Source organism: Giraffa tippelskirchi, chromosome 4, assembly GCF_054371585.1.
Source record: "Giraffa tippelskirchi isolate mGirTip1 chromosome 4, T2T-mGirTip1v1.2.pri, whole genome shotgun sequence".
NCBI classification, from domain to species: Eukaryota; Metazoa; Chordata; class Mammalia; order Artiodactyla; family Giraffidae; genus Giraffa; species Giraffa tippelskirchi.
In genome coordinates this window covers 109,174,628-109,318,806 of record NC_137278.1, presented here as the reverse complement: position 1 = coordinate 109,318,806, position 144,179 = coordinate 109,174,628, and the positions used below count along the sequence as shown (strand labels likewise).

General features: G+C 39.7%; 1 non-coding gene and 3 pseudogenes across 2 annotated transcripts; 2 read left to right on the top strand and 2 right to left on the bottom strand.

The window, feature by feature from the left end:
- Positions 1–6,363: 6,363 nt before the first annotated feature.
- Positions 6,364–6,749, top strand: LOC145545167 (large ribosomal subunit protein eL43 pseudogene; annotated as a pseudogene). Its single transcript, XR_014081926.1, has one exon. The product of XR_014081926.1 is annotated as a large ribosomal subunit protein eL43 pseudogene (transcript).
- A 19,160-nt stretch (positions 6,750–25,909) lies between these two features.
- On the bottom strand, positions 25,910–80,368 carry LOC145545637 (small ribosomal subunit protein eS17 pseudogene; annotated as a pseudogene).
- A 26-nt stretch (positions 80,369–80,394) lies between these two features.
- On the top strand, positions 80,395–80,717 carry LOC145544639 (SH3 domain-binding glutamic acid-rich-like protein 2; annotated as a pseudogene).
- A 23,661-nt stretch (positions 80,718–104,378) lies between these two features.
- On the bottom strand, positions 104,379–104,489 carry LOC145504054 (U6 spliceosomal RNA). The gene has a single exon (XR_014052042.1). It is a non-coding gene; the product is annotated as a U6 spliceosomal RNA (small nuclear RNA).
- Positions 104,490–144,179: the final 39,690 nt, after the last annotated feature.

The window sequence follows — 144,179 nt, the reverse complement described above, 5'->3', positions numbered from 1 at the left end:
TAAAAAGTGAGAGTATACGAAACTAAAAAGATTTTGTACAGAGAAAAAAAACTGTCAATAAAGTGATAAGGCAGACTACTGAGTGAGTGAAAATATTTTCAAACAATATATTTGATAAAGGGGTAATATCAAAAATGGGGCTTCCCTAGTGACTCAGATGGTCAAGAATCTGCCTGCAGTGCAAGAGACCCAGGTTTGAGCCCTGAGTCAGGAGGATCCTCCGGAGAAAGGAATGACAACCCACTACAGTATTTTTGTCTGGAGAACTCCATGGACAGAGGAGTCTGGTTAGCTACAGTCCATGAGGTCACGAAGAGTTGGACACAACTGAGCGATTAACACTCACACTTTTAATATCTAAAATATACGGAGAAATCATACAGCTCAACATCAGAAAAATAAGTAACCTGATTAAAAAATGAGAAGAGAAACAAAAATGAGAAGAGGACCTGAGTAGACACTTTTACAAATAAGACATACAGATGACTAACAGACACCTGAAAAGATGCTCAATATCACTAATCATTAGGAAAATGCAAATTAAAACCACAATGAGATATTGCCTCATACCTATCAGAATGACTATTATAAAAAGAAAAAAAGCCAAATAACAAGTGTTGACAAGAATGTGAAGAAAAGAGAACCCTCTGCACTATTGTTAGGAATGCAAATTGGTACAGCCATGGAAAATAGTAGAGGTTCTTCAAAAAATAGAACTACCGTATGATTCAGTATGGATCACAAGCTGTTTGAGTCACAAGCTGGAATCAAGATTTCCAGAAGAAATATCAGCTCCCTCAGATATGCAGATGTTACTACTCTAATGGTAGAAAGCAAAGAGGAACTAAAAAGCCTCTTGATGAGGGTGAAAGAAGAGAGTGAAAAAGCTGGCTTAAAACTCAACATTAAAACATCTGAGATCATGGCATCAGGTCCCATCACTTCATGGCAAATAGAAGGGGAAAAATAGAAGCAGTTACAGATTTTCTTTTCTTGGGCTCCAAAATTACTGTGGATGGTCACTGCAGCCATGAAATTAAAAGGCACTTGCTCCTTGGAAGGAAAGCAATGGCAAACCTAGACAGCGTATTAAAAAACAGAGACATCACTTTGCCGACAAAGGTACATATAGTCAAAGCTATGGTTTTTCCAATAGTCATGTATGGATGTGAGACTTGGACCATACAGAAGGCTGAGCACTGAAGAACTGATGCTGGAGAGGACTCTTGAAAGTCCCTTGAACAACAGAGAGATCAAACCAGTCAATCCTAAAGGAAATCAGTCCTGAATATTCATTGGAAGGATTGATGCTAAAGCTGAAACTTCAATACTTTGGCCATCTGATGCAAAGAGCTTATTCATTGGAAAAGACCCTGATGCTGGGAAATATTGAAGGCAAAAGGAGAAGAGGACAGCAGAGGATGAGATGGTTAGATAGCATCATTGACTCAATGGACATGAATTTGAGCAAACTCTGGGAGATAGTGGAGGACAGGGAAGACCGGTATGCTGCAGTCCATGGGTTTGCAAAGAATTGGACACGATTTAGTGACTGAACAACAACATGATCCAGTAATTCCACTTCTGGACTTTTCCACAGAAAACTAAAGACACTAATTTAAGAAGTTATATGCACCCCATGTTCATTTCAGCATTATTAACAATAGCCAAGATATGGAACCAACCTAAGTATCCATAAATAGTTGACTAAAGAAGATATGGTATGTACACACACATGTACACACACACACACACCACTATGGAATATTATTCAGCCATAAAAAGAATGAAATTTTGATTTTTGTGACAACACAAATAGGCCTAGAAGATGTTATGCTAAGTGAAATGTCAAAGATAGATAAATATGATATGGTCTCATTTTTATGTAGAATCTAAAAAAGCAATCAAATACAGCAAAACAGAAACAGGTTCATAGATACAGAGAACAAACTGGGTGGTTGCCAGAGAATGGAAAAGGTGTGTGAAGTTAAGAGGTACAAACTTTCAGTTATAAAACAAATAAGTCACAGAAATACAATGTACATTATAAGGGATATAATCAGTAATACTGCAATAACTTTGTATAGTGACAGATGGCAAGTAGATTTACTGTGGTGATCACTCTGAAATGTATAGAAATATCATCATTGTTGTATACGTGAATCTACTGTAATTTTGTAAGTATATTATACTTAATAAAAAAAGTCAGTCATAGACAATGGCACCCACCATCACCAGTGTCCGCATGGTAACAGGAGCTCCCAAGAATGGCTACAGCCAGTGTCTGTGACCCTACAGTGAGTCACAGCCACCTCCCACCTCACTGGGAGACTCTCCACGACCAGAAGGAATTCCTGGACCTTGGAACTTCTGCTGTTTCAAAAGAAGGGAGAGTTACTAGAGAGACAGCAAGTTAACTCGTAGTCTTGAAATATAATATATAGCTGCTGAAGCACCAGTCATCGTCTCTGTGTTTCAGGAAGGAGCAGAATTAAGGCAAAAGATTTGGTCTTGACCAAGTTCCCCTTTTAAAGATTCTTCCTGGATGTCTCACCCAACAACTTTTGTTTATTTCTCATTAGAAAGATCTTGGTCACATGGTCACCATAGCTATAAGAGAAGCTGAAAATATGGTATTTGGTACCCCGAATAAAAATCGGGGTTATACTACTGAAAAACGTTAGTCATACTTTGAGCTCCCTATAAATACTGTACTTAGATGTAGTCTACAAATGAGAACTGTTCTACCATTTGCAGTGTAGACTTGGGCAACTCCTTTAGCTTATTTGTATCTCAGTTTCCTAATCTGAAAGTTTCGTAAGATGGTCCCGTTCCTCTCTAAAAGGAACATAATTTATGACACTGTTGATGAGCATATTAACGAGGGGTGGTTGACATTACTAAATATTCATAGTATTCAATTTCAACTGAGCCCTCTTTATACTCAGTAGTGTATGCACAACTTAGCACATTATTTAGAGTAATTATCTCAAAGCCTCATCAGTCTCCTCAAATCCTCAGGCTATTCTACCATCCACATTGGGCAGATGTGGACCCAGACTAATGAAACCTTCAAGTAGACACAGACCAGCTCCTAGCCAGCAGCATCGTGAGGATACCTCCCAGAATAGTTGTTGGTACTATCTATTTGATACTGAAGAGCCACTGCATGCCTGCTGGTGAGGAAAATCACCATTTGGAATGCAATGCTTTTTCTATATTTTGATTCATCTGTCATGTTTTTTACATGCATCTGTTTGAAGACCAAGTATTGGAAATATACAAAAATGTCACCCCAAAAAAGGTTGATAGTGTACTCATTATGTTAATTAAATTCTACTCCCTTATTTTTGTTCTAAGAAATTGCTAAATGATCTAAGTGTTAAAATTAAATGGTTGGTCCTGAGAGTAGGGCCATTTCACAGTAACAGTGGAATACAGAGAATATGTTAAAATCAGAATAAGCTAAGAAAGCATTATACACTCTGACCAAGGTGGGAAAATTAGCTGAAATATCTGCCAAGAGCAAGTGGAAAGTTCTAAGATACCAGATGTCTCTGTGGGTTCCAAATTTGGAATTCTTTGTCACCTTTTAAATCTTCCTTCAGAAGTATCAAGGCTTACGATGCATGTGGTTTGGCATATGGGCTGTTATTTTGCATTTCTAGACTCTGAGTCTGCCTTTCAATCAGCATCCAAGCTATTTTGCTAAGTTCTATGATATCTTAGGATATATGGCTCTCAAGAACATGAAGGAAAGAAATAATCACATGTTCTTTCCCTCCTTCATTCTATTATGAAGATCTGCAGAAAAGATTTAGGGCCCAAGGAAACATAACCACTATCCTTCATGTCTTTCTGGAAGTCCTTGTGAATATTTTTTTTGTGTGGAGGAAAAAGCTTTCATTTTTTTAATATTAAATTATCACAGAGGGCAGTCTGCGATCATCCTCTCTAGTCATCTCTCTTTAGCTCCAACCCCTCCCTGAACTTCCCCACTGAGAACCAGCTAAACCACTTGTACCTGATTTCAGGTGATCAAGACAATGGGACAACATAATATGAAAACGTTATTCACTTAGAAATGAGACTTAAACTGAAAATGAATAAGTGATGGGAGATGAAAGAACAATTAAAATCTAGAAGAGTAAGACCTCTAATACAAAAGATAAAAGAAGCACCCATTTAAAAACCAAAACATTAATTTTCATTTACATCTCATTTTTCTTGATCTAGGATGGCAGGAATACTTGGAACTGTTAGCTAGATATAATATATTATGTTGGTGGAAAATTACTGATTTGTAAACATCACATAGTACCCTTGAACATGCCTAACTTACATTTGTCTGCATTTTCAATTGTTTAGAAATCAATTTTCTAAACAAAAAAAAGTCTAAATGGATACTTTAGACTTTTCAATACTTTCAACTTATCAATATCATATGAATAATATGAAATGCCTAAAAAATATCCTTTTCTTCTGTGAAAAAAACTGCTACACAAAATTGAGGTTAGGACTGTTTTTTATATCAACATGCTAAAATGTGATTTTTAAAATAGTGACAAAGCTCTTTGGAAAATGACCTCTATAATGAAAAATCAATCCTGGCAGGATCATTATACATATAGTTAAACATTCATGGGCAAGGTGGAGCAGCCTACAGAGTGTTTAACAGTAGAAACAAGAGAGCATAAATATCCTACATCATAAACTATATCCTGGCAGAGGCTAATGGGTCCTGAATTTAGAGAAGATAACCAAAAGTTACCAGATAAACAAACTTTTCCTCCTCTTTATTTTGCATCTGGATAGAAGCAGCCATAGGGGAGAAAAATGTTTTTTAAAAAGATAAAAGCATAATTTGAAGGTAGAATCTCTTAAGTTTAACAAAAATGAGCTGAGAAAGCATATAAATGGGAAGCTGTGAATTGTATGTGGCAAGCTATGGAATGGTGAGTTAAAACTGCCTTTCTCTCCAAATCCATAATGAGGAGGTTTTCTGATTGGAAGACTTAAAACCCAGGTGAACATTCAGAATACTCCCACTGCTGAGTCATAAGAGATGGAGAGCGATGTCATGGAAGCCACAGCTTGGGAAACTAGCAAAACTTACTCAACAGCCTTTCCCCCTTCTTCTCTGCCAAAGGAATTGATCATCATGTTGGAAGAGGACAGTGTGTCTACAAGCTCAGCCCCAGGAGATGTCTCTGGCTTGTTTAAATACCTCGCTAGCACTCATAGCCTCCTTTGCTAGTTAATCATTAGGCTAATATGCTGTGCATCTTTTGGGCAGAAATGGGGGACCATGTGATCCAATTCTCCCAATAAGTTACAAAGGAAAGCCTAATAAAAAGCTTGGGAGAGACTTGTCTTCCTGACACACAAAAAAGCCACTTTCCTCCAGCCCATTCTCTAAAGCAAACATGAAGTCATGAGATCATGCTTCCTCAGTAGCCATCTTGCAGCTTAAGGACCAAAACATCCACAAGCTGAGGATGGCAGAGAAGACAGATGGAAAACTAGTTTCTTGACATGAACTTTGGGTTTCTTTACCAAATCTAGAGCCACCTACTCCCAGAATTCTCACTCTGTAGGAAAATTAAAGGCCTTCATTTTTGAGTCTCAGTTATTTGAGAATGGTGTAGCTTGCAGCTGAGTGACGCTAACTGATAGAAACATAACGACTGTAAAAGTAAGAGGATTCTACAATTCTATGGCTAGAAAGTCACCACAAACTTTGCAAGGGCCACCATGGAGGAGAGAATGTAGACCAAGATATAAAGTTCCGCTAATAAACAAAGGACAGGGAATCATGTTCAGGGGTCCATCTTTTTGATTTCCACCTCTGATAATGAAGTTTTCCACAATCAATTGTGAGGGGACACATGCTGTTCATTAACAGAAGCAATACCAAAGATGGAAAAACTGCTGGTAAAATAGTCAGCAAATTCTTCAATCAGTTCTTTATCATGCCTGTGACATTTTATTTCATTTGGCATTTCTATCAATAAGTTTATGAGAAACAGACATTTGTTTCTAAGAGACATCGGGGAATTCTGTAATGCCTAAAGATTTCCTAAATGATGGTTCATATGTATTGAGCCTCACATATGTTTCATGGTTTCATTTAAATATGTGTGTGTAGACACACAGAAACATGCTGAGATACACAAAGACAGATTGTATTTAAAGATTTAATTCTCCTTAGATTCTAAGTTTTTCAAAGGCAGTGAGTGTCCACAGTTTAACGCACTTACTGGAGAACTGGTACTAATTGACAAAAAGGAAATTTCCAAAATCAGATAAATATTCACTTCATGCTATGACAAACCTAGACAGCTATTAAAAAACAAAGAGCTCTTGGGCTCGGGTCTAGGTTGTGTTAACATGGCGAAACGCACCAAGAAGGTCAGAATCGTGGGCAAATACGGGACTCGTTATGGTGCCTCCCTCAGGAAAATGGTGAAGAAAATTGAAATCAGTCAGCACGCCAAGTATACCTGCTCCTTCTGTGGCAAAACCAAGATGAAGAGAAGAGCTGTGGGCATTTGGCACTGTGGTTCCTGCATGAAAACAGTAGCTGGTGGTGCCTGGACCTACAACACCACTTCTGCTGTCACAGTAAAGTCTGCCATCAGAAGACTGAAGGAATTGAAGGACCAGTAGAAGCACCACCATTTGATAATGTTGCTAGCCTATAATAAATGGGTTAATTTATGTAACAAAAATAAAAAATAAAAAACAAAGATATCACTTTGCTGACGAAGGTCTGTATAGTCAAAGCTATGTTTTTTCCAGAAGTCATGTATGGATGTGAGAGTTGGACTATAAAGAAGACTGAGCACAAAAGAATTGATGCTTTTCAACTGTGGTGTTGGAGAAGACTCTTGAGAGTCCCTTGGACTGCAAGGAGATCAAACCAGTCCATTCTAAAGGAAATCAGTCCTGAATACTCACTACAAGGGCTGATGCTGAAGCTGAAGGTCCAACACCTTGGCCACCTGATGCGAAGAGCTGACTCATTGGAAAAGACCCTGATGATAGGAAAGATTGAAAGTAAACGGAGAAGAGAGCAGCAGTAGATGAGAATGTTTGATAGCATTACCAACTCAGTGGACATGAACTTGAGCAAACTCCAAGAGACACTGAGAGACAGGAAGGCCTGGCGTGCTGTAGTCCATGGGGTCTCAATAACTGAACAATTCGCTTTATACTGCAGACACATTGTATTATCTAGGTCTTTATATAACTTCTTATACTTATATTCAGTATAATGTTTTGTGTTTCCTTTAATATCTGAGGAAGTAAAAAAATAGGTGATGCTAATAAAATGTAAATATAAATAAAATTAAAATGCAGTTCTCTGCATAACTTGAACCTGTTTTATCATCAGGCCTTCATTCTCACTTTGACTGTTATCGATATGGGATAGTATAAATTTTCTTAGCTCTTCCTTTCCTAGAAAAGACTCCACCAATGCTGAACTTTGGTCTTTATCCTTTTGCCTTATTATGAGTATGAAAAGTAGGTTGGAGCATCTTTTTTTAGAACAAAAAAATTTTCACACTTGCATAACTCATGCAGTTGAAGTGGCCTGAAATCAACAGTCCCCAGAAAAGTAACTTTGAAAAGACACTGAGGCTGAAAAGCACTAACTGCAAAGAAGTACTTTGAAAAGAATAGTGAGGAAAATCTCCTGTAAAACTGTACAGAAGAGGTAAAAATACCTCCAATGAGAAGACATTCACTTTGGAAACGTTATGGTTTTGAAAATTTTATACACCTAAGTTTTTTAATTCCTAAAGTTTTCCTGAGATTACAGATGTTTAAAGCTCCTATATCGGTTTTGCAATTCCTGATAGGAAAATTTGATTTCCAGAATAGCTTTCTCCCTGAATAAAATATTAGGACAATTAGTTGGCAGAAGAAATAAGCAAGGATTGAGCATGTCTAAGTCCCCCAAAAAGGGTAAAGGAAAGGTTAGAGACAGGAGCAAAAAGAAGAGGAAAGGAAGAGGCAAGTGCAATGGGTTTGGAGGAACAGGAGAGACAACAGGTAGGCAGCAGGAGGGGTGGGCAGGAGAAGAGGGATGATTTAGGGAGACTGAGTCAAACACATGAGAAAGGGTTTTCTCTCCAAGGGAGAGAATAAAGTCCTGAGAAGCTAAAATTTAGTCCTCTCTCCATCTCTCTCTGTTTCTGACTCACATTCTTATTCTCTCTCTCCCTCTGTTTCACTGCATCTCTGTCTCCATTTCTCTGTATCTCTGTCTCTGTGTTTGTCTGTGTCTGTCTGTCTGTCTCTCACACAAACACAAACACAAACACACACAAGAGAAACCAATGGAAGGACCCTGTTCTGCAGTTCCTATAGAATCTGGTCTAGAGCAAGGGAAGCCTGTAGTGTCTGTGTGCGGGCAGTTAAGGGGAGTCTTTGTGTCAATGAGTGTTCCCAAGAAAGCATGGCTGCTAACAGGCTCCCAGGTTCCCCTGGGACAAGGCCTTGGGCATGTCACTGTCTGATTTTGGCAGTTATCTCTCTTACATGCCCACACAACCCTCTGAAGACTTGTGGGAATTCCATTTTCCTTTTTTCTTATTTGGGAAATATTGCCATGTCTGTGTTCACTTCCTGTGTTCTTATTCCTGGGCTGAGTCTTGCTGCCCCCTCCTTTTACACAGGCTGAGGAGGTATGTCCTTGCCTCTGCCTCCTTTCCTCTGCTGGTGGTTGTTTATAACACAAAGCCTCCTTTCCTCTTTTATCCTCTTCATCAAACAACTTCATTACCTACATTTGCCTATGGTCATATGATGTTAATGAAAACCTGAGCTCTCACTCACCAGGGTCTAGTACAAGTTGGGTGTGTTCAGCTAGGAATACAAACCAGGGTGATTTTCAATCATCTGATCAAATCTCAAGTGAGTCTTTGTCCTTGGAGCTTTGAAGACAGTCACTAGCTCTAGACTGAGGTTCATCAATGAGGACCCTTGGCTAAAAAAATTCTGTCCCTGGCTAAAAAAGATCTGTTGGAAGAATATGAGGGTAGAATTGATATATTCCCAGAACTGACAGAAGAACAGAGGAATAAAGCTCTGTCCTGGACAGGAAAGAGAGTTTAGGGGACTAAGAAAGATAAATCTCGGCAGTGGCCTCATATTAGGGACATCCAGATTATCATGAGTGAGCGCTGAAGACCACTCTTATATTTGATTCAATTAGTTACAATTCAAGGGGCCAGTAAAGACCTTCTGATGCGCTAAACAGAGGTCATGTGCCTTCTTGTGGGCAAAGAGAATGAGGAGAGAGCCTCTAGCTTCTTTGAACTCCAGAATAAAAGGTATGAATCTGGATTTTCCTGCCTTGAAAAAACATACACACAAGAGAGATGATTCCCAAAAATAAAATTATGATGCTGTGGAAAGCTATGAAGGAATGCTGAGCCTCCCAAAGTTATAAAGATACATTAAACAGGGCCCCCTTTCTGCTTTTACATAAAGGTATTTCCTAAGGTTCCACAATGTTGGTACCTGGTAGGTGCTTAACATCTATTGACTGAGTGGGATACCCCCATCTCCCAGAGGTCCTGATGAAGGGTGGTCCTGGGCCAGATTATCCGAGAGATGGTTAATGTTCAGAATAAATCCTCTTCTGGAGCCTCAGTCTAGGGCTATGCCCAAACAATCCCTAAGGCAGAAAGGTCTAAAGTAAGATGTGGATTAAAGGAAAACCTGGAAAAGATGAGGATCAAGGCAAAAATATCTATCCATTTCTCTCTCTTTCTCTTTAGCTGTATATCAAATTTTACTTTTATTACCTGCCTTTGGTAGAACAGAGTCTTAGTGTTTTTTACTGTAGATTATTGCAATATCACAAATATTAAAAAAAGATCATAGTACAATTAACCCTGAAGAGTCGATAAAACATTTACTGTTGGGATTCAATTTGTTTGGCCATTACAGTGTATTTTCTTTAGGGCCTTTCCAAAAATAATCTTATTTTATTTTTGTTGGATGGAACAAAGAGTTATCACTGGGAAAATGAAGATACGTTATAGCAAGCTCTTGTAGACCTGGCATTTAAGAATGATTATGAACCCTTCATCATTTCTATGGTATCCTACTATTATTTGCTGAACAATTACTCAAATATATTCTGGAATATAAGCTTTTATGTAAGAACAGTTTTAAATAAAGAAAACTTTCCCAGTTTTGTGACTAGTTGTGCCACTAAATAGAAGATATCTATTTTTTCATGGAAACTGATTATAATCATTAGTAAGTACTATTTTCATGTTCCTTTTCCTATCACTATTTCTACAAAAGTTGAAGCAAATGGTTGAAAGAAATTTTGTCAATCAGAATCCCTACTGGGCATCTCTTATTCCTAAACAATGCTAGAATAATCATTAATAATGGGCAGAGAAAGCAAAAGTAGAAATGCGATTATCATTACTGTGTTTTATTTTTTATAACAATAAATGTTTAATTCTAACAATTTGGAGAATTATTTCAACATTATGTATGATCAACTTTGATCTATGCATGCTGTAAATAAACTGATAAAAATTAAGAATATAAATTGGCAACCTGATTTCATTTTTTTTACTCTAGAGAATATAATGTCACCTTATGGATATTTGTACCTTCTGTCTCCTTCAGAATTAAAGTCAGCTGGTCACTCAGCTCTTATAGTCCTTGTTGCGATTCAGTTCAATAAGATGTACTGAAATTTTGAAGTTGAGTGCTATATTAAACAGAACAAGACATACAAAAGAAAATAAAATTCCCTGCCCACCAAGAGCTTATGGTCTGATGTAACTACAATGATACAAGCCAAAAGAATAAGTGTCCAAGTGAGATGTAAAATTGTGTCTTCAACTATATAAAGGACAATCCTATGGAGAAGGAGAAAATATGTTTTCAAAATTTCCCAGTCTATCACAACACATATAAATCCACTCATTGGCCAGATATCTGTAAAGGCCATTGGGTCATGGCTTCTGGGAAACCTCTGGTTTCAGATCTCTGTAAAATTGAGGGAAATAATGTTTCCAATCTCTCTGTTTTAGAGGCTTATTCTGTGGATGGATAGTCTGATATTTTAAAGGATCAACTTTTAGGAAGACAGTATAAAAATGAAATTTGATTAGTCAATCTAACCCTTTAGGGTATTTAAAAATGTTCTGAGTGCTTCCACACAGTTCTTTGTATAAAAATCATCATAGGGTTTAAAATGTCACCTTATATTCTTTATAAACTCTATAAAGAAAAAGCCCTTAAATCAGAAAGGGTTTGTCTCATGTACAGAATCAAAATGGGTAGAATTGGTAATGCAAATGAAGACAGACCCATGCTCTGAGTGACCTCTGGTTCCTTTCCAATCTTCCCAAAGAATCACTACAGGTCTGAGAAATAAGGTTATTACACCTTACTCTGTAAATTTTTATTGAAAGGGTTGGTATCAAGTAAGCTCAAGGAGATGATGAAGGACAGGGAAGCCTGGCATGCTGCAGCCCATGGGGTCACAAAGAGTCAGACATGACTGAGAAGCTGATCAACACACAGGTAAAGGGCAAAGGTCAAGAGATAGTTGAAAGGTTGAAAGTTGGCATGTAAAGCTTGATGGACCATATTAGGAAGAAAATGATGAAAAAATAAAAATAAAGTTAAGAGGAGAGTAGGGTAACATAACAGGCATGATAGTCATTTTCAAGTATTTAAAAGGCATTCATGACCCTAGAAGTCAGTACTTGGACAAAAAGTATGTGCAGAGCTAAAGTGAGCAATTTTGGTTGATTAGGAGGAATACTTTCTAACTAGGATGACTTTACAAAATTGGAGTGGTATATCTTAGAACATAATAGTTTTCCATCACTGGTAATGCTTGGATGGAGAAGGAGGAGGGAGAGAGGTGGGCGAGGGGGAGGAGCAAACAGTAGAAGCATTTGTTGAGTTCCTCATCATGTGATAGGCTCCATGTTAAGGGCTATACATGTGTCATCTCAGGAAATCTTCTGTATACACAAGCATAACTCTATGTTGTATACTATAATTTCCATTCTATAAAAAACAACCCACAACCTTGGTCATGGAGGATATAAAAAAACTTCCCCAAGGTCACACAGGTTGTATGCAGCTAAGCAGAGATTTAAACTTGACTCTGACTCCTAAGTCTATAATATTATACTTTCTTTCACTGGAAATGTTGTGTAAAAAATTTAAGCAGGTTTTCCCTGGGACAGGGAAATCAATGATCTATTGGTTTTGTTGTTCTTTAACTTTCAAACTTGGAGATTATACAACTCAACAAATGTGAGGCATAGATATATTAAATGATGGTGAATGCTATTGATTCCAGTGACTGCTAGAACTGTGTTTAAAACCTGCTTCCTGAATCTCTGCCAGCTCAATGCTCTGTTCACAATTAACATTCTGCCTTTCAAGTATGGATCCACGTATAGGGAGATGGAAAGGGTGAATCAACAACAAGGAAAAATTATCATGGACTGAAGGTGAAAACAAGCAGAACTGGAAAGAGCAATTGGCCTCCCAAATGACAAGACAACCTATTTTTAAAAAAGCATGTAGAAAACGATCTTGTTTTTCCTAAGTATGTGAGAAAGCGCCTTACGATTTGAGAAGATCTGAAATGCTGAAAGACACATATGCTAGACCCAACACACATTCAATTTATCTTTGACCAGTAAGAAAATTTGAATAAGAGTAATATGATAATTCTTCCCTGGACTTGTTAAACTCTGCTAGGTGATCTGTCTCATACTCAGCATTTCTTATTTCTTTCCACATTTATTTTGAGTTTAAAGTACTTTTGCACCGTTTTACATCAAATCTTCATAATAATCCATTCAGTAAATAAAAAATGTTATTAGCCTGTGTATTTCATCAGTAAGGAAACTGAAGCCCACAAAGGTGGTTGAGATGAGTCGAAGTCCCATAGCTTGTGCATGACCCAGCTGAGACGAGGTACATGTGCCAACTCACAGAGCAATGCTCTTTCTCTGACACCACATCAGCTTTCTAGACTACAGGACAGGGTAACACAGAGGTCTTCAAAAGCAAGTACAATAGGTATATGGATGTCTTATAGTACATTTCCTTTATAACCTACTTTGTTTTTCAAAAGAGAATCTAATTTAGAGCATTACAAGTATCACAATTACTCAATCCATCTAGGTAGTATTTTTTATGTGGACCGTGTTTAAAGTCTTTATTGAACTTGGTACAATATTGCTTCTGTTATGTTCTGTTTTATTGGCCATGGAGCTTGTGGGATCTTAACTTCACAACCAGGGATCGAACCCACACCCCTTGCATTGGAAGGCAAATTCTTAACCACTGGAGTACCAGGGAAGTCCTGCATCCAGGTAGCATTTTTATGCCTCAAATTTATATCTGTTTAAGGTATAAATGGCATCATCAACTCAGTAGACACGAGTATGAGCAAACTCCAGGATATAGTGAAGGACAGGGAAGCCTGGAGTGCTTCAGTCCATGGGGTTGCAAAGAGTCAGACATGACAGTGACTGAACAGCAAAGGTAACTTAGAAATAAAGACAACAGCACATAGGTGCAAACTTCTATATGTAGATTAACCTATATGATAATTTGTAAAAAGAAAAGATTGCTAGATAAAATCACCGAGTAGGCTACATTTACAAGGAAATGAGAAGAGACACATTTGTAATTTTAACAGGATTCAATGGCATATCCTAGTTGAACATGATTTTCAATTTGATGTTTTATTGTGTTTATAAATATCTATTTATAGGTCAATAATTAAGAATTGAAGACAGTGATTTTCTCAAGGACAGTGAGGTAGACATTGTATACACCAGTAGACCAAATACATTTTGTAGACCTTAGGGTCAAAAGAAACAGATTCCACCTTGAATGAGCACCAGGAAAGCTAATATTGAGGGTTTGAAAGGCTATCATCATCTCTCATTAGGTCAGGGAAGCCAGACTCCCTAAGAAGGCAGAATGATAAGGAAAGGAAAAACTTGCTTGTATCAGTTGGAGATGGCAGGTTAAAACTCTTTCTTTTCAACCTATTTTATTGTTTGCACATAGTAGCAACTCCAGAGGGACAGTCTCCCCACCCACTTTGAATTGCTAAAGCAAGCATGCTGAAAAGAAGGAAACATATTTGGATTATTTCTCTTATCAACAGAAAATAAACTTCTTGCTTATGAAAACTAGAGACCACAAAGATTACCATTCATAGCAACATTGTAGGAAAAAATGTTTCTATGCCCCCCAAAAGTCTATAAAACAATTTAGGAATAAAAAATCATGTCAAAATCTTAAATGTAAGTAACAGATTGCTTAAAGTTATAAGCTAATTCTAATATATGTTGGAGATTCACTTTCTTGAGGGTGATGGAATATAATGAACAACCTTGGGACATTCTAACCAATGGTGTGAAGGCTGAGTTTCCCAGGTAACCACACAATAGATGCTCTAGAAAACTGGATTAAACCAAGAGGGAAGAAGTAATTTAAAATGAAATAGTGCCAAGGAAATATACTACTCAACATGGTCTTCATTGTATATATAGCCCACTCCTTTTTCAAATAAAATACTTCAAGAAGAAAATTTATAAAACCTAATAACAAAAGAACATATGTAGATTCTGGAACATCTACTGAGCTAAGAGGCAAGAAATTAAAAGTGTATACATACTCCCTATCTTAAAGATAACTAAAAAAAGCTCCCTGGGGTTAAGTATTTCTTACATCTCCTGCATTGGCAAGCAGATTCTTTACCACTAGCACCACCTGGGAAGCCCGAGAGAGAAGTAAATTTCCCAAGGTTATGCAACTGACAAATGGTAGAAATCATTTGACCTAGTTCTCAGGTCAATTCACACCAAGATGCCTACCCCTAGACCTGGGGCTGAAACATGCATGTCAGGGGCCAAGTGGCCACCTGTGTGAATGGAAATTTCCTAATTTGTTTCACTCAGGCCCAACAACTCTGCTGACACTGCTGTGGATCGGTATGTGGATCCAGTAGATTAGGAGAAGGGTCTGGGCTCTAGAAACAGACGTGGTGCTTAAGCCATGGGGTTTGGTACCAGAGATTATTAAAAAGTGAGAAGACCAAAGAGCTAACAGAGTCCTGGGAAATATGCATAGTTAAGAGCTTCAAAGGGAGAAAATAACGGGGACAAACTTAGCTTCCAGCAAGAAGACCAAGAAGGAAAGCCCTGGGTGTTAGAAGGACACTCTGGAAAAAACTAGTTTTATAAAAGTCCAATGAGGAGATATTTCAGGAAAGGAGTGGCAACTCTGCAAAATATGACAGAAAGTTCAAGTATTATTGGACAATTTTCATAGGATAAGATATTTATAGGACAAAAACCGACCTCAGAAACTCATTTCTAAACCTAAAACCAAAAACTTACAGACCCTCTAGATTATTTGACTGTACCCAAAGTAGACAAGACCCTTGGGAATGTTTTTTTTCAACTTAATGTTTATGAAGGAACTACCATAGCCCTGAGCCTGGCCACAGATCCTGTGGGTAGGAAATGAGACCACACAGATCTCTTCAGCTCTCTGTACATCATCTAATGTAAGAGTTCCAACCCTCTTCAAACTCCCTTTGCTCAATCACTGTTTACAATGCCCCTAAGATGTGTCCCACCTGAGCTCCCAAAGCCACCCTTTTGTCTCCCAAGCTCATCAGTCTCTTCCTCCCTTGCTGCTCATTGCTCTGGTGATATCTGATAATAATAATAGAAATAACAATTCCCATCTATGGAGTATTTACTTTATGTGCCTTATTTTTAATCCTCAGAGCAGGCTCAGAGAGGTTAGGGAAGTTGCCCAAGGCTCTGCATAAGGAATGAGAGCCAGGATTCCCATCAGTCTGTCTGGCACCCCAGCCTGCCTCCCTACCATTGTACCAGACATAGAACCCCCGTGAAGACAAACCACAGCCACCTTTGCTGCCAGGGGCGGGATTGGCATAGCTCCTGTGAACACTGTGAACACAGCTTCCCTGCTTTAATGTCAGAAGACACTATCTTCTCTTTTTTTATGATTAATTTTATTGGAGTATATGCCTTACAATGTTATGATAGTTTCTGCTGTACAGCAGAGTGAATCAGCTATGTGTATACATATATCCCCTCTTTTTTGGATTTCCTTCCCATTTAGGTCACCACTACCCTCTCTTCTATATCTAGGTGTAGGCTAGGAATCTTCACCTGTAAAGGTTATTATGTTTGCTTCATTCACAAATAATGACCCTAGGTGGCACTTTCATATCCCATCAAGACAATAATGCAAGCACAGTTCCTCATCAAAGACTCCCCCATCATTTTATGAAGTGAGACCTAGGGAGCCAGCCCCAGTGGACCCATGAACTTGTTCAGGCATGTGTGAGTCTAAAAGAGAACACAACTTAGACTCAAACTAAAATCACTGTCACATATAAAATCTAGTTGGATGCTCAAAATCTAGTTGGATGGTTTTTAAATACTGAGCTGCAAAGAAATTTGAGCTTTAAGAAAGGGAGACAAGTTTATAAAATATGACGTACAGGACAAACAGGGCTGGAGACTACCATAAACATAGAACACAGGTCCTCAGCTTGGGACAGACTGGGAAAAATTGAAAAGGTTCTGTTTCTTAGCAAGAGAGATCTTAAAATGCTTAAATGCTCAAAAGATATTTGCCTTAAGGGAGGAAGAATTAGTTCAAAGGGCCAATTCAGGGTGTTCTAGAAATTAGACGGAAAGCTAAGCAAAGTTTTATCAATACAAAGCTTCAGCTAATGTAGTTTATAAATTAAATTGTGAAAATGCCTCTGTTTTCTCTGAGAAAAATCATTAGGTAATCAACCTAGTCTCATTTTCACTGCAGCTACCCAAAATTTCAGTGCCAAGTTTGAGGCTTAATTATAGCAACAATAATTAACAATATGGATCTTTACAGGCAATGTCTTTATTCCTTTCTTCCCTTCTAGAAAGTGTACATTTATCTTATTCCTATTCAGGACAGAGGAGCCTGGCAGGTTACATTCCATGGGGTCACAAAGGGTTGGACACGACTGAGCAACTAACACTTCCACTTTCCTTTAAACTTTGGGAGACAAATTTTCACTGCAGACAAATAATGGTGGAGGATTGACAGATGATGATAGATAAGTAGATACATAGATATCTGATTGATAGATGGTGATAGATAAGTAGATACAATGATGACCGAGAGATCAAAGACAAATTGGTACTGAACAGGAAGAAACTTGCCAGGCTTTGTGACTCATTGTGGGAATGTGGGAGATAAAAAAAATTAAAAAGAACCAAAACCAATTCCCAAGTTTTCTAGCTCTGGTGACTGGAGACAGGGTGGTGTCAATCCAGACTGAACATATATCCTGAGAAGCTGGGGAGGATAATGAGTTCAGTTTGTACATGTTGAGTTTGAAAGGTCTGGAAATATCCAGTAGGTAGGGCTTCCCTTATAACTCAGTTGGTAAGGAATCCTCCAATGCAGGAGACCCTGGTTCAATTCCTGGGTCGGGAAGATCTGCTGGAGAAAGGACAGGCTACCCACTCCAGTATTCTTGGGCTTCCCTTGTGTCTCAGCTGATAAAGAACCCGCCTGCAATGCGGTAGACCTGGGTTCAATCCCTGGCTTGGGAAGATCCCCTGGAGAAGGGAAATACTCTAGTATTCTGGCCTGGAGAATTCCATGGACTGTCCATGGGGTCCCAAAGAGTGGGGCATGACTGAGCGACTTTCACCTTCAGTTAAATATACAACTCTAAAGCTTGGAGAAATGTTCTGAACAAATGTATGGATTTTTTTTAAGCTGCAGTATAAAGAATGAAGTTTAATATGAGAATGAAAGCAATCACCCAGGGAGAACTCCCCTCTTCCTGGACTTAACCATAATCAGAGTAGAAACCATCCAAGAGCAGAATTCTTATACATTCGCATTGAAGGGGAAAACAACACAGGAAATTGGCAAAAACCTCTGAGTGGAACCAAGAAAGCACAGTGCTTGAAAAATTAAAGAATCAAAGTGTCAGATGAAGCAGAAAGCTAAGACTGAAAAAAAAAGAGCTGAAAATGCTAAGACATTTGGGGGCAGTTAGAAATTACTCATGGCCTTATGAGGAGCTGACTCAGTAACATGATGTGAGCAGAAGCCACTCTTTTGAGAAGTACAGATGGGAAGCAAAGAAGATGCAAAAGACACCCCCAGAAATCAAAGAATTTGAAGGGGACATTAAAAGCAGAGGCGGGCTTGTCTTTGCCTTCTGGCTGGAAGTCCACATGGAGACCTGTGACAAGGGATTAGTAAGGGCTGAGGAAGGTAACTGGAAGTGCAGCACCACACACTCCATCACTGCGTGGAGTAAGTAGCTGAGGCTACACAGAGGTGCTGAGAGAGCCAGTAAACCAGGAGGGGGCTTGGGATAGGGTTGAGAAGGCCACAAAATGCAAGTCCCACAGGAATGGAATCTGTGGTGGGTGCCACTGGTTTACATGAACACAGGAAACCTTTCTCAGAGAGCCAGGCACGATCAGCAGTACTCCAGCCAACACCAATGCCGAGCTTAGTCACTCTGCATTTAAGCTAGAAGTGGCCCAGGGAAGCTCAGACCGGGAGCCCCTGCCTCCAAGTCCGCGGTCTGGTAGCATCACCAAAGAACTTCTCTTAGGAAAGGTGAGACGCTGTGCCAATAAGGAGTATAACTTTGACTTGAATGACCATTTATCCAAATAATGACTCTAGAACAACACAAAAAAATAATTTTTAAAGTTTCAAACAACTTCACACTTAGAAAGGATACATTTAAGATTTGGAGGGTTTTGTTTTATGGTTTTATTTTTTCCACTATGAGGGCAATGGAGGTTAGAGTGTGAGATGAAATCAATTATAAAAAAGCTTTTTAAAAAACATTCTATCTTTGGCACATGTTAAATATAGTGAATAAATTTTTACCCTTCTGTGCTTGCAAACAAAATGTCCTTACAAATACAGCCAGTATAATGGTAGAATCTATGTTGGAGAGGATGACAGTAAAAGAATGCCCACGTTTAAAATTAACATTAGGGACTAACGAATCGAAAAGGAGGTGATGGGGATAAGGCGGGCGGAGAATGTCACTCCAGGTGGCAGAATTTCCAGAGGGGAAGAATCCTTTTTCATGAAGGTGGAAGAATGATGGAAGTAGATATGCAATTTTGTAGAGAAAGCGGAAAACTGACACCATCCCTCAACTCTGTGGTTCCCTGCATTTGAGGAGATGCCATGAAAAAGATACAATCATGAGAAAGCTACATTTTATTCTGGTAAAGAAGTAGCAAGAGCATTCTGTAAAGAGAGTGAGGATGTAGGAGAGCTGGTTTCTGATGGAATGAACTTTAAATAGGCAGCAATGGAGTTTTGGTCCTCTCTCACAATGAGAAGCATAGATTGATACCAGGCAAGAAACACACTGCAGAAATGAACAAGTCTAGGGCATTAAGGGATGAGCCAATTCTGGTTTTTCAAGAGAATTCTGGCATAAATGTCTTGAGTACAAACATTAGTTGAGGTCCCAAATAGAGGTGGAGGCCTTGTGAAGCCAGCAATAGTTCGCCTAATTTGAAATCACCAAAGTCAAACCAGGCCAATCCCTCTCAGGCAGAGAGGTCTGCTCTGTTGCTTTTGAGGCTGATTCTAGTAAAGGTCCTGGTTAGGCACAGACACAAATGTCTGGGTAGATACTTGAGGTCAGAAGCAGTCTCTGCAATCCTGAGCACCAAGCCCAATCTACCTTCAACTCTCACCATCTGATGGCAACAATCTCCAACAACTTCCATCACTGACCAAAGTGCAGACATTTTCTGCATCTCCAACGCCTTCACCACCTAAAGTTTCATATTCTCTTTCTCCACCAGACTGGTTTTATAAAATATTATCTATTATTGAGAATCAAATGTTGACCAGAGTGAGAAGTCAAGTATTTAAGAAGTGGGAAAGGCTTCAAAGCAGTAATTCTGGAAAAATTTCATAGATCAGTCAGAATTTCTAGAGAGAGAGCCAGACTTTGTGGAGAGAGAAGAACAAACCAAGAAGAACAAACTGGCAGAAATGTGGAGTGGTTTGTGTTTTTTAACCTCAAGAGTCAGAGTAGCCAAGAGCACAGAAAAAGTCTTACCAAGTAGAAGCAAAAGGTATTCCTCAAACTCTGTTGTACATATCCCACTCCTGGTTGCTTCCACCTGGTCAAAATGACGTTACATGAAGAAAATGCAAATAAGACTAAGATGGCAATCAGAGGTAGGATTCCTCTTGACCTTGTCAGTTTGAATGTGGGAGAAGCATTGGGGCAGTGTTCAAGTTGGCTGCACATTGGAATTACCTGGGAGCTTTAAAAACACTGACTTTTTAAAGTTTCCCAGGTTATGCTAATGAGTATCCAAAACAGAAAACCACTGGACTTTGGAGTTTCCTGAGGTTTGTACCAGAGACAAAGAATGTTGTCCTGAAGGGGAAGAATATCACTTATATATAAAGGAGTTGATTTAAGTTTATGCTTATGTTTCTTATGTTAACTTAAGCTTGTGTTTCTGAGTCCCATGGAAACTTTGTTTCTCTTACTGGTCCTGGTTAAATAATAAATCAAGCAGTAGCCTATTACAAGGATTCAAGTGATGTATACAACAGCATCACCTCTAGGAAGGGAGCTGGAGAACCCTGGAACGGGAAACAGTGGATGCTCACTCTCTTGGCATCCAGGCATGGGAATGCCATCAGGGAAAGCTTGGGCACTCTCCCTGCCCATCTCATCTCTCCAGAGGACCAGGCTCATGCCAGCTGGAGAATATGACAGGGCGTCCACATCATGTAGTGAGTAACCATTGACTGACTCATGTCTTCTGATTTGAAGACATAGTATTCATTCATGATAAAATGACCAGCGTTCCACTGGAAAGGTGATGCAGAACTGATATGAGTAGACATAATGAAGTTCTAGGGGCAGACAGGCAGTCAGAAATGACATGGTGCAGTTTAGAAAAGGAAGCAGTGAAGGGCAAAGATACAAAGCTTTGTCCCAGATAAATAAGTGTAGGATGTTCTTTTGGTTCTCAAAACTTTTGAAAATAATTCTCTGATGCTGGTAAGTCATTTAAGAGCTTTAAGAATACAGCTAACCCAGGAAGGAATACCTGGTCTCAGAGGAGGTAACTACCTGCCTAACATAACCAAAGACTTAATTGCCTAATTTAATGCCTAAATTTAGGTCCCTCCACAGTGACAGTGTTTGACCAGATTCTAGTGTTCTTTCATTTGATGACTTGGTTTCTTATTTGTTTGTTTATAGTTTGTTATTTATTCTTATCCTGGCAATGAAATTTGCTGCTTTATGTCAGACGTGTCCTTCTAGGCATAGAAGAAGCAACTAAGCTCTGAAGACTTAGCTGTGACACCACATCTAAATCATACAAGACTCAATTTTCAAATATTCCAGATGAAACCAACCATTAAGCAAATATTGCACAAAGAGGATTTAGGAAATTTACACATGGCTTTTAAACTGTGGCAGTATAAGCTATTTATAGGAACTTCTGCCTTAGCCAAGATGAGAATTAAATCCCTAAAAAAGCTGATATATGTACAAGTGACCAGCCCAATGCCAGTGCCTGGTAGGTTGTTGACCCTCAGCTGTGTTAGTGAAAGCTGAATCTGAATCTTACTCTTAGAAGGAAGCAGTTGACATGATTCTAACCGTCAGAATGGAAAGTGAGAACATTTGGGAGAAGATGACTATGCACTTTAAAATTAGAAATGCCAAAAGAGGCGGATGGAAGGTTTTGTCTGATGTGGTTTGGCTGTTTCAAGCACAGCTTAAAAGGCAGATGCCAGAAATCACTGCAGGAGATTGAATACAATCCAGCAGACTCATGACAGACAACCTACTCTGACGCTACCTTTATTATCTTTGTTTATCTCACTTCCTGTCTATTTTCCCGTTCCACTTTTGTGCGACTCTCAGCTCTAGACACTTCTGTCACTGTCCTAAATTGCATCTTACCTCTTCCACCTGACAGGGACTGACACCTTTGTAGTTCTGGTATGTGATAACGTACCTTACTTGGCTCAGCCTTGGGAAGCCCCATTATCTAAGAACTGGTCTCACAACTGATACTAATGTGGATCAACTTCACAAGACCAGACCTAACAACTTGAATCAGATACTTTCCTTAGGCTTTAGACAGCCAATGTCTTAAAGTTCTGGGAAAATACAACCATGTTGCATGATGTCTCCATAATAAATAACAATGGGGATCAACAGGACAATATGGATGGTAGACTCCTTAAAATAAAATTGCATTAGCACATTTAAATATTATTTTCCCTTTTTCTCTTCCTGACTTTTAAATGTTAGAATGCTCTGGGTTTGGTTCTTAGCCATTTCTCTTCTTTAACTGCACTCATTCCAAGTGATTTCACTGAATGTTATGGCTTTAAACATATTAATGCACTGTGTGTGTGTGTGTGTGCATATGTGCTCAGTTGTATCTGACTCTTTGCGATCCCATGAGCTATAGCCTGAAAGACTCCTCTGTCCATGAAATTTTCCAGGCAAGAATACTGGTATAGGATGCCATTTCCTATTTCAGGGGATCTTCTCAACCCAGGGATCAAACCCACATCGCTTGTGCCTCCTGCACTGACAGGTGGATTCTTTATCACTGGTGCCATCTGGGAATCCCTCAATTCATTCACTACTGACTTTCAAATTTATATCTACTCCTCTGGACTTCTTATCTCATATACAGCACATCTTGACATCTTCACTTGGAGGTTTGTACACATTTCAGACTTGACCCAAAGCCTACTCTTTCTGTTTGCCCATCTCAGGAATATACCACATCCACCAGATTGGAAGAAAGGAAAAAAAGAAGGCAAGAGGAAAGGGAGAAAGGAAGGGAGAGAGAAAGGAACTAAAGCAATGAGGTTGGGAAAACAACCAGCTAATAGGAGTATAATGTGTTGATAGTACTGGGAAGTACAGAAGCAGAACTAAAAAGTTTTAAAGAGTTTTTATGGACCAAACACTTCCAAAAACCACCTTTGGGAACTGTTTATGCTTTCTTTATTGATCCAGATTTTCAACTAAATTTTAAGCGTGAGAGACAGGGATCACAAGAGAACCAACACTTTTAAAAGATGAACGATCAGGTCAGCAAAGTCCATTTAAAATGTCTCATGACTTAACGTGCAGTCAAGCTCATCAATGCTCTGCTGAAGTAAAGAAATTCTACTGAAAACAATGCTAGATATTTTTGAAACATGTCTGTTGAGATATAGAGACTAAGTAAAGTTCAGAACAATGGGAAATATTAAGTAAAGTAGGTTTAGGGTGCAGCCATTTGCAGCATGTCTAAATCCTTAAGGGGTGGTGTTTACTTATTTTAAGGCAGGTTTTAAAACCAAATCTGATGGATAAAATGTGCTAAGAAAGAGGAAAGGCAAAGAAGAATCTCCAACACCCTTTTCTTATCTCTCTCTTCACGTGCATATAATCATCACTGAGTACATATCCCTGCCTATGAATTTAACCCCATAACATTTCGCTATAATTAGCTCTTCTACCCTCGGTATATCAAAACAAAAATGGAATGACTTAATTCCCTTAATTGCCCTCACACACCATCAATCACATCCATAAATATTTATTGGGTACCTTCTGGTACTATGTTCTACAAAATACTCTAACTTTATCCTTTCCTGGAAGTTGGTACTCTGTATTTTTATTTTATTATTATCATCATCATTATTATTATCATTAATTTTCACTAAAAGTCTGCTACAGAGCAAGTTGTATCAGAACATACATTTTTAAAGGTAAGAACAAACTATTTAAGAATATAACTAAGGTTTGAACATGGTGTTTTGGTCGCTTCTGGAGACATTTTTCTTCCTTCTTTTTGCTCTGTCATGCAGCAGGAGTGCAAGCTGACTCCAGCAATTTCACCAGATACCATGGACTAATGGCTGTGGGACCGCTGCCAGTTGCCCTGTAGACATGTGCTTCCCATCGGCTTATCTTTACTCATTATTCTGTTCTTAATACCATTGTGCAAAGAATCTGAAGATTACGAAATAACAAGGTTTTCCAATATGTTGCTGTGTTTAAACGTGATAAATTAACAAGGGGATAGTGCAATGAAAACGTTTGCATTTAATTTCCATTCAAGGCACACAACAAATACAACACTAAAGAAAGAAAATAATTTGGTTTATTCTCAAGAGTTTGGGTGAGCCCAAAACTAAATAAAGCTGAACCCACAACACGGTAGGATTTATTAAATCTGCACAACCAAACAGTGACACCCTAAACAGTGAATCAAACTGCCTTTTCCCTTGCTTTCAAATGGTCAGAGCCTAGATGCATGATTTCCATAAACCTAGCAAAATATCACAATGAAAAAACATTTTGTAAACTAGTGTCCCACAGATGCACAATTTTCTAAGGAAAATTGCCATTTAAAAAAACACGTCAATGAGAGTTACACAAGAAAAGGAGAAATTTTGAACTTATACCAGTATTTTCATTCAATCATCTTGGTAAACTCATGCATTTTACAGGATTTTATTAGCCACTTATAAAAATATTACAATAAAACAAAACCATCTTCCTACTTATCTTATGGTAGAAATGAGTTTTCAGAGTTGCTTCTGAAGTTACAAAGCACACTTAACTTTTAAAAGGGTTTTTTAAAAAAAGGAATAGAATAGTTTTTCAATTATTTACTAATAATTCAATTGGAAAGCCAGCATTTCTGTAGAGATTCATCACAGGATAGTTCGTGCAGGATTTGTTGGATGGCTATCACTGTTTTGATAGAACTAGGCACATGTCCAAGACCAGAGATTTAAGTCTTAAATATAAAACAGTCCTTTGTTTTGCTTTTCTCATTCTTTGCAAAGCTCATTTTGTGACTTTAGAAATATTTACTCAAGAGATACTCTCCTCAGGAACCATAACCAAGAAGTTGCCAACCTGATATTATTTCAGGAGATGCCAAAAAATATCCTTGCAAAGAAAGTCTCCTTAGTTGCCCTAGTGCCTAAAATCTCAACAGTTGTGATTCCCTGGGTTATACTAACGGTTGGTATCTTCCTGTTGTAAACTTTTTAGGTGGGGGAGGGAGGAAGGACATACGACTGATCAAACAAGATCACTGCACCATAATATCATTCAGCCTACATTTCTCCATATTACTCCCAAAGATATGCTGATGTTTTCAAATGGTTTCATGAATCCTAGCCTTATCTTTGCTATAGTATGTTCCCAAACTTCTCGAGGGGCTTCCCAGATGGCGCTAGTGTTAAAGAACACACCTGCCAGTGCAGGAGACATAAGAGTTGTGGTCTTGATTCCTGGGTCAGGAAGGAACCCTGGAGGAGGGCATGGCAACCCACCCCAGTATTCTTGCCTGGAGAATCACATGGACAGAAGAGCATGGGGGTCTACAGCCCATAGGGTTGCACAGAGTCAGACACGACTGAAGCAACTTAGCATGTCCCCCACAAACTTACTGAGAAGAGAGTCTTTGAGAAGTCCTTAAATGAAACAGAGAGCTTCCCTGGTGGCTCAGATGGTAAAGCGTCTGCCTACAATGTGGGAGACCCGGGTTCAATCCCTGGATCGGGCAGATCTCCTGGAGAAGGAAATGGCAACCCACTCCAGTATTCTTGCCTGGAAAATCCCATGGATGGAGGAACCTGGTAGGCTACAGTCCATGGGGTTGCAAAGAGTCGGACACGACTGAGTGACTTCACTTTCACTAAATGAAACAGAAGGTTTATTGGCATCTAGGGGTTTTGAGCCAAGAGAAGGAAGCAAGGCTACCTACTGTGTTCCCCTCTACACTGGATAACCTGGGAACTCACAGAGAGGGAATTCAGATGGGCTTTTGTTTGTTTGTTTGTTTGTTGTCCAAGGTTTATTGAAAATATTACAGCACAGCAGAAAGACTCCAATGGCTCCACGCGGTGTTTTGAAGTTCATCCCAACTGCAGGCTGAGTGACCTGCAGGTTGGACAGACTGCCAAAGTCCAAGAGCTTCAGCATTTCCTTAGTGTCAGGATCTACTTCAATGATTTCCTGATCCAGGGCTGAGACCTCAGGCACGCAATTGTCTCTCCTCTCTCTCTCCTCCTGCAGCTTGATGGAGATGCCTCTCACCGGGCCTCTCTGAATCCGCTTCATCAGATGTGTGACCTAGCCTGCGATTTTATTGCGGAGCTTCTTGCTGGGAATAATGGCGATTTCCTCACACACTCCCTTGTTGGTGTGGAAGTCATTGCCCAGGCGCGTGTAGTACTTCTCAATGATGACCTGGGCCATCTTCTTTATGGTTTTGGTGCAACGCGGCCCATGTTGGCCGGTCCTTGGTAAAAGAGCTCAGATGGGCTTTTAGTGACCACTCCATTTGCTTCTAAGTGCTCATGAATTACATTCTGGAGAATCCTCTTTAGAATTTAACCAGACATCTCTTTCTTCAAAAAGAAATTAGGGCATTTACCCATTACACACACTTTCTCTATTTCTCTCACTCTCGCATTTTCAGTGGTTGCTTGGAATTTCAGAGTTCTAAAATGAACTAAAAACTTTCTTCAGCATCCTTAGATATAAGTGCTAAGGTCTAAATATCTGAGTTTATCTGAGGAGACCGTTGGGGTTCCCTGGTAGTACAGCTGGTAAATAATCTGCCTGCAATGCAGGAGACCCCAGTTCAATTCCTAGATTGGGAAGATCTCCTGGAGAAGGGATAGGCTACCCACTCCAGGATCCTTGGGTTTCCCTGGTGGCTCAGTCAGTAAAGAATCTGCCTGCAATGCCGGATCCCTGAGTTGGGAAGATCCCCCAGAGGAGGGCATGACAACCCTCTCCAGTGTTATTGCCTGGAGAATCCCCATGGACAGAGGAGCCTGGCTGGCTGCAGTACATGGAGTCGCAAAGAATTGGACACGACAGAGCAACTAAGAACAGCACAGCACAAGGAGGTTACATCTTAACCTGTAATAAACTATATTCTTTATGTTGCTTTATAAATGCTTTTCTGTTGTAATGCCTCTATGTTAGAAAAAATAGAAGCAAAACAGAAGGTAATTCACTCTGGCTTCTTTTTTTCAACTGTTATCATTGATTAATATAACAAGCTTCCCCCAAATTAAGTGGGGAACTGAAGTCTTTGCTTTATCTTAATAAATTTTATAGGACAGATAGACTAGTTCAACTATGTGCACATATAAATTTGATTTTTAAATGCTAATCAATAGGGAAATCAAACAAAAGAATTAGTGACCTAATTTTATACCATTCTAAAAGCACAGATCCTATTATTTGAAGAGAAATACTTTATTTCTTTATAATTTTTTTCAGGTTGGGAATAATTTTATTAATTTTATTTTTGCAATGTTCACTCAGTTCTGGGAACAAAAAATAATGAGATTTCTAAAGTGATCTTGATTACTATAGATTCCCAGGGGTCATTATTTGGAAGTTCTAATGAAATTATTTTATGTAAAAGAGCACTGCTGTAACCAATTCTAAATATGTGAAAGCAATTTTGGAATTAGGTAATGAATAGTAGTTGGGAGACTTTTGAGGTACATGCTAGAAATATGGATGGTAAGGCCAGTGAAGTCTCAGGTGGAAGCGAGGAATATGTTATCAAAAATGAGGAAGTCAAGAGGTAGGGCTACCCTGCAGAGCCCTGAGGGGGACATTGCCAATCTTGCAGGACTGGAAGGCAGGACCTTGAACCAAAGAGAGTTATTCTCAAGGCTTAAGATCTAATGGAATTTGTTTTGCTAGGTTTTGGATGACTTGGGACCTGTCATCCCTTCCTTCTCTTATTTCTCCCTTTTGAAGTGAGAATGTCTATCCTATGCTTGTCTCACAGCTATATTTTAGAAGCACATAACTTGTTTAGTTTCACAGGTTCACAACTAAAGAAGAATTTTGCCTTTGGATGAATCATACCTAAAGACTCACTCATATCTGATTTAAATGATATTTAGATAAAATTTTGGACTTTAGAGTTGATGTTGAAATAAATTAGGACTTTAAGGGCTGTTGATATGGAATGTGTGCATTTTATATGTGAGAAGAACATGAATTGGAGAGAGTGCAGAGGTAAAGTGCAATGGACAATTGTGTTCCTCCCCAAATTCATATCTTGAAGCCCCAAGCCCCTGTGTGATGGTATCTGGAGATGGGCCTTTTGAAGGTAACTAGATTTAGATGAGGTCATGAGGGTGGTGTCCTCATGATAGGATTAGTGCCCTTATAAGTAGAGACACCAGACAAGTCTTTCTCTCTCTCTTCCTCTCTTCACCTCTGCTCACCAAGAAAAGGCTATGTGAGGACACATCGAGAAAGCAGCTATCTGTAACCCAAGGAGACAGCTCCTAACCAGACACTAACCCTGCTGGCACCTTGATCTTGGACCTGCAGTCTCCAGAACTGTGAGAAATACATTCTTGTTGTTTAAGCCACCCAATCTATAGCATTTTGTTTCGACAGTCCAAGCAGACTAATACAAACACCAAAGTGTTGTTTCTTGCAGCTTCTACTCTTTCCTTAAGAGAAATGAAAACTTAAAATGATAGGGTTAAACAATAAACTCAATGGGTGATAAAAAGAGATTTGTTTATCCAAGTCAAACAGCATGTTTCTCTTACAACACAATACTTAGCAGTTACCAAACCATTTCTTTTTGTTATCAGCAGAAAAGGCAAGGAAAAAAAAACACTAGTACTGGTGGTGATCGCTCTTTTCCTTCACCAAAGGGGACATTTCATGTATCCTTGACTCTCCAGCATGTTCACTGTTTTCTGTGGCATGAAAATCTGATAAAACTCAGAAGGAATAGAAAAACTCCACTTCAACGTTTTCCTGCTGAGCCTGAGAGTGCTTTGCAGACCCTAGAAAGATGAAAATATCAGCTGCAGCATCAGAAAGACAACACTTTGTTTTATCCCTAGGAGCTTAGGAGCCCTACAGAACGTTCCGATTAAGAAATTTGGGGTGGGTTTTCCTTCATGCCTAAAAGGATTATCTCTGAAAGATAAGTTTGTTTACTCCATCAACTTTTTATAAATATTATCCCTTCATTAGAATCAGGTTCTCTTTAATCCCCTTACTTTGGAAAGCTTGAGGAATTTGATTTATTGACAACTTAACAAATCTGCCTGCCTGCAATAAAGGAGACCTGGGTTCAGTCCCTGGGTTGAGAAGATTCCCTGGAGAAGAGAATGGCTACCAACTCCAGTATTCTTGCCTGGAGAATTCCATGGACAGAGGAGCCTGGTGAGCTACAATTCATGGGGTCACAAATAAGTCGGACATGACTGGATGGCTAACACACACACATACCAAAAAATAGGTCAGAATGGAATATTGTTCATTATTATCTTTATATAATATTAAAGATACTTCTATATAGCTGGAGTTTCAGAGAAAGGACTGTCTTGCACACCTACTCCTTGGATTGGGAAGCAATAAAACAGGGAGACAATAACACAATCTTAGACATTTACTTCCCAGTTATACCCAGTGGGACCCACAAGGAGACAAATCTGCTGTCTTGAGCACACATGAACCAGTCGGGGCTACATCAAGAGAAGGGAAGGGCATGGAGGGGAAAGGTAACGGAAGGGTGTAGGACTAGATTGTTCCCATGGTTATCATTGTTAACTATGCATACTTCTTGATGTCCTGCCTCTCCTCAGTCTGAAGTGGCTAGGCTCAGTCAGCATCAGATGTTGCTGTAAAGCACATATCTGTATATTTAACTTTTCCTGTTTATTTCCATTAATCAGTTCATTTACTATTCTTCTTCCTCATTTTCCCCAAATGATTAAGGGGAAACTTACAATAAAAAGAATACAAACAGTAAGGACCTACTAAAATAAGAAAGAAGATGACCTAATAAAATAAAAGGAAAAACGAAAAATATCTGAAGGATATCTAGGAAATATTTAGTCTACAATTAGCTGCTCTGAGTTTCTGTAGTCACAAGGAAAAGAGAATGGTAACAGCTTTCGTAGCATTCAGATAATATTGAAGATGCCAACAGAGGCTACTGCTAGTGCTCATCATTCCTGATCTCCACTCCTTCCTAAGCATGTGGAAAATTGTACTTCTTAATCCCTTTACAGTTGGCAGGGGCATGAGACTGGTTTTGACTAATGAATTATGAGCAGAAATAACCCATGTCTCTTCCAGAGTGAGGCAATGCAAGGCCCTGCACCTCCTCCGTGCAGCATACGCATTGACTGAGAGGAGCCACCAGATCCAGGCAGCCTGGATCAGAGGAAAACAGCTACTCTCTGAAGGAGCTACTCTCTCCTCTGGAGAGTCAAAGCTACTCTCTGATTTTATATGAGTGAGATATAAATTTTCTGTGTTAAGCCACTGAAATTTTGGACCTGTCTATGACCACAGCATGAGCCTAGCCTGTTCTATTAATAAATAAAATACCAAGTATGATGCCTGACATAGAAGCCACTCTTACTTACTCTCTTAACCAGTAATATAAGATGTTTGTGCTTTTTAAGAGCAATATAGACTTTCTTCTGGAGCTAAATTCTTTTTTAAAAACATATTTCTGTGGCTGCACCATGTCTTAGTTGTAGCATGTGGGATCTAGTTCCCTGACCAGGGATTGAACCCAGGGCCCCCTGCATTGGAAGCATGGAGTCTTAGCCACTGGACCACCAGAGATGTCCTTGGAGCTAAATTCTTGAGAAAAATTTATTTCATATATCTTTAAGGAAAGGACAATAAATAATCCAGTAAAAATAAAGTCTTCAAAAGTAGATAATACAAAGGGTAGAGATACTTTCATTTATCTTACCATTTATTAATAATAAAAAAAACTTAGGCACATGATTGCATTGTAATTCCTCTGGAAGGTCCAAGGTAATGTGGTCCAGGTAGTTTATAGTGATCCAGGAAGTTGCTGGATCTGAGATGGAGCTGAGACAGAGGTCACAAGTCTAGACTGAGGACATATTTTGCTTGGCCTGCTGTGTTTGAACATTTTTTGAACTAGTTGCCAAGACTGAAACATGAAGAATGTCCACATAAAAAAATCTTGATTTCTGATTTCTCTTTTCTGTAAAAGTTCATTTTGGCAACACTGGATCTCCATTCCCGACTGGAGAAAATTCAGCTAGAGTGAAGTAGCTGCTGTCCCTGTAAGCTATAATCTTGTTCTCCAAGTCCCCAAGGTTCTTCCAGGGCCAATGCACACCACTCATTCCCATTTCCTGGCTGGCCCTCCTGGGCATGTTAAAAGCTCTAGAACAGTGGACAGCCGTAGAGCCTCAGGGCATTTGTTTTGAGCATTTAGGAAACTAGGCTCCAGGTCATATTCCTTACTTTAAACCAATCAGCTCTGGCAGGAAATAGAAGGCTCGCTGAAGGTGGAATGATTTGAGTAGGGTTTAATCATATGCGGACAGGATGTGGGAGAACCATGGGCTTCAGGACAGTACTCGGGGCCTAAGGGGGACAGAAGGAGGAAGTGGCCCCAGAGAGAGCTGTGTTGTGACCTGTGAGGTCACACCTGGTAGGACCAGTGACCTTCAAAAAGGCGGCTCAGCCAAAAGGCAGAGGAGGAACCAGGGAAAAGAACACTTGCCTCTCTGCCTCTGGACCTCTTGTTGCTGCTTGTCTTGTCATTAGCTGAACCCAAGTGAAAGCCAAAGGGCAAAGCAACTCATTGATTTTGTTCATAGAGTTACCTCCTGGAGCACAGAGCAGAGAGGGAAGGGGTAATAACGGGATAAGGAACAGTGAATAGATGATAATCAGCATTGCTTTCAGGTAGAAATTGGGGGAAGGACTAGTTCTTGGGGGAAGGAATAGTTCTACTGCACTTAAATAGTAAATTAATAGATAGAAAGATGTAGATAGATGGATTATTCATCTACATAACCAGATGACTAGCTATATTAATTTTCTAGGGCTGCTATAACAAAGTACCATAGACTGGGTGGCTTCAGCAATAGAGATTTATTGTCTCCTGGTTCTGGAGGTTAGAAATCCAATACCCACATGTCAGTAGTGTTGTTTTCATCTGAACACTGTGAAGGAGAGTCTGTCCCATGCCTCTCTCCTAGCTTCTGCTGGTTTGCTGTGTCAACATCCCTTGTCCCTTGGCCTGTATCATTCTGATTTCTGCCTCTGTCCTCGGAGGGTATTCTCCTTATGTATGTATCAGTCTCTGTGTCAACATTTCCCCTTTTTCAAGGACATGAGTCCTACTGGATTAAGGCCCACCTTAACAGTCTCTTTTTGCTCATCTGCAAAAACCCTATTTCTATATAAGGTCCCATTTATAGGTACTGCAGGCTAGGATCTCAACATCTTTTAAGGGTACATAATACAATTATAACACTAACTTAGTTCTTAGACCAGTGGTTCTCAGCTGAGAGGATGTCATCAATTGTGGGATGTAACACTTAACAGATAAAAGTTTTTCATAAAATTTACTCTTACTTTCCAACTGAGCTATCAGGGAAGCCCTACTCTTACTTTAATTTGTGTTTTCTTATATTTCCCCCAACAATAAAACGTATGCCCAATAATAACATTGTAATTTACTGTCTTTGCGTTTTCCAAGTTACCATAGTATTTATTTGTATGCTCAAAAGTATTGTTTCTATTTTTAAACACTAATGTAATTACTGTTTTGGTTTGTTTGTACATTAAAGTTTAATAATAACTCCCAATAAAGTAAGTGCAATGTTTATTCCCTTTAAAAGGCATAAATTATATCTCCAATAGTAGACTTTCCCTAAACATATAAATATCCTTTTAGAAAAAGTAGGACCTGGGTTGCCTGATAAAGACAACTTCAGTTCTAATATTTGAAAGGTTATAGATTACTGCCTGAGATCGTCTCAGCTCCATCTGATTGATGTTATAATATTAAAGATAAAAAAATGGGACTTCCAAGTAGATTCTAAGCAAACTCACTGTTTAGAATGATGCAGTCCTATCACAGCATTGTTAATTGGCTATACTTCAATATAAAATAAAAAGTTAAAGAAAAAGAACAATGCAATCATCTTTAAAATCACATATTTAAGGAAACTGATACTCAAACGATCTTGTAAAATGACCCAATCTAAGTACCAGAGGTGATTTTACAAACTATATCCAGATTCCTTTTGAAGTGTTGCCACCAGATTTCTACCTTTATCAGAAAATTCCCCAAACCACATAAGCAACTGCGCAAGGCCTTACTAAAAAAAAAAAAAAAAAAATGCTAGGAATTTTCAGCTCAGTCTGGAGTAGTAAAAGACCTCACTTGAAATATTTCAGTCATTTTAATTGGATATGCTATTTTAAGAAATAACTATATCTGAGTACCTATATTCATATTTCATTGCTCTGCTCCAAAGCAAAGTCAAAGTCTAGCTGTTTCCCCCTAAAGTATACTCTTTTGTCAGTCTCCATTCTCAGTCCACTTAGAGGGGTCTTCAGGGCCAGCTCTTAGTCTGCATTTCATTCATTCACCCCTCTTAAGTTTTGGAGCACCCACTATGGACCAGACTCTCTTTTCCTTGAAAATTCCAAGGGCATTACTATTAGCATTGCCCTCTTGGCCAGTAACTAGGATTGGCCTTCTGGAACATTAAAAGCCCCTCTAAAATTTTTCTTGCCTCCTGTTTTCCTTTTTTAAAGGAGCTAGAAGTATTTTTGGATCTATGCGAATACTGAGCACCAGGGGAATTTTGCTGTAATTGTTTTTTAATTGCTTGTGAGAAATTCCACAAGATTCATGCATAAATAGCTTTGGGTGTTTTCTAAAAGCTTACTTCCAACATTATGGCAGTTCATTCATCCTCTTATGGATGGCTTTGGTACTCTCCGGTCTCAACTAAGAAGCTAAATTAGTTTTAGAAGAGATCTACGGTAATGTCCACCATAGTAAAACACTGGATATAAGGCAACTGAAGGGATGTGAGCATACAGGTGGTTCCTACATCAGGAAGAAGGGATTAAAGTGCAAATGCTGAGGCAGAAGATAAATAGGCAGGGACTTCCCTGGTGGTCCAACAGTTGATAATCTACCTTCCAATGCAGGGGACGTGGATTTGACCTCTGGTCTAGGAAATAAGATCCCACATGCCGTGGAGCAACTAAGCTCCAGCACTGCAACTACAAAGCCCATGTGCTCTAGAGCCTGTGCTCCATACCAAGAGAAGCCCATACACCACCACAAGAAACCCTTGCACCACAACTAGAGAAAGCCACAGGCTGCAATGAAAAGGCTCCAGTACAGCCAAAAATAAATTAATTAATTTAAAAAAAATTTTAAAGGCTTTGTCGTTGTTATGAAAGTGAAAGTGAAGTTTCTCAGTCATGTCCAACTCTTTGCGACCCCATGGACTGTAGCCTGTCAGATTCCTCCATCCATGGGATTTAACAGGCAAGAGTACTGGAGTGGGTTGCCATTTCCTTCTCCAGGGGATCTTCCTGACCCAGGGATCAAACCGAGGTCTCCCACATTGCAGGAAGACTCTTTACTATTTGTGCCAACAGGAAATCCCTTGTCATTGTTATATTTTTAAAAAAAAGAAAGAAAGAAAGAAATAGGCAGAAATTCAATTGCTGAAACGAGGATCAAGGTATGACGTTGAGCCCAGAAATAAGGCAGAAATTTACAAAATTCTAGTAGGGCTGGCATTAAGAAAATGTCGAATTGAATCACCTACTGGTAAAACAGAGGCTTTTAAATCACTCCTGTCTTAACTCAGGATGGGCCTCAGAGCTCAGGCAGAGCTAATCCTGCAGAAGTGGTCAAGGAAGGGACCCAGTACAGGTGGCAAAGCAGGTCTTGACTGCCCTCAACTCTCATTTTGCTCAGCACCAAAGCCAAAAGGAGGACTTCTTTTCAGGCTCAAGAAAATATATAACAATATTTATTTGTGTATTTGACTAAAGTATTGAGGGCCTACTCTTGTGCTCAGGATTCTGCTGCAGATAAAGTGAGAAACAAGTCGGAAAGTACTTGCACCATTGAAAGAGTGAGAGGGAGGAGGTGAGGCCAGAGAGGAAAAACGGGACAGATCATGCAGGTTGTAGGGGTCAGGTCAAGAAGCTTGCATTTTCTTCTCAAAGCAGAGGTTTTTAAACGGGTCAGTGACTGACTCGGAGTTGATTTGTTTCAGTAACTATTACTTGGCCATCAAGCAGAAAATAGATTGCAGAAGGGCAAAAATAACACGGAGATAACAAGTGATTTTACTTACCACACACCAGACACTTGGAGGTTACTACAATGAATCCCAGTGAGAGGTGTTGGTACCTCAGACCAGGTTGAATATAATGGAATAGTTATGTTTTATATATATAATATTTAGAGGTACAACAAACAAGATTTGCTGGAGGGTAGATCAAGGAAAGGAGAATAAAAGATGAATCCAAGTTTTGGCTGAAGTAGTTGCATGCATGGCTATTGATGCCACAGTCCAAGCTACAGAAGAGTTGAGAATGAGTAGGTGTGGGAGAAAATAATGATGGGCTCTCCTTAAAACATACTGATATAGAGAAGACTCTTGAGAGTCCCTGGACAGCAAGGAGATCAAACCAGTCAATCCTAAAGGAAATCAACCCTGAATATTCATTGGAAGGACTGATGCTGAAGCTGAAGCTTCAATAATTTGTCCACCTGATGCGAAGAACTTACTCATCAGAAAAGATCCTGATGCTGGAAAAGACTGGAGGAGAAGGGGATGACAGAGGACAAGATGGTTGGATGGCATCACCGACTCAATGGATATGAGTTTGAGCAAGCTCTGGGAGATGGTGAAGGACAGGGAAGCCTGGTGTGCTGCAGTTCACGTGGTCACAAAGAGTTGGACATGACTTAGGAACTGACCAATAGAGATGTCAGGCATTTAAGTGGAGCTCACATACAGGCCAAGAGTAGGAGAGCTCAGAGCTAAAGAGAACTCAAAATCAAGTCCCAGTTTTCTTCTTAGTTCTAGTTTGACCTTGAAATGTCATCTAAATTTCTCCTTTCAGTTTATTTATCAGCAAAATAGATTTTTTTAAAAGATATAAAATATAACTTGCTACATATTTATCAAAGCTTTAAAATACTTTTTAAGTACTTCTCTTCCTAGGACATCTGAAAATGTGACATGGAAAATCCTTGTTTTTACAAAAATTAACAAGTATATAGTGTAATAAAGATGAAAATATAAGTCTCCAATCTTTACAGAGTTTAAGTTTAAAAAATTAAGAAAATTACTTCTGAAACTACTTAATGCTAAGTCTTATTTCTTATAAAATTAACTGGAAGTTACTGCATATAATTTTTTGCTTGAATTGAAAGCATATTTTCACTTTAAGACAAAAATAGTTACTGCCAAAATTAAACAATTATGGATATATAGCAGAAAATAACTCATTTGAAAACAATTTGGCATATGCCTATGTTCCAAATTTATATGAGCTCTGAATACTTCATACCTCCTTAACACAAATACATAGTTCATATTTAATTATTCTTTCTTCACAAAGGTGCCTCTACATTTAAGCACAGTCTGATAACACATATACATCCTGTTCAGTTCAGTTTAGTCACTCAGTCCTGTCCGACTCTTTACAACCCCATGGATTGCAGCACTCTAGGCTTCCCATTCCGTCACCAACTCCTGGAGCCTACTCAAACTCGTCCATGGCATCGGTGATGCCATCCAACCATCTCATTCTCTGTTGTCCCCTTCTCCAACCTTCAATCTTTCTCAGCATCAGGGTCTTTTCCAATGAGCCAGTTCTTCACATCAGGTGGCCAAAGTATTGGAGTTTCAGCTTCAGCATCAGTCCTTCCAATGAACATTCAGGACAGATTTCCTTTAGGATTGACTGGTCAATACATCCTATGTGTAGTAACAAATATTCATATGAATCATACCAAGAGGCTATAAAAGAAATGACATCATTCTTTTTTTTTTTTTTTGCTTTTCTTTTCTCACAAGATCTTCCTTTAATTGACCACATAAAGATAAGAGCAGCCTGGTTGAGGCATATTACTCAATTTGCCAAGACTGACTTAACTGCTCTAGCTAAGAGGCAGCTGCCGGCCTCTCCCTTTCTCTCTCTCTCCTGCCTGTTCATTGACCCATAGTGGAAAAATGTAGGCTCCTATCCAGCGCCCTAGACAACTGAGACCAGCCTTCACATCCCAGAGGTGGAAAATGGTACCGTTTCTATTGATCAATACTGAATGAAATATAGTACTCCAGAAAGCTAAAAGGTCCTTTTCTGCTGGTAAGGAAATTCTTCTGCAGTGTTTGAAAAAGTCTGCAAGAGCATGAAAAATTCTAAGTGCCTGCAGGGAATCACATGTCAAAGAGCATGCAAGATTCAAGTTACTACACACTTGACTTGGGGGATTCTTATTCACCTTCATGTATCATGAGGTGATGTCTCTTCATCTATACATTATGATCTTGCATTCACCATTCTCTCTCTTCCTGTGACTAAGAAGACATTTTTTTTTTCTAGGTAAAGAAAACAGAAAATCTTTTGAATAATATGTCCACACTTACTTCTCTCTTGCTGTAAAATGTATGATGTGTTTGTTTACATATGAATTTGGAAAAAAATTTTCTGATGGGCAAGTATTGCTATACTTAAACAACATTCAGAGATATTCCTACTGCAAACGTTTTTCTAAATTATTTAAGGAGTCTTTGATAACAAGAAATATGCTAAATTTAAAAATCCTGTTTTAATATTACTAACTTTTTTCTTTTCTAAATACTGAATTATAACTGAAAGCTGCTGAAAATCACTCAGTTGTGTCCGACCTCATGGACTATATATAGTCCATGGAATTCTCCAGGCCAGAGTACTGGAGTGAATAACCATTCTCTTCTCCAGGGGATCTTCCCGATCCAGGGATCGAACCCAGGTCTCCTGCCTTACATGCAGATTCTTTACCAGCTGAGCCACAAGGAAAGCTCAAGAATACTGGAGAGGGTAGCCTGTCACTTCATGGGGATCTCCCTGACCCAGGAATTGAACCAGGGTCTCCTGCATTGCAGGCAGATTCTTTACCAACTGAGCTATCAGGGAAGCCAGAATTATAACTGTACTAATATTATATGTTCCAACAGTACATGAACCATTACTTGCCAGATGTTCAAGCTGGATTTAGAAAAGGCAGAGGAACCAGAGATCAAATTGCCAACATCTGTTGGATCGTTGAAAAAGCAAGAGAGTTCCAGAAAAACATCTATTTCTGCTTTATTGACTATGCCAAAGCCTTTGACCATGTGGATCACAACTGTGGAAAATTCTTAAAGAGATGGGAATACCAGACCATCTGACCTGCCTGTTGGGAAGTCTGTATGCATGTTGGGAAGCAACAGTTAGAACTGGAACAACAGACTGGTTCCAAATAGGAAAAGGAGTACGTCAAGGCTGTATATTGTCACCATGCTTATTTAACTTATATGCAGAATACATCATGAGAAACGCTGGGCTGGATAAAACACAAGCTGGAATCAAGACTGCCAGGAGAAATATCAATAACCTCCGACATGCAGATAACACCACCCTTATGGCAGAAAGCAAAGAAGAACTGAAGAGTCTCTTGATGAAAGAGGAGAGTGAAAAATTTGGCTTAAAGGTCAGCATTCAGAAAACTAAGATCATGTCATCTGGTCCCATCACTTCATGGCAAATAGATGGGGAAACAGTAGATACAGTGACAGATTTTATTTTGGGGGCTCCAAAATCACAGCAGATGGTGACTGCAGCCATGAAATTAAAAGACGCTTGCTCCTTGGAAGAAAAGTTATGACCAACGTAGACAGCATATTAAAAATCAGAGACATTACTTTGCCAACAAAGGTCAGTCTAGTAAAAGCTATGGTTTTTTCAGTAATCCTGTAAGGATGTGAGAGTTGGACTATAAAGAAAGCCGAGTACTGAAGAATTGATGCTTTTGAACTGTGGTGTTGGATAAGACTCTTGAGAGTCCCTTGGACTGCAAGGAGATCCAACCAGTCCATCCTAAAGGAAATCAGTCCTAAATATTCATTGGAAAGACTGATGTTGAAGCTGAAACTCCAATACTTTGGCCAGCTGATGCGAAGAACTGATTCACTGGAAAAGACCCTGATGCTGGCAAAGATTGAAGGCGGGAGGAGAAGGGGACGACAGAGGATGAGATGGTTGGATGGCATCACAGACTCAATGGACATGAGTCTGAGTCAACTCTGGGAGTTGGTGATGGACAGGGAGGCCTGGTGTGCTACAGTCCATGTGGTCTCAAAAAGTCAGACATGACTGAGCAACTAAAATGAACTAAACTGAACTGAGTATTATATGCAATCACGTATGATGAGGTTAGAAAACACCCCCTGTTGTAATTGTGAGCATGGGTCACCTGGCTGTTTATAAGATTCACCATTTCATTGGACCTTAGAGTGGCCTAAGACCCTGAACTGCAAACACAACTTGTCTGTTTATGAAGTTTTTATCAAGTTGCGCCATGATCTTTGTAGTCCCAAGGACCAAAATGATGGGGAAAATGCAACTGGGATTATGTAGGGCATCTCTTTCCATCCCACCTTCTTCTTTAATCACCTAGTCCATATCTCACTTCCCCCCTCACACTATCATCTCACCTTGAATAATCTCATTCATTCCTAAAGATTTACCTACTACCTACCTAAGGATTCCCAAATGTGTATCTTCAGTTCTTTTTCCTGACAGCCTGCTGTTCATCTCAACCTGGATCTCCACAGACAACATACAGCTTCACCAAAGTGGAACTTGTCCTTCCCTTTCCAAGCACTTATGCTCCTGTATTCTCTATGGCAGTACATGTTAGTCTTTTTTTTTTTTCTTTTTTAGAAAATTAATTTATTATTTTAACTGGAGGCTAATTACTTTACAATATTGTGGTGGTTTTTGCCATACATTGACATGAATCAGTCATGGGTGTACATGTGTCCACCATCCCGAACCCCCTTCCCACCTCCCTCCCCATCCCATCCCTCTGGGTCGTCTCAGTGCACCGGCTTTGAGTGTCCTGTTTCATGCACCAAACTTGGACTGGTCATTTCTTTCACATACAGTAATATACATGTTTCAATGCTATTCTCTCAAATCATCCCACCCTCACCTTCTCCCACAGAGTCCAAAAGTCTGTTCTTACATCTGTGTCTATTTTGCTGTCTCACATATAGGGTCATTGTTACCATCTTTCTAAATTCCATATATATGCCTTAATATACTGTATTGGTGTTTTTCTTTCTGACTTACTTCACTCTGTATAATAGGCTCCAGTTTCATCCACCTCATTAGAACTGACTCAAATGCATTCTTCTTAATGGCTGAGTAATATTCCATTATGCCAAAGCCTTTGACTGTGTGGATCACAATCAATTGTGGAAAATTCTGAAAGAGATGGGAATACCAGACCATCTGACCTGTCTCTTGAGAAACCTGTATGCAGGTCAGGAAGCAACAGTTAGAACTGGACATGGAACAACAGACTGGTTCCAAATAGGAAAAGGAGTACGTCAAGGCTGTATATTGTCACCCTACTTATTTAACTTATATGCAGAGTACATCATGAGAAACGCTGGGCTGGAAGAAACACAAGCTGGAATCAAGATTGCCAGGAGAAATATCAATAACCTCAGATATGTGGATGACACCACCCTTATGGCAGAAAGTGAAGAAGAATTAAAGAGCCTCTTGATGAAGGTGAAGGAGGAGAGTGAAAAAGTTGGCTTAAAGCTCAACATTCAGAAAACTAAGATCATGGCATCTGGTCCCATCACTTCTTGGGAAATAGATGGAGAAACAGTGGAAACAGTATCAGACTTTATTTTTTTGGTGTCCTAAATCACTGCTGATGGTGATTGCAACCATGAAATTAAAAGACGCTTACTCATTAGAAGGAAGGTTATGGCCAACCTAGATAGCATATTTAAAAGCAGAGACATTACTTTGCCAACAAAAGTCCGTCTAGTTAAGGCTATGGGTTTTCCAGTGGTCATGTATGGATGTGAGAGTTCGAGGGTGAAGAAAGCTGAGCGCCGAAGAATTGATGCTTTCGAACTGTGGTGTTGGAGAAGACTCTTGAGAGTCCGTTGGACTGCAAGGAGATCCAATCAATCCATCCTAAAGGAGATCAATCCTCGTTGTTCATTGGAAGGACTGATCTTGAAGCTGAAACTCCAATACTTTGGCCACCTCATGCGAAGAGTTGACTCATCGGAAAAGACCCTAATGCTGGGTAGGGTTGGGGGCAGGAGGAGAAGGGGACGACAGGGGATGAGATGGCTGGATGGCATCACCGACTCGATGGACATGGGTTTGGGTAGATTCCGGGAGATGGTGATGGACAGAGAGGCCTGGCGTGCTGCAATTCATGGGGTCGCAAAGAGTTGGACACGACTGAGAGACTGAACTGAACTGAACAGTACTGATATGTACCAGAGTTTTCTTATCCATTCATCTGCCGATGGACATCTAGGTTGCTTCTATGTCCTGGCTACGGTAAACAGTGCTGCAATGAACATCGGGGTACACATTTCTCTTTCAATTCTGGTTTCCTGGGTGTGTATGCCCAGCAGTGGAATTGCTGGGCTGTTTGGCAGTTCTACTTCATCAAAGTTTTATAGTTTTCTATATATAGGTATTTTGTTTCTTTAGGTAGATTTATTCCTAAGTATTTTATTCTTTTTTTCACAATGGTGAATGGGATTGTTTCCTTAATTTCTCTTTCTGTCTTCTCATTGTTAGTGTATAGGAATGCAAGGGATTTCTGTGTATTAATTTTATATCCTGCAACTTTACTATATTCATTGATTAGCTCTAGTAATTTTCTGGTGGCGTCTTTAGGGTTTTCTATATAGAGGATCATGTCATCTGCAAACAGTGAAAGTTTTACTTTTGCTTTTCCAATCTGGAATCCGCTCCCCCCCCCCCCCTTTTTTTCTTCTCTGATTGCTGTAGCTAAAACTTCCAAAGCTATGTTGAATAGTAGTGGTGAGAGTGGGCACCCTTGTCTTGTTCCTGACTTTAGGGGAAATGCTTTCAGTTTTTCACCTTTGAGGATAATGTTTGCTGTGGGTTAATCATGTATGGTTTTTATTGTGTTGAGGTATGTTCCTTCTAGGCCTAATTTCTGGAGAGTTTTTATTATAAATGGATGTTGAATTTTGTCAAAGGCTTTCTCTGCATATATTGAGTTAGTCATATGGTTTTCATCTTTCAATTTATTAATGTGCTATATCACATTGATTGATTTGCGAATATTGAAGAATCCTTGCATCCCTGGGATAAAGACCACTTGGTCATGATGTATGATCTTTTAATATGTTGTTGGATTCTGTTTGCTAGAATTTTGTTGAGGATTTTCAAATCTATGTTCATCAGTGTTATTGGCCTGTAATTTTCTTTTTTGTGGCATTTTTGTCTGGTTTTAGTATTAGGGTGATGGTGGCCTCATAGTATGAGTTTGGAAGTTTACCTTCCTCTGCAATTTTCTGGGAGAGTTTGAGTAGGATAGGCATTAGCTCTTCTCTAAAGTTTTGGTATAGTTCACCTGTGAAGCCTGGACTTTTGTTTGTTGGAAGATTTTTTACAGTTTTGATTTCCGTGCTTGTGATGGGTCTGTTAAGATTTTCTATTTCTTCCTGGTTCAGTTTTGAAAGGTTGTACTTTCTTAAGAATTAATCTGTTACTTACAAGTTGTCCATTTTATTGGCATATAGTTGCTGATAGTAGTCTCTTATTGTCCTTTGTATTTCTGTGTTGTCTGTTGTGATTTCTCCATTTTCACTTCTAATTTTGTTGATTTGATTCTTCTACCTATTTTTCTTGATGAGTCTGGCTAATGGTTTATCTCTTTTAATTATCTTCTCAAAGAATCAACTTTTAGTTTTGTTGATTTTTGCTATAATCTCCTTTGTTTCTTTTTCATTTATTTTTGATCTGATTTTTATTATTTCTTTGCTTCTACTTTGGAGCTCTTCATTTCTACTTTTTCTAGTTGTTTTAGGTGTAAATTTAGGTTATTTACTTGATTTTTCTCTTGCTTCTTGAGGTGAGCTTGTACTGCTATGAACTTTCCTCTTAGCACTACTTTTACTGAATCCCACAGGTTTTGGGTTGTTGTGTTTTCATTTTTTCCATGCATATTTTGATTTCCTTTTTTACTTTTTCTGTGATTTATTGGTTATTCAGAAGCATGTCATTTAGCTTTCATATGTTTGTATTTTTAATAGTTTTTTCCCTGTGGTTGACATCTAATCTTACCACATTGTGATCAGAAAAGATGCTTGAAATTATTTCAATTTTTTTGAATTTACTAAGGCTAGATTTATGGCCCAGAATGTGATCTATCCTGGAGAATGTTCCATGTGCACTTGAGAAAAAGGTGAAATTCATTGTTTTGGGGTGAAATGTTCTATAGATATCAATTAGGTCTAACTGGTCCATTGCATCATTTAAAGCTTGTGTGTTTCCTTGCTAATTTTCTGTTTGGTTGATCTATCCATAGGTGTGAGTGGGGTATTCAAGTTTCCCACTATTATGGCTGCTGCTGCTGCTGCTAAGTCGCTTCAGTCGTGCCCGACTCTGCGCTACCCCATAGACGGCAGCCCACCAGGCTCCCCCATCCCTGGGATTCTCCAGGCAAGAATACTGGAGTGGGCTGCCATTTCCTTCTTCATTGTATGAAAGTGAAAAATGAAAGTGAAGACTCTCAGTCATGTCCGACTCTTAGCGATCCCATAGACTACAGCCTACCAGGCTCCTCCGTCCATGGGATTTTCCAGGCAAGAGTACTGGAGTGGGTTGCCATTGCCTTCTCCGCACTATTACTGTGTTACTGCTAATTTCACCTTTCATACTTGTTAGCATTTGCCTTACATATTGCGGTGCTCCTGTGTTGGGCGCATATATATATTTATAATTGTTATATCTTCTTGAGTTGATCCTTTGATCATTATGTAGTGTCCTTCTTTGTCTCTTTTCACAGTCCATATTTCAAAGTCCATTTTATCTGATATGAGTATCGCTACTCCTGCTTTCTTTTGATCTTCATTCACATGAAATATCTTTTTCCAGCCCTTCATTTTCAGTCTGTATGTGTCTGTTCGTTTGAGGTGGGTTTCTTGTAGACAGCATATATAGGAGTCTTGTTTTTGTATCCATTAATCCAGTGTTTGTCTTTTGGTTGGGTTGCATTCAACCCATTTACATTAAAGGTAATTATTGGTAAGTATGATCCCATTGCCATTTACTCCGTTGTTTGGGGTTTGAGTTTACAAACCTTTTCTGTTTCCTGTCTAGAGAAGATCCTTTAGCATTTGTTGAAGAGCGGGTTTGGTAGTGCTACATTTTGGCTTGTCTGTAAAGCTTTTGATTTCTCCTTCATATCTGAATGAGATTTTTTCTGGGTATAGTAATCTGGGTTGTAAGCTTTTCTCTTTCATCACCTTAAGTATGTCCTGCCATTCCCTTCTGGCCTGAAGAGTTTCTATTGAAAGCTCAGCTGTTATCCTTATGGGGCTATCCTTGCATGTTATTTGTTGCTTTTCCTTTGCTGCTTTTAATATTTGCTCTTTGTGTTTGATCTTCATTAGTTTGATCAATATGTGTCTTGGGGTGTTTCACCTTGGGTTTATCCTGTTTGGAACCCTCTGATTTCTTGGACTTGAGTGGCTATTTCCTTCCCCATTTTAGGGAAGTTTTAGCTATTATCTCCTCAAGTATTTTCTCATGCCCTTTCTTTTTGTCTTTTTCTTCTGGGATACCTATGATTCGAATGTTGGGGTGTTTAACATTGTCCCAGAGGTCTCTGAGATTGTTCTCATTTCTTTTAATTCTTTTTTCCTCTCTGCTTCGTTTATTTCCACCATTCTATCTTCCACTTCACTTATCCTCTCTTCTGCATCAGTTATTCTACTGTTGGTTCCCTTCAGAGCACTTTTGATCTCAGTTATTGCATTATTCATTATTGATTGACTCTTTTTTTTATTTCTTTTAGGTTCTTGTTAAACATTTCTTGCATCTTCTCAATCCTTGTCTCCAGTCTATTTATCTGTAACTCCATTTTGTTTTCAAGATTTTGAATCATCTTTACTATCGTTATTCTGAATTCTTTTTCAGGTAGACTCCCTATCTCCTCCTCTTTTGTTTGGTTTGGTGGACATCTATCATGTTCCTTTACCTGCTGAATATTTCTTTGCCTTTTCATTTTGTTTAGGTTGCGGTGTTTGGGGTGCCCTTTCTGTATGCTGGAAGTTCACAGTTCCTCTTTATTGTGAAGACTGCTCCTTGTGGGTGGGGTTGGACTAGTGGCTTGTCAAGGTTTCCTGGTTGGGGGAGCTTGCATCTGTGTTCTGGTGGGTGAAGCTGAACTCTCCTCTCTGGAGTGCAATGAAGTGTCCAGTAGTGTGTTTTGGGGTGTCTATGTTTTTGGCGTGGCTTTGGGCAGCATGTCTTTTAATGCTCAGGGCTGTGTTCCTGCTTTGCTGGAGAATTAGCATGGTATATTTTGCACTAGAACTTGTTGGCTCTTCGTTTCAGTGGAGCTTGGGTGGAGCTTTGTTTCAATGTAGATGTGGAGACTTTTGGGTGAGCTCTTTTCAATTAACGTTCCCTGAAATCAAGAGTTCTCTGATGTTCTCAAGTTTTGGAGTTAAGCCTCCTGCCTCTGGCTTCCAGTCCTTCTCTTACAGTAGCCTCAAGACTTCTCCATCCATACAGCACAGATGATGAAACATCTAGGTTAATGGTGAAACAATTCTCCACAGTGAGGGGCACCCAGAGAGATTCACAGAGTTACATAGAGAAGAGAAGAGGGAGGAGGGAGATAGAGGTGACCAGGAGGAGAAGAGGGGAAGTCAAAAGGGGCGAGAGCAATCTAGTCAGTAATCAGTTCCCTAAGTGTTCTCCATAGTCTGGAATGCCCAGAGAGATTCACAGAGCCAAGTAGAGAAGAGAAGGGGAAGGAAGGAGATAGAAGTGACCTGCAGGAGAAAAGGGAGCATCAAAGGGGGAGAGAGCAATCAAGTCAGTAATCATATCCGTAAGTGAAAATGGATACTGAATATTAGATTCTTAAAGGTACAAAATTAACAAATACCAAACAGCAAAGATTAAAAATCTAGAATAAAGGTTAGACTCTCAAAAATACAAAATAAAATCAATCACAAAAAATAAATATATACATGAAATTTGCTTTAAAAATAGGGTATTTTTTTACAAGGTAATAGATTATAAAAATAAAAATTAAAGGAGTAATAAAGAAGTTAAATTTTTTTTAAAAAATTAAAAAGTGATAATTGTAAAAATATATCTAGGAATTTCTCTGGAGCTGTTTTGGGTAGTGTGGGGTCAGTTCAGTTTCAGATAGTTCCTTGTCCCAGCTTATACTTGTTCTCAAGGTCTATAGGCCCCCTCCAATGCATAGTCAATGTTAACCACAGGGTTTTAATCTGTTGCACCTGTCACTTCCAGAGTGGTTACCTCTTCTTTGTTTATTTGGCTTCCTCTGTTTGCAAGCCTCTTCAGTGTCTAATTTCACTCTGACACAAGGGGGCAAAAGTGGTCACTTATTTAGGCTCACTTGTTCAGCTGTGCTGTGGGGAGGGAGGGACACTGCAAACAAATATCGCTGGTGTGTGTGGGGAGTGCTCGCAGTGTATGGACCACACTGGGTTTGCCCCAGCTCAAAGTGGTGTGTGCTTCCCAGGTCTACACTGCTCAGGCTCCAGGGTGCTCTTCAAGGGCACCATCTGATCAGACTGGGCGTTTCGTGCACTTCCCAGGTCTAAGCCATTCAGGTTCTCGGGTACTCCGCAAGGGCACAGACCAGGTTGGGTGTGCGTTTTGTGCCCTTCCCAGGTCTGAGAAGCTCAGGTGATCAGGTTCTTGGCAGACACACTGTCCAAGGTGGGTGTTGGATCTTAATCACCATCCGCATCTGGCCGTTCGGTTTCCCAGGTGCACCGTGAGAGTACCGTCTCAGGCGTGCCGTGTGTCTCCTCTGAGGAGCTGATTTCAGGCTGTGACCCTCCTGGCAAATTTCAATCATCCAGGATCCTAGGAAGATGTGGTTAGCAACTGCAAGCCCACTCATAGTTTGGTGGAAGATGCCGCCTCTGGGGCCGAGACTACAGCAGCCCCTTGCCTTCTGGCTCTGGCCCCACTGTCTCTGGGGTGGGGGGTGGGGTGGGGCTGTATGCAGCTGGCTAGCTCTCCTTTGGTATTTGCCCAATCCTTTGTTCTGTGAATGGTCCAGGCTGTGATTTAGGTTAGAGCCTTTCACGGGAAAGTTCTCCCTTTTTCCTCTGTCTGGTGATCCCACAGTTTGGGTTGCTATCTCAAGTCAGCTCCCTCAGATTGTCCTCAGAGCATTCAGGTGCGGTCCTTACCCTCAGCACCGATGATGCCACCCACGCCTCCCTGTCCAGCCCCTGCTTGCTGGTGGCTGATGTGAGTGTCTGGGTTACTTCTCCACTGGCAGTTTTGGTTAGGCGCATATTCTGTGGGGTGTTTTTTTTCCCTCCCGTTTATGTTGCCCTCTTAGATTCCAAAACTCCTCACAGACCTGCCTGTGAGAGGGTTTCCTGCTGTTTGGAAACTTCTCCTTCACGACTCCCTCCCCAGGATGGGTCTCCATCCCTAACTCTTTCATCTCTCTTTTTGTCTTTTATACTTTGTCCTGCCTCCTTTCCAAGAGAATGGGCTGCTTTTCTGGGTGCCTGATGTCCTCCACCAGTGTTCAGAAGTTGTTCTGTGAAAGTTGCTTGGCATTCAGATGATCTTTTGATGAATTTGTGGGGGAGAAAGTGGTCTCCCTGCCCTACTCTTCCGCCATCTTGGGACCGCCCTCCTACATGTCAATCTTGATAGAAACTGGGGTGGCATCTGGCACTCCTCCAAATCCTTCCTCCCACCCACAGCCATTCTCTGACTGAAACCTGCTGGCTTGACTCTTAACATCTCTCATATCTGTCCACATACAAAGCTACAATAATAAGATCTGTACCTATGGTTTAGTGTATTAGTCACTCAGTCATGTCCGATTCTTGGTGACCCCCATGGACTGTAGCCCACCAGGCTTCTCTGTCCATGAAATTCTCCAGGCAAGAATACTGGAGTGGGTAGCCATTCCCTTCTCCAAAGGATCTTCCTGACCCACGTATTGAACCTGTATCTCCTGCATTGGCAGGCAGATTCTTTACCATTTGAACCACCAAAGAAGTCCCACCTGTGGGTAGAGTTAGGCATAAAAAAAACAGGATGGCCAAGTCAGTCTGGGTTCAAAGGAGGTTAGTCACATCCTCATGGAGAGAGGGATCTTTCAACTGGGACATAAAGGGAGGTAGATCTGGAGGCCATTCTAGCAGTGGTGGTAACATAGTCAAGGGCTGGACAAGATGCACTTGCAAGTATTTCAGCTTAGCTAGAACGTAAAGCTGAGTTAACGTTATGGTGAGAATTTGGCAAGAGAGGAAATTAACTCAATAGGCAGGGCCTCAGGAGCATGGGTTTGTTCACGTAGGCAGTTGGGAACCATTGCAGGGGACTTAAACAGAGGAAGGACAAAAATCAGACTCTCTTGTTAGAAAGCTGTGCAGTTGGAGGGTGGATGAGCAAGGGGACAAGCTAGAAGAGGAGGCTGTTGCTATGATACAGGTACAGGGGAGGCCAGTCTGCACCAGGAGGGTAGAGTAGGGATGACAACAGCAGAGGCAGGGGTGAGGAGGCAGGACCTGAACACCCACTCCGGCTCTAACTAGAGCAGACTTGCCATCCCTGGTATATAAAATAAGCTTTTCATTTGAAGAGACATTTCTGCAGTTTGAAAACCTCTGATCTGCAGGGTAACACATGGCTCACAGAGCCCTCAGTCTTGTGACTTCTGACAGGTTCCTCCCATTCTTCTCTTTCCACTCTGCCTGGCCCTCTACCTCCAGCTACAGGAACTGCTGGTGGCCTCCCCCGCGTACTGTGCATGCTCTTTCTTGTCTTCTGTCTTTGATGTGTGTATGCCCTTCCCCCATTTTCTTTGCCCTATCTGTGTGGCCATCACCTCTCCTAAGAAGACTTCTCTGATCCCCTCAAATCCTTAACTTCCATCCTGCCCCAGCTCATCCCACCACCTACATTCTTCAGGATCAGAATCTCCCTGATCCTCTCACTGCAGAGTGATCCTCTGAGCATTAATTGCACTTCCTTTCTAACCCAGTTCCTCAGTGCTTAACACAAATGGTCCTTTCTTTTTAATGTACTTTTCATTTGAATGGTTTTTACTTCTTAGCTCCTCAAATAAATCCCAAACTCCTTAGAGCAAAATCAACGCCTTTCTGGGTTTTGTTTGTTTATTACAGGGGAAGGAAGATGTATCTTTTTTCACTCCTGACTGTACACTGTACTTAGCAATTAGGTTTTAAATGCTTATTGATTTAATTATCTTCTCTCTCCATCCCTCTTTTCTCCTTCTCCCTCCTTTCATTCTCTCTCTCTCTCTCACAAACACATTTTAAACTCTCTTAATTATATCAAATACTTGATGTCTTTGTAATCCATGTCACAAGAGCAGATGACAAGTAAGATGATGTCACAATGAATTTTTTTCCTATTCTTCCACTGAGAGATGTCCAAGATGCTGCACAAGGTTTACAATAGACATTTGCTACATTGCTATGGACTGAACTGTGTCCATAGGTTCACATCTTCATCATATGAACTCCAAGGTTCATATCTTGAAGCCCTAAGCTCTAATGTGACTTATTTGGAGGTGGGGCTTTCAAGAGGTAAATAAGGTTAAATGCAGCCATAAGGATGAGGTCCTAAGCTGACAGGACTGAGACATAAGAAGAAAAAGATCTTTTTCTCTCTCTTTCTCTCTCTCTCCACACACAGACACACATACACACACTTACACACAAACACACACACCAAGGAAAGGCCATGTGAGGACACAGGGAGAAGGTGGACCTCCATAAGCCAGGGAGAGGGCTCTCGCCAGAACCTAACCATACCAGCACCCTGATCTCAGTCTTTCAGCCTCCAGAACTGTGACAGAATAAATTTCTGCTGTTTACAACCCAACCTATGGTATTTTGTTATGGCAGCCCAAGTTAACTAAAACATACACCAAAGTTAGTGCCACAGGAAAACTTCCGAGTAAAGGATTTCAGACTGTGCACCAGCTTTTGTCATGTGGGATCCACTTGGAATATAATCCTGGATGCTAAACGCCATCATGTTTTCTCAACCTGAAAATTCATATCTTATAAATTCAACACAGATAACAACAGATAATACGGTCTTAAGAAAAAGAATACTTTAATATATGAACTCTCAAATAGAAAATGAAAATGCTTGAGAAAAAAAAAAGAAAGAAAGTACTTGGTAAGACACTTAATTCAGATACCTTCTTTCTGTGAAGGTCAGACTGTAATTCAGTCTTCCCAAATGACAGTGGTCAGTTCCCAGTGGATAATGGGGCACTTTCAGATATGGGGAAAGAGGTTGCAATTCTCATGTAATGGCATCATAGGTATCTAAGGCCACACACGAAACAAGTGATGTTGGAAAGTGGAAGCTCCATCTCAGCACAAATTAAAACCACTCTCTTGGGCACAGGCACAGGGGAGAAAAGAAAAGACATCTCAAAAGTTTTTTTCATGTGGACCAACTAAAATTTTTGTGTGCTTGCAGAATTTCTAGCACAAAGGTCCTGCCACAGAGAGCAGAAATGCCTTCTAAATTACTCTTGACAGATAATGTAGCATCCTTCTCTTGAATATAAACTCTTTGTCTTCTAAGTCAGCCAATTCCATTGTTGAACATTAAATCTTAGGGCCTGAGGTTTAACCAAAACATGTTTTAAAAAAACAACCTTCCTTTGATGATTCTGTGGTTGTTACATCCCCACAAATGTCCTTGAAATATTTTGAGTACAGTAAGAGTCATGCCTAGTTAAACATAACCTATTCCTTCTGGTCTGAATCCTTTGTATACTCATTTATATTTTCTGAAATGTTTTATTTTATATACTCCTCTATAAAATTATATAATAACAAATATTATATAATTAACAAATATTAACAATGCTGTGATAGTTTCAGGTGGACAGGAAAGTGACTCAGCTATACATATGTGTGTGTATACTCATTTATAATGGCAAACTTCTCAGTTTTATTACATCGGGAAACAATTAAGCCTATGTGTAATTATTTTAATAAATAAGACTATGAATGTGGTTAACAGCTTTTAAAATCTTCAGCAGAGCTTGCCCTTTTCTTTTTTTTTAGTAAATTTGCAAAGAAAGAAATAAGAAATATGCAGTGGAGTAGTGGTGTGGCAAGGGAGCAGAGAGATTCTCACCTTCCCTTCTTTACTGTTTTTCCCTTGATCATTAATTACTCAGACCAACTATAGAACAACTCAACACAGAGAGTGGGAGGAGGGCAAGAATCACAGATCTTCTGAAAACTGAACACATGAATTTATCGTCCACTGGATTCTCAGAGAGGTCCAAGAATTCAAAAAGGTTAAGAACCCTTGAGGGAAAAAGCCTTCAATAAATCTGAGACTCTAGAATCAAAAGGGTTAAATGTATTAACAGTCACCAAGTTGGTTTAGAGATAGAAATAAAGAGACTTCATTGGGCTTTCAACCTCTGTAGACAATGGAAGGTGTTTGTTCCGTTAACTTTTCCAAGAAACGACTTCCTGCCAAGCAGTGGGCTGCAACACTTGCTCACAATAGTCTGCACTTCCCACACAAGCCGCTGAGAAAACCCTGATTTCCGCGGACTGTTTCTGAGTGGTGCCATTATATTGCAGTCGAGAAAAGGAGTGGGAGGGAGGAGGGAAACACTGCATTCAATTCTCATGCAATCTATTTTTAACATGCCTGAGAAGGTTTCCAGCCATTAATGTAATGAGGCTAGATTTAAAACAAAAAGAGCAGTCGGGTAGCAAAGGCCCACTGTGGAGGGAGTTGTCCTGACTCCTTAAGGATGCTAGCAGCTACTTTAGTATCACGTAGATGCTCGTAGTACTCATCAGCTTACCCTTAATTAGAGGGTATCATGATAAAAAAGCAAACGTGTAATATGAATGACTTAGCTTTTCCTCGATTTTGTTTCAGTGTCTTACAACTCTCTGCAATCCATCTACTGAGTTTTATGTTTCACAGACTTTCTAACAGAAATTTCTGCAATCTTCCATCCTGGTATTGCTCTAGGTTCTTATATATATATAACAAATTTGATGACCACGGCTGGGATTCAGGACAGGTATTGATTGCTAAAACACTCAGAGAACAGTTTAGCCAGTATATCATCATTCAAGGTCAATATGTACCAAGTTTTATGACACTGTGGTGACTACACAGTAATGCTCTGCTGTTAAACCTCAAAACAGCAATGCAATCAACAGTCACCACTTGTACAAAGCAGAGACCTTAGGGGAATGACTTTTTAATCTTTTTTTTTTTTCAAGTTCTTTCTCTCTTCCTTCTCTAGAAGACCAGCTTGTCAGCCTGACTACTAGAGAACTAAGCAGGTATTAATTAAGAAAATTATCACAGTAGTCATAAGAGTAGCCAGAATTTGTTAAATACTTGATAGTGATAATATACAATGCTGAACACTTTACAAATGGCATCTCATTTAATCCTTGCTTCTCCCATTTACAGATGATAAAAGTGAGGTTCAGGAAAGTCAGTTACTTGATAAGGCAATACCACTAGTAAATGGTGGTGCTGAAATTTAAATCAAATTGCATCTTTCTCCAAAGCCTCATGTTCTTAACCCCTACGCAATACAACTTCAACCATGAGAAACTTATATCAGGCAAGATAAGTCACTTACTTCTTAGGAAAACCTACCTGGCATTAAGACTCAGAAATCACAGCTCAGTCTCTGCAGTCTCCCAGTGGAGGTGAGGATAGGGGAACAGAGGAGGTAGATGAATGGAGAAAGCATGTCATCCAACACCTCTCACCTCTCATAGCTGGCATCTTATCTTTGATTGGTCATTTCAGTCATGTAACCAACATTCAACCTAGGAGAAGAAGCTTCATGCAATTACTCCAGCTCCTCTTTGGAGCTTAGTAATCTGCCAAATACAAAACCATCCTACTGGTCTTGTTCCTGTTATGGTTATATGTGTGACTGGTACCCTACAGAATAAAAAAGGACATTTCTTAACCAGGGAGCTATTTATTATGTTACTTAATGCTCCAAATGTCTTTTATTTTTCTATTCTCTTTACTATAAACAAAAAAGTACATAACTTGAACTTGTCTTAAAGTTCAGGAATAGTTGTTGTTGTTCAGTTGTTCAGTCATGTCCGACTCTTTGCAACCCCATGGATTGCAGCATGCCAGGCTTCCCTGTCTTTCACCATTCTCCTGGAGCTTGCTCAAGCTCATGTCCATTGAGTCAGTGATGCCATATAACCATCTTATCCTCTGTTGTCCCCTTCTCCTCCTGCCCTCAATCTTTCCCAGCATCATGATCTTTTCCAATGATTCAGCTCTTCGCATCAGGTGGCCAAAGTATTGGAGCTTCAGCTTCAGCATCAGTCCTTCCAATGAATATCCTAAAGGTTGATTTACTTTAAGATTGACTGGTTTGACCTCCTTGCAATCCAAGGGACTCTCCAGAGTCCTCTCCAACACCACAGTTCAAAAGCATCAATCCTTTGGTGCTCAGCCTTCTTCATGGTCCACCTCTCAAATCTGTACATAACTACTGGAGAAACCACAGCTTTGGCTATACAGACATGGTGTCTCTGCTTTTAAATACATTATCTAGGTTTGTCATAGCTTTTCTTCCAAGGAGCAAATGTCTTTTAATTTCATGGCTGCAGTCACCATCTACAATGGTTTTGGAGACCAAGAAAATAAAGTCTGTCACTGTTTCCATTGTTTCCCCCATCTACTTGCCATGAAGATATGGGACCGGATGCCATGATCTTAGTTTTTTGAATGTTGAGTTTGTTTTGTTTTTTTTTTAATAAATTTATTTATTTTAGTTGGGGGCTAATTACTTTACAATAGTGTAGTAGTTTTTGCCATACATTGACATGAATCAGCCATGGGTTGAGTTTTAAGCCAGCTTTTTCACTCTCCTTTTTCACCTTCATCAAGAGGCTCTTGAGTTCCATTTTGCTTTCTGCCATAAGGAATAATTAGAAATAGGAAAACTTGGCAACACTCCGGCAGCTGAAAAAAAAAAGAAGATTCCTAGAGAGATTTATGAACAGATTTCTGGGATGTGATTCTTTTACTCAGTTCTCTCAGCTCTCAGCTTCTCAGCTTTCTCTCCTTGACCCACTTGCCTTCTGTTTTGAGCCTCATTCTACCCACAGATCCTTTTGCCACAATATAAGCTAGAGAAAAATTATGCTTATTGATAAATAGACAACTTCAATAATATTAAAATAATAAGGAAAAGAACCCTGAAATTTCTGTGTGTAGTCAAAACAATTTTTAAAGTTGTTTGTTTTCATTAAATACATCATATAATTTATTGTGAATAATTTAGAAAACAGAAAATATAGAGAAAACCATCGCTCATATTCACAGAAAGTGGAGACACCCTATTCATATTTTCTGGACTTCTTTTTCATATTTATGGATATATATATTTATTGGTGAATTCACTCATCTAACAAAAATCGAGTAACTAGTATGTGCCAGGCAATGTTTAGGTGTTGAGGATATAGTAGTAAACAGGCAAAAATTTCTTCCTAAAGGAGTTTATATTCTAATTGAGGAAGACAGATGAGAACCCTCCCAAATGAGGGTTATGGTATATTAGAAGATGGCAAGTGCTGCAGAGAAAAATACAGTGAGGAAGAGGGATCAGGCATTCAGTTCAGTTCAGTCACTCAGGCGTGTCCAACTCTTTGCGACCCCATGGACTGCAGCACGCCAGGCCTCCCTGTCCATCACCAACTCCCAGAGCATACTCAAAGTCATGTCCATCACATCGGTGATGCCATCCAACCATCTCATCCTCTGTCATCCCCTTCTCCTCCTGCCTTCAATCTTTCCCAGCATCGGGGTCTTTTCAAATGAGTCAGTTCTTCGCACGAGGTGGCCAAAGTACTGGACTTACAGCTTCAGCATTAGTCCTTCCAATGAATATTTAGGACTGATTTCCTTTAGGATTGACTAGTTGGATCTCCTTGTGGTCCAAGGGACTCTCAAGAGTCTTCTCCAACACCACAGTTCAAAAGCATCAATTCTTCAGCACTCAGCTTTCTTTATAGTCCAACTCTCACATCCATACATGACTACTGGAAAAACCATAGCTTTGACTAGACAGACCTTTGTTGGCAAAGTAATGTCTCTGCTTTTTAATATGCTGTCTAGGTTTGTCAAAGCTTTTCTTCCAAGGAGAAAGTGTCTATTAATTTCATGGCTGCAGTCACCATCTGCAGTGATTTTGGAGCCCCCAAAAATAAAATCTCTCACTGTTGGACTGGAATGAGGACTATCATTTTCAATTAGAGTGAGTCAGTCACTAAGAATGCGACATTCTTAGCCAAACTTTGAAAAGGATAAGAGACAAATCCATACACATATCTCATAGAACAACCTCAAACTAACATGGAAAACGCAACAAAGCATTTATCTCGTTGGTGACTTGGAGTAGCTTAGTCTCAGGTGGCAGTCACTGGTTCTCTTCTGCATGTCTCTTATCCTTTTCCTGAGACCAGGAGACAATCAGAGACTTTTTCTTTCCATGACAATGGCAGGAGCACAAAAAGGCAAGAGCCACAACTCAAGCAATTTTGAAGAATTTGCTTGTACCACGCCAAGCATTTTTGGCACTATACCATTTGCCAAAACAATCCATATGGCCAAGTTAAGGTCAAAGCGGAGAGAGATACCCTTTCATATGAAAAAGTAGAGGTGAGAGAGTAAAATGAATATTTTAAACAATAGTCTAATCTATCATAGACCACTCTATTGTTTATAAATAGTCATATTCCTTTCACATGCAAAATATACTCACTCCCACCTCAAGTCACCCATGCCCAAATTTCATCTATTAGATAACAACAGACTCAAAGTCCAGAATCAAGTCTAGATGTAATTCCTCTTTTTCAGAGACTCATGGTATAAATAAACAGACCATCTCCCTTATCTCATCCAAATTACAGTAATGGAATGAAGACAGGATGACCGTAATAAACAATCCTATTTAAAAAAGGGAAGAATGAGAGACACCTGGCAATCCATGGCCTGCTGCAATTCTGAAGACCACTATAAATGTGTTGCTATATTCTTCTCAGGGAAGAAAATGTTCCTTGATTTGGTCCAAGTTCTGATCCCTTAAAGTTTCTGCCTAATCTGTGATTCTCCAGAACTATTGACAAAGCCCTCCATAAGTGAGGTGGAGATCCTTCGTTTTACATTCTTTTCCTCAGCCTTCCAACAAGGAGTTGGGAAAATATACCATCCTAGAATTCTGAGATTTCTCAGCCTGCTTCCTGCCACAGAACGTTAAGATGTCATTTTTATAATTCATATAGTCTTAATCTCTTTTAGTCTGGCTGAGGTTAGTCCAACATAATATGCTCAAAGACTTTGGGGTTATTTCCATGTCTTTGGTTCTAATCAAAGCCATTTCCCAAAAACCACATTCACCATTCTTTTCGAAACACATGCCTCTTTCTAGACTCAGTTATAAGTACTTCAGGCACATGAGCTTCTGTAAAGCACACTTAACATAATGCAACAATAGCTATTTCTCAACCATAAGTTTGCAGGTCGTTTGGGGCAGCTCTTTCCGGCATGCAGATTCGCATTATGGGGAAGCTGGGGTGGCTCCTGACATGTGTCTTTTATTCTCCTTCTGGGACCAGAAGGCCATCCAGAGGTCATGTTTTGCTCGTGTCAGTGGAAGATAAGCATGGCCTCCAAAGGCACTCTGAAAGTGAATGGAGGGATGGCAACACGGACACCTAACCTCCCTGGCGCAGCGTGGCACATCCTTTCAGTCCCTGTTCCACTTTACCAAACCAGTGACGAGACACCACATGGCTGCAAAAGGACTGAGAAATGCAGTGCCTGGCTGAGAAGCGGCTTCCCAGCTATGGAAGGGAAGCTCCAATCTTCGGAACTCAACTGGCCTTTTCTGCCACAACAGGGAAACGTTTCATTATACAGCTTTATGTAAAAGAAAATACATCAAGAAAAATATACAGCATAAAGTCACTTCTATGATCTATAGAGAGATCTCAACGTAGTAGGAAATGTTGAAGATCTAGATGAATAGAGAAAAAAATCTGGAAATGTGGTTACTGATGCATACGAAGATTACAAGTAGTTTTATTTTTTCACTTACATGCAAACATGAACAATTTGTACTTTAAGAGATAAAGTATAATTTTTATAATGAGAAAATAAGGAGATACTATAAAGTTCAAATAAATTTCTTTTTACAGTGATATTTACTGTTTTCACTAAGGGTGTGTAGTAAGACATCAACATTCTTTTTTCACTTTTCCTTTATTCGGGAAATAAAAGTACCCATTTTTAATTTTTGTCATTTCTTTAAGAAAAATGATTATGCTTTGATTTTTTTGGCCTGCCACTGAACTTGGTTATTCTTTTGAGAACACACATTCCTCTGGGTATGTTGTTAGTCAAGGGCATTATCTTTCAGCACACAGAAAGAACAGGGATAAAAGTCTTTTTCCCCTGTCATTTTAGAAGGAACTGTTTCAGGTGGCCTTGGTGTCAAGTTCTATGTCAGCAGATACGTTCCCAAGAGACAGAAGAGCTCAAGGGACATAGAAATTAATGTTCCAATTTAACAAATTGCTGAAAGTCAAGTGCAACGTTGTATGAGAGTACTGAAACCCAGAGAACCACAAACACAAAGAGATTTGCACCTACTCATAGGCTCTTCTCCAGGAACTTCACCAAATACAAGAAAGATTTGGGATAGGTAAAGAGTTAGGAGAAAACCCTCCTTGTAGAGAAGATCCGAGAAAGGGAAATATCTTCCATTAGAGCAAGGGATTCTGCTCCACTTTTTCTTTAGGCAGCAAAAGTCTTAAGCCACTGAGGAGAAATACAGGAAACTCTGTCTCTCTTGGGCAAAATGTCAAGGCCTATTGAACCTGGAGAAAGCAAATATTCTTCTGTCCCTCCAGGGAGGGCAGGAAGTCCTCTGGGCTCAGTGGTTAGTTGTCTCCTACAAACAGAAGAAGGGAAGAATCATTTGAAAGTCCTACCCCCAGGGCTCAGGGACACAGTACTTACCGATGACTGAAGCTGAGCTAGGACGACAAACAATACCCTGATAATTAGCTTGAACAGCCAAGCCAGCAAGCACTGAGTGAAAAGCAACAGCAGTCCATCGCTGGGAGAGGCACAAGAGATGGGAAAGAGACCCTGAGACACAGGCACAAAGAGAAGACCTAAAGCTGAAGATGGAGCAGATATTGAAAAAAAATGCTCCAAAAAACTAATTACCGCCCTAAGGACAAGGAATTTAACGCCTGTGGTGTGCCAAGGGTCACAATAGCAATAAAACCATACCCAGGTCAACCCCTGATTAGATTAATTTGATATTTCCTGTCTCTCTCCAAAACCAAGCCAAAAAAGGTGGACATTTCCAAACTCAAATAATATTAATTTGTCTTTACTGTTTTACATCAAATACCCAACATTCAAATAAAACATACAACACACAAAGAAGCAAGGAAAAGTAACACTTTGCCAAAAGAGAAAGCAATCAACAGAACCAGACTCAAATATAATCTAGATACGCAGGTGTCAGAGAATTTAAAATACGTTAAAGGCTCTAGTGGAAAAAAATGGACAATAAGCATAAACAATTCAGGAATTTCAGTAGAAAGATGAAAAAATATAGCACCAAAATCAAATGTAAATGCTAGAAATGAAAAAAAAAAAAGGTAACAGAGATGAAGTATGCCTTTCATGAGCTAATGAGCATATTTGAGGCAGCTGAGAAAAAAATCAGTGAAATTAAAGAGTAGAAAGCTCTTAGAGAGATGGGAATACCAGACCATCTTACCTGTCTCCTGAGAAACCTGTATGTAGGTCAAGAAGCAACAGTTAGAACACTGTATGAAACAACTGATTGGTTCAAGATCAAAAAAGGAGTACGACATGGCTGTCTGCAGTCACCCTGTTTGTTTAATCTATATGCTGAGCACATCATGAGAAATGCCGGGCTGGATGAGTTCACAAGCTAGAATCAAGATGGGGGGAGAAACATCAACAACCTCAGATATGCGGGTGATACCACTCTAATGGCAGAAACTGAAGAGGAAATAGAGAGCCTCTTGAAGAGGATGAAGGAGGAGAGTGAAAGAGCCAGCTTAAGACTAAATATTAAAAAAAAGCTAAGATCATGGCATCCGGCCCCATTACTGCATGGCAAATAGAAGCGGAAAAGGTGGAAGTAGTGACAGATTTCCTCTTCTTGGGCTCCAAAATCACTGCAGACGTGACTGCAGCCATGAAATCGGAAGACTGTTACTTCTTGGCAGGAAATTGATGACAAACCTAGACAGTGTGTTGAAAAACAGAGGCAACTCTGCTGACAAAGGTCTGTACTGTCAAGGTTGTGGTCTTCCCAGTGGTCGGTCATGAATGGTTGTGAGAGCTGGACCTTGAAGAAGGCAGAATGCCAAAGAATTGATGCCCTCGAACTGTGGTGCTGGAGAAGACTCCTGAAAGTCCCTTGGACAGAAAGGAGATCAAACCAGTCAATCTTAAGGGAGATGAACTTTGCATATTCACTGGAAGGACTGATGCTGAAGCTGAAGCTCCAGTATTTTGGTCATCTGATGTGAACAGCCGACTCATTGGAAAAGTCCCTGATGCTGGGAAAGATCAAGGGCAAAAGGAGAAGAGGGCATCAGAGGATGAGGTGACTGGATGGCATCACCAATGCAATGGACATGAACTTGGGCAAACTCCAGGAGATGATGAGGGACAGGGAGGCCTGGTGTGCTGCAATCTATGTGGTCATGGAGAGTCAGACACAACTGGGCGACTGAACAACAATAGAAATTACCAGAAAAAAAAAAAAAACCACGAAGAGAAAAAATGTTTAAGAAAAAAGGAAAGAACAGAACAGAAAATCTGAGTTGTGCAACATTAAACAGTCTAAAATTTATCTAATTGGAGTCCTAGGAAACGAGAGAGAGAAAGAGGCAGAACAAATAAACTGTGGACTCTGGGTGATTATGATACGTCAATGCCAGTTCAGCAGTTATAACACATGTACCTTCTGGTGGGGGATATTCATAATGAGGGAGCCTATATATGTAGGTTGGGGTGGGGAGGGGTAGGTAACATATGGGAAATCTCTGTACCTTCCCCTCAATTTAGCTGTGAAACTTAAACTGCTCTAAAAAAAAAAAGTCTCAACAAAGTTAAAAAATTTTTAACTTTACAGAGAAATAAACAAATTTACAGTTACACTTAAAAACTTCAGTTCTCTCTCAGTGATTAACAGAATTAGTAAGCATAAATGAACAGCTTTGTAGTAACTACTAGTAGTTTAGTAGTAAACATGAAGTTGTTAACATCATACTAAGTAGTGAAAGACTGAATACTTTTTCCCTAAGACTGGGAAAAAGACAAGTATGTCCACTTATACTACTCCTATTCAACATAATACTGGAGGTCCCACGCAATGCAATAATACAAGATAAAAGACATAAAAGAGAAAAGAGAAAAAAAGCATACAGACTAGAAAAGAAGAAATAAAACTGTCTCTATTTGAAGAAAACATAATTGTCTATGTAGAATATTTCAAGGGACTTATCTACACATACACACACACACACATACTCACTCTACTAGAACTAGTAAGTGAGCTTAGCAAGAACAAAGGATACAAATTCAGATTCAATATACATAATATATTGGATTTCTATATAGTACCAATGAACAATTGGAAATTACAATAAATAAATAAATTGGGAAAATAAACAATGTCTTTTCCCAACTGATAGCTCTACTAATTAAAGTAAGAAGCTAGAATAATACTTAATATTTTAAATATATAGACAAAAAAAAATCTTCATGTTAAAGTTTGGGAAAGATTACTTTCTCCCCTCATGGTGAATTAAACTAGATTATTTTTGTTATTTTAGCTTGTTAAGCAAACTTTCTGAAAAAAATTTGTTTCAAACTCAATTTCTTATATCAGCTAATGAAATATAAAGTGTTATTTTCATCTTTACTGTCTCATGTTCAACAGTATCTGTATTGATAATGTTCTTATCTTCATTTTCTACATTTCAAATAGTATAGTAACAAAATGCTTGATGAATGGACATTTTCAAACTCACATTTAAGGTGACTTACCTCTTAAAAGAATCCACTATTGTGTTGCCTATTACATCATAGACCACTGTGTACCAGTTATAAAAATTTCCATGCCATGACCATGGCAGACATCATTAAACATAGCATCTTGGTCCTTTATCCCTTGATTAGGCTTAGAATCCTTCTCAATACAGCCACCACCTGACAGTCATTAACAATCAAACAAAATTGGCGCACAATTTGAAACCTATTTAATGCTTAACACCTAGAGCTACAACATCAAGTCCAGATTCCTTTGGAAATTACGGTTCCATAATTGATCACATCCTGATCTGCTTATCTGTCCAGTAACATTTTCTTTGGTCTTCTCTCTGTCTTTTCCAAATTTGTCTTTCTTCAAGGTGCAGCTCAGTCTCAATATCAACCATAAAGCTCTCCCTCAAATACTTAAGTTTACAATGAGTATTCACTTTGGTGAGTTCCTATCCTACACATAAGCAATAGCACATTTTAATACTTAATCTGTCCTACGTTGGAGTCATGAGCTGTAACTTTGATTCCCCAAAGTGACAAGTGTTCTGTCCCATGATTATTGTATAGTTCACTCATCATAGAAATGAAGGCAATACAGGAGCTCAACTACAATAAGTAATTGGTTCTGTTAAAATGAGAATGCCTAATAAAAGGACCCTGCTGATTCTGTGTAAAGAACTGCTGCTGTTTTTCACTAAACAATATACTCTAGAACAATTTGTTCATAAAGTTCTGAATTGTTCATATCATTCTAATTCTGTTCATATAGCTCTAAATATTTTTTCCAAGCTTTCCTAGAATTTCCACAGCTTCCAGATTTCTTCACAGATATCATTTTAATGGGTGCTCTGCTTCATTATATGCATATTGAGAGAAGAAAAAAAAAAAGATGGAAATGAAGTGAACCAAATTGTTGATAGTCATTAACTTTGAGTGGCAAACTTACTGTGACACTTATTTTCATCTTTATTTTTTGTGTTTTACAAGTTTTCAGCAGTTATAATACACTACTTCATACTTGGAAAAATAAACTATGTAATTAAAAAAATACTCTCACTCCTTACTCTATGAGGCTGAGCTTCTTATAGGTAACAGGATCCCATCCTGGATCTCTGTAAGATTATTGAAGTTTCTGCGGAGTTTCTATTAGTCCTTGTGGTAAGAATAAAGCGAAAGATGCTGGTTGTTTCACTGAAAGAAACAGAACGTCTAGCACTTTAACAACATGTGCAGACACACACAGAAACATAGACACACACAACAGCTTATTCCTTAAAAATCAGTTTCTCTGTGGGACAATCACAAATCAAATATTTTCTAACTTCCCCTCTAACAAATTATATATGCTGCCTCTTTTTATTTTAAAACTTTTGCCTCTTTTCTTTCCTTTTATAAATTTCTAATCACTTTTTCTCAGCTTACTCTTTGATGGCAAAGAAATATTACAATTAATATGCTAGGTTTATTTTGCCAAAATACAGTACTATAATATGTTTATAGTCTCAGAAATTACAAAAGCAGATATATTTCCAATCTTTAAATAACACCAGGCAGAACTTGGGAAGAGACAAAGATAAAAAGGAGATGGGTACAGTGGTAGGTAGACCTCTTATATCAGTCAGCAAGTTTCAGCTAATGAACCTAAAGAAAAGGGAATAAAATTAATTTTATCTTGGAAATATATAAAAGGAATATTCATAGAGCTTACTCTTTTATTTCTGTGAAGCTCAGAAGTGATTATTCAAATGGTAGCACATAAATCCTAATTTTAAAAGCAGTATCTATGATACCTTAAAATACTATCATAATTTTAGTTCATTCCTATTTTGTTCTAATTTTACTAATCAAGGGCTTCCTATGTGATGCTAGTGGTAAATAACCTACCTGCCAATGCAGAAGACATAAGAGATGCAGGTTCAATCCCTGGGTCAAGAAGTCCCCCTGTACAAGGGTACGGACACCCACCCCAGTATCCTTGCCAGGAGAATCCCATTGGACAGAGGAGCCTGGTGGGCTAAGTCCATGGGGTCACAAAGATTCGGACACTACTGAAGCAACTTAGCGTGAATGCATGATCTGTCTTTTAAACAATAACAGAAATCAAACAAACAAAAAAGAGCTGAATTTTATTTCACTACATTGACTTCAACCTTTTATTTACATATATATGACAACCCTAAGAACTGAGGCCAAATAAAAAGACATTAGGGCTTCCCTGGTGGTCCAGTGGCTAAGAATCCAAGCTCCTAACACAGGGGCCTAGGTTCGATCCCTGGTCAGGAAATTAGATCCCACATGCTGCAACTAAGACTCAGCACAGTCAAATAAATAAAATTTTAAAAATATCTTAAGGCGAGGGTGGATGATTTGAGAGAATAGCATTGAAATATGTATATTACCATATGTAAAATAGATCACCAGTTCAGGTTCGATGCATGAGACAGGGTGCTCAAGGCTGGTGCACTGGGATGACCCTGAGGGATGGGATGGGGAGGGAGGCGGGAGGGGGGTTCAGGATGGGGAACACATGTACACCCATGGCTGATTCATGTCAATGTATGGCAAAAACCACTACAATATTGTAAAGTAATTAGCCTCCAATTAAAATAAATAAATATTTTAGAGAAAAAAAAGAAGACACTGATATAAATTCTGTCTCATTGCCTGGTTGTCTGTTTAACAATTGAGTTCATTTAGTTTGTAATTTCTCTGTTCAGAGCAGAACTTGCAACTTTTTAAATGACCATAGTAATCCCCTAGAGCCATTGTTTCCAATGATTATTTTATTCACATACTATCACTGAGGGAGTTTTCTTCTCTAGTACACTGAACTTTTGACAGTCCATATGGTCTTAATGAATTCCCCAGGTGCTGTTCACCATCCAACCTGTATTTTTGGCAGCCTGCAGAGGTACTTAAGCCTGCCTCTGTCTTTCTTCCTAATGCTGCTTAGGATGTTTCTTAGAGGAGAAAGTTTGAAGTGGTTACTGGAAACAGTTGACTTTTACATGCTTATATTTATCAACGCACAAGTACTGTCAAGGAGAATTCACTTCTGAGAGAGGGAAACAAAGCTGTTCACTTAATAACTACAGAGAACCACTATTGGAATATGTGTTTGGTGTTATTCTGCATACTGTTAGATTGAGTTTACTGCCTTTAGTTCACTATAAAAAGCACTGCACAATATTTTCTTCCCCTAACTGATAAATCTGAGAAAGTTCAGAGTGAGCACAAAACTGGCCCAATTGTCAACCTTGCTTATTATAGTATTACAGATTAATTTTAGAATATCTGCATATATTATTGGCTAGCTGGATTGAAATAATGGCTAATCAGTTCATGACAAAGGTGGATGGATAATATTAAGACCACTTAGAAAGGAAAAAAATGTTTTAAAATCTTCAAACTATATTTAAAACTTAATGTGTAAATCTATCTGTTTTATGTCGATTTTTGAAACCTGTACTTTGCAAATGTTGCCCACAAAACCCTAGGAGGTAGGCATTATGAATACATTTATAGAGCAAAGACTAGAATTCTGTATTCTCTAACTCTCAAACCAGGCACTTAAGTACTTATGCTATTTTTGCTCAATCTGAAAAATGTGTTGGTTGTTTTAGCACACATTTTTGACATTTTTAAACGGCTGAACAGAAAATGAACCCCCTGTCCATGCTTTGGGTCCCACATTGTACAAGTAAGTCTCTGCAGGAGGTAGCTCTATCTTCCATTGCCAGCACCTAGAGGGCCAAACACTTGTGCTCCCAGACCCCTGGCAGCTCAGATTCAGACCCATGTGCTAAATTCAACATTATGGCCTCCCAACCTAGGATTTTGAATCTGGCACAAAGATTGAAGGAAAGAGGGAGAGTTTAAAATTAATTTCTAGCTTTGGCAGCATCCAGGGATGATATTTCAGTTTCCAGTGTTGATATTCCCAACAAAATCAAGCGTCTCACAGTCTAATCTAAGACTCTAATCTGAGTCAGCAGTGGCACTGTTATCAGAAGATAATTCCATGGTGTGATTTGCAAGTGCCTGTGGCTACACTGTCTTAAGCCTAGTTCTGTGCCTTAGTCTCCAAAATTTTCATCAGTTCTATGATGTCTAGCCAGTCAGTATCTTTTCAACCTCAATTAACTGTAATTGATCTCTGTATCTTATGTACTTATAGGTTGCCAGAGCTAAAGGATAATTATCTGTTTACCCCTGTACCATGTTATTGCTCTACTCCCTCAGTTTTACCTAAAGTTATTATAGTATTATCCATTCTGTCTCAAAATCCATCCTTCAGTTTTCCCTTCAATTGTAAAGGCTTTTTGATTTTTACCTTGACAGGTGGCCACCCAACCAAAATCTACATTTCCCAAATTTCCTTGCAGCTACATTGGTTCATGTGACTAAGTTCTGACTGGTGGGATGTGAGTGAAAATGAGTGGAATGACTTCTGCATCATGAGAGTAAAGGAAAGAAGCATTCTCTCCACTTCTCCTTTATTCCTCGCAACTTACTGGAAGGCAGACATGACGGTGAAAGCTGAAGCAGCTATTTCAGACCCTAAGGTGAAAATCACAGTTTGAAAAGGCAGAGCAACAATGTAGAAGGAGTGTGGGTCATGGATGAAGTGTAGCCTTCACCCCTGGTCTGCTTACCCTTGAATTGTTACTGATAAAATAAATGAAATTCTATCTTTTTATAGGTCGTTGTTATTTTGGACTTTGTTGAAGAGCCAAACGAATGTGACCATTAGCATTTTCTTTTTAAAAAAATCTCCATAGCCCCTTTTGGCCATGTCATACAGCATGTGGATCCGTGACCAGGGATTGGACCTGTGTCCCCTGCAGTAGAAGCACAGAATCTTACCCGCTGGACTGCCAGGGAAGTCCCTTGGCATTTTCAGCAATATTCTATAACTTCTTGCCGGTTACCCTCTACCTTGGTTCTGCTGAAGCTTTGTCATGAGCAGAGGAACACTGCTTCATGTGCCTCCCACTTGAACTTGAAATTAATTTACTTTGTTAACATTTTAGCAGTAACAGAAGTGAGAAGACATGACAGAGACCACTTCTGCCAGAGCGGCACAAACAGAAACCCCAGTGTAGCATGAAGACATGTAGCAAATTCTAATGAGCATGGAAAGGTCAGGCATTAGTTTTACATGCTTCTTGAAAAGTGGTATGAGGCCTGTTAACAGTTCTTAAATAATGTTGCAGTATTGGTTTTCATTCTGAGGTTCATGGCACACTACCTAAATAGAAAAAATAAAAGAAAACAGCTGTGTTGTGGTTTATGATACTCATGTTTGCTATTGACAAAATTGCAGTTGAGGTTTTCTTTTAATTAATCACACTAAAGAAAGGTTCCAAAAGTAGGTCTCTCTTTCTCCAATTCAACATAATCTCTATGCCATAAATTAAAATTTAAAGTCAAAAGCAAAGCAGTTATGAAGATCATCCTTTCTTTTCTAAGCTTACAGTTTGACCATTCCCACATGCATAAGATAAGAGAGTAGGGAAACAAGTAGCTTTGCTAAACATTTTGGTATGTGGAGAAACCATTTCAGCACTGATGCTATGGGACTGCAAAAAAGTTCAAACACAAATGAAACCTGCCTACTGTAATAAATTACTGGGCACGTTAGAGCCTTCATTTGACCCAGAATGCTTCATAATGGGTATTTAACTGTGTCTAAACCTCTACTTTCTTTGAGTTAAAAAAAAACTGCATCTTTTCCCATCTGTGGTTCATGTTCTATAGCTAGGGGGAATAAAAAGAAACCATATTTCTGTGTTGTTGGTGTTGCAAAAATGTAAAAATTTACTGCTCCTAGGAAGTCAGATCAAGTCATTAGTAATTATAAGTGGCTCAGAAGTTTTCTTTATCCACCTGAAATACAAGAACATTTTTAAGTACTGCTGAAATGATCATTTAAAAAGACACACCCACATGACATATCATAAAATCATCTTCTTCAATCATTATCAACTTCCTTCCACACATATTAGAAATCCAAGGGATTCAATAACTTCCTCCCTCTGTTCTGGTATTTATCTGGACAAGTATCTCTTAATAGTACGAAGATGACCAGCTAAGAGCTCAGCTGCCAAAGATGACTGCTTTAAAGTCCTTGTAATATCAGTCTAAGACAGCCCACGAGATGAACAAGGAGATTAATCACAGACCTTTGAAAACGGGTAAGCAAACCACAGCCAAGCGGATAATGTTTCCCAAAGAACATGTAATCTTTGGATGCTGGGGTTTATTTTACCACATGTATTCCATAATGGATATAAAGTTGACTACCACGAAATACCCACTGAGCTTTAAGCCAAGAGGGAAAATGAAATCCTGTCTATACAAAGTCAAGATGGCAGCTGATTCAGTGTACCTCACCAAATATTTAATAGTACTTCCCATATGCCAGGCATTAGGGTAGGTGATAAGGATGTAGCAGTGAATTAGACATAGCTCTGACAAATCTTGCTTTTTTTTTTTCCATTTCTTTTTCTTGGGGATGGTCTTGATCCCTGTCTCCTCTACAATGTCACGAACCTCCATCCATAGTTCATCAGGCACTCTATCAGATTTAGTCCCTTAAATTTATTTGTCACTTCCACTGTATAATCCTAAGGGATTTGTTTTAGGTCATACCTGAATGGTCTAGTGGTTTTCCCCACTTTCTTCAATTTAAGTCTGAATTTGGCAATAAGGAGTTCACGATCTGAGCCACAGTCAGCTCCTAGTCTTGTTTTTGCTGACTGTATAGAGCTTCTCCATCTTTGGCTGCAAAGAATATAATCAATCTGACTTCAGTGTTGGCCATCTGGTGATGTCCATGTGTAGAGTCTTCTCTTTTGTTGTTGGAAGAGGGTGTTTGCTATGACCAGTGCGTTCTCTTGGCAAAGCTCTGTTAGCCTTTGCCCTGCTTCATTCTGTACTCCAAGGCCAAATTTGCCATTTACTCAAGGTTTCACTTAACTTCCTACTTTTGCCTTCCAGTCCCCTATAATGAAAAGGACATCTTTTTTAGGTGTTAGTTCTAAAGGTCATGTAGGTCTTCATAGACCCATTCAGCTTTAGCTTCTTCAGCGTTACTGGTCAGGGCATAGACTTGGATTACCATGGTATTGAATGGTTTGCCTTGGAAATGAACAGAGATCATTCTGTCGTTTTTGAGAATTAATCCAAGTACTGCCTTTCAGACTCTTTTGTTGACCATGATGGCTACTCCATTTCTTCTAAAGGATTCCTGTCCACAGCAGTAGATAAAATGGTCATCTGAGTTAAATTCACCCATTCCAGTCCATCTTAGTTCACTGATTCCTAGAGTGTTGATGTTCACTCTTGCCATCTTCTGTTTGACCACTTCCAATTTGCCTTGATTCATGGAACTAACATTCCAGGTTCCTATGCAATATTGCTCTTTACAGCATCGGACCTTGCTTCTATCACCAGTCCCATCCACAACTAGGTGTTGTTTTTGCTTTGGCTCCATCCCTTCATTCTCTCTAGAGTTATTTCTCCACTGATCTCCCGTAGCATATTGGGCACCGACCGACCTGGAGAGTTCACCTTTCAGTGTCACATCTTTTTGCCTTTTCATACTGTTTATGGGGTTCTCAAGGCAAGAATACTGAAGTGGTTTGCCATTCCCTTTTCCAGTGGACCACATTCTGTCAGACCTCTCCACCATGACCCGTCCATCTGGGTGGCTCCACATGGCATGGCTTAGTTTCATTGAGTTAAACAAGGCTGTGGTCCATGTGATCAGATTGGCTAGTTCTCTGAGATTGTAGTTTCAGTCTGTCCGCCCTCTGATGCCCTCTCTCAGCACCTACAGTCTTACTTAAATGCGAAAAAGCAAAATGGCTGTATGAGGAGACCTTACAAATAGCTGTGAAAAGAAGAGAAGCAAAAAGGAAAGGAGAAAAGGAAAGATATTCCCATCTGAATGCAGAGTTCCAAAGAATAGCAAGGAGAGATAAGAAAGCCTTCCACAGTGATCAATGCGAAGAAATAGAGGAAAACAATAGAATGGGAAAGACTAGAGATGTCATCAAGAAAATTAGAGATATTAGGGAAAATTTCATGCAAAAATGGGCTCAATAAAGGACAGAAATGGTATGGACCTAACAGAAGCAGAAGATATTAAGGAGAGGTGGCAAGAATACACAGAAGAACTGTGCAAAAAAGATCTTCATGACCCAGATAATCACGACAGTGTGTTATCATTAACCTAGAGGCAGACATCCTAGAAAGTGAAGTCAAGTGGGCCTTAGGAATCATCACCACTATGAACAAAGCTAATGGAGGTGATGGAATTACAGTTGAGCTATTTCAAATCCTAAAAGATGATGCTGTTAAAGTGCTGCACTCAATATGTCAGCAAATTTGGAAAACTCAGTAGTGGCCAGAGGACTGGAAAAGGTCCGTTTTCATTCCAATCCCAAAGAAAGGTGATGCCAAAGAATGCTCAAACTACTGCACAACTGCACTCATCTCACACTCTAATAAAGTAATGCTCAAAATTCTCCAAGCCAGGCTTCAGCAATACGTGAACTGTGAACCTCTAGATGTTCAAGGTGGTTTCAGAAACAGCAGAGGAACCAGAGATCAAATTGCCAACATCCGCTGGATCATCGAAAAAGCAAGAGAGTTCCAGATAAACATCTATTTCTGCTTTATTGACTATGCCAAAGCCTTAGACTGTGTGGATCACAATAAACTGTGGAAAATTCTGAAAGGGATGGGAATACCAGACCACCTGACCTGCCTCTTGAGAAACCTGTATGCAGGTCAGGAAGTAACAGTTAGAACTGGACATGGAACAACAGACTGGTTCCAAATAGAAAAAGGAGTATGTCAAGGCTATATATTGTCACCCTGTCTATTTAACTTATATGCAGAGTACATCATGAGAAATGCTGGGCTGGAAGAAGCACAAGCTGGAATCAAGATTGCTGGGAGAAATATCAATAAACTCAGATATGCAGATGACACCACCCTTATGGCAGAAAGTGAAGAAGAACTAAAGAGCCTCTTGATGAAAGTGAAAGAAGAGAGTGAAAAGGTTGGCTTAAAGCTCAATGTTCAGAAAACTAAGATCATGGCATCTGGTCCCATTACTTCATGGCAAATAGGTAGGGAAATAGTGGAAACAGTGGCAGACTTTACTTTTGGGGGCTCCAAAATCACTGCAGATGGTGATTGCAGCCATGAAATTAAAAGATGCTTACTCCTTGGAAGGAAAGTTATGACCAACTTGCTGTTGCTGCTGCTGCTGCTAAGTTGCTTCAGTCGTGTCCAACTCTGTGCGACCCCATAGATGGCAGCCCACCAGGCTCCGCCGTCCCCGGGATTCTCCAGGCAGGAACACTGAAGTGGATTGCCATTGCCTTCTCCGATGACCAACCTAGACAGCATATTAAAGCAGAGACATTACTTTGCCAACAAAGGTCCATCTAATCAAGGCTATGGTTTTTCCAGTAGTCATATATGGATGTGAGAGGTGGACTATAAAAAAAGCTGAGCGCTGAAGAATTGATACTTCTTAACTGTGGTGTTGGAGAAGACTCTGGAGAGTACCTTGGACTGCAAGGAGATCCAACTAGTCCATTCTAAAGGAGATCAGTCCTTAATGTTCATTGGAAGGACTGATGTTGAAGCTGAAACTCCAATACTTTGGCTACCTGATGCAAAGAGCTGACTCATTTGAAAAAACCTTGATGCTGGGAAAGATTGCAGGCAGGAGAAGGGGAAGACAGAGGATGAGATGGTTAGATGGCATCACTGACTCAATGGATATGGGTTTGGGTAAACTCCAGGAGTTGGTTATGGGCAGGGAGGCCTGGCATGCTGCAGTTCATGGGGTCGCAAAGAATTGGACATGACTGAGCAACTGAACTGAACTGAACTGAACTGACAAACTTAGACAGCATATTAAAAACCAGAGACATCACTTTACCAACAAAGGTCCAAATAGTCAAAGCTATGGCTTTTCCAGTAGTCATGTACAGATGTGAGAACTGGACCTTAAAGAAGGCTGAGCGCCAAAGAACTGATGCTTTCAAACTGTGGTGTTGGAGAAGACTCTTGAGAATCCCTTGGACTGCAAGATCAAATCAGTCAATCCTAAAGGAAATCAACCCCAAGCATTCATTGGAAGGACTGATGCTGAAGCTGAAGCTCCAATACTTTGGCCACCTGATGCGAAGAGCTGACTCGTTTGAAAAGACCCTGATGCTGGCAAAGATTGAGGGCAGGAGGAGAAGGGGATGACAGAGGATGAGATGGTTAGATGGCATCACTGACTAAATGGACATGAGTTTGAGAAAACTTCAGAAGATGGTGAAGAACAGGCAAGCCTGGCATGCTGCAGTCCATGGCTTCACAGAGAGTGGGACACAACATAATGACTGAACAAAAACAACCATCCAAACTCTATATTCTTACAGGCTTGTGGTGACTACAGACTCTGAAATAGATTACTTCAATGTGTAAAAAGTCTAGCTATTAGCACACAGACATGTAGTAAAAGTGTCTGGGTTCAAAATCTAACTCTACTGTGTACTAATATTTGTTTGTACTTATATGTTACTTTAATTCTTGATGCCTCAACTTCCTGATCTGTAAAATGAAAATAATAATTGTATGTGCCTTAAAGGGCTATGGTGAAGAGTAAATGAGAAATATATTTAAATCACTTAGAACAAACCCTAGTTAGAGTAAATATTCAATAATTATGAGCCATGGTCTTTAAAGTGAAATGACATCTCCAGGGAGACAAGAGGAGAAGGGTCTAGGATACAGCCACAAGGAGCTTCAGCATTTGAAGATTAGGAAGAGAAGGTGAAATCTTCAAAGGAAAATAAGTAGCCAAAGGTGCTAAGAAAGTCAGAGGGTGTCACAGCAATCAGGGGAAAAACAGGTTTATCAGGAAGAAGTTGGTAAAAACATACCAAAAACTAAAAAGAGTTTAAGGAAGGTGGGAATTGAATATTGTCTTTTGAAGTCTTTAGGTCCTTGGCATTCTCAACAAGAAACAATCAATGAAATGGTGTGAGAATGGAAGTAAATGGTGCTCAAATGAAGAACCTAGGGGAGATGAGGAGGTCTGGCTGTGACAGGCAGAAGCCTGCTGGGGAATAGCTGAACGGTCTTAGAGGACCCCAGGAAGACTTTTTTAGAGACTAACATAGAAGAGACTAGAGTATGTTCAAATGCCTGTGATCCATGTGTGTGTGCTAAGTTGCTTCCATCACGTCCAACTCTGTGCTACACTATGGACTGCTGCCCACCAGGCTCCACTGTCCATGGGATTCTTCAGGCAAGAATACTGGAGTGGGTTGCCATGCCCTCCAACAGGGCATGTTCTCGACCCAGGGATCAAACCTGCAACTCTTAAGTCTAACTTGCATTGGCAGGTGGGTTCTTTATCACTAATGCCTCCTGGGGAGCCCATGAAACCCATGGATGGGTGGTAAATGTTGCAATCCTGATCACAGCCTTCTCAACTTACAAGGAACAGAAAACTACTCTTACTTCTCAGGAACTCTTGCTGATAATCTAAGTGAAGCGATATACCCATAGAAAAATGCCTACAGACCTCTACTAAACCACTTATCATGCTGAAATTATTGGTATACTTGCTATTTCACTCATTAAAATAGAATGCATTTCAGTGTAGGGATGGCTTATCTACTCCCATGCCTGGCATGTTCAATTCACTGGTCAAACAAGAAAGTCTAGCCCATGAATGAAATTAGTTCCATTTACTTGTTAAACACACATATCCAGTTCTCCTCATTTTCAAAAAAATAGTCTGGCCAGAGAGAAAAACTATGAACTTTTTTTTAAGGCCTAGATAAAGAGATTTCTAATCTAGACTTGAACTTAACTTTTTAACATGTGTTAGAACAGATAAAGCTACACAGATGGTAAGATTTCCTCTCTAACTTTCCTGTAAGTACTGTATTTTATACATTTCTGTACCTTCCACTGAGTCCAGCAAGGCACTAAACATAAAGGAAGAGGTTCAATAAATATTTATTGACTGATCTTTCTTTTACCTTCATGAAATTTTATATATATGAAGCGGAAACACTACCACTGAATATTGCGATAAAACAGTAATTTCTTTTCAGTACTGGTCGAACAGCTTGTGTCTCCCAACCATTTTACAAAAGAATGTTCACACAAAACAGCAGGTAAATGAATCATGGTAAGACCATTCATTTGCCACATAAAATAGATGTATTGGTCTCTGTGCAATATGCAATCATTTTTAGCTCTCGGGTGATTAAATTGCAAGCTTAAGTTCTAATTGTTTACATTTGTTGTGTTGAAAATGGATAATAAAGTTAATCTTCTCTCAGGAACCCCCCTGATGGGCAGAGAAGTTGTCTAGCAGTATAAAAACAAGATCTTTTTCAGTAAGAAACATTTACACAGTGACCAATCTATTGTTCTCTAGGATGAACCAGTACAAGGACATTTTCTTTCTGTGCAAAATATAGTCATTTTATAATATTTTGTTGCTTCTGCTCCTTCTGCCTCAGGCACAGATGCAGTAAGAGAACTGAAAAGTCAGAAAAACCGTTAGAATTCAAGTGTTCTGATATTCAATCTTTCTTGACTAAAGCAACTCAGCAAAGGATGTTATTTCCAGTCCCAGTACATCAGAAAAGTGTCACTAAATGCACATTTCCGTGGCAAAGTTCACTGATTCATCTATATCTGTGTTTTCAGAAGTAAAATAATATTTTCTGGAAGAAAAAAATTAATAGGGACATTTAAGCTGCAAATTCAGGACAATACTTGGTGAAAAACATGGGCCCTGTCATTAGGTGAACGGTATTTTTAGGTCTGGGGCAGAAGAAAACCCTTCTCTCAGTCATTCTGGCATACTCATGCTCCCAAAGAAAGTGCAGAATTGCATTTTTACTTCAAGCCATAAAATAAGCTGCTGTACTAGACTAGGGCATTTAAAGTCTATGTGACTTCTGGGAAAGATTATATAAACACATGAGTCTAGCTCTCCTTCCAAAATCCCACTGAAGTCACCCATGGAATATTCAAATGGAAATATTGCCTGAGTACCAAACGCTAGAAGAGATCTCCATCACTTCATTCCAGAAATTAAAAAAAAAAAAAAGGATGGAAAGCTTCCATGTCAGTCAAAATATTGGGTAAGGTAGGGACTTCCCTGTTGGTCCAGTGGTCAAGAATCTGCTTTCCAATGCAAGGGATGCATGTTCAATCCCTGGTTGGGAAACTAAGGTCCCACATGCCATGGGATAACTAAGCCCAAGGACCACACCTACAGAGAAGGCCAAACACAGCAATGAGGATCCCGTGCACCACAACTAAGACTCCAGGCAGTCAAGTAAGTAGATAGATATAAATAAATACTTTAAAAATATATTGGGTAATAAGAGGATACTTCAGTCATCCTTATAAACTAGAGAAAACAGCCAGAGACAAGAGCAAAACAACATGACCAGGAGTAGATGTCTTCTGTCTGTTGTTTTAGACCCACAGCCAACACTGAAAGGCTCCATGCTTTGCTTCTAACACAGGCAGAACCAAAGCAGGCATGGAAGTAGACATATGGAATACGGGAAACAACTAATTTGTAATATAGCACAGAGACGTAGCCCTGTGCCATGATGTCCCCCAGCACAATTTCCCTCTTAGACATTCTCATATTGATCAGTTCAGTTCAGTTCAGTCGCTCAGTCATGTCAGACTCTTTGCAAACCCATGGACTACAGCACGACAGGCCTCCCTGTCCATCACCAACCCCTGGAGTTTACTAAACTCATGTCCACTGAGTAGGTGACACCATACAACCATCTCATCCTCTGTTGTCCCCTCCTCCTCCTGCCTTCAATCTTTCCCAGCATCAGGGTCTTTTCAAATGAGTCAGTTCTTCACATCAGCTGGCCAAAATATTGGAGATTCAGCTTTAGCATCAGTCCTTCCAATGAATATTCAGGACTGATTTCCTTTAGGATGGACTGGTTCAATCGCCTTGCAGTCCAAGGGATTCTCAAGAGTCTTCTCCAACACTACAGCTGAAAAGCATCAATTCTTCAGCACTCAGCTTTCTTTATAGTCCAACTCTCACATCCATACATAACTACTGGAAAAACCATAGCTTTGACTAGATGGCCCTTTGCTGGCAAAGTAATGTCTCTGCTTTTTAATATGCTGTCTAGGTTGGTCATACTTTTCTTCCAAGGCGTAAGCATCTTTTAATTTCATGGCTGCAGTCACCATCTGCAGTGATTTTGGAGCCCCAAAAAGTAAAGTCTGACACTGTTTCCACTGTTTCCTTATCTATTTGCCATAAAGTGATTGGACCAGATACCGTGATCTTAGTTTTCTGAATATTGAGCTTTAAGCCAACATTTTCACTCTCCTTTTTCACTTTCATCAAGAGGCTCTTTAGTTCTTCTTCACTTTCTGCCATAAGGGTGGTGTCATCTGCATATCTGAGTTTATTGATATTTCTCCTGGCAATCTTGATTCCAGCTTGTGCTTCTTCCAGCCCAGTGTTTCTCATGATGTACTCTGCATATAAGTTAAATAGACAGGGTGACAATATACAGCCTTGATGTACTCCTTTTCCTATTTGGAACCAGTCTGTTGTTCCATGTCCAGTTCTCACTGTTGCTTCCTGATCCGCATACAGGTTTCTCAAGAGGCAGGTCAGGTGGTCTGGTATGCCCATCTCTGTCAGAATTTTCCACAGTTTATTGTGATCCACACAATCTAAGGCTTTGGCATAGTCAATAAAGCAGAAATAGATGTTTATCTGGAACTCTCTTGCTTTTTCGATGATCCAGCGGATGTTGGCAATTTGATCTCTGGTTCCTCTGCCTTTTCTAAAACCAACTTGAACATCTGGAAGTTCACAGTTCACATAGTAATGAAGCCTAGCTTGGAGAATTTTGAGCATTACTTTATTAGAGTGTGAGATGAGTGCAGTTGTGCGGTAGTTTGAGCATTCTTTGGCATCACCTTTCTTTGGAATTGGAATGAAAACTGACCTTTTCCAGTCCTGTGGCCACTACTGAGTTTTCCAAATTTGCTGACATATTGACTGCAGCACCTTCACAGCATCATCTTTTAGGATTTGAAATAGCTCAACTGGAATTCCATCACCTTCACTAGCTATGTTCGTAGTGATGCTTCCTAAGGCCCACCTGACTTTGCATTCCAGGATGTCTGGCTCTAGGTGAGTGATCACACCATCGTGATTATCTGGGTCATGAAGATCTTTTTTGTACAGTTCTTCTGTGTATTCTTGCCACCTCTTCTTAATATCTTCTGCTTCTGTTAGGTCCATACCATTTCTGTCCTTTATCGAGCCCATCTTTGCATGAAATGTTCCCTTGGTATCTCTAATTTTCTTGAAGAGATCTCCAGTCTTTCCTATTCTATTGTTTTCCTCTATTTCTTTGGACTGATCACTGCGGAAGGCTTTCTTATCTCTCCTTGCTATTCTTTGGAACTCTGCATTGAAATGGGTATATCTTTCCTTTTCTCCTTTGCTTTTCACTTCTCTTTTTTCACAGCTGTTTGTAAGGCCTCCTCAGACAGCCATTTTTGCTTTTTTTGCATTTCTTTTTCTTGGGGATGGTCTTGATCCCTGTTTCCTGTACAATGTCACGAACCTCCATCCACAGTTCATCAGACAGTCTGTCTATCAGATCTAATCCCTTGAATCTATTTCTCACTTCCACTGTATAATCAGAAGGGATTTGATTTAGGTCATCCCTGAATAGTCTGTGGCGTTTTTGTTGATTTGGTGGTTTGTTTCTTCCCTAATTCCTTCTGTGTAGATTTGAAGGAACTCTGAAACATTTGGGGAGAACAGGAAGCATACCAATTTCCAGTAGTACCCACTCAACTCCTACAAAGATTGGCAAGCACAAGCAACCTTCTGGGAGTAAAAGAACACTGAAAATATCATGAGATCTGAAAATGTTAAGAGTATATAAGTGAAGGGAAGCACTTAGAAAAATGGCACAGCTGTTGACCCACCAGGTGTTTTTTGAGCATGCCATGAGCCAGGTGAAGAAAGGAAACAAAACAGTAAAGACATCTTCCTTCTTTTGAGGAAGTAGTTGGCTACCTTGTATGTTGACTTACTGACTTACTACTGGAATCAAATAAGCCTTTGCATGCCTAGGAGCTCAGTCATGTCCAAATCTTTGTGACCCCATGGACTGTAGCCCACCAGGCTCCTCTGTCCATGAGATTCTCCAGGCAAGAATACTGGAGGGGGTTGCCATGCCCTCTCCAGGGGATCTTCCCAACCCAGGGATTGAACCCATCTCTCCTGTGTCTCCTGCATTGCAGGCAGATGCTTTACCTGGTGAGTCCATCAAATAAGCCTTTAGAAAATGTGTAACCCATGTATAGTAAGATTCAAGGGACCACTGGATTGATAGTGTAGTGAGAGGGACAAATCTAAGACTAAAAACTCACTGAAAATGAAAGCAGAGTCACTAAGTTAAAGCCACAAGGGAGGCAGTTAAGAACAGAAAATCAAGTCACTGTTAGATAAAAATGAGAAATTCACTCAGCACTCCCATGAAAGCCCTAAAAATTTTAAATTATGAGACAAAATAAGTGAGAGAGAGAGAGAGAGATCCCAGTGTTTAAACCGTTGGTTCAATGGAATTCCAGAATTCCAGAAAGAAAGAGACAAAATAAAGTAATAATAGAAGAAAACTTTGCTCATATAAGAAAGACCTACTTCTTTGTGAAATTGACAAACTATTTCTAATATTCATATATGAAAAATCTAAGCCCCTAAAAAAAACCCCAAACTGTTGAAAAAGAACCAAATTGAGGATTAACCCTATCTGATTACAAGACTTCCTATAAAGCAAGAGTATTTAAGATAATATTGCATTGGAGTAGAGATAGAGAAAGTATTCTGGGACAGACTGAGGAGTGCAGAATGGACTCACTCCTATATGTTCAAAAGACTTCTGACAAAGGCAAAAAATCACTTCAGTAGGGGGAAGGAAAGTCTCTTCAAAAAATGTGAATAAATATTCATATTTTCAATATATTCATATTCATATAAAGAATCTTGATCTTTGTGTGCCATACCATATAAAAATTTAATTCACAATAGAATATGGGACCAAATTTAAAAGTTAAAATTATAAGGCTTCTAAAAGGAAACACATGAGAATATTTTCACAAGAAAGTTGAAATAAGCATATAATTTTTTTTTTTACAAAGCAATAACCAGAATAGAAAAAATTGAAAAATTAGAACTTATCAAAATGTATAACCATTGTTCATCAAAAGACCTCATTAAGTAAATGAATAGGCAAGCCATAGACTGGGAGATATTCTCAGAATATGAGGTAGTTAGATAGCATCACCGACTCAATGGACATGAATTTGAGCAAACTCCAGAAGACAGTGGAGGACAGAAGAGGCCGGTGTGCTTCAGTCCATGGGGTCACAAAGAGTCAGACACAACTTAGCAACTGAACAACAATAACTAATATATAACAAAGTTTGTGTATACAGAATATATAAGAAATTCCTACAATTCAAAATAAAAACACATATGATACAATAAAATTGAGCAAAAGACTCAGACAAATCACAATGAGATACACAAATGGCAATAAGAAAGAGAATTTCGTGCAATACCATCAAACATTAGGGAAATGCAAAATAAAATTAAACAGGTACATACCACATATCAAAATGGATAAAATAATACTATCAATACCAAATAGAGGGTGTGAGACAACTAGAATCCTCATACATTTCTGACAGGGGTGTAAAATGGAACAACTATTTCAGAAAATAGTTTGGCAGTTTTTTACAGGGTTAAAAAATTCACCTACTCTACTGCCCACATATTTTTCCCAGAGAGATAAAAACGTATGTCCATAGACAACTTGCATAGGAATGTTCATAGAAGTTTAGTTCATAATAGCCCAAACTGATAACAACCCAAATGTTTAGCAACAGATTTTTGCATTTCACTCTATGTAAATTTTGCATCATAAAAATAAAAAGTTATAAAAGAAAGAACTGAGTCTGAAAATTCACAATGTGCTTCATGTTCTAAGAAAGCCTGATCAACAAAATCACACTTGGTATAATTGAGTCAGATGGCTCAAAATGGAGTAAAATCAAGTTGCATACAGATTTCTTTCAAGGACACTCAATCACAGAACACTATGTAAGAATATCTTTACCATTACAGATTAAAGGGTAATGGTGCCAGAATTCAGTATGTGGCAAAGTTGTCATCAATGTGTGAAGTCAATTAAAATACAACCTCAGGTATGGGAGGACTGAAAATACACCAACCTCTCAAATATTCTTCCAGAAAAAATTTAACCCAGAAACCAAAAGTCTAGGTTTATAATACCAACTTAAATTAACAACAATCAGGAAGGAATTTGGATAGGAATCCAAATCATTGTAGGAAATAAAACAAGCAGTAAAAAAAAATTGAATTTTTTTTAAAAAGGTGAGAAACAGTACATATGCAGGCAGAGAAAATATGATTTTAAAAAGGACTTACAATCCCTTATTGAAGAGATTCTTAAAAGGACTGAGTAGTTGACATATACAGAAAAAGGTGAGAGGCAATTTTACTGCAGAGGAGAAAGAAAATCATACTGATTTTACCATATATTTACCCTGTCCATGTAGTACCATTTACTACAGGTTCTTCCACTGTAGAGTGGATCCTTCATGTCCCTCATGAGGTTGACCCTCAAAAACTGTGACTTTGGCAGAGCGGGCAGGAGGGCTCCGGATCCCTGCCCTCTCCCCAGACCCGAGCGCTCTGCCGAGCAGCGGTGGCGGCCGCGGGGTTCCGCCTTCAAGTCCCCGCCAGCCCGGAGCCCGCGAGGGCATAAGGTCGGTCCCTACCCGGCGAGAGGATGGTCATCCATGAGTTCATCTCCTCCTCCTCGGGCTTCGTGGCAATAAAGAAGAAACAGCAGGATGTGGTTAGATTTCTAGAAGCCACAAGATAGAGGTTGAGGAGGTGGACATCACCATGTCAGAAGAGCAGAGGCAGTGGATGTATAAGAACATCCCCCTGGAGAAGAAACCCACTTAGGGCAACCCTCTGGCACCTCGGATATTTAATGATGACCAATACTGTGGAGATTATGACAGTTTTTTTTTAATCCAAGGAGAGCAATACAGTCTTTCATTCTTAGGCCTGAAATCACAGTTGGCGTCAAAGGCAGAACCTTAGCGAAGACAAGTGGAAGAGGATGTAGATGTATTTCGGAGATCCTGCTGGTACTCAGCACACAGCTGCTAACCTAATGCATCACTGTGACGGAAGCCACATACATTTTCAGTAACTTTGCTTGTCATGGAAAAGGTGTTTGGGGAAGACTTGGGTCTAATGGGATTACACGATTGCTTTAAACCAAATCAGGACTGGGGTGGGTTTTTTCTTATTTTCAGAATTACCTGCAGTTGCCTCACTTTACTCAGAGGATCTGTCACCTGTTCCAGGCGTGCTTCCTGAATGACTGAGTGATAAGCGGGTGGCACCATCAGGGAGAAAATATTGGATCGGCCCTGGTTTGCAGTCGATGCCAGGATTGCTCAAACCTGCTTCTCTTCAAACTACCTAGGTGATAATCCTTGAAATTAGTCTGCCAGGCTATTAGAATATTTTGATCAGAAAGAAAAATAGCAATGTTGGTTGACAAAGGGCTTAAGGTCTTTGCTGCAGAATCAAATATCACTATTCCAGTGCTTTGTCATAACTGTAGAAAAAATTAGATGTTCTAGCCTCCTTTTGGTGATGAAAATTCTTACCCCCATAAATCCTCCAAGCCCTTCCTGATGTGTCCAGAAATCACAGTTGATTACAGCATGTGATCAGAACCAAGTTATAGGGATGAAAAGAATTGCTATTTTGAAAAATATATGCTTCTTTATCTCTTGCAAGGGGCAAGTCTCACCTAATGCATAAGATTGCTTAAAAGATATATTTTAAAAGGTGCACTAATTAGATAGTAAATGTATAGGGACATTATCTGACTTGTATCTGAAAGCATTTCAGCTCTAGCAACTTAGTATTCACAAGTGCACATAGATTTTAAAATGCAGTCCCCCTAACTAGTAGTATTTTGTGAAAGGATTATATTTCTTGAGAAAGGAAGATCTTAGTTAGATGTATTTTGTGAACTCTTGATGAGGCATATTAAAAGATAACTAATATTGCTGTACATTTTAGTATTTTTTCCTGTGTCACTGGTCCTCTAACTCTGCCAACTCATATTTCTGGCCACTGCACAGTCCCAGATTTTCAGAGTAATGTAGGCACATGTTCTCATTCCATTATAAGTACCAGTGATTTTTCAGAACAGAGTACATACAGGAAAGAGGCTGTCAGAGATTCACTCTGGATTGTACACGGCATGTGAAATCTCTCTTTGAAGTGGTTGCAAATAAATACAGAACCTGTCTACTTCATTAAGGCAGAGGCTCCTTTTCTGCAACCTTGTCCCTTCTCACACTTTTTGGAGTTTTTGGTTGCCAACCTGGGAATAGTCTTGCATAGGATAAACTCTCAGAAGGCTGCCTATGATATTCTGCTCTTCTAAGCATCCTGATGGTGGACCTGCCTTTTAGATTCTGAGAAGGAAGTTTGTAAGAAAGGAAAAGAGCAAAAGAATTAAGTTCCTGTCACCTGTGTTCTCTCTCCCTCCAACTTGCTAAATGTGGACTCTTTTAAAGAACTTGCTGAAGCTGACACCCCAGCTTGAGGTTTGCAGTCCAGGACTACAATCAGAAGAAAAGCATTCCACTGATTCCTACTTGACTAGAACAGGCACATAATCCAGTTTTCTCTGCAAGGAAAGCTGCTGTGAAATCGTGAGTATGAGTGCTTAGTTGGCATTAAATACAATCCAGGTCACATTCCACTTAATAAATCCCAGGGACCGTTCAGGAAATTGTTTTTGAACTGGGTATTGTGTTAAAGTCTGATAAGAATATTTCTTTCTAAGATACAGCAATTTAAAAAATTAATGTTACAGTGATCTAACTTACATTTTGTCTGCTCTTGCCAGTGAGTACCAAAAAGCAACTTGGTAGGATTGAGTCTTTGGGAGTTAAATTCTGGGGTCATAGGATCAATACAATACTTGCCAGACCAAGAAAGCTACTCAGACTTGTTTGTCTCAAAAGCTTTGAATTACTCTGATTGTAGCATATTCTCCTAAGCAGACTAGATGAATAGGAGAGCTAAATTACTATCACAGTTACACACTATCTACACTCACCTGCACTTTTTTTTTGGGGGGGGGATTAGCAAAGAAATTGGAGAGACCAGCTTGAGTTGGTACTGTGCTTGGTACAAGTGAGCTAGAAGCCCATTCTGTGGTATTTCCCATGGTATACAGGCTCTGTGGAGTCCTGAGGGTATTGCTCTCTGGGCTTAACTGAACCACATCTTACCTGAACCTGTTCAGATAATATCTTGCCCTTACTGTGGTGTTTTATCAGCTAAATTCCAAACATGTAATGATTTTCTTCATCCCCTCTTTAACTAGCTGCCTTTGGATCTGGATAATCACCTAGGAAAGAAGTGGATGAGAGTTGTAGACATAGATATTATATCAGGAGCATTTCAAGACAGAATTTTTCTTTCCTATGGCAGGCTTGTTGGGGCAAAGGAAATATGCTGCTAAAACTCAGATTATGCCTTTTTAAAATTAGACAAAATACAGAGTGATGTATATATATATAATTTGAATTTTTGGAAACTTTAGCTGTGTTGTCAACTTTGGAAAAAGTATCCCAGTTGTATTGTGCTGGGTTGGCATTGTACAAAAATTAACAGCCATATTGGTCTAGAAACGTCACTGTATTAAATATGTAAGGTCTTATCTACTTGGGTTTGATTACAGAAACTAATAGTCTCTAAATAAAAAAAAAATACTTGTGACTTTGACTCTTCATTCTCAGTTTCAATATCTTTTTCCTGCCTTCACTTCCCTAAACACTCAACTTATATCTCATTCTCAGAGGACCTTGCCTTCTCTTAGTTGTAGACTGTGGCACAAAGGAAGAATGGGATTCTGGGATTCAAGGAAATCAAAATTTCAGTCCAAGCCCTGATCATTTCCTAGCTTACCCTAACATATATGTATTTTTTCTGAGTCCACTTTTCTCTTGTATAAAATTAAGATAATGTTCCCCTCAAAGAGGTATTTGTGAAAATTGAATGATACCCCAGTATCATGCCTCAAATACGGTGATTAATGAAAAAATGTGTTAACTGAAAATATTTTGAAAGATTAACTTTGGTACATTTGCCTTTCAACTAGAGTTTTGACGTGTATCAATAAGTGTATTAAGGGATTTCATATAAATTAAATCGTTTCATTTAATTACTCAAAAATGAATGCATTTCTAAAGGTAGAACTTCAATTTGGGGATAAGTCCTAAAACTTGGGCCAGTTTATGACATTTCTGTGTCCTCTTGATAATTAAGAAGGTGTCAAGAATCTAGTCCAGTACTCTTGCCTGGAAAATCCCATGGACGGAAGAGCCTGGTAGGCTGCAGTCCATGGGGTCGCGAAGAGTCGGACACAACTGAGTGACTTCACTCTCACTTTTCACTTTCCTGCATTGGAGAAGGAAATGGCAACCCACTCCAGTGTTCTTGCCTGGAGAATCCCAGGGACAGGGGAGCCTGGTGGGCTGCCATCTATGGGGTCACACAGAGTCGGACACGACTGAAGTGACTTAGCAGCAAGAATCTAGAAATGAGAATTTAGGATTCATCTCATTAGAAATTTTCACTTTTGTAAAATCATGTGTCATGGAATTGAAGTCTTGAGAGCTGTCCAAAGAGAATAATTATTATATATGAAAGCAAACCCAAAGAATAAGTATCTGTGGATAGAATTTACCTACACCTAAGGGAAATAAAAGATATGGAGACTTTCTTCCTTTCTGCTCTATTGAAACTTCCTTGCCAGTGTTTAGCAGAATGATACAGCTTAAGAACAGCATATTGAGTGGGTGTTTTCAAGTGTTTTGTTTACACAGCTCAAGAGAGGAGATTGCAGAAAAAGAAAAGAAAAAAAAAAACTCTATTGCAGTCAGAAATAAAGTGGATCGGTCAAAGATCTTGAAAGAATTTACAATATCCCCACACTAACTGGACTTCAAGAAGCTCCTTCACTTGAATTGACACCCTTATGTTAACATTTAAATTTAGACAACATTTAGAAAAACATTCAACCTTCCATTGTCCCAATTTACAAAAGATAACTAATAAGGCTCAATGAGTCTGCCTGGGTCAAAGTGTTGAAAATCTTCCTTTGATCACAGTAACATCTCTCTTTATTTATATGCTTTTTAAATACATTTGAGTTCTCACCACTTCCAGCATTTGTGATCCATTGAGAATCTCTCAGTCTCACTGTTCTTAGTCTGCTCTTCAGTAAAAAAATGAATTGTAATACTTGTACTACTCACCTCACTGAATTATTTGGGAAGATGATTAAAGATAATATAAGCAAAGGCACTTGATACCAACACACTGTAGCAAATTATAAAAGTGTCCACAGTTTTTTTTTCCTTCCTTGTAGCCATTTACTCTTTGCTATGTGTATTTGCATCTTTTCCCATCATGAAGCACATTTTCCCTCCTCTAGAAGCTGGACTGACCTTTTGGCTTGTACTGACCAATAGAATGTGTCAGAAATCACACTGTAACAGTTCTGACCCACCGAGCCTCAACAGACCTTGCAATTGTCTGATCTCAGGGACTGGGGATAGGGAGGACGTGGTTAAGGTCCCTGTGAGCCAGGTCAGTTATGAGTAGCTAAGCCTAGATCCTCAGCACTCCCTGCTCAATTCAGACTCACGAGCCAGCTGTATATGGACTACAGAGCTGATGACAGGACAACTCTAGAAGTTTTTGATTATGCTTTCTTTTTATGATGGTGGTTGGCATCTTTAAGGAGTTAAATATGTGTTTGTAGAGGCTGAGACACGGAACGGTCCATGGGACAGAATCTGGCCTAATTCGTTAAATTATGGACCTTAGAATTCTTGTTAACCTCCCATGTAATTCTCCACAGTCACATCCTCCTGCCCTTAACAGTTCATTAGAAACTCAATTATATTATTCAGGAATGAGTTCTTTCCTCCAAAGCACCTGAAGTCCTCATGCAGTGAGAGCAGGGGTTCCAGATAAAGGCTTGCATTTTTATGAAGTGTCAGAAAACTCTTGTAACTATAGAAAAACACATAAAATATCCCTCCTACAAGGGGAGAATAAACAAGCTTTTACTCCCTGTGATTTCTATCACTAGTATTTTTTCTAATAAACAGGTGAATTGTTAGGAGAGAGAAATAAGAGGAGTACTGCTTATGAGTTAAAAACAGATTAAGAGTGGCATAGTGGTACCCAGGGAAGAAGATAGAGAGAAGGAAATGGGCTGATGCTCTGGGTCTGAGAGAGAGCAGACAGCTGAGCCCAGTAATGGGACCCATTTAAGGCATCAGAGGGGACATGGGAAGGACTGCCATGACCAAGATGCTGCTGCAGTTATGCCAGCTCAAGCCAGCCCAGAGGACCCCACATGGCACCCTAGTTTAGAAGAGGCAACTTACCCATTCAGGCCTCTGCTCTGCCCTCACATTAACTCTCCATTCATCCTCCTCTAGGGTACCCCATCGTGATCTTCAGCCCTGGAGAATATGCTGCTCCCTGGCACCACTCCTGGACAGTGAGCAGGAAGAGAGGAAGGCGTACAACAGAGCTGCTGCTCCACTTATCAGAAGGTGAGCAAGTCCAGGGCTTGGGGCCAGACTCAGGACATCGATGAACTCCAAATCAAGGGCAGAGGAGAATGAAAACCATGACTATCCTCTTATAAACGGACACTGGGAAGTACTACTCCCTCCCTGACCCTCCATAAAGTCCTCCAGGTCATTCCAGGCAGCATTGAATCCTATGTCAACCACAACTTACACTCAGTATGGTCTCCCCATTTCATATTCAATCCTTCTTCCAGATGAAAGGCTTTAAAATACATGTAGCAGCTATCATCCCCTCTCTGTCTTCTTTCCTCTGGGCTAAGTTTCCCATGATCTTTCAATTAGAAAATAAGTATGCCTGAATGGAGCCATTTGAACAAAACTCCCAGTAGCCTCACTGAAGCAGGGAACCCATCTGTAACTAACAGTAAACATTAAATAGGGAAATCCCTTTGATACTGTCTGCAAGACAGCCATCAACACAGTGGGCCCTGGTAAACAAAGTCATCAGCATTAAACTGATAAAAATTAGACAAATTAAAAAGCTACTCCCGAGTGAACGAAAGATTGTTTTTTCTTACAAGTGAACTGTCTGGGATTGTTCAAAATGTAAGCCCTTTGAAGGCAGAGCCAGCATTTCCTATTACTTCCCTGAGACCATCCTGCCCAGATGTGTACACATGGTTTTCACTTAGTGCATCCTTAGGGAGATGTTTGTGAATTGAATGTATGCTCTGTCTCCCTTCCATCATCTTTAAAGTCAGAGGACAGAGGTGTCTACAAAAGGCTGCAATGGGGTACATATTTGTGCTGAGAAAATGACATGCTGAATGGTGGGACTCCAAGATGGAATAAACTCACTTTTATGCAGAACAACCGAATTCACAGACTTCCACACAGCCCTAATGAAACTCTACTTTGCATTTGATTAATACTGGAATTATAAACGTGAAAATGTACATGAACTTTAATTGCAGAGAGTCTTAGAATCCCATTTTCCAAAGGAATCTATATAATCAATAGGATAACAATTTTTCCAGTTCTAATTAAAAAATGTTGGCATACATCACTGCATAAGCTTAAGGCATAAAGTATGATGGCTTAATTTACATACATGATGTACGACAGTAGATTCAGCTAAAATTCATCTTATATGGATCTGGTGAAAAGGAAAAAATGCCTTCTTTTGAGGAGAATTCTTAGGACTTACTACTCTCTTAACAACTTTCTCCAACTCTTTGTGACCCCATGGACTATACAGTCCATGGAATTCTCCAGGCCAGAATACTGGAGTGGGTAGCCTTTCCCTTCTACAGGGGATCTTCCCAACTCAGGGATCGAACCCAGGTCTCCCACCTTGCAGGCAGAGTCTTTACCAGCTGAGCCACAAGGGAAGCCCAAGAAACTGGAGGGGGTAGCCTATCTCTTCTCCAGGGGATCTTCCCAGCCCAGAAATTGAACTGGGGGGTCTCCTGCATTACAGGCAGATTCTTTACCAACTGAGCTATCAGGGAAACCCATGTCATACAGCAGTGTTAGCTATAGTCACTGTGCTGTATGCTACATCCCTGGTTACTTATTTATCTTATAGCTGGAAGTTTTCACCCTTTGACCACCTACTCTAATTCCCCTCTCCCTCCCTTCCACCTCTAGTAACCACTCTTTTTTTTCTCTTTTTCTGAGTTTCGTTGTTTTTGGTTCCACATATAAGTAAGGTCATATACTATTTGCCTTTCTCTGAATGACTTATTTCACTTAGCATAATACTTTCAAGATTCATCCATGTAGTCACATATAGTAGCATTATCTAGCTTTTTTATGGCTGAATAATAATCCTGTGAGTGTGTGTGTGTGTGTGTGTGTGTGTATACCACAACTTCTTTATCCATATATAGTATCCATACCCAGTCACATATACTGAATATATTTTAAGATGACATTTGCTGCTGTTGGGAGAACAAGGGGCAGGAATGTAATCAGTTAAAAGTTATAGCAATTGCCTGAGTGAAAGGTAATATTGACCTGTGCCATGATGATGACAGAGATGATGAAGCACAGTAGACAGAGTTAAGGTACATGTTAGTGGATTTGGCTGGTTATTATTAGACATTGTGGGTAGAGACGAGGCATGTTTGAAAAAGGCCGCTTGAGTTTCTGACTTGTATATCAAAGAATTTCAAAGGAATATCAAAGGAACATGAAAGGGAGAGTGTCATATTCTTCATGGTTAATCCCCCCAATTCCTTCTTTCAAAATGATTGATAAATCCAAGCCAGTAGCCCTAAATAAGGCATGTTCCTCTCCTCTACCTCTCACTCCCCACTGTCCCAGGGTAGTCGGGGGGGTGGAGTGTCTTAGAAAAATGTGAGATGGGGGAAGTTTGGGGTTTTCCTAATGACTGAGAAATGTTACTGATATTTTTCATCCAGTGTTCCAGAATGGTAAACATCCTGAGATGCATAAGACAAGATGACAAAACAAAGATGTGAATTGTCTGTCTTGCCTGAAGCACCAATACACCCTGTTGAGAAACCGTGGCCGAGGCCTCTTATGACAATCTCATTCCACACACTAATAACCTGAGACTCTGTTTTACATAAGGAGAAATGTGCTAGAGACCTTCCATGAAAGGTTCCTCCTTTCTCACAAGAGAGAGACAAAGGAAGAAAGGGCCCCCTTTTCCCTCTGAACAGTGTTTTCCCTCTGAACACTGTTTAGATGTGATATCTGGAACTTCTGCAGACATCTTAGGAACAAGAGGCAGACCTGTCTGAGGGTAGGGCTAATGAGGATGAAAGAACAAAAGAGTGAAAACAAATAGGTCCTTGGCAACTTCACTGAGCTGCTGAATCAAATAATCTCAGTTCCCCAACCCCAATCATGATGCTAGATAGCAGTCTCCTTACAGTTTCAGTCAGTTTGAGCTGGATTTTTTTGTTGTTGTTACTTGAGTAAGAAACACCCTAAATAATAGAAGAAGGAAACAGGTTTAGGAGTTAAAAAAAAATTGAGTCCCATTTTATGATAGAGTGGGATGAAACCAGGTCGTTAAATATGTGGGTTTGGAGGGCATAAGCAAAACTGGACCTATCCTTAGTATCAACAGTGGCAGGATGTGTGTAATGAGTATATCAATATACATATTGTGACCCAGACCTTCACAGTTTACACCATTAAAGATGGCATACCTAAAGTCACTGAGCATTTCAATGAATTGTTCTGGGCTCTTCCTACAGTATAGGCAAGATAATCACTCATCTCAAAGTCTTGAGGCCATAGATTTATTTATGTGTTCTGATTGTTGCATGGGTACTTGGTTGCTTCTCCCATACTAAATCATAATCTGATGAAATTATTTAATCCATATCCACCATACCACCAAATAAAATGCAAGGCGCTCAGCAGGTACTAAACAAGTGTTCACTGAACTAAAATTGCTCAAAACATCTGATTCATTTTATAGTTGTTATACATGAAGGATAATTTTGTGAAATGTATCATGTGTCTTAACCTAAAGATTGCAAACTGGAAACCCACAGGTATGTAACTGTGTGGCTTAATATTTCAAAAAGTTTGAATTATACAGTCACCAATATTTAAATAGTGGGAGATTTCATCTTAAAATCTGGATGGTTGCTTCAGCTGATGATCTGTTAGCAGTGGTCCCATCTTTTTGACCATCAAAGTACTAGAGCTGAGTAAAGGGCACTGCCCTCCCTCCCGCATCTTCAGTAGGCAACCTCACTCATACTTGAGTGAGTTCCCCATACTTAATCTCTGTACAATCAATGGGTCGAACAAAGTGATCTTGTTCTAACGTGGTGTGCATCTGAAAGCCTGTTTTTATCAACAGAGGAATGGATAAAGAAGGTGTGGTGCATACTTAAAATGGAATATTACTTAGCCATTAAAAATAATTAAATAATACCTTCTGCAGCAACATGGATGGACCTAGAGATTATCATGCTGAGTGAAATAAGTCAGACAGAGAAGCAGAACTATCCCATCAGTTCAGTCGCTCAGTCGTGTCCGACTCTTTGCGACCCCATGAATCGCAGCACGCCAGGCCTCTCTGTCCATCACCAACCCCCGAAGTCTACCCAAACCCATGTCCATCGAGTCAGTGATGCCATCCAACCATCTCAATCTCTGTCATCCCCTTCTCCTCCTGCCCTCAATCCTTCCCAGCGTTAGGGTCTTTTCCAATGAGTCAACTCTTCGCATGAGGTGGCCAAAGTATTGGAGTTTCAGCTTCAACATCAGTCCTTCCAATGAACACCCAGGACTGATCTCCTTTAGGATGGATTGATTGGATCTTCTTGCAGTCCAAGGGACTCTCAAGAGTCTTCTCCAACACCACAGTTCAAAAGCATCAATTCTGCGGCGCTCAGCTTTCTTCACCATCCAACTCTCACATCCATACATGACCACTGGAAAAACCATAGCCTTGACTAGATGGACCTTTGTTGGCAAAGTAATGTCTCTGCTTTTAAATGTGCTATCTAGGTTGGCCATAACCTTCCTTCCAAGAAGTAAGTGTCTTTTAATTTCATGGCTGCAATCACCATCAGCAGTGATTTTGGAGCTCAAAAAAATAAAGTCTGACACTGTTTCCACTGTTTCCCCATCTATTTCCCATGAAGTGATGGGACCAGATGCCATGATCTTAGTTTTCTGAATGTTGAGCTTTAAGCCAACTTTTTCACTCTCCTCTTTCACTTTCATCAAGAGGCTTTTTAGTTCTTCTTCACTTTCTGCCATAAGGGTGGTGTCATCTGCATATCTGAGGTTATTGATATTTCTCCTGGCAATCTTGATTCCAGCTTGTGCTTCTTCCAGCCCAGTGTTTCTCATGATGTACTCTGCATATAAGTTAAATAAGCAGGGTGACAATATACAGCCTTGACGGACTCCTTTTCCTATTTGGAACCAGTCTGTTGTTCCATGTCCAGTTCGAACTGTTGCTTCCTGACCTGCATACAGGTTTCTCAAGAGACAGGTCAGATGGTCTGGTATTTCCATCTCTTTCAGAATTTTCCACAGTTTATTGTGATCCACACTGTCAAAGGCTTTGGCATAGTCAATAAAGCAGAAATAGACGTTTTTCTGGAACTCTCTTGCTTTTTCGATGATCCAGCGGATATTGGCAATTTGATCTCTGGTTCCTCTGCCTTTTCTAAAACCAGCTTGAACATCTGGAAGTTCACGGTCACGTATTGCTGAAGCCTGGCTTGGAGAATTTTGAGCATTACTTTACTAGCATGTGAGATGAGTGCAATTGTGCGGTAGTTTGAGCATTCTTTGGCATTGCCTTTCTTTGGGATTGGGATGAAAACTGACCTTTTCCAGTCCTGTGGCCACTGCTGAGTTTTCCAAATTTACTGACATATCGAGTGTAGCACTTTCACAGCATCATCTTTCAGGATTTGAAATAGCTCAACTGGAATTACATCACCTCCACTAGCTTTGTTCGTAGTGATGCTTTCTGAAGCCCACTTGACTTCACATTCCAGGATGTCTGGCTCTAGGTGAGCGATCACACCATCGTGATTATCTGGGTCATGAAGATCTTTTTTGTACAGTTCTTCTGTGTATTCTTGCCACCTCTTCTTAATATCTTCTGTTTCTGCTAGGGCCATACTATTTCTGTCCTTTATCGAGCCCATCTTTGCATGAAATCTTCCCTTGGTATCTCTAATTTTCTTGAAGAGATCTCTAGTCTTTCCCAGTCTGTTGTTTTTCTCTATTTCTTTGCATTGATCACTGAGGAAGGCTTTCTTATCTCTCCTTGTTATTCTTTGGAACTCTGCATTCAGATGGGAATATCTTTCCCTTTCTCCTTTGCTTTTCTCTTCTCTTCCCAGCCATCTGTAAGGCCTCCTCAGACAGCCATTTTGCTTTATTGCATTTTTTGCACTTCTTTTCCATGGGGATGGTCTTGATCCCTGTGTCCTGTACAATGTCATGAACCTCTGTCCATAGTTCATCAGGCACTCTGTCTATCAGATCTAGTCCCTTAAATCTATTTGTCACTTCTACTGTATACTCATAAGGGATTTGATCTAGGTCATACCTGAATGGACTAGTGGTTTTCCCTACTTTCTTCAATTTAAGTCTGAATTTGGCAATAAGGAGTTCATGATCTGAGCCACAGTCTGCTCCCAGTCTTGTTTTTGCTGACTTTATAGAGCTTCTCCATCTTTGGCTGCAAAGAATATAATCAATCTGATTTCGGTGTTGACCATCTGGTGATGTCCACGTGTAGAGTCTTCTCTTGTGTTGTTGGAAGAGGGTGTTTGCTATTACCAGTGCATTCTCTTGGCAAAACTCTATTAGCCTTTGCCCTGATTCATTCTGTACTCCAAGGCCAAATTTGCCTGTTATGCTAGGTGTCTCCTGACTTCCTACTTTTGCATTCCAGTCCCCTATAATGAAAAAGACATCTTTTTACAGAATCTAAAAAGAAATGATAAAAATGAACTTATTTATGCAACAGAAACAGATTCACAGACTCAGAGGATGAACTTATGGTTGCCAGTGGAGGAAGAATGGAGGGAAGAGATAGGGAGTTTGGGATGGACATGTACACGCTCCTATATTTAAAATGGATAACCAATAAGGACTTATTGTATGGTACAGGGAATTCTGCTCAATGTTGTGTGGTAGCCTAGATGGGAGGGAAGTTTAAGGGAGAGTGAATACAGGTACATGTATGGCTGAGTCCCTTTGCTGTCCACCTGAAACTATCACAACATTGTTAATCGACTGTGTGCTAATATGCTCAGTCGCTTCAGTTGTGTCTGACTCTTTGTGACCCCATGGACTATAGCCCACCAGGCTCCTCTGTTCATGGGATTCTCCAGGCAAGAATACTGGAGTGAGTTGCCTTACCCTTTTTCAGGGGATCTTCCTGACCCAGGGATCGAACCTGCATCTCCTATGTCTCCTGCATTGCAGGTAGATTCTTTACCCACTGAGCCACTTGGGAAGCCTGTTAATTAGCTGCATTCCAATATAAAATTGAAAGTTTTTAAAAATAAATAAAAGCCTGTTGTTATAATAACACAGTAAATTAGTGAAATTTCGGATTGCTTTTTCCCTTCTGTCCATCACTCCTGAGTATTCAGCCATAATACTGTCTGTCCCTAGTTTTAACCTACGTGTAATACCTGGTGAAAATAGAACAGTGAGAGTTGTTCTATTCAGCTGCCACATGGTTTGGTTAAAGATAAAACCCACATTTTCTCCTGTTTACCACAAGAGAGTACCTTCCATTAGTAAGGTGAAAATCTAATAAACCAGGTAAAAACCAAGCAATGCTGAAATGACTCAACCAGCAAGGACATAAACAGACTCACCTCTTCATCTTACTATAGAAAGAGAAATAGCTTTAAAATAGTTTTTACCTGTGTGTTGATCCATTCAAAATTTACTTATAAGTCAAGATAAATGCAATAATATTTATTATTAGATTAATAATAGCTCAACTGGATACTATGAACTTTATACATGACTCCTTATTTTCTTTTTTGATGAAGGAGTATTATTACCTATTTTCAGTCCCCTCGAGATACTCTAAGGATGCATTTTCCAGCTTTCATACCATCCTGCTGTTCTATTCACTCTGTTGCACTAACGGTCCACCCTCATTGAATCCATTTGAAAGACACACAGTGAGGTGAGGTGAGGTGAGACATCAGGATTTCAGCTTATTTTCCCTTCTCATCTAAGGTTTACTAAAACAAAATGAAGCCATGGTCAATAGCTGTATTAAGCAACAATTGTACACTTTGTACAGGGGTACCTAGGGCCATCCTCTTAACTCTAGTAACCGAGTATCTAAAAGCGTCTTTTGCAAAGCACTATATTTAAAGGCTTTGTATTGACACCTAGTAGATGATACTGATGTAGAAAAGGAAGAGTTGGTGTTTCTAACTGCAGAGAAAATAGGAAGCCAACCCCTGTGAACAATGAGTTAGACAAATACCCTTTATGTCATTTATATAAAGCAAGGCAAAAAAAAGTAGGGAAGGAGAAATGTAAATCAGCTGCTTAGATGGTCATGGAAACACCGTGACTGTTAAGGCTAGCTTACAATAAGGATGAAAAATGAGATCACGACTCCATTTATCTTCAAAAATTTCTTTTGCTCTCTTGAACATACAATATCCTGATGCATTTACTTCACAAATATAATGCACTGTTTTTTATCCTCACTCAACAATGTGCTTAAACAGAGTGTGCAGTTAGGGATAGACAGACAGCAATAAGTAGCGATAGAGAGAATGATCTTTTATTCATTTAAAACGTTAAAGAAAAGATGTCTAAGTTTTATGATTATGTTGACTTGAAAATTCTTTTCAGCTATGAAGGAAGGTATTTAAAATGAGAATGCATTCTAAAGTTTTCAAGTGTAATTATACCAAAGAACAATTACATAAAACAAATCTCAACTTCCATATATAAGGAGAGATACCTTTTACTAAGATACTTGGAAAAGAGGCTTTAGCTTCTGCATTGTCTAAGCACTGAAGCTAGGATGCGATGTGATTCATGGGCATAACATTATCCGGAATGAGGCTTCATTATTCTGTATTCTCCTTACACCCTCCCTCGAAGAGACAACAGAATATCCAATAAGGTTGAATCAATAGAAAAGACAAATTAGCGCTGGCGAAATGCTTACTTGCCTTTGTCTCAGACATGGAGTTAAAGTTTCAAGACGCTTACTTTATCTACATTTTGATAAATTCCTTTCACAGCCATATTTTCTACAATTTTGACCTGGTTCTGCATTGTTTTTAAGCTTCAAGAATAGAGTTTGAATCCCATTATTCCAAATTGATTAATCTTTTCTACACTTATTTGAAGAATGTAAGTATCTACTCTGAGTATGAAGTATATATTATTGATGTAATCTAGAATATAGTGATGGGGTCCATTATTATAACTTTATTCTGGAGCAAATTACTATATGGCATGTATAGACATATGTGTTCAAACCAAAAATTTGTCCTATGAATTCTTTGGTTTAGAAATTTCTAGTGATTTAATAATATATTCTTAAGAAGCAGGTTCAAAAACCAGGGTTATATAATTAAAAGAAGATAAAGAACAAAACCATCACTGTTTAGGTCTTTGCTTGGATTAATAAAATATATTTCAAATATTTAAGAGCTTTCAACCTTATTTTAAAAGTAAAATGTGGTGAAATACTTAAACGTTTTCAGAGAATTACATACGTTGGCTGCTTGATACTTTTATCTCTCCACACATTCATTCATTCAATGTTTATTGAATCATTACTACATACTAGGACCCAACAGAAGTTTTAAAAATACCAATTGAATGACATTTTCCATAATCATAAAATATATAGAGACACATTGCTCTTATGTTCCTGTGTCTGTTCATAAAAAATATAAAACATGTATTGATCTACTTAGCCAGCCAAGGAAGTAAGCAGGGTAATAGTGTATGGCTTAGCACTTTTGCTACCTAGAGAGAAAGCTTTGGAGCTGCCACCTCCCTAGGGGAGATGCTGTCACATTTGCCTTTCTGGGAGGGATTAAGAAAGCCAAAGCAGCTGAGACCCATTTTCAAATATAAAACTGGCATGAAAGGCTTTATGTGAATGACTAAAATGCTAAGTTCAAATAAGCTGGAAGAGCCTAAGAAGGGGAGGCATTAGTCTTGGTGTTAAACCAAAGAAAATTGATTAGATCATGAAATTGGCAGGTTTAACTTCTGATCCGGTAAGCCTAGGAAAATGAAAAACAAAGATCTGTACCTTTATTCATCAGTGTTCTTGCATATTATAGCCAGAAGATGATAGGAACTGAAGGCTATATAAGAAATGCCCTAGGCCCAACTAAAATAATCAATATTATGATTTGGGTTAAACAGCTTTCACTTTCCAAAATTTTAGACAATTTTTGGTATATCCTATTTTTGAAATTTAAAAGATGAGATTTTTGCTAAGACAAGGTAGCATTTGTCACTTTCTATCCCTTTGTCATCTCCTACTGGGAGTAGCCCTTCATTGGTTAAGTGACACTTTCAGGAAAAAGTGTCTATATCTTCATACAGAAAAAGAGTTTAATGTCAACTTACAACAGGTTTTTACGTTATATTCTTAGATATCAAAGTATTTTGGCCCTTTGTTTAAATTTGGATTACAGTCAAATGACATTGCAAAAGCCCTAGGAATTTAGTGTGTATGTGTTAGTCCCTCAATCGTGTCCAACTCTTTGCAATCCCATGGACTGTAGTCCACCAGGCTCCTCTGTCCATGGGATTCTCCAGGCAAGAATACTGGGGTGGGTTGTCATTTCCTTCTCCAGGGGATCTTCCCAAAACGGTGATCAAACCCAGGTCTCCCACATTGCAGGCAGATTCTTTACCGGTCTGAGCCACCAGGGAAGCAGGAGTTTAGAGTGGGGTCAAATTACAGTGAAAATAATTAGACAACCTTGTTATACTTCCTGTCTTTCTATAGTCAAGTGATGATAGTAATGATTATTAAATTTCTAGACATACGGAAACACCACCTATGAAACAGCACTTTGATGTTTCTGAGGTATAAATTTCCTAAAACAAATACAGAAACCCAGCAATTATTGTAAGCACTTTCCACCATCACATTGCAGAAGTGTGTAGAATTAGTGAAAATAAAGAGAAACAGTATACTACTTAATAGTGGACAGCCAGAAATGTTTGTTCATGAATGCTTTGCTGATTTTTGTCAAATACAGCCTTTCACCGAACCTAGCTCCAGATTTTACATGGTATGAATGCTATAGAATACAGGTATCATTTTAATGTCACAACTTCAGGTTCTAAATAAAAAGTCATTTCTAAATTACACACATTTCGTTTACTTAGAGAAATTACATTCCAATATTTTTTGAAGGCAGTAATACGTAATTCTCATATTTCCTAAAGTTTTCTTCTGCTAAGAAACCAAAGAAACATTCCTATTCATGAAGGAAATGAAATTATTGGTGCTGGAGGATCTAGAAAACCTACTCTCTCATCTTTTCCCCTATGGGTTCTGATGAACTTGAAGAACAAATAAAGGAGACTAGATGGGGACCAAAAAAAAAATGCTGAATGGATTTAACACTCTCTAGCACTGGCTACATTATAGTACTAGTAAAGTTCCCTAATACTTGTCCTACTCTTTCCCCAAATTTTGACCTTAGGGTCTATCTTGGGAAAGGCTGAAGCTACAGAGTTATCTTAGCCAAACACCCGTGTGGAGCAAAATGGACTATAATACGCTCTGTGACACACCAGAGACCAGGGTGCATGGTGACTTCACCCACCAGTTACTACAAGCCAGTGAATAGCTTTCTAATCCCATCTCACCAACCAATATGTCAATTAGAAAGAAATCAGCCGTAGAGAGAGACATTTCCCCTTCAGTACTGCCCTCCTTTCAGGGTTTAGGGCACAAGCCACTCAAGAAAATCAAAGAAAAGATGACTAAGTATTCCCCCCAAAGCTAATTTTATTAGCGTATTTTAATTAGAAAATTTATTATAGCTATCATATTACTCATGTTTTTATGTTTTCTTGGCTGCACTGCATAGCATGTGGAATCTTATTTCCCCCACCAGGGATCAAACTCACGCCCTCTGCACTGGAAGCAGAGAATGCCAACCACTGGACCACCAGGGAAGTCCATACTCATATTGTTTAAATAAAAGAAACTCTATTATTTTGCCACAGTACTTTCCAAAATTAATAGATCACACAAGATCATCTGGCCATTTTCTCTCTTCCCCAGTGAAAGTCACTAACAATTATTGGCCATCTGTTCTTTTGACTTGATAGAAAGTCATCACAGGATGTGCAAATTGTATCAAGTATATCACTTCACACGTGCATTTGAGTATCTGTCTGGTGAGAACCCTTGTTTGTATAACGGCAGCTGAGATGATTCTGAGGGATACTGGCCCATGTGGTAACACTGGAGGAAGCTTTCTTTCAGGGGTCTTTCATGCATGGATTCACCCACCACATGCCAGGTAGTGTTCAAAGCACTGGGGCAACAGGCTGGGCCCTGTTCTTATAGACATTTTTTTTTTTTAATTATTCTTTGTTCCTCGTGGATTTTTTTGCATCAATTTTAATTTTTATGTATTTTTTGGCCATGTCTCTTAGCATGTGGGATCTTAGTTCCTCGAGCAGGGAATGAGTCCGTACCCCATGCTGTGGAAGCCAAGAGTCTTAGCCACTCTACATGTCACCAGGGACGTCCCCTCCATAGACTCTCATTCTGTAAGGTGGTAACAGTCAATAAGCAAAAGAGATGCACAAGCAAGAGAAGTTTATGTAGTGGTAAGTATGGAAAACACTAAGTCCACTTGATGTAATAGCTGCAGTCAGCTGGAAACAGGAGAAAGGGGAGGAATTTGAAGTAAGTGGTCAAGAAAGGCTCCCTAAGGAGAAATCATTTGGACTGAGAACTACAGTGAAAGGAGCCAGCCAGATCCAAAAGGGAGCACATTACAAGTCATAAGATGCGAAGGTCTAGAAATGAGAAGCTGCAGTTCCAAAGATGCAGCCTATTTTATTCCAAGAAAATTGCTCTATAAGGTGTTACCATACAGTCAAACAGCTTACTGCTTTGTAAATAACACATGGTAAACCAGTGGGAAATGGCAGACGACTAAGGATGAATCCTGTGGTGATGATCCATGATGAGGGATGAATGAGTGAACATATACCCACTCTCTACTAAATGCCAAGCACTAATAATGGTTGTTTCATACTCTGTTCCCTTTGAAGAAATATATTCATTTTTCATTCAGTGAATTTGTTTCGGGTCCCTCTGTGTGCCAGGCGCTCTACATGGCATCTGATTCAATTGTGAACCTGAAAATATTCCCAACAGGGCACTTGTGCTCAATTGAGGGAAGTTGACAATTAAAGAAACAATTGTAAGAAAAAAGAAAGAAAGAAAGAAAGAAACAACTGTGATATAGCTTGATCAGTGCTAGCAAATGAGTAAAATAAGTACTTCAAGTGGACAGGGTATTTCTCTTAGGCTCCCTGGTGAAGAGGGTCAAGAAAATCTTTCGGATGAAGTGACACTTAAACAAGGTTTTACAGATGTGCTGGAAATAGCCAGGCTGCATGCCTAGAGAAAAGAGGTTAGGAAATTATAAGTTCTTCTCCAGGTCTGGAGCCATAGAAGGTAAGAAAAACTGCTAAGAGATAAGACTGCAGGATCAGCAGTAGCAGATCAAGCAGAGCCCTATATGCTGAGCAAAGGCTTTATGTGGAAGCAACAGGGAGCCACTAAAGAGCTTTAAGCAGGGGATTGACAGACTTGTGAGTTTTTCAAAAATATCTCTAGCTTCAGTGTGGAGATTCCAAGGTGGGGAGGAAGAGAAGCAGGTTGAACACAAAGTGAACATCACCCATTCAAGTACTTTGCTATGAAAACTTGAAAACCTCCATAGAGCTGGATTTCTGCCCAATCTCACAGTGCATTGCTTTAAATGAGCTTAAACCTGACTTATAAATTTCACTCACATTTTTAATACTCACGTGGTGAATTTAATCACATGAGGTTGCATTGTATCACTTACTTCAAGTATTTTTGAAATATGCATTTTTCGCTGAGTCAGCACAGCCATATCGCTTAGCTCAGGAAAACATGTCAATCCTTATGCCCCTCAAAACTGCCATTAACACACATGGTATCAGATTTTTCTAAGTGATAAAAAATTAAATCATAACTCTTTGCAATGTATTCTAATCAGCTACTCCATTAACTTTTTTCAAATGGTGATCAATTTGGCTCCAAATGAACAGCTTCATATTCAGCTGGCTCCATGAAATCTATGAATGCAATTACGATTACAAGTTATAATTATATTACTTTCAAAAGTCACTTACAGCAATTGAACAAACTAAGGAGAAGAGATTCTTGTGTGACAGTGCAATTAAACAATATGAACTGTAAGACTCTACTTCATATTCAAAATTTTAGCTTTGATGTATTTTCTGAAAAATGATATTTTGGAACAAATGCAGACATTGTTCAGGTTGAGATTTTATGACTTTAAATTATGGGCCACCAAGCAAAATCATCAAATAATACATTATACTTCATTATATGCCAAATCAAATACATCTCGAAAAAAGAGAAATCTCTTTCAATAGGGAGGCAGGTGGAAATGTCTGCAGCAGAAAGACTGCTTGGGAAAAGCTAATTATAATTTTACGACACCTACTATGTGCTGATGCTGAAGGTGAAGGTCCAATACTTTAGCCACCTGATGCAAAGAACTGACTCATTGGAAAAGACCCTGATGCTGGGAAAGATTGAAGGCAGGAGGAGAAGGGGACGACAGAGGTTGAGATGTTTGGATGGCATCACTGACTCAATGGACATGAGTTTGAGCAAGCTCCAGGAGCTGGTGATGGACAGGGAAGCCTGGCATGCTGCAGTCCTCGGGGTCACAGAGTCAGACACAACTGAGCAACTAAACTTAACTATGTGCCAGCCACTGCACTCTTAACTGTATATATTTTGACCTGTATCATCTATTTCACCTGAATACCTGATAGAAGAACCCATCTTCCTCAGATCAGAATTCATCCATTTCAGGTAGTTATAAAAGAGACTACAACACTATTTCAATTATCCATTGCTACATAATACAGCATTCTCAAACTTTAGGAGCTTAAAAGAGCAACCACCATTAATTATCTTTCGTGATTCTCTGCACTGAGCAGGCAGTTCCACCTCTGTGGTGATGCGTAAGGTACAGGGCTAGTTGAAAGGTCTACAATGGCCGTGCTTACAGGGCAGGGAGCTGGTGTTGGCTGCCAGCTGGGAGGTCAGATAGGAATGTTGGCTTGAGGCCTTGATTCTTCTATGTGGAGGCCTCCCTATTTGGTTGCTTGGACTTTCCCACAGTACAGAAATTGTGTTTCAAGAGGGGGAATTCAAAGAGTGAGCATTCCAAGAATATAAACACACAAAGCAACACTTTAGGGATAGGTAGTATATTGCTCCCTATAAAGATACCCTTGCTCTAATCCTGCAAACCTGTGAATATGTTATCTTACATTGAAACAGAGATGGTGCATATGTGATTAAGTTAGGGTGAGGTGGGAGAATTGGCCTGGCTTATCCTAATGGTCCTAATGTAATCACGAGTCTATAAGAAGGAAGCAAGAGTAAGGGAAAATTGATAATGTTATATTGATGTCTTTGAAGGGGCAGGAAGGGGCCATAAGCCAAGGAATACAGGGACCTTTAGATCTGGACAAGGCAAAGAGATAGATACTCCCCTAGAGCCTCTAGAAGGAATGCGGTCCTGCTGAGATCTTGACTTTTGGCCCAGTGAGACTTCTGATCTATGAAATTATGTCTGTTTTGTTTCAAGCCAGTAAATTTGTGTAATTTGTTTAAAAGTCAGGAAACAAATACATTTGTCAAGTTTCTGTTGTTATTACACTAGTTAATATCCAGTGGCTAAAGCCCAAAGTCACTGGACCAAATTCATGGAGGCATGATTCATTGTAACAGTCCACTACCAAAGTCACAATCCAATACAAATACCATTTTCTTCTGAATGTTTTCTGATTTAGTTTTCCATTGATACTGTGACAAATTGCCACAAACTTAGTGACTTAGCAACAGCACAAATTCATTATCTCAGTTGCTGTAGGGCACAAGCCTGCCATGTGGTTCACCAAGCTAAAATCAAGATGAGGGCAAGGCTGCACTCCTTACCCAGAGGTCTGGGGAAGAATCAGGTTCCAAGCTCATTCATGTTGTTGGCTGAATTCACTTCCTTGGGGTTATAAGACTAAGGTCCCCATTTCCCTACAGGCTGTCAATGAGGCATGGTCCTAGCTCTATAAGCTTCTTTTCAGCCCTCACATGTGACCCCTGACATCTTAAATGACCAGCAGTGCATAGACTCCTTCTCACACTTGTAATTCTCTGGCTTTTCCTTCTGCTACATCTTCCTCCAGCTGGAGAAAGTTCTCTGCTTTTAATGGATCTTGTAATTAGACTGGCCCCACTACAATCATCTCCCCATCTTAATATCTATAACCTGAGTTACCTCTGAAAAGCTCTTTTTTTGCCATGAAACAGCATATTCACAGGTTCCAGAGATTAGGGCACGGACATGTTCAAGGTCATTATTCTGCCTACCACAGTTATCAGCAACCAGAATCTTCATGCCAAAGAGAGGTTAGAAGTGCAGCATTGATCTACTTTGTGCTCTGTCCAGAAAAAAAAGCCCTCAAAGGCACAATTAGCACAGATAAACTCATCATCATTCTGCTGTTCACTGGCTCTAACAGCATCTCCAGGAGACAATTTATGTGAGACGTTAACTCCTCCAAAATTAGTCACAGTTGGGTATTTCATAACTAGCTCTGCTCTATCATTAAGGGGAAAGGCTTCTCAAAAGAGCAACAATGCTGTTTTCTGCAACAACCACATAGACTGTCCCTCCAATGAAGAGGGACGACAACTCAAAAATCAATTGGTTCAAGCTGATCTCATAACATCCTATGGCAGACTGTGTACCTACAGTGATGGTTGCATCTTCACACTGCTCTTTATTCTCCAAGGATTTGGACCTTCTGTTCAGTATTCTGAATCTACTAGTGGCTTCTTTATTTTTTTTTTCTTTACTTAAAACAACAGAAAATTATTCTCTTACAGTTCTAGAGGCCAAAAGTTTTGAAATCAAGGTGTCAGAAGGACCCTGCTAAGAGGTCCTAAGAGGTAGAGTCGTTCTGTACCCCTCACTGTACAATCCTTGGCTCCCCCAGGTTTGTAGCGGCTCCACTCTGGTCTCTGCCTCCCTTGTCACATAGCCTTCTTTCCTGTGCATCTCTCTGTCTCTGAGCCTTCACATGGCGTCTTCCTCTTCGTATATGGACTCCAGTCATATTAGATTAAGGGCCCACCCTGGTGACTTTATTTTAATTTGGCTACAACTGTAAGAATCTATTTCCAAATAAGGTCATATTCACAGATACCTGGGCTTAAACTTCAGCATATCTTTTTGGAAGACACAGTTCAACCTATGACAAGTCTTATTCATTTTTCAAAGCTCTATCTAATACCCTTGGGAAACATACCTGCCACTGGGTGGCTTTTTTATTGATAAAAGTAATGTAATTAGAGCATCTGGGATGAGTGAGATTATCCTATGTTATACACATGAGAAATGTCTCTTACTTATAGATACATAGACTATATCTTACTTATACATATATACAAAGAGGGATAAGTAGGTAGAAGCAATAACTATACTTTTAAAAAATCCAAATGCCTTACTGATTCATTTCAAAATACTCTTAAAAATCATATTGGAGATTTAAGGACAGTCTTGAAAAACAAAGCCATAAGAATTAAGCTAAGGAATGTTGAAATAGCCCAAGTTAGTGGTGAGTGTTTTATCCTAACATTTTTATTAATTGTTATTCAATTAGAAGAGAAATATATGACTGAGCTGGAAGGAAAGAACACTTAACACTCACTTCGTATCCATGATTGCAAATTTAAATTCTGTTCCTCCAGGGAAAATTTCAGGATGCTTCCCCTGCCACCACCAATGACAGAGATGGCTTGGGACACTTTAGAACCACCTAGAAGAAGTAAGTTCAGAAGTTTTTAGTCTAACTTCATACAGTGAGGTTGAAGAGAGCCTCCTTCTGGTCAACTAAATAGAAGAGAATTTTGTTTTGCACGGAAAGTTCTTTACGTATTTTAAAGTTGAAATTGCAACCAGCTTCTCTTATTGAAAAAGTTTCTGCAGTATTAATAGAAGAAAAGCAGTGAAAATGATCACACTGTGCTACCTCAGCAGAAATGTGCCCAAACATAAATTTACTTCAAAGTGAAGAAAATTCTGCACTGTTTCAATTACCAGATAATCATTTCACACAACAGTCAAATTCCAAAGAAAACACAGCCTACACATATGTTCTCAAATTATGGGTAGATTTGGGACAAATCTTATAAGCTAGATGACTTGAAAGTGAATTTTTTAAATGACACTTTCTGTATTCAAATATTCATTAATTTGATGTAGCCTAGATGTAGAGTTCTAATGGGTTTTTTAAAAATACGAAATGCCTCACAAATCTGCATGTCATCTTTGCACAAGGGCCATGCTACTCTTCAATGTAATATATATTCCAATTTTAGTATATGTACTGCTGAAGCGAGCACTAGATTTCTAATATTTATTATAATAAATGTACTATAGGAGCATAAATCCTGGTTTATATATTTTAATTTGTAAATATATCAGTTTGATGAATGGAGTCATTTTTCTTTCCAGTCACATTAAATTACTTCCATAGCCAAATCCCTGGGGTAAGTTATGAGCTCATTCAGGAAATAGCCTGCCAAGAGAAGATTTGGCACACAGTAGGCAGTCAATAAATACTAGAAATAACATGAATTCTATTAAGGCATCCATAGTATAGATTTTCAACCACATGTAAACTCTCCAGTTGAAATGTTAAGAGCAGTCATTAGCCTCTTATCCAACACACCTGAGAGTTGCTTCCCTTTCCATTAATTGAAATGGTTTCTGGAGACACACATTAATTAGTAATAATCTAGCTTCCTGTGCAAGTAAGCAGTGCTTCCACCAATGCACTCTGAGACCATAGAATAATGATTTTAGAGTCACTGCATTCCTTGTTCCCTCAGTTTATGTTGATATTGAATTACATGTCATAATAGAAATAATCACTTATCAAGAATAATCAGGGAGGGTGAGGTTCAGATGAGTCCTTTCCCATCATCTTGGAAGGCTTCCTAAATTCTCATTCATAGCTATTGAATGCCATGGGGGAGGAGGGGTGTTTCCTGTACTAGGCATTGAGTATACAGATGGGAAAAGATGTGATTCCTGTCCTCAAGAAGCTTCTAATCTAGTAAACAGAAGTTTAAGCTCATAAGTACAACAAAACATTACACTAATTGCTGAGAGAAAGAATGAAAATATCAATAAGGGGCCTTCCTGGTGGGCCAGTAGCTAAGACTCTGCGTTCCCAATGCAGGGGGCTGGCTTCCGTCCCTGGGAGGGGAACTAGACCCTACAGGCTGCAATGAAGATCAAAGATCCTGTGTGCAGCAACTAAGACCCAACCAAGTAAATAAATAATATAAATATTACACACAGACACACACAGATGAGGAAGCTGTCAGTTCAGAGTTAGATCTAGGTGAGGAAAGCTGGAAAAAGCATTCCCATCATACCTGAGCACATCAGTTCCCTATTGTAAAAGGCATCTAAATGCTCCATCTTCCTGTGAGAGCTGTAGGAAATATACAGCATACTAACGCATATATATGGAATTTGAAAGATGGTAACAATAACCCTATATGCGAGACAGAAAAAGAGACACAGATGCATAGAACAGTCTTTTGGACTCTGTGGAAGAAGGTGAGGGTGGGACGATCTGAGGGAATAGCAATGAAACATGTATATTATCATATGTGAAACAGAACGCCAGTCCAGGTTCGATGCATGAGACAAGTGCTCAGGGCTGGTGCACTGGGATGACCCAGAGGGATGGGGTGTGGAGGGAGGTGGGAAGGGGGTTCAGGATGGGGAACGCATGTACACCCATGGCTGATTCATGTCAATGTATGGCAAAAACCACTACAATATTGTAAAGTAATTAGCCTCCAACTAAAGTAAATAAATTAATTTTTAAAAAAATAAAAGAAAATAGAAAAAAAAAAGAAAATTAAATGCAGGAAAAGAAGGCCTGGGAAAACTTGACAAGAACTCATGATCAAAGCGTGGTCTGCAATAAGCCATTCCTTAACCAACAGGCATAAACTTTCAGAAGCCGGCAGCAAATAGAAGAGTCTAAGTTCCTACTGGGTGTTGCATGTGGGCATCACATGCTGCTGCTGCTAAGTCACGACTCTGTGCGACCCTATAGACGGCAGCCCACCAGGTTCCCCCGTCCCTGGGATTCTCCAGGCAAGAACACTGGAGTGGGTTGCCATTTCCTTCTCTAATGCATGAAAGTGAATCGCTCAGTCACATCACTATAAACATGTGATATACTGCCTTACACTGTAGATAGTTTTTCACTTTGGTTTTCATTCACCAGCCCTAGAAATAATCAAGGGCTTGGGCCCCTGACTTACCAGGTTCAAAACCTCCTATTTTCCCCAGCTAGTTCTCTAAAAAGAGTTGTATGTCCTACAGAAAAAAAGGACTTTTGAAGGTATGTTTAAAAGTCCCAATTACCTGAGTTCCAGGGGCCAGTGAGCTCCCTGTCTCACTCTCGCCTCCCTGAAGGCCTTCCCCAGCCAGTTCTGACCGCTAGCATGTCACCCCTAGCATGGAGTATGTCTCACACTTCTTTCTTGGTACCCTCCGTAGCTCCTGCCAAAGTGCCCTGCAGGTAGCTCATCTGATGATTGATAATAATGATGATGATAACAAGCACAGAAACTCTCCCAAGATGCCCAGAATGGTAAAATCTCAAAATGTTTCCATGTGTTAGAAGTTCTGCAAAAAGTGCAATTGGTTGACAGGTTGTCCTATTAAATACATTCTGCGCATTTTCTATTCCCATCCTCTCTTCCCTGCAGTATTGTAGATGAGAGCGGTTAGGCTGACATATGCCTTCTTCATTTACACTGCCCATGAAGAAACATGCTCCTGTTGGTGCCAAATAAGCCTTTTTATCCGCTTAACATAAGTCAGCATATGGAGCAGACCTACCTGAGGCCTGCCTGGGTGAAGTCCAAGTCATTGTGAGACCTTATGTCCAATTTATCTAGGCTTCTGATTTACCAAGGAATATCCCAAGGAGCCACCACAGATGCCAGGCCTGTGTTAGTAAAATGAGACACAAGCGCCCGAACCTGTGTCCAGTAAGCAGAGGGAAATCTTTGATCTCCCTGGGCAAGTCACACTTCTGTTGCTTCTAGTCCTTTTTGGACCTGTAAAGCTCCTACTTGTCACAATAGCACTTATTTGGAAAATTAAGGGACAAAGGGCTTGTTTGCTTTAATAAAAGCAAAGAACAAGCTCAATTGTTCATGGGAAATTTCATTTGACTCCTGGGTCAGTGGTTTAATTTTGCGTATGTTCTCATACATGTAACTGCTGTGTTTTGTGAGACAATCATCTTGTAAACCAAATGTGTTGGCAAAGGAAAATAAGTCTGTGGCACCCAAGACACGAGGGGAGCTGGCAGACACGGAGAGCACCTGATGTGCTCTCCTCCCCAACCTCATGGCCACCCAGCAGAAAAGGAGCACCCTCCCTCCAACACTCTCCTTGTGAGTGGTGAGCCCTTCCACTGACCTTTACCTTCTGGGTAAATTTTCATATCGAGAAGCAGCAGCTGGAAGTAACACCAGCACTCATCTCAGTGCTGTTGCGCTGAAGAAGAATGTTTATGACTCAGTAATCAGTCTCTCATCGTTCCTGCACGTGTTCACGCTCAGTTGCTTCAGTTGTGTCAGACGTCAGAGGCAAATTGAGTAAACACAAATTAAATGGAGAAATTCTCTGGTGTGTGCATGTGTATATATGCGTGTGTGTGCACACACATGAGCACATGCATGAGTTCACATGCCTTGTTTCCAAGAAGCCAAGACCCACATCAGTTCATCTCAGTTCAGTCATTCAGTCGTGTCCGACTCTTTGCGACCCCATGGACTGCAGCATGCCAGGCCTCCCTGTCCATCACCAACTCCCAGAGTTGACTCAAACTCATGAGTCAGTGATACCATCCAGCCATCTCATCCTCTGTCGTCCCCTTCTCCTCCCACTTTCAATCAATCTTTCCCAGAATCAGGGTCTTTTCAAATGAGCCAATTCTTCACATCAGGTGGCCAAAGTATTGGAGTTTCAGACCCACATAGCAAAATATATTTATGGCAACTTTAGAGCCTTGTACATTTGCCTCAACCTTACCAGGGCTGGAAAATCCAAAAGTGCAGACAATCTCCATCTGAAGTTACTGCTATTAAATGTAAGTTGGTGTTACCATGAAATTGACTCAACACAGCCTCTTTGTGTTCTGTAAGCAATCCTGACACTGGGGTTCCTATTGATAAGACTGGAGCTATGCCTGGAGTTACCACTTGTGATTAGCACCTACCAGATGACAGTGTACTAAGCATATTATCTCTAACCCTTTTCCCATACTGCTGAAATCTTACAGGACATAAATACTTATCCTTGTTTTACAGATCAGGAAATTGAACATCAGAGAACTTAAAAAGTGGGAAAATATCACACATGAACATAAATTAGTCCGAATCCATGGTGAAGCTTTTCCTACACACACATAGCCACTGATTTATACACCTAGGACTACAGCACAGACTGCCAACTGCCAATACAACAATATTGCTATATTGCTTGGATTAAATGAATGAACAAATGAAAGAGTGACAACCTCTTTGACAGCAGCCAACCATCCCTGATTTGGTCCTCTCAGTTCACTTGTGTATATTCATGAGACTCTGAGAGAATCACTTCCCTGCATGGGGGACAACACCACCATCACTCTTTAGGGCTACTACTACTCAACCTTATTTCCAAGAAATATTGCTTTTCTGGGTGGTTAATACTCAAGTATTAACTAGTATTATAGTGAAAAGTGCTATACCTCTGGCTTCACAGCTAGAAGCAGACACAGTCAGTCACTTACCCAGTCTGCTGGCTAGGACAAGAAGACATCCCTCCTCCACCTGAGATATCAAGATGCTAGGGATAAAGTTTATGAAACATCAGCCACTTTTATGAAAAATCTACTGCTCATCACACAGTCATTCGTTCATTCAACAAATATTTACTGAGGGACCGGTCCATGCCAGGCACTGTATAATGGGCTAGACTTGGCAAGTACAAGATAGAACCCACCTTCGAAACACTCACAGTATTAGGGAGAAAGTCAAAGTGTTAGTTAGTCACTCAGCTGTGTCCAACTCTTTGCAACCCCATGGACTGTAGCCCACCAGGTGTCTCTGTTCATGAGATTTTCCAGACAAGAATACTGGAATGGATTGCCATTTCCTTCTCCAGGGTATATTCCCAACCCAGGAATTGAACCTGCATCTCTTGCATTGCAGGTAGATTCATTACCGTCTGAGCCACCAGGGAAGCCCAATATTAGGGAGAGAGACTTTCAAAAAAATGATTCCTATGCAAAGTGATAAAAGCTAGTACTGGAACAAGCAAGAGATTACTGGACACAGAGCAAGGACTACCTCTGGTCGTGGAGTGCTTCAAATAATTTCCAGAAGAAAAACATCATCCAGACAGAGTCCTAAAGAACAAATTATGGTGAGCCTGGCCATTGAAAGGAGGTGGTTAGGAGGTTTACGGGCAGAAAGGACAGAATGTACATGGACCTAGAAGTGAAAGAAAGCCTACGTGTCCCCAAATCTGCAAGCTCTTCTGTGTTATGTGAGGGGGAATGGGGGAGAAAATAATGACATTGGAAAACTAAAAACAACTTGTTTTGACCTTCAAGTGGTGAAGGTCCTGGTGAGAAATGTTAGGACTCCATCGTGGAGGGAACAGTTTCCCTAAACAGATAGTTTAGGATCTACTCTTAGTCATCCAAGCAGAGTCTCAGGGAGCCAGAACATTGCTCACCTGACCCATTTGGGAGCAAAACATGACACTTGTAAGGTTTGTCCCCATGAGCTCCTCATTCAGCCCTAAAGAGTGATGGTGGTGTTGTCCCCCATGCAGGGAAGTGATTCTCTCAGAGTCTCATGAATATACACAAGTGAACTGAAAGGACCAAATCAGGAGATGGTTGGCTGCTGTCAAAGAGGTTTTCACTCTTTCATTTGTCCATTCATTTAATCCAAGCAATACAGCAATATTGTTGTATTGGCAGTTGGCAGTCTGTGCTTGTTGAGTCAAGTGTGACCTACCATCCCTTCTTGTAAATGAAGTTTTATTGGGACATAGCTATGTCTGTTCATTTATGTATTCTCTGCGACTGCTTTCAAACTATTAGAGCAGAGGTAAATTGTAGTAACAGAACCAAGGGTATATACCCGTGAGACAATCACATATATTTAAAGACACAGAACTAAGTGGAGCACTGAGGGGGAAAGGTATATGTAGAAAGTAGCTCAGTTCAGTTCAGTTCAGTTGTTCAGTTGTGTCTGACTCTTTGCCACCCCATGGACTACAGCACACCAGGTTTCCCTGTCCATCACCAACTCCTGGAGCTTGCTCAAACTCATGTCCATCGAGTCAGTGATGCCATACAACCATTTCATCCTCTGTCATCCCCTTCTCATCCTGCCTTCAATCTGTCCCAGCATCAGGGTCTTTTCCAATGAGTCAGTTCTTCACATCAAGTGGCCAAAGTATTGGAGTGTCAGCTTCAGCACCAGTCCTTCAAATCCTATTGAGGTTTGCGGGTATAAATCTAAGGTTAGGGCAGTAAGCATTGCTGCATTTTTCCAGATATATACAGTTGTATTGATACAGAGGTGAAATAAGAAGAAAGTTGAATTTACTGAGGGTTGGAATTTTGCCAGGCAAAAACAGAAGACGTGGGGCAAGGGAGCTGAATCAATGTACATGAAAACCACTTAACAAAAGACCAAGAAATCTTAACTAGGTAAAGATGGATGTTTGCCAGTGGGACAACAGGAAGGTCAATGGACTGGAGTTCCTAAATGTGCCCAAGAATTACTGGAGTGGAATCATTTTCTGCTTATTCACTTACCCCAGAGTAGGTGAACTGGAGAGATAAGGAGAGGTGGTCAAAGAATAGACAGGACAGTGATGTGAGAAATTTAGTAAACTAATGACTAAAATCCTTAGTGCATGGGGGGAAGTAATGGAGAAGAAAGTAGATCGCTGTAAAAGGTGGGGGGCAGGGCAAAGTGGTGTGCCTAATCCCATGTGCTTCAAAGAACCAGAGGGAGCAGAGAGAAAGTGGAATTAAGTGTATAAAAGCAGTCTGAGGGCAAAGGTGGGCACTGCCCCTAAATAATTTCAGCCAGGGATAAGCAACTAAGAGAGAAATACTTACACAGTAGAGGCTAAATGTAAATAATGTAAAGAGTATTAGTATTAGGGTAATACTAGATGTTGTAAGACATAGATAAAACCCCAAAATTCAGGGGCTTAACTTAATAGAAGTTTATTTCTTGCTCAATAAACTCAATAGAAGTTTATCTCTTGGAAGAGGAAGGACTCTTTTCAGTGTAGATATTCAAACACTCAAGCAAGTTGAGGGAGGCTTTCTCATTTGCAATATGCGGTTTCTAAAGCTGTCGGGGGTGTTGACATGAAGAGAGTAAGAGAGAGGGAGAAAAGCGTTGCATTATGGGCCAAGCCTGGAAGTGGCCAACGTCACTTTCTCCTAGTTAGTAATCTGCGTGGGAATGCAGTCTGTATTTTGTGCTGAGATACAAAGGGAAATAAATTCGATTCCTTGCAGTGGAAATCTAAGCAACAGTTTAAGCAGTATACTTTGGTGGAACTTTATCAGAAAAAAAGAAACCACAGTATAATTTTTAAAAATCATGGACTCAGAAGAATTTGATTTAAAAACCTAGCTTTGTCAAACACGTGACCTTAAACAGGTCATAGAAACCTATTAATCCTTATTCATAAAATTGGGATAAACAACAGTTCCCCTGCTTTAAAGGGTACGAGAAAATGCCAAACTGAAATATGTACTAAAAACATAGAAAATGTCTTATGAACTCTGAAGTACTGCATTTTTGTTGTTCAGTCACTCACTCATGTCTGACTCTTTGTGACCCCATGGACTACAGCACACGAGGCTTCCCTGTCCTTCACCATCTCCCGGAGCTTGCTCAAATTCATGTCTATTGACTTGATGATACCATTCAACCATCTCATCCTCTGTTGTCCCCTTCTCCTCCTGCCTTCAATCTTTCCCAGCATCAGGGTCTTTTCTAATGAGTCAGATTTTCACATCAGATGGCCAAAGTATTGGAACTCCAGTTTCAACATCAGTCCTTCCAATGATATTCACAGTTGATTTCCTTTAAGATTGACCAGTTTGATCTCCTTGCAGTCCAAGGGACTCTCAAGAGTCTTCTCCAACACCACAATTTGAAAGCATCAGTTCTTCAGCACATAGACTTCTTTATGGTCCAACTCTCACATCTGTAGATGACTACAGGAAAAACTATAGCTTTGACTAGAAGGACTTTTGTCTGCAAAGTGATGTCTCTGCTTTTTAACATGCTGTCTAGGTTGGTCATAGCTTTTCTTTCAAGGAACAAGTGTCTTTTAATTTCATGGCTGCAGTTACCATCCACAGTGATTTTGGAGCCCCTGAAAATAAATTTGCCACTGTTCCCACTTTTTCCCCATCTATTTGCCATGATGTGATGGGATCAAATGCCATGATCTTGGTTTTCTGAATGTTGAGTTTTAAGCCAACTTTTTCACTCTCCCCTTTCTCCCTCATCAAGAGGCTCTTTAGTTCCTCTTCCCTTTCTGCCATTAGAGTGGTGTCATCTGCATATCTAAGGTTGTTGATATTTCTCTTCTGCCTATCTCATAATATTGAGACCCAAGTTGTGGTTTATATCCTGCTTTTGCCCTCTGATACATCTACAAAACACAGATCTATTCCTGTTAACACCTGTGCCTTTATACACAGTGACCCAGGTGGCCTGCTCCATTTCTGTTCACTTTTGAAGGACCTCTGCATACAGTTGTACAGAGCATGTACTGCATAACCCTACAGGCCATTGTTCATATAGTTGCCCAAGTTATTATTATAATGTTCTAGAAGATGGCAGCAAAGCATTTTGCTCTATAAAGATAATATTCTGTCAGGGAGAAGCTACGTGTCTTAAGAAAGAAGCCCCTTTTCCTAACCCACACTAAGGTGGCAAAGAGGCTTGTGGTGATTCTTCATTTGGGATCTGTTCCTGCCCAAATGTGAAGGAGAGTTGCACATGTTGTCCAGTAAGATTAAGCACAAATCTAAAGAAGAGACTGTACCTGAAAGAACCAGAGCTGTAGAGCCTTGTCTCTTTGCAAGTCATAGATAAAAAATATTTACTGTTACTTAAGATGGGCTCAATAAAGGACAGAAATGGTATGGACCTAACAGAAGCAGAAGATATTAAGAAGAGGTGGCAAGAATACACAGAAGAACTGTACAAAAAAGATCTTCATGACCCAGATAATCACAATGGTGTGATCACCAACCTAGAGCCAGACATCCTGGAATGTGAAGTCAAGTGGGCCTTAGAAAGCATCGCTATGAACAAAGCTAGTGGAGGTGATGAAATTCTAGTTGAGCTATTTCAAATCCTGAAAGATGATACTGTGAAAGTGCTGCATTCGATATGTCAGCAAATTTGGAAAACTCAGCAGTGGCCACAGGACTGGAAAAGGTCAGTTTTCATCCCAATCCCAAAGAAAGGCAATGCCAAAGAATGCTCAAACTACCGCACAACTGCACTCATCTCACATGCTAGTAAAGTAATGCTCAAAATTCTCCAAGCCAGGCTTCAGCAATACGTGAACCGTGAACTTCCAGATGTTCAAGCTGGTTTTAGAAAAGGCAGAGGAACCAGAGATCAAATTGCTAATATCCGCTGGATCATCGAGAAAACAAGAGAGTTCCAGAAAAACGTCTATTTCTGCTTTATTGACTATGCCAAAGTCTTTGACTGTGTGGATCACAATAAACTGTGGACAATTCTGAAAGAGATGGGAATACCAGACCATCTGACCTGTCTCTTGAGAAACCTGTATGCAGGTCAGGAAGCAACAGTTAGAACTGGACATGGAACAACAGACTGGTTCCAAATAGGAAAAGGAGTACGTCAAGGCTGTATATTGTCACCCTGCTTATTTAACTTATATGCAGAGTACATCATGAGAAACGCTGGGCTGGAAGAAACACAAGCTGGAATCAAGATTGTCGGGAGAAATATCAATAACCTCAGATATGCAGATGACACCACCCTTATGGCAGAAAGTGAAGAACTAAAGAGCCTCTTGATGAAAGTGAAAGAGGAGAGTGAAAAAGTTGGCTTAAAGCTCAGCGTTCAGAAAACTAAGATCATGGCATCAGGTCCCATCACTTCATGGGAAATAGATGGGGAAAAAGTAGAAGCAGTGTCAGACTTTATTTTGGGGGGCTTCAAAATCACTGCTGATGGTGATTGCAGCCATGAAATTAAAAGATGCTTACTCCTTGGAAGGAAGGCTATGGCCAACCTAGATAGCATATTTAAAAGCAGAGACATTACTTTGCCAACAAAAGTCCATCTAGTCAAGGCTATGGTTTTTCCAGGGGTCATGTATGGATGTGAGAGTTGGACGGTGAAGAAAGCTGAGTGCCCTTCCTATAATGGCCTTCAATAAGCACCTGCTGTTTTAACTCAGCTGTGTCACAGTAGGCACCATCAGATTTGGAGAGCTGAGGCTGAATCTGAAGTCAATAGAAAGGCTAGTGTGGGAAATAAAAGTAAAAGTCATCAGAAAAGGCACAATGGGCTGTCAAGGACAACTAAGCTGATGGTGGCCACTTTCATTTGCTTATCCTTTTATTCAATAAAATATTGTTGAGTTCCCATGTCTAAGACATCATACTTATTCTGTGAGATACAAGTTTGACACAGTATCTGCCTGTAAGAATTTATCATCTTATAGTATCTGACTCTTTCTTCCAAGAAAAGTTGGAGGAAAAGGGCCAGCCAGGTTGGATCATGTCAACCTAGGTTTTGGGAGGTGAAAGCCAGGTACAGTAGCAATTCAAGGACAGAAACATGTGCTAAAATATGTGCAAGGAAAAAAATAAAGTAACAATATGAGAAATTAAATTTGTCATCAGGTACAAGAAGCAAGCACAAATGCCAATACATGAAATGAAGACAAAGGTAAGGTAAATGCACTAATGCAGCAAGAATTAAGAAACAAGATATGTATTAGTCATATACTAGTATGTCTAGACTAGACAAAATTGAAAAGGATGTTGGCCATTGTCAGAAACAGTGCACCCCAAATTCTCCCTTCATGGGTTCATTTCCAGTTACAATAGGTGGATTCACCAGGGGTAAATGCAGAGCAGGCAAGTAGGGTAAATCTACAAGCAATCAAATTAAAAGTACTAAGTCCCATTAGGAAGGAGCAAAATAATATGAAACTACACAGAAGACAACAAAAAAGGTAGCAGCACAGATGCTGATGTCCGAGTACCTAGGTTCAGATCTCAAGTATGATAGTTATTTGCTATGTGACCTTGGATGAGATAAGGATATTCCTCTGTTTTCTTATCTGTAAAATAGGAACAATATTATGCCTGCCTTACAGGAGATGTTTCAAGGATGAAATTAGTTAATATATGGGAAAGCTTGAGGAGAGTGCCTAGCACAGGATAAGCTGTGTGTTAGTGTTAGGTGTTGTGACTTAAATGCAGGAGGAATCATCTCGGGCTGTGAAGGAAAACTTACTTTGTACAAGAAGTGGCATTTGATTTTGCTTCTGAATTACAGAGACAACTTGAATATACAGGATGGGAATGTGGGTACAAGTTCAAAGTGGCATGAATGCTCAAACTGTGTTTAGAAGCATAGATATAGATACAGGCTATGTGCCAGAGAATAATAGGAGATAGGCCTGGAAAGGTGATTTGCAGCCAGCTAAGTTGAATGTCAGGCCAAGGGGCCTACCTCACTCAGAAAGCAATGGAGAGTCATCACGGGCTTCTGAACAGGGAAGCAGTTTGCTCAGAGCAGTAAGATGCATCTGGTAGCCGTTGACAGCATGGACTATGGAGTGAAGACACTGGGAGCACTGTGTCAGGGAAGGGGCCAAACTTCCCAGGTGAGGTATTAAGAATCAGAGAAAAACAGATGGGTACAAAGGACAGCACTAAAGCCGTGCAAAGCAGAGAGTTGTAAGAAAAGTGCCCTTGAAAAGAGATTAACACAGAAAGTACATACTGCATGTTCTAAAGTGAAAATGGAGAATTGGAATCCCTATTCATCATATTTTTCTCTACCTGGATTGTTCATTTCTATGAAAATTCCTTAAAAAAGAATTCAGATTCCTCCAAAATACTGTCTTAACCTGAGTCTCCAACCTTCTCTCTCTCCTGCCCCAACAGCATACCTTGGGCTACTGTCAAATTGTATTAATTGTTACTCCTGCTCAGTGAACATATTGTAAATCATAAGGCAATGTGAAAACCTAAGGTCTTACTTACTCTTTTCTTCACTTTTGGCATTGGCTCACCCAGGTTTCTCTCCCTGGAAGAATCTTCTCCTCTCCAAGAACCAAATTCCCATGTACCCTTCGAGGCCCATCTGAAACTCTGCTTTCACATGAAGCTTTCCTCAGCCTTCCAGCAGAAAATGATTACTCTTTATCTATACTTTCAAAGCACTTGATATATTACCCTCACAACACTATAGTTTAATGCAAACAAATTATATTATTAATAATTGCTATAATTTAATAACGATAACATGTTTGTGGACATGGCATTACTAACAACTTTTTTCAATGCAATATTGCTAGAGAGCTTACAAAGCCATTTTTTTAAATCTATGCATAGGATAGCGGTGTTGGAGAAGCCTCTTGAGAGTCCCTTGGACTGCAAAGAGATCCAACCAGTCCATCCTAAAGGAAATCAGTCCTGAATGTTCATTGGAAGGACTGATGTTGAAACTGAAACTCCAATACTTTGGCCACCTGATGCAAAGAACTGACTCATTTGAAAAGACCCTGATGCTGGGAAAGATTGAAGGCAGGAGGAGAAGGGGACGACAGAGAATGAGATGTTTGGATGGCATCACCGACTCAACGGACATAAATTTGAGTAAACTCCAGGAGTTGGTGATGGACAGGGAGGCCTGGTGTGCTGCAGTCCGTGGGGTCACAAAGAGTCGGATACGACTGAGCGACTGAACTGAACTGAACTGAACTGAGGATAATCTAATCCTTTTAACCATTTGTTAATACAACATGGCTTAGCAACTGAACAGCAACAATACAAAAGACAAGAAAATTATTATGAGTCTCATTCTTTACTGCTGATAAAAATAAATGAATGACCCCAATCACACAGCTAAACCCAGATCCCGGGAATTTCCCACCATGTGATCTCCCACCCACTAAGCTCCTCTTATCCTTGCTACTTGAACTGCTGACCCCTAAACCTCTCAGGTAGCGCCCGTGATGTGTTGGGCTGGTCCAGCAAACAGGGTCTCCACTGTGTGCCATTCCAATGGCAGAGGCTTCGTCATTTTCACTTTTCAGTTTCCAGGTCACATTACACCACCTGCCCACCGGAGGTTATGCCCACTGTCACAGTGCTCTGTCTCCAGCCCATTCATTGAAATGCCCCAAGCGGCCAGGACCAACGGACCAGAGATGCAGTCAAAATGAAGACTATTTGCCTCCCTGGATGCAGGAAACATGGAAGAATCACACTGCCAGTCTCAGAAAAGCAAAGACTGTGCCAGATTACATGATACCTGACTACCACCGGCTTAGCACAGTCTTCTCAGCACAGATGCTCAGCAAGATGTTGGATATTCTGCCCAGATTCCACCCAGCACAGGAAGGAGAAAAGAAGAAAGAGGAAAGTGAAGGAGTTTTCAGAATTTTGCATGAACTTCTAATATTCTGTGACTTCACTCAAGCATCTTGCTTTTTTTGTCACTGAGATATAATAGTTTGTCATTTTCATTTTCTAGCTGAGTTAGACCAAAATGGACAGTCTAAGGGAGAAAAAAATGATTGATTAGTACAAGGACCTAATTTATGAAGTATAACATTTCTCCTTGCCAAATGCTTTTCCTTGTCAAAATTTTGCTGGAATCAATTGGTTATTTTTGGAATTATTAAATATAGTACTGAATCAGGGAAATTATGCTATAAATAATATCACAAATACTATGCAGAGACAGAAAATAATAGATGATTAAATGTCTCCATGCGTTCTTCCTAGGATAGTATTTTCTAATGAATTATGTAATTTAGATATTTAGGAAACTATTTTCCCTCCAGAGGAATGCTCCTTTACTGGCTTTCAAAAAATCAGAATAGAGTCTCACACAAATAGTACAAATACTTGTTTTTCAAAGAGTGTTTTCATTTAAATAACAAATGCACAGAGGGAATAATGCTCAATGATCTAATTTCACATTTTGAGGACTTTTCTCCCTTTGATATTTTAAAATCTTTACAGAAAATCCAGTTCTTCATCACATCTTTATTTTAATCTTCACTGCTTTTTCTGATTATAAGAATAATGCATACTACCACAAAAATTCAAATTTTTCAGAAAAGCATCGCATAGAAAGCCAAGAATCCTGTAGTTACTCAGAATTGCTACTCTTCTAAAAATCCGTAACTATAGCTTCAGATTTTCCCAATCTATTAACCCTCTTCTGAAGTCTCAAAATCAGCCCAGTTGCTTCTTTCACATTACAGCTCTTCCTTCCTGTCCACATGCTGTTAAACATCCCCCATAGTTTAAAAAAATGCTCTTTGACCCTTCCATTTCTTAGGCCTACAATTTTTCTCTCTTTTTCTTCTCATTTAAATATCTCAAAGTAAGTTATATTGGTTCCTCAGATTAGTTTGATTTCATTTCTTTCCTTTTTATTTAACTGAAGCCATGAGGTTCTAATGTCCAAATACAGCAAACATGTTTGGTATCTCAGAAATCCTCTCTTCAACTTTAATGCTGCTCATGGTTGGCCAAAGCAGTTTGTTCAGATTTTTCTGTAAGATGCTAAGAAAACCCAAAAAAACTTTTTGGCCAACTGAATACATATCCCACTGGTTTACATTTCTCTGTCTTCATTCTCTTCCTGCTTCTCTGACAATATTTTCTTAATCTCTTTTATCATTCCCTTCTCCTCTGCTTGTCCTTCCTATGTTGGTGCTTTGTCTCTGGTTCATTTTCATTCTCATTTCTATGTGAGTTGTCTCATCTGAATTGTATAATTGATAAGTGACAACTCCCAAATCTTTTTCATCTCCAGCTTTTAACCTCAGGCTTTCTGGGTAGCTCAGCTGGTAAAGAATCCACCTGCAATGCAAGAAACTCAGGTTCGATTCCTGAGTCAGAAAGTTCCCCTGGAGAAGGGACAGGCTACCCACTCCAGTATTCTTGGACTTTCCTGGTGGGTCAGATGGCAAAGAATCTGCCTGCAATGTGGGAGACCTGGGTTCAATCCCTGGGTTGGGAAGATACCCTGCAGGAGGGCATGGCAACCCACTCCAGCATTCTAGCCTGGAGAATCCCTAAGAACAGAGAAGCCTGGTGGGGTACAATCTATGGGGTGGCAAAGAGTTGGACATGACTGAGTGACTAAGCTGTCTGTCCATACTCATACACGTACCTGTGCTTCCCAAGGCACCTTGAAATCAGCATTGCCCAGAGTGTCTTCTTCTTTGTCTCCTCTTTTTCTAAGCCCAGAGATCTCCTTCTACTTTATTCCATGTCAGATATTGACAGCATCACCCACCTGATCACCCAAGCAAGAAACTAGGCAGTCAGTTTTTACTTTTTATTCTTCTTTATTCTTTATATAGACTTAACCATCCAAGCATATCATGAATCTGTACACTTTTTTCTAACCTAGACCATACTCTTCCCTTTATACCTTCTTTAATTAATTAATTAATTTTAATTGGAGGCTAATTACTTTACAATACTGTAGTGGTTTTTGCAATACACTTGCATGAATCGGCCATGGGTGTACATGTGTTCCCCATCCTGAGCCCCCTCACCCATCCCCCCCATCCTATCCCCCAGGGTCATCCCAATGCACCAGCCCTGAGCACCCTGTCTCATGCATGGAACCTGGATTGGCGATCTATTTCACATATGGTAATGTACATGTTTCAATGCTATTCTCTCAAATCATCCCACCCTCGCCTTCTCCCACAGAGTCCAAAAGTCTGTTCTTTACATCTGTGTCTCTTTTGCTGTCTCACATACAGGGTCATCATTATCATCTTTCTAAATTCCATATATATGCATTAATATACTGCATTGGTGTTTTTCTTTCTGACTTACTTCACTCTATATAATATGGTCCAGTTTCATCCACCTCATTAGAACTGATTCAAATGCATTCTTTTTAATAGCTGAGTAATATTCCATTCTGTATATGTACCAGAGCTTCCTTATCCATTTGTCTGCTGATGGACATCTAGGTTGCTTCCATGTCCTGGCTATTGCAAACAGTGCTGCGATGAACATTGGCGTACATGTGTCTCTTTCAATTCTGGTTTCCTCAGTGTGTATGCCCAGCAGTAGAGTTGCTGGGTCATATGGCAGTTCTGTTTCCAGTTTTTTAAGGAATCTTCACACTGTTCTCCATAGTGGCTGTACTAGTTTGCATTCCCACCAACAGTGTAAGAGGGTTCCCTTTTCTCTGCACCCTCTCCAGCATTTATTGTTTGTAGACTTTTGGATAGCAGCCATTCTGACTGGCGTGAGATGGTACCTCATTGTGGTTTTGCTTTGCATTTCTCTGATAATGAGTGATGTTGAGCATCTTTTCATGTGTTTGTTGGCCATCTGTATATCTTCTTTGGAGAAATGTCTGTTTAGCTCTTTGGCCCATCTTTTGATTGGGTCATTTATATGTCTAAAATTCAGCTGCATGTGCTGCTTGTGTATTTTTGAGATTAATTCTTTGTCAGTTGCTTTGTTTGCTATTATTTTCTCCCATTCTGAAGGCTGTCTTTTCACCTTGCTTATAATTTCCTTTGTTGTGCAAAAGCTTTTAAGTTTAATTGGGTCCCATTTGTTTATTTTTGCTTTTATTTCCATTACTCTGGGAGGTGGGTCATAGATGATCCTACTGTGATTTCTGTCAGAGAGTGATTTACCTATGTTTTCCTCTAGGAGTTTTATAGTTTCTGGCTTACATTTAGATCTTTAATGCATTTTGAGTAGATTTTTGTGTCTGGTGTTAGAAAGTGTTCTAGTTTCATTCTTTTACAAGTGGTTGACCAGTTTTCCCAGCACCACTTGTTAAAGAGATTGTCTTTTCTCTATTGTATATTCTTGCCTCCTTTGTCAAAGATAAGGTGTTCATAAGTGCGTGGATTTATCTCTGGGCTTTCTATTTTGTTCCATTGATCTATATTTCTGTCCTTTTGCCAGTACCATACTGTCTTGATGACTGTGGCTTTGTAGTATAGTCTGAAGTCAGGCAGTTTGATTCCTCCAGTTCCATTCTTCTTGTTCAAGATTGCTTTGGCTATTTGAGGTTTTTAGTATTTCCATACAAATTATGAAATCATTTCTTCTAGTTCTGTGAAAAATATCGTTGGTAGCTTGATAGGGTTTACATTGAATCTATAGACTGCTTTGGGTATTATACTCATTTTCACTATATTAATTCTTCCAATCCATGAACATGGTATATTTCTCCATCTATTTGTGTCATCTTTGATTTCTTTCATCAATGTTTTATAGTTTTCTATATATAGGTCTTTTGTTTCTTTAGGTAGATTTATTCCTAAGTATTTTATTCTTTGTGTTGCAATGGTGAATGGGATTGTTTCCTTAATTTCTCTTTCTGTTTTCTCATTGTTAGTGTATAGGAATGCAGGGGTTTCTGTGTGTTAATTTTATATGCTGCAACTTTACTGTATTCATTGATTAGCTCTAGTAAATTTCTGGTGGAGTCTTTAGGTTTTCTATGTAGAGGATCATGTCATCTGCAAACAGTGAGAGAAAAAGAAAGTTTCTTCTTTTCCAATCTGGATTCCTTTCTTTTTCTGCTCTGACTGCTGTGGCTAAAACTTCCAAAACTATGTTGAATAGTAGTGGTGAGAGTGGGCACCCTTGTCTTGTTCCTGACTTTAGGGGAAATGCTTTCAATTTTTCACCATTTAGGATAATTTTGCTATGGTTTTATCATATATGGCTTTTATTATGTTGAGGCATGTTCCTTCTATGCCTACTTTCTAGAGGGTTTTTATCATAAATGGATGCTGAATTTTGTCAAAGGCTTTCTCTGCATCTATTGAGATAATCATATGATTTTTATCTTTCAATTTGTTAATGTGGTGTATCACATTGATTGATTTGCGAATTCTGAAGAATGCTTACATCCCTGGGATAAAGGCCACTTGGTCAGGATGTATAATCTTTTTAATATGTTGCTGCATTCTGTTTGCTAGAATTTTGTTAAGGATTTTTGCCTCTATGTTCACCAGTGATATCAGCCTGTAGCTTTCTTTTTTTGTGGCATCTTTGTCTGGTTTTGGTATTAGGGTGATGGTGGCCTCATAGAATGAGTTTAGCAGTTTACCTTCCTCTGTAATTTTCTGGAAGAGTTTGAGTAGAATAAGTGTTAGCTCTTCTCTAAATTTTTGGTAGAATTCACCTGTGAGGCCATCTGGTCCTGGGCTTTCGTTTGTTGGAAGATTTTTTATTACAGTTTCAATTTCCATGCTTCTGATGTGTCTGTTAAGATTTTCTATTTCTTCCTGGTTCAGTTTTGGAAGGTTGTACTTTTCTAAGAATTCATCCATTACTTCCAAGTTGTCCATTTTATTGGCATATATTTGCTGATAGTAGTCTCTTATGATCCTTTGTATTTATATTTTGTCTGTTGTGATTTCTCCATCTTCATTTCTAATTTTGTTGATTTGATTCTTCTCCCTTTTTTTCTTGGTCAGTCTGGCTAATGGTTCGTCTATTTTATCTTCTTAAAAAACCAGCTTTTAGTTTTGTTGATTTTTGCTAATAGTCTCCTTTGTTTCTTTTTCATTTATTTCTGCCCTAATTTTTTTTTTTGGTTTCTTTTTTTTTTTAATTGGTTTATTTTCTATTTTTTAACTTTACAATATTGTATTTGTTTTGCCATACATTGACATGAATCCACCATGGGTGTACATGTTTTCCCCTTCCAGAACTCCCCTTCCACCTCCCTCCCCATCCCATCCATCCTCCCCATCCCATCCCTCCGAGTCATCCCGGTGCACCAGCCCCGAGCACCCTGTATCATGCATTGAATCTGGACTGGCAATTTGTTTCACATATGATAATTTACATGCTTCCATGCCATTCTCCCATATCATCCCACCCTGGCCCTCTCCCATAGAGTCCATAATATTGTTCTATTTATCTGTGTCTCTTTTGATGTCTCACATACAGGGTTATTCCTGCCCTAATTTTTATGATTTCTTTCCTTCTACTAACCCTGGGGTTCATTACTTCTTTTTCTAGTGGCTTTAGGTGTAAAGTTAGGTTATTTATTTGATTTTTCTCTTGTTTCTTGAGGTAAGCTTGTATTGCTATGAACCTTCCCCTTAGCACTGCTTTTACTGAATCCCATAGGTTTTGGTTGTCATGTTTTCATTTTAATTCATTTCTATGCATATTTTGATGTCTTTTTTGATTTCTTCTGGGATTTGTTGGTTATTCAGAAGCGTGTTGCTTAGCTTCCATATGTTTGTATTTTTAATAGTTTTTTTTCCTGTAGTTGACATCTAATCTTACTGCATTGTGATCAGAAAAGATACTTGAAGTGATTTCAATTTTTTTGAATTTACCAAGGCTAGATTTATGGCTCAGGATGTGATCTATCCTGAAGAATGTTCCATGTGCACTTGAGAAAAAGGTGAAATTCATTGTTTTGGGGTGAATGTCCTATAGATATCAATTAGGTCTAACTGGTCCATTGCATCATTTAAAGTTTGTGTTTCCTTGCTAATTTCTGTTTATTTGATCTATCTATAGGTGTGAGTGGGTTATTAAAGTCTCCCACTATTATTGTGTTACTGTTAATTTCCCCTTTCATACTTGTCAGCATTTGCCTTACATATTGCAGTGCTCCTATGTTGGGTGCATATATATTTATAATTGTTATATCTTCTTCTTGGATTGATCCTTTGATCATTATGTAGTGTCCATCTTTGTCTCTTTTCACAGCCTCTGTTTTAAAGTCTATTTTTTCTGATGTGAGTGTTGCTACTCCTGCTTTCTTTTGGTCTCTATTTGCATGAAATATCTTTTTCCAGCCCTTCACTTTCAGTCTGTATGTGTCCCTTGTTTTGAGGTGGGTCTCTTGTAGACAGCATATATAGGGGTCTTGTTTTTGTATCCATTCAGCCAGTCTTTGTCTTTTGGTTGGGGCATTCAACCTATTTACATTTAAGGTAATTATTGATAAGTGTGATGCCATTACCATTTACTTTGTTGTTTGGGGTTTGAGTTTATAAACTTTTTCTGTTTCCTATTTAGAGAAGATCCTTTAGCATTTGTTGAAGAGCTGGTTTGGTGGTGCTGAATTCTCTCAGCTTTTGCTTGTCTGTAAAGCTTTTGATCTCTCCTTTATATTTGAATGAGATCCTTGCTGGGTATAGTAACCTGGGTTGTATATTTTTCTCTTTCTTCACTTTAAGTATGTCCTGCCATTCTCTTCTAGCCTGAAGAGTTTCTATTGAAAGATCGGCTGTTATCCTTATGGGAATCCCCTTGTGTGTTATTTGTTGCTTTTCCCTTGCTGCTTTTAATATTTGCTCTTTGTGTTTGATCTTCATTAATTTGATTAATATGTGTCTTGGGGTGTTAGGCCTTTGGTTTATCCTGTTTGGGACTCTCTGGATTTCTTGGACTTGGGTGGCTATTCCCTTCCCCATTTTAAGGAACTTTTAAACTATTGTCTCCTCAAGTATTTTCTCATGCCCTTTCTTTTTGTATTCTTCTTCTGGGACTCCTATGATTCGAATGTTGGGACATTTGACATTGTCCCAGAGGTCTCTGAGGTTGACCTCATTTCAATTCTTTTTCCTTTTTACTCTCTGCTACATTCATTTCCACCATTTTATCTTCCACCTCACTTATCCTCTCTTCTGCCTCAGTTATTCTACTGTTGGTTCCCTCCAGAGTGCTTTTGATCTCAGTTATTGCATTATTCATTATTGATTGACTCTTCTTTATTTCTTCTAGGTCCTTGTTAAACATTTCTTGCATCTTCTCAATCCTTGTCTCCAGTCTATTTATCTGTAACTCCATTTTGTTTTCAAGATTTTGGATCATCTTTACTATCATTATTTTCAATTCTTTTTCAGGTAGACTCCCTATCTCCTCTTTTGTTTGGTTTGGTGGGCATTTATCATGGTCCTTTATCTGCAAATATTTCTTTGCCTTTTCATTTTGTTTAGATTGCTGTGTTTGGGGTTACCTTTCTGTATGCTGGAAGTTTGTGGTTCCTCTTTGTTGTGAAGGTTGCTCCCTATGGGTAGGGTTGGACTAGTGGTTTGTCAAGGTTTCCTAGTTAGGGAAGCTTGCCTTGGTGTTCTGGTGGGTAGAGCTGAATCTCTTCTCTCTGGAGTGCAATGAAGTGTCCAGTAGTGAGTTTTGAGGTGTCTATGGATTTGGTGTGACTTTTGGCAACCTGTATTTTAATGCTCAGGGTTATGTTCCTGCTTTGCTGGGGAATTAGTGTCATATGTCTTGCTCTGGAACTTATTGGCTCTTGGGTGGAGCTTGGTTTCAGTGTAGGTATGGAGGCTTTTGGATGAGCTCTTGTCTATTAATGTTCCCTGGAGTCAGGAGTTTTCTGGTGTTCTCAAGTTTTGGATTTAAGCCTCCTGCCTCTGGCTTTCAGTCTTATTCTTAGAGTAGCCTCAAGACTTCTCCATCCATACAGCACAGATGGTAAAACATCTAGGTTAATGGAGAAAAGATTCTCCACAGTGAGGGACACCCAGAGAGGTTCACAGAGTTACATGGAGAAGAGAAGAGGAAGAAGGGAGATAGAGGTAACCAGGAGGAGAAGAGGGGAATCATTAGGGGAGAGAGCAATCTAGCCAGTAATCAATTCCCTATGTGCTTTCCACAGTCTGGAACCCTCAGAGAGGTTCATGGAGTTACATACAGAAGAGAAGAGGGAGGAGGCAGATAGAGGCAACCAGGAGAAGAGGAGTGTCAAAAGGGGAGAGGCCAATCTAGCCAGTAATCTGTTCCCTAAGTGTTCTCCACAGCCCAGAACACCCAGAGAGATTCACAGAGTTAAGTAGAGAAGAGAACGGGGAGGGAGGAGTTAGAGGTGACCCGGGGGAGAAAAAGTACAGTCTAAAGGGGAGAGAGCAATCAAGCCAGTAATCACACCCCTAAGTAAAATTGGGTACTGAAGATTCAATTCTTAAAGGTAAAAAATTGATAACAAATACCAACAAGCAAAGATTAAAAATCTAGTGTAGAGGTTAGACTCTCAAAAATATGATATTAAAAATACAAAACAAAATCAATCACAAAAATTATATAAAATATATATACTAAATTTGCTTTAAAAATAGGGTCTTTTTTGCAAGGTAATAGTAGGTTATAAAAAAGAAAATTAAATGAGTAATAAAGAACTTAAAAAAAATTAAAAATGATAATATTAAAATATATCTAGGGATTTCTCTGGAGCTGTTGAGGGCAGTGTGGGGTCAGTTGAATTTCAGATAGTTCCTTGTTCCAGCTTATACTTGTTATCAAGATGTATAGGCCCTTTCCAATGCTTAGTCAATGCTAACTACATGGTTTTAATCTGTTGCACCTGTCACTTCCAGAGCAGTTCCCTCTTCTTTGTTTATTTTGGCTTCCTCTGTTTGCAAGTGTCTTCAGTGTCTAATTTCCACTCTGACACAAGGTTGTGAAGGTGGTCACTTATTTAGGCTCACTTGTTCAGTAGTGCTGTGGGGAGGGAGGGACACTGCAAACAAATATCACTGGCATGTGTGGGGAGTGCTGGCAGTGTCTGGGCCACCCTGGGTTTGCCCCCACTCACGCTGTGTGTGCTTTCTCGGTCTACACTGCTCAGTCTCCAGGTTGCTCTGCAGGGGAACTGTCCAAAGTGGGCCCTAGGTTGCATGCACTTCCCAGGTCTAAGCTGCTCAGGTTCAGGCTCTCGGGTATTCCACAAAGGCACAGACTCGGTTGGGTATGCGTTTTGTGTCCTTCCCAGGTCTGAGCAGCTCAGGCGACCAGGTGCTTGTCGAGTGCACTCTCCCGAGGTGGGCGGTGCGTCTTATCACCTCCCCGGTCCCAGCCGCTCGGTTACCTGGGTGCGCAGCTGGAGCACTGTCTCAGGTATGCCGTGTATCTCCTCTGGGGGGATGATCTCTGGCTGAGACCCTCCTGGCAGATGTCAACCGTCCAAGATCCAAGGAAGACTTGGGTAGCAGCTGGGAGCCCGCTTGCAGTTTGGTGAAGGATGCCGTCTCTGGGGCCGAGATTGCCCCTTTCTGTCTCTGGCTGTCGCCCACCTGCCTCCCTGCCTCTGACGGGGGATGGGCCGGTCCACTGCTGGCTAGCTTTCCTCTAGTATTCGCTCAGTCCTTTGTTCTGTGAATGGGTCGGCAGTGCCTTAGGTTAGAGCTTTAGGCGGAAAAGTTCTCTCTCTCTCTTTCTTTTCTTTTTTTCCCCCTCTCTCTCTGGCTATCCCACAGTTTGGGTTGCTATCTCACATTAGCTCCCTCAGATTGTCCTCAGGGCATTTAGGCTCAGTCCTTACCCAAACATGCAGCCACGCCTCCCTGTTCAGCCCCTGCTTGCTGGTGGCGGACGTGAGCGTCTGGGCTACTTCTCTGCTGGGAGTTGCGGTTAGGCACGTATTCTGTGGGGTTTTTTTTTCCCCTCCCTGTTATGTTGCCCTCTGAGATTCCGAAACTGCCCACAGACCCGCCAGTGAGAGGGTTTCCTGGTGTTTGGAAACCTCCTTTGCAACTCCCTCCCTGGGATGGGTCGCTGTCCCTAACTCTTTTTTCTCTCTTTTTGTCTTTTATATTTTTTCCTACCTCCTTTCAAAGAGAATGGGCTGCCTTTTTGGGTATAGTGTCCTCTGCCAATGTTCAGAAGTTGTTCTGTGGAAGTTGTTCAGCATTCAGATGATCTTTTGATGAATTAGTGGGGGAGAAAGTGGTCTCCCCGTCCTACTCCTCCACCATCTTAGGGCCGCCCCCACACTTTATACCTTTTTATGAGACTAATTTTCTGGAGTCTAGTCTCAGTCCCTCATATACATTCCCATACTGATTTCAACATAAATTTTGGAAAGTGAAAATCTGATCCTATTATTTCCTGTGCTAAAATGATCAATGATTCCCCAGAGCTTTCAAATAAAAATCCACGCTCTTTAGTTTGGCATTATTGTTGTTGTGTATTTGCTAAGTTGTGTCTGACTCTTTGGCAACCCCATGGACTGTAGTCCACCAGGCTCCTCTGTCCATGGGTTTTCCCAGGCAAGAATACTTGAGTAGGTTGACATTTCCTTCTCCAAGGGATCTTCCTGTCCCAGGGATCAAACCTGTGTCTTCTGAATTGGCAGATGGGCTCTTTACCACTGAGCCACCTTGGAAGCCCTTAGATTGGCATTAAGGTCTTTTATAACATAGCTTCTACAATTTTTCTTTTATTGTCTCACAATTTATGACCTAACAACACTAAATTTCTTACAATTCCTTGTACACATCATACTCTTTTCTTCATGTATGCTATTCTCTCTTGTCTTTCTCTGTGTATCTCATTCACCTGTCTAACTTTTACTCATTAACTTCTTCTTTAAGAATAAAGTAAAAGTTAGCTTTTACTGTTTCTGAGGTTCAAAGGACATCTGTAATAGATTTCCAATTTCAGTAATAGTCGGTTAGACTACTGCAGAACCACCTCCTGCTACAGCAGGCAAGAACCAAAAAAGCTAGACAAAATGTATGTGCTTAAGTTTCAGCTGCACTGTGTCTTTGCTGCTACTTGGGCCTTTCTCTAGTTGTGGTGAGTGGGGGCTACACTCTAGTTGTGGGGCACAGGCTCTATAGCAGTGGCTCAGTAGTTGTGGTGTATGGGCTTAGTTTCTCCACAGCATGCGGGATCTTCCCAGATCAGGGATCAAACCCATGTCATCTGCATTGGCAGATGGATTTTTTACTACTGAGCCACGAGGAAGCCCTAGAAAAAATATTCTTAAAGATTTGATTAAAGACATATGAGAGGTTCCAAAATTGTAAGTATTGAGGTAACAGATATCCAAGAGAGAAGGAAAATATGGAGAGGTGAGCCCAGTTTTTCCTATCAAAGCATTTTGTGGTGGGCATATACATTATACAACCCTTTCAAAAAATGTTTGGGAGTGTCTACTAAAGTTAACTTCTCATGCCCTATAACAAGCAATTTTACTCTTAGATTTTTACTACACAGAAATGTATATCAGAAGCCATGTGGAAGAATTTACATAGCAGTGTTATTGATAATAGACCCAAACTACTTCCATCAAATAGCAGAATGAATGAATAATCTGTATTATATTTACACAGTGGAATACCATACAACAATAAAAATGAACTACTCCTATACACAGGAACATGAATGAATTTTCTAAACAAACTTAGTATGAAAAGTGCCAGACATAAAAGAGTAGATAAGACTTCATTTATATAAAGTACAAAGACACAAAACAAATGCATAATGTTAAAAGTCCAGATAATAGTTTTCTCTGCAGAGAAAGGAGAGTAAAACAGTTGGATCCTGGTAATTTTCTAATTCTTGATCTAATGTTGCTTACCTAAAAGCATTCACTTCATGATTTGTCAAGTTGTACATCTACAATTTGTGCAAAGTTTGGTATAGAAGTTATACTTCAATAAAAATATTCTTAAAAAAAAGAAAATAGGACATCTGTATCTAAATAGAAAATAGTATTATGTACAATTGAAAAAGAAATAAATATAAACCTATATTTTAGAGAAACAAACGGTTTTGGAACTGGGTTTCTCAGCATCTGTGCTTTAACAGCTATTACCACTAAATTACTGGAGAACTACCAACCACAGGGAAGTGTCTGACACACACATATTATTTTCCATCACAAAGAACTCATGCAGAAACTTTATTTAGACATGATCAGAAAGTTTTTCTTTCCATAAAATATACTTTCAAAAGCCAAAATCAAAAATAGTTCTACGTCATTTTTTCCACTGACATCACCTAGGAGTTACTATCCAATTTTATTTGTTTTAGAGCCTGGTGAATGCTTTGGATGCAGGCTTCTGGAAGGCCTTTACTGGACTTTACAACAGGTAATTATTTTCACTGTATATGAGTACCTAAAGACCTTTCAGGATTTTTGCCTTTGTGTTCTGATGCAAAGTGGGACTGCATAAGACAGTCTGTGCCTATCAAATTGCAAGAAAGTATTTCAACATCTTCCAGGTGTTTTCCTCATCTTGGGGGGGTGGAGTGGGGTAAGGAAAAAAGTTACATTGAAAGATCTTTATCTTTAAAAACGAAGGACCAGATTAACTGTGAACATTAGATCAGTGCATCCAGTTAGTAAAAATGGTGTCCAAATAAGCACCTTCAGCTTGTGGTCCAACAAAAATAGAGGAAGTGACATGCAGGGAGATGCAGGAATCATCATCCACCTTCTGGCTACCTGTTGCAGAAGTTACAGCATTCAGCAGCCAGTCATTGCTATATCTGACCACCATGCTTGCTCACACCCAGGCACAGTACCAGTTACTTGGGCAGACGTAGACAGGTGGTCTCAGCCAATGGCAATAAGCAGAGGGCCCATATGTGCTTTCTCTCCTAGAAAGGAGCAGTCTCTCCACTCTGTCACCTCCTCAATTAATATTTAGCATATTTATTGACATATCCAAAGATATATTCTCCCTTGTCTCACAGAATTCCGAGCCTAGGTGGGAACTCAGATATTTAAAAGTCTCTTCCTCTGCAGTTCTGATAAATAGGCCTTTGCTTTCTTCCCCTAAATACAAGTTTCTACTTCAGTAAATTTATAGGAAGTTTCTACTTCCTATAAATATGTGGTTTCTCTGGCTTACTTTTGTTAGGGTCCCTCGGGGAATCAGAATCTGCCCCTTCCTCCCTTATCATGTGTTACTGAACTATTTCTCTGAAGTCAGCTACTTTCCTATTAGTCTGACTTTATGCCTATCTACAGAGGATGAGATGGCTGGATGCCATCATCGACTCAATGCATATGGGTTTGGGTGGACTCTGGGAGTTAGTGATGGGCAGGGAGGCCTGGCATGCTGCGGTTCATGGGGTTGCAGAGTTGGACACGACTGAGCGACTGAACTAAACTGTGCCTATCTATCTGCCTGGCCACCTAGAACTCCAGATGAGTTGTGCACGTCTCACTGCTTGTTCACCTACCAGTTGGGATTTTCTTATCAGCTTGGGCTGGGCTCCCACTCCCATCTTAATAGCAGATGCTTTCTGACACTGAGGCTGTGATCAGGAAGACAGGACAGCTCCCAGACTCAGCTATTGTGTCTAACGCTCCTGTACTAGACCAACACTACAATGGCTTTTAATCATCCCTGACACCTGGTTTCCACACCTTTGTTTCCATTTCCAGCATCAATCGCGTGAACCTGGAAGAGGTGCCTTCCTCAGCCAAGCCTCAGATGAGACCGCGTGCCTGTCAACAACCTTGATTGCAGCCTTGTGAGAGATTCTAAAATAGGAGACCGAGCTAAGCCATGCCTAGATCCCTGAGTCACAGAAACTGTGGGACAATCAACGTGTGTCATGGTAAGCCACTAAGTTTGTGATAATTTGTTACACAATCATAGATCATGAATATAGGTTCCATTATCTATCCAACCCCCAAAGATTACTGAAGCGGAGTGGGTTAGTCCAGACCCATCCCAAGTTGTCACATTTTTAATAATAAATTTCTCTCTTGATGTGCTTTTGAATGTGAGGAAATATCAGTATATTTACAGAGATCAATGTCTAATGCTACTAAATTCTGCCTTTTTTGAGTGTTTGAAGCAAGTTGGTAAACAGTTGGTGAACTCTGAAATATTTCTCTTATTCCAATTGACAGAGATGTTCATTTTTATATTCTATAGCAGAGTGTGCTTCTCAAAGATGACTGCAACAATATCCTCCATCCTCCCTGCTCTCATGAAATATAACTCCTTCATCAAAGATGGAATCCAATTCCCTCCTCTTGGGTCTAGGCCTGCTTTGTGATGTTTGCAATCATAGACACAACTAGGACGTAGTTCTAAAAGACAAAAGAATTGAGACTTTAGTTGGAGCTTAAAGGAAAGGTGCTGAAATCTAGTAACTGAAAAATGCCATCACTCAAGGGGAGGCAAAGTATAAAGAAATAAAGGCCAAATGCACAATTATTGAACATGCCTCAGGAAGGTGAACGGGACTTCCCAGGTGACACAGTGGTAAAGAATCAGCCTGCCAATGCAGGAGACATGGGTTTGATCTCTGGGTCGAAAAGATCCCCTGGAAAAGGGAACGGCAACCCACTCCAGTATTCTTGCCTGGAAAATCCCATGGACAGAGGAGAGTAGCAGGCTATGGGCAGTGGGGTCTCAAAGGGTCAGACACAACTGAACGTGCACACGCGCAGAAAGGTGAATGATAAAGCAGAAGTTCTTCAGCCAATTGATGAGTCACAAAGGCTCAAGATGAGCTAACTTCACTTCATGCTGCATTAGAATGGAAGATCTAAAGTGTGAGTATTACAAGCAGAGTTAGCCAAATATCATGGTGGCAGAAAAGGGAAAAGAAACTCTGAATTTGACTAGTGTAAATGATTTCATTAGTCTGAGGTCAACAGAAAAATTAAAAATTTCAGGGTTTTGCAAAAAATGTGTATATTTAATGCTGGGCAACTGCTAAACTATACAGTTTTTATTGAAGAAATTTAAAATAATTAGAGCACTAACAGACTACAATTTTATATCCTTTTGGCTTAAGGTGAAAGGAAGAAAAATAGAATTATAGCAGAACTCAATGGGTATTGTTTACTTCCCATAATTTTTGTCACTTTTGTGGGTTTTTTTTCTTGGTTTGTTTTAAAAAATTTTTATGTGGACCATTTTTAAAGTCTTTATTGATTTTGTTATAATATTGCTTCTGTTTCATTTTTCGGTGTTTTTGGCTGCTAGGCATGTTAGATCTTAGCTTCCCAACAGGGATTGAACCTCCACCACCTGCTGCTTTGGAAGGCAATGTCCCAACCACTGGACTGGCAAGGAAGTCACATCAGTTTAGTTTCTCATTGGTCAATATAATCAATTTGCTCTTCCAAAAAATAATAATATTTATTATTATTAGAAATATTATATTTAATTATAATTATAATATTATAAATATCATAATATTATAAATCTTGCCTGATTTGTAGGGCTAGATCAGAAAAGGCCACACAGCTTCTGCTTAGTTCTCTTGACACTTTACCTGTCAGTGCACTTCCTTTGCAGTTTATCTCAGAACTCTGTTACCAGGCTGTGCGAAGCCAAAGTGAGATGGAGAGGCCATGGGTAGGGGCTCCAGATGACAGAAACTGCTGAGCCCAGCCTTTAAATCAGGTACTGGTCTCACAAGTAGAGAAGTTTTCTGAGAGTTGCCCTGTCAGAACACCACCCAACATCACCCCAACCATTTGAGGCTTTCTGGCTAAATCCCTGAACATTGTGGAGCAGAGACAAACAGTGATGGTCAGTTCTATATGCCAAATTTGGCTAGGCTACAGTGCCTGCTTATTTAGTCAAACATTAATATAGGCGCTATTATGAAAGTAAAATATGATTAACATCTGCAGATGACTTTATGTAAAAAAAAAATTATCCTAAACAATTTGGGTTAGCCAAATCCAATCGGTCAAAAGGCTTTAAGAACTGAGGTTTCCCTGAGGAAGAAGAAATCCCACCTGTGGACCAGCATCAGTTCCTGCCCAAGAGTCTCCAGGCTGCCCTTCCTGACCACCTGCCTTGCAGATTCCAGCTGGTTTAGCCAGTCTCCACAATCATGTAAGCCAATTCCTTGCAATAAGTTTCTTAATATACATGTATCCTACTGGTTCTGTTTCTCTGATGGAAATCTATTACAGAAATCATCTGGCTGTGCCCTGTCTGAATTCCATATCCATAGAATCCACAGCATAACAAAATGGTTGCCTTTTTATACTATTAATACTAAGATTGATTTTTTTTGTTATATGCAGCAATGGGTAACCAAAACTTTTTCTGTTATTTAGCCAGCTTCTAAAGAATTCTCTCAATCAGGGAGAAACATTGGTTGTGAGCAAGTACTTTGCATCTCTCTCATACTTCGGTCAAAATTAAAGGAAAAGTAGAATATTGTTCCTGAATCCAAACACATTTTCATTCATTATATGGTTGAGCTCAAAATCTAAGACATCTTTCTTCATCTTCAGTCAAGACTACACTAAAAATAAACAAGACAAAAAGCTTCCTAACCTATTCTTAGAGAAGGCAACTACATCAGTAACCTGGATTTTCTCTCGATAATATCAACGCCTCAGAGTCACATAAATAATAATAACAACATCAATAGTAATAAACAGTATCTCTCTAGCTATATGTAGCCCTACCTTCTTTAAGAGAGCCTCCATTCTCTAAAGTTCTCCTTCCCATCCCCAAATTTTTCTGAGAATAAACACATTCTCTCTGCTTCCCTCGGGTGCCCACCATTTCTTCTGCACACTTCTTCAGCACCCTTTGGAGTATCTAATGCTGAATCTCCCACTGAGTGCAGCCCATGAGGCTGGTGCTCCAGCACACCACCAGCATCTGCTGTCCATGGTGCTAATTTTTGCACCAAGGCACAGTACCCTAATGACACAAAGCACTGTCTCATGTTACCAAAGACTCCATTGACCTCAGACATCACAGCCCTAGACTCAGACACTGGATTTTGCCAGGTACTGTTATGAAAGATCTTGAGTATTCCCAGGGTGCTAGAAGCAGTGTTTAGCTGAAGACACCAGTGTTATTAACACGTCAATACCCTAAATATACCAAAGTTCCATATACCCTGCACCCACCTTATCCACCTCTCCATTGGTTGAACCATGCTCTTCGTTAATGGACACCCATGCAACGGTGCTTACTGCTCTTAACGTCAGACTAAGTATTTAGTAAAAATGAATTTTCCTGTTTTAATTTCAGCCCTCAGTCTCCTAGAGATTCATTCATGGGCATCATACTGGAAAGCAAATCTCAGTAGCAAACAGTATGTTGTACTCAAAATTGGTCCTCGCTTCGAATTACCAAGCTTGTTGTTAATTCTCTCTTCTCTTGGACTAATCTCACTATCAAGTTTTATTAGACCTTCTTCCAGACATGCCCTGAGTGAATCTGACCTGATGGGGCTAATTCTAAGATGAGAAGCACTTAACCTTTCGCTGGGCGTGCCTACACCACAGTTCTGAAAAAATTTAGTTTAGTTGAAGGAAAGTTGTATGTTCTTATTCCATTCTGAAAAGTGAAGAATCCAGAGCACCAATTTTAATGAAAATATTTTGGGATGTTGGCTTATTCAGATTTATTGATTCTAGTCTTACAAGGAGTGTAGGAGTCAAAAGATGGACTCTAGAGCCAGACTGAGTTCATCTCAGGCCTGCCAATTATTAATACCAGCTTTGAGACCTTGGAAAAGTTAATCATGATCTTTACCTCAGTGTTCCCAGAAATAAAATGAGCGTGTTGATAATGGACACATCATAGAGTTTTAGTGGAGATTGGTTCACATAAATAAGCAGCACTGGCATAGAACAATGATTGGCATATAGTAAGCAGAACTATACGTGATTTGCTAATAGTATTTAACAATTGTTTAGCTGCTGTAACTTTACCAATGATTGCTCTTGCAAAGTTTCTCATTTAGTGATATTAGATGAGTAAGAATTGATGTGGCCTGGTCATGTGCCAAGGATTTTATTTATTTAACACTTCTGTGTATTCTGAATTGGAGAAGGGGGTACATGGAGGAAATTGTGCAAATGTTTGTACTTATTTGTAATAACGCATTCAATTTTAGCACATGTTGCAATGGGAAGAGAGAGTTGCTTGGGAGATAGTCTATAAACAAATGTGTTTTCTCAGCATATAGACAACTTTTCTATGTAAATACAGCCACACAATCTAACCAGCAGCTGGTATAGTTATATGATGTTAGTATATTATATACATATAATATATACCAATATACAAGCTCCTCTGTGTCAGGTACTACTATTTAATTATTCCACTGACATAAATATAAAACATATTCCTATTTTGAACAAGAGGAATACCTCCAATAAAGACAGACTCTCTAGTCACTGATAATTTGTTTATTAACTTTATTCATTAGCTAAAAATATTAAGTACCTCAAACAAATTAATCAAAAAATTTAAAAATGAAGTGCAAGTGAAAACAGATTCACACACACACACACACACAAATCTGTACACAAATATTCATAGATGCTTCATTATTCTCTATAGCCCAAACCTGGAAACAACTGAAATGTCCCTCAATGATTGAAAAGGTAAACAAACTATGGTACATAACATTATTAAACACTAACTGGCAGTAGAAAGTAGTGAATTTTTATATTATTGGAGTATTGTTGATTTTTAACATTTCAGGTATACAGCAAAGTGATTTAGTTATACACACACACACACACACATATATACATACATACATACATACATACATACATACATACATATACACACACAAGGTGGGCATGACAACCCACTCCAATATTTTTGCCTGGAGAATCCTCATGGACAGAGGAGCCTGGAGGACTGCAGTCAATGGGGTCGCCAAGAGTCGGACACGACTGAGCAACTGAGCACCCACACACACACACAAACATGTATATATACACACATCTATATGGGCTTCCCAGGTGGCACTGGTGGTAAAGAACCTGTCTTCCAATGCAGAAGATGTAAGAGATGTGGGAGGACAGCAACCCACTCCAGTATTCTTGCCTGGAGAATCCCCAGAGACAGAGGAGCCTGTCCATAGGGTCGCAAGGAGTTGGACATGACTGAAGTGACTTAGCATGAATGAGCATGCATGCATGCATACACACACACACACACACACACACACATACATATATATATATATATTCTTTTTCAGACTCTTTTCCATTATAGGTTATTACAAGACATTGAATATAATTCCTTGTGCTATATAGATACAGTAGGTTCTTGTTTTTCTATTTTGTATATAGCAGTGTGTATACGTTAATTCTAAATTCCTCATTTATCCATCCCCAATATTTCCCCTTTGGTAACTATAAGTTTGTTTACTATGCCTGTGAGTCTATCTCTGTTTTGTAAATAAGTTCATTTGTATCATTGTTTTGATTCCACATGTAAGTGATATCATATATTTGTCTTTCTCTGTCTGACTTACTTCACTTAGTATCTCTAGGTCTATCCATGTTGCTGCAATTGGTGTTATTTCATTCTTTTTTATGGCTGAGTAATATTCCATTGTGCATTTGTGTGTGTGTGTGTGTGTGTATAAAACACATCTTCTTTATCCATTTATCTGTAGATGGACACTTAGGTGGCTCTCAAGTTTTGGCTATTGTAAATAGTTCCACTATGAACGCTAGGGTACTGTGTCTTTTCAGATTAGAATTTTCAGCTTTTCTGGACAGGAGTAGAATTGCTGAGTCATATGGTAACTCTATTTTCAGTTTTTTAAGGAATCTCTGTAATATTCTCCATAGAAGCTGTACCAATTTACATTCCCACCAATAGTGTAAGAGGGTTCAAAGAGGAATGAATTATTGATACATGCAACAACTTGGATGATTCTCAAGGGAATTGTGTTAAGTGAAAAAAATCAATCTCAAAACATTATATACTATATAATTTCATTTATGTATGCATTCTTGAAATGACAAAATTATGGAGGTGGAGAACTAATGAGTAGTAACCAGAGGTTGAAGGAAGGAATAAGTGCATCTAGCTATAAACAGGCAGCCAAGGAATCCTTGAGACAGAACACACTGATGTTTTCATATGAATCTACACATATGACAACAAAGGTCCATCTAGTTAAAGCTATGGTTTTTCCAGTAGTCATGTGTGGATGTGAGAGTTGGACCATAAAGAAAGCTGAGTGCTGAAAAATTGATGCTTTTGAACTGTGGTGTTGGAGAAGATTCTTGCAAGCCCCTTGGACAGCAAGGAGATCCAACCAGTCCATCCTAAAGGAAATCAAATCTGAATACTCATTGGAAGGACTGATGCTGAAGCTGAAGCTCCAATACTTTGGCCACCTGATGCGAAGAACCAACTCATTGGAAAAGACCTTGATGCTGGGAAAGATTGAAGGCAGGAGGAGAAGGGGACAACAGAGGATGAGATAGTTGGATAGCCTCATCAACTCCAAGTATATGAATTTGAGCAAGCTCTGGGAGATGGTGAAGGACAGGGAAGCCTGGCGTGTTGCAGTCCATAGGACTGCAAAGAGTCAGACACAACTGAGCAACTGAACAACAACAACACATATGACAAAATTGCACAGAACTAAATGGTATACAAAAATACAAATGAGTGCATGAAAAACTGGTAGCAAAATATAAATAAGATTGATTCATTTTATCAATGGCAGCCTCCCAGTTGTGATGCTGCACTATAGCTATGTAAGTTATTACCATTAGGAGAAACAAGGCCAAAGGTATACAATACTGCACTGTATTGTTTCTTACCACTAGATGTGGATTGGCAATTATTTCAGAATAAAAACCTTGCAAAAAGAAAAGAAAGTACGTCTAAGAATTTTCATAAGATGTTGCATAAAATGTCAAAAATGCAAAATCTACATCTCTTAGTAGTATGATTTCATTACTCATATACTTACAATAGTTGCTATTTTAAAGCAGCAATCTCATGATTCTGATTTAATATTTACTGAGCTCCAGGCCTAATCGTAGACATTTAAACTGAGAAAATATCATATGACCTTTAAGGGTACTCTTGTGATAGGTACTATGGTTCCTATTTACAAATGAAGACATAGATTCAGTGATGTCAAGGAACTTGCCCAAAGCCCCACACTCAGTAGAGAGCAGGTTGGGCATTTGCCTCCAAACAGTGCTTTTTCCAGTACTAAATCACAGCAGTCTCTGTTGTAGGTAAATGTCCTTGATATTACAGAACAGCAGCTATTTAGAATGAATTTAGGGGACTTCCCTGGTGTCCCAGTGGCTAAGAATCTGCCTGCCAATGCAGGAGACACGGGTTCAATCCCTGCTCTGGGAAGATTCTATGTACTGCTGGGAAAATAACCCTATGTGCCACAACTACTGAGCCTGAGCTCTAGAGACTGCATGCTGCAAGTACTGAGCCCACACGCCCTAGAACCTGTGCTCCACAACAAGAGAAGCCACCACAATGAGAATCCCACAGCCTGCACAAAGACTCACCACAGTCAAACGTAAAATAAATAAATAAAACTATTTAAGTAAATAGAAATAGAACGAATTTAGGAACTTAAATAGTGGATTTTGTGTTTGGCTTTCTGTCACAACAAGGGGGGAATTAATTTCATGTCACTACCACCTCGAATTTTGTTTTACTTTCCTTTGCCCTTTGACCACAAGAAAAACCTGATCAGAACACTAAGATTATGGCATCTGGTCCCATCACTTCATAGCAAGTAGGTGGGGAAACAGTGGAAGCAGTGAGACACTTCATTTTTTTGAACTCCAAAATAACTGCAGATGGTGATTGCAGCCATGAAATTAAAAGACACTTGCTCCTTGGAAGATAAGTTATGATCAACCTAGAGAAGGCAATGGCACCCCACTCCAGTACTCTTGCCTGGAAAATCCCATGGATGGAGGAGCCTGGTAGGCTACAGTCCATGGGATTGCTAAGAGTCGGACATGACTGAGCGACTTCACTTTCACTTTTCCCATTCATGCACTGGAGAAGGAAATGGTAACCCACTCCAGTGTTCTTGCCTGGAGAATCCCAGGGATGGCGGAGCCTGGTGGGCTGCCATCTATGGGGTCGCACAGAGTCGGACACGACTGAAGTGACTTAGGAGCAGACAGCATATTAAAAAGCAAAAACATTACTTTGCCAAAAAAGGTCCATCTAGTCAAAGCTATGGTTTTTCCAGTAGTCATGTATGGATGTAAGAGTTTGACTATAAAGAAAGCTGAGCACCGAAGAATTGATGCTTTTGAACTGTGGTGTTGGAGAAGACTCTTGAGAGTCCCTTGGACTGCAAGGAGATCCAACCAGTCCATCCTAAAGGAGATCAGTCCTGGGTGTTCATTGGAAAGACTGATGTTGAAGCTTAAACTCCAATATTTTGGCCACCTGATGCAAAGAGCTGACTCATTTGAAAAGACCCTGATGCTGGGAAAGATTGAAGGCAGGAGGAGAAGGGGACAACAAAGGATGAGATGGTTAGATGACATCACCGGCTCAATGGACATGAGTTTGGGTAAACTCCAGGAGTTGGTGATGGACAGGGAGGCCTGGCGTGCTGCAGTTCTTGGGGTCACAAAGAGTTGGACACAACTGAGCGACTAACTGACTGACTGAAAATATGCTGACTTCCAGTGGTTCCAAGTGTCTTCTGAACTTGCCAGAAGAATTAAACACAGGACATTTAAAGTCTTTAACTCAGCCACAGGTACGGGTGAATTGCCCAGTCAATGCTGGAAACTAAAGATGTTTAGGAATCCTAATTTTTAGCGTTGTGAATAATGAAGAAGGTCACACTAACTACCCACCTCCTTCTTCCAGACCTTCACCTCCAGCTGGCCCTCAGGTGGCCTCACAGTTAAGGCATTCCCCCCACCCAGGGATGTTAGTGAGCCCCCCAGACTAGGATGTGCTTGTAGTGGATTCCTGCCTAGGGCCCCATTCAGGAAAAGCAAGTGGGGATGTGTAGGTATGAGGACATCTCTCAACCAAGAAGACTGTGCCTGACAGAGCAGCCTCGCCTTCTGAGTAAGGGTCTTTCTACAGGATTGCCACTGCCCTCATGCCCATTATCACCAATCTGGCTTGAATTCCTGTCCATCAAAGCCAGGCCTGATCTTCATTGGTCCCTCTTCCTTCTGGTCCCTGGCAAAGACTTCTCTTTTACTGGTTGTTTACCCCTAAGACTCAGAGAAATTGGAAACTTAACCATCACTGAATGAATTGGTCCACGGTAGGAATCTTGAGACACTTGCTCCTTGGAAGGAAAGCTATGACAAATCTAGACAGTGTATTAAGAAGCAAAGGCATCACTTTACTGACAAAGGTTCATATAGTCAAAGCTATGGTTTTTCCAGTAGTCACATATGTATGTGAGAATTGGACTATAAGCAAGGCTGAGCACTGAAGAATTGATATCTTCAAATTGTGGAGCTAGAGAAGACTCTTGAGAGTCCCTTGGATTGCAAAGAGATCAAACCAGTTAATTCTAAAGGAAATCTACCCTGAATACTCATTGGAAGGACTGATACTGAAGTTGAAGCTCTAATACTTTGGCCAACTGCTGCAAAGAGCTAATTCACTGGAAAAGACCCTGATGCTGGGAAAGATTGAAGGCAAAAGGAGAATAGGGCGGCAGAGGATGAGATGGTTAGATAGCATCACTGACTCAATGGACATGAATCTGAGCAAACTCCAAGAGATAATGAAGGACAAGGAAGCCTGGTGAGCTATAGTTCATGGGGTCACAAAGAGTCAGACACGACTTAGCAACTGAACAACAAAAACAACAGGCACCTTGGGGTAGAAAGGCTAAGAAAAATAATCAAAGTGTGCTAATAACATTCTAAAAGTTCAGGTTTCTGTCTTCTCTTGGAAAGCTATACATAGCAATCAAAGGCAGATTCTGAGTGGAATGCATAAAATGCATTCTATGCAGTGAAATACAATAGACATAGGGGTTTCCCTTCCGAAATGCAAGGCACTCCGTAGAACACTACAATACCAGCAGGGCCTGCCTCACTCACGGAAGTTGCTATCTGGCCCCAGGAGGCATTCTAATCTGCAACCTTTGATGTAGGGAGGCAAATTTTTCTTACTCTTTTAAATGACACCTTCAACAATGTGTCTTAGAGAATCTTTCCTGGGGCATCAGGCTCACTGTCCAACAGTTCGCAGAATGCACTTATCCTTTGTGAAGATTCAGACTATACCCTAGACATTAGGAGTACATAAATGGAAGGTAGTAAAATAGAAAAAGGATGTAATATAGAAATTTGGTTAAAGGAGTTAAGGGTTTAAGAAAAAAAATAAGGTACATTTGTTTACTGATCACTGATTATGGCAAGGCGGCATACTAAGTGTTTTAACATGCATTTTTTTTCTTTTTTCAGTATTTTCCAAATTTTCCTAGTGTTGCTTTAGCTTCTCAGAGTCTTAATCTTGGAGATTCTGATTCACCAGGTCCGTGCTGAAGCTGGAAACGTATCTTTAACAAGGACTTCTAGGGATTCTTATCATTAGGGAATTTGGTAAATATTGCATGATCTTATTTAATCTTGAAAATGAAAGTCATTCAGTTGTGTCCAACTCTTTGCAACCCCCTGGACTGTAGCTCATCAGACTCCTCTGTCCATGGAATTCTCCAGGCAAGAATACGGAGTGGGTAGCCATTCCCTTCTCCAGGGGATCTTCCCAACCCAGGAGTCAAACCTGGGTCTCCTGCCTTGTAGGTAGATTTTGTACCATCTGAGCCACCAGGGAAGCCATAACCCTATAAGGAAGGTACTATTTCCATAGGAAAACCACAGTTCAATTAGCTAATTTTCACAAAGACATGCTGCTCATGAATTTAAGAGTTCACATAGATCAGGAGTCCACAGACTATGGCCTGTGGGAAAATCCAGCCCACTGCCTATTTTTCTTATTTTTATTGTGGTAAATAAATAACATAAAGCTTACCATTTTTAAAAAAGATGGATTGAGGAGTCATGAAGCCACAGGAGGTAGTAGGAAATGATCAGAATAGTTTTTTTTATTAGTATTACTTATTTATTATTTTTTGGCTACATCCAGGCTTAGTTGCGGGATGCAAGACTTTTCCTTGTGGCTCTTTGTTGGGGCTCTCCATTGCGGCACGCAGGCTTTTCTCTAGTTGTGGTATGTGGGCTTTCTAGTTGAAGCATACAGGATTAGTCGCCCTGTGGCATATGGGATCTTAGTTTCCTGACCAATGATGGTACCTGCGTCCTCTGCATTGGCAGGTGGATTCTTATCCACGGGAAAGTGTCAGTCCCTCAGCTGTGTCCAACTCTTTAAGACCCCATGGACTGTAGCCAGCCAGGCATCTCTGTTCATGGGATTTCCCAGGCAAGAATACTAGAGTAGATTGCCATTTCCTTATTCAGGGGATCTTCCCGACCCAGAGATCGAACCCAGGTCTTCGACATTGCAAGAGGATTCTTTACCGTCTAAGCCACCCAGAGAACCACTGGACCACCAGGGAAGTCCCCATTTTAACCACTTTAAGTGTACAGTTCAGTGGCATTAGGTATATTCACACTGTTGTGTCACTATCACACTACGCATCTCCAGAATTTTTTCATTTTCCCAAACTGAAACTTCATACCCATTAAACAATAAGGCCTCATTCTCCCATCCTCCCTCTCCCTGTAACCAACATTTTATTTCCTATCCCTATGAATCTGATCACTTCAGGTATTTCATATAAGTGAAATCATACACCATTTGCGCTTCTGTGACTGGACTATTTCACTTGGCATGATGTCCTCAAGGTTCATTTATGTTGTAGCATATGTCAGAATTTGCTCCCTTTGTAAGGCTAAACAACATTCCTCTGTATGTATATGTTACATTTTTTGAGGAGCGGAATGTTTAATTTCATTTAATTTTAATTAGTTAACATTTATTTATTTTTAATTGGGGGATGATTGCTTTACAATATTGTGTTTGTTTCTGCCATATATCAACATGAAGCAGCCATAGGTATACATATGTCCCCTCCCACCCCTCCCACCTCCCACCCCATACCACTGCTCTAGGTTATCACAGAGCACTGGCTTTGAGCTCCCTGCATCATAGAGTAAATTTCCGTTGTATATGCCACAGTTTAAAAATCTATTCATCTGTCAGTGGACACT